The 144,179-nt window shown below is 36.3% G+C and overlaps 2 protein-coding genes across 10 annotated transcripts; one reads left to right on the top strand and one right to left on the bottom strand.

Moving 5' to 3' along the window:
* Positions 1-28,769: 28,769 nt before the first annotated feature.
* On the top strand, positions 28,770-94,052 carry Mcf2 (MCF.2 cell line derived transforming sequence). Of its 9 annotated transcripts, XM_058576061.1 has the most exons (27): positions 28,770-29,174; positions 39,630-39,742; positions 40,370-40,489; positions 41,277-41,393; positions 42,971-43,120; positions 44,897-45,030; positions 45,332-45,446; positions 49,153-49,272; positions 58,165-58,356; positions 59,377-59,568; positions 60,782-60,953; positions 62,739-62,786; positions 65,859-65,896; positions 69,167-69,255; positions 71,401-71,467; positions 72,151-72,266; positions 72,365-72,434; positions 74,607-74,699; positions 79,097-79,189; positions 79,986-80,111; positions 80,777-80,998; positions 85,219-85,311; positions 86,923-87,001; positions 87,711-87,777; positions 89,406-89,515; positions 91,076-91,188; positions 93,324-94,052. In XM_058576061.1, the coding sequence occupies exons 2-27, from the start codon at positions 39,698-39,700 to the stop codon at positions 93,354-93,356; spliced, it is 2,814 nt and encodes a 937-aa protein (XP_058432044.1). In that variant the 5' UTR covers positions 28,770-29,174; positions 39,630-39,697; the 3' UTR covers positions 93,357-94,052. The 9 variants fall into 9 exon arrangements, with proteins under 9 accessions (XP_058432044.1, XP_058432043.1, XP_058432047.1 ...); XM_058576060.1 differs by lacking the exon at positions 39,630-39,742 and having other exon boundaries at positions 93,324-94,051; XM_058576064.1 differs by lacking the exon at positions 41,277-41,393 and having other exon boundaries at positions 93,324-94,051.
* Positions 94,053-112,236: 18,184 nt separating this feature from the next.
* Positions 112,237-143,727, bottom strand: F9 (coagulation factor IX). Its single transcript, XM_046435351.2, has 8 exons — positions 143,570-143,727; positions 138,402-138,565; positions 138,177-138,201; positions 133,806-133,919; positions 126,170-126,298; positions 123,900-124,108; positions 114,413-114,527; positions 112,237-114,055 (listed from the first exon to the last, which is right to left on the bottom strand). The coding sequence occupies exons 1-8, from the start codon at positions 143,655-143,657 to the stop codon at positions 113,508-113,510; spliced, it is 1,392 nt and encodes a 463-aa protein (XP_046291307.1). The 5' UTR covers positions 143,658-143,727; the 3' UTR covers positions 112,237-113,507.
* Between the last annotated feature and the right edge of the window lie 452 nt (positions 143,728-144,179).

Below are 144,179 nucleotides of genomic sequence, written 5' to 3'. Positions count from 1 at the left end.
ATCTATTTTATCAGTTTAGATGTCTTTTCACTGTGTGCTCACAGCATCTGGGGCTCAATCCTATTGTAACACTTATCTGTCTGGCCTGGAACTGCCTCCAGCTTCTAGGTGAAGAGCCCAGTGAGTTCTGTTCAAGTGTTGTAACTCGTTTCCGTACCCCAGAACCGCACAGGGCATAAGATAGGAGCCTAACAGAGATTTGCTGAAAGAACAAATACGTGAATAATTTGAGTGGCTGATACATGAAAGAAACACTTGAAGTTGTGTTGAAATGTCGATTCCTGTTTGTATTCCTGGACTTTCTTTGCATTTCTCATCTTCTACAGTTATGCTTCATGCTACTGGGGATAAAATCATCCCAGGATTCCTTCCTTCAAATCACAATTGAAAGGCTGAGCATCTGAGAGCAGCTAGCTCTGTGGATGTTCTTCCCTAATTTTGAACCTGTTCATAATCATGTGCTGTGTAAGCAAGTGGTAAAATGAGGTTGGATGCATATTTGGTCCTAGGCAACACTTTTGAATATGTTTTTTTAAAAAAAAAATATTTATTTTTTTTAGTTGTAGTTGGACACAATACCTTTATTCCATTCATTTATTTTTATGTGATGCTGAGGATCAAACCCAGGGCCCTGCACACGCTAGGAGAACGCTCTACCGCTGAGCCACAATCCCAGCCCCTGAATATGTTTTTGACACTACCCATGTCTAGAATAACATCTCAGAGTTCCTTTGATCCTAGTTGCCACATCTAACATTTTTTTTTTCATTTTAGACTGTTGTCACCCATGTTTATCCTTTAGCTCTTATCAATGTGAAACTGTATATGATACGTTTTTTTACAGTTATTAAAGAATTTTTAAGATGTCTTTCAAAATGAATGGTTTGTGAAAAATGAAAAGTAAACCTGTGGGAAGTGCCAAATCCAAATCCCAAAACTCATCTATAATAATTATATTGTTGTATTTATAGGTTCTTACTAATGTCAGATTTTTAAAAAATGCTGCTTAAGTCATGGAGGTAGGAGATTATTAAATTGCCCTTGAAATGTACATTTTATATATTACGAATGTAGCAGAAAATCTTTTCAAATGTTTCTTGGCCATTCCTATTTTTTCTTTTCCATTTGTCTGTCAGGCCATTTGCCTTTTTCTTGTTCGCTTATAATATGTTATATATCCTTGATTTTAGTTGCTTTTTTTTTTTTTAATCAGGTACACGTGTTGCAGTTATCATTGTGGCTTGTTTCATCCCCTTTTTTTTCCGTTGCTGGAGATTGAACAGAGTCCTGCACGCTATCACTGAGCTGTACCTCCAACCCCTTATCAATTTTTTGTAATCATGTCTTTTGGTGAAAGACTTTTTTTTAATGGTTTGTACTTCTTGTATCCTGTTTAAAAAAATGTATCCTCCTTGCAGTTTATATACAGATAATATTCTGTGTTTTCTCTCATCTGGCTCTCAGAGCTATAAGATCTGAATCCTTACCAATGCATGGCCATTAAAACCAAGGTCTGGGGACTGAAGGTGGGTAATTCTGTGGCACTTGATTAGCATGCAGGAGCCCCTGCTTACCATCCCCAGCACTGTAAACAAACAGACTAAGAAAAACAAGCTCAGTCACCTGGAATTGCCAAATGCCCTAGAGGCAACTGTCATTCTGCTATTCTTAGTTGGCTTCTCCCTCATAATATTAGCCTGAGTAACAGTTTTGGCCTCTGAGGATTTCCTTGTCTTTCCTGCCAGTTCAGCTATGCATTAAAAGTGATCTAATTTTATTTTTCTCACCTTATTTTTGTGTTTTGTAGTAGGAAGGTTTTCTAAGATTTTTAGTTCCCTATTTTTCATACTTTGAAGTTCAATTTTTTAAAAAAATATTCAAATATGATAACAATGTTAGAGTTTTTCCTTATATACAGGATTTAAGATACAGATAAGAAAACATGATCCATTACCCTTATTTGCAGGTGACTTAATGGGGAAAAGATGGGAGTGGTGTTCTGAGTCTGGAGCAGTTTGTGATTGGGGAAGGTGATGCAGAATTCAAGTCTTTGCCCAGTTATAATGTTGTGCTCATCATTGTCAGACACTGTAGGAATCCACACATTATACTAAACCTTTTAAATTATAATGCTGTTTTTCTTTATTCTATAACAGTGGTGAACATTTATTGAGCAATTACCATATACTAGGCACTGGTATGAATGCTTTGTACATACTACAAAGTTTACTCATAATAACCTTGTGAATTAGGTACTACCATTTTCCCAACTAAATAACCAGAGAGTTTAAACTGTGTGCCCAAGGTCACATAACTAGCAGTAGGTAGAGCTGGAATTCAAATTCATGCAGTCTGTTTCTAGAGTATGCACTTATAAGCACTATGCTGTTTGAGTTATATAAGAAATACTTACGAGACTGGGGTTTTAGCTCAGTGGTGGAGTGCTTGCCTAGCATGTGTGAGGTACTGGGTTCGATTTTCAGCACCACATAAAGGAAAATCAATAAAATAAAGATACTGTATCCACCTACAACCAAAAAATATTGAAAAAAAGAAATACTTACTTGTTCAGAAAAGCCAGAATTTAATGTGTATATATCACCCAAGAGAAGAACATACAAATATAACCACTGTGTTAACATATTGGTACTGTGATATCATGGTGTTTTTTTTTTTTTTTTTTTTTTAACAACCTTTGCCGTTTTCTCCTTAGCATACATTTCCAAAAATTGAACGTAGGTCTTCTATTCTTTTTTCTTTTTTTCTTATTTTGAACTGGGAATTTAACCCAGGGGGCTTTATCACTGAGCCACATCCCTAGCCCTTTTTATTTTTTATTTTGAGACAGAGTCTTGCTAAGTTGCTTAGGGTCTTGTTACTGAGGCTGGCCTTGAACTTGGGATCCTTCTGCCTCAGCCTCTTGAACCACTGGGGTTACAGGCATGTGCCATCCTACCCAGATCTTTGATTCATTTTTAATTATATTTTTGTTTGTGATGGATGTGGCTATCCATTGAATTAACTTGTCCTTATAAAAAATCAATTGGCCCTTCATATAAAGGCTATTTTTTGACTCTTTTACTCTATTCTTTTGATCTTTATGCCTGTTCTTATGCTAGCACCACACCATCTTGTTTATTGTAGCTTTTAACTGTTTTTAAATCAAGATTTTCTTTACTAAGTTTTGTTTTAACATGATTTTGGCTAATCTGGCTCCCTTCATTTTTGTGTGAGTTTTAGGATCCACTTGTTAATTTCTGCAAGAGAAAAAAACTGGCTTTCAGTTTGAACCTATTTGTCAGTTTGGGGGTATATTACCACCTTAGTAATTTTTTTTTATTAATGAACATGGGATAGTTTCCCATTTCTTTGATTTTTAATTATTTTTGATAATGTTCTGTAGTGTTTGAGTATGTTTTACATTTATACTTTGCACAATGAAAAGACAATTGATTTTTTTATATTGATCTTTTTGGTATCCTTGCTGAACTTGTTAATTCATTCTTACAGGGGTGTGTGTGTGTGTGTTTATTCCTTAGTATTTTCTACATACTAGATCATGTCATTTGTGAGTAGAAGTAGTTTAGCTTTTTCTTTTGGGGAAGTAATTATGTATTGGGGGTTCCCCAAGCCCATAGCAAGTTAGATGATTTGCTAGGTAGACTCAGAAGACTCAGAATATAGTCACACTCATGCCTGATGTTTATCACAAAAATGTATATGTGTGTGTGTGTGTGTGTATACGCACATTTATTTATTTTTGGAATTTCTATCTTTCCTTTTTTATTATTGTATTTGATTGGTTCTGTGGAACTCAGTACAGAGATTTGGGCAAAGAAAAACTGAATCAAATATGATTACATTCAGATCTAAGATACATTCAGATTTCAGAAATGTTAATATTTGAACAAAATGGACACCTAAGAATAGTACTTATGCCAAGTTTATTTACAGTTTTATAACTCATAAAAGAGCTTTTCTCTTCCCATTCCTACCCATGTTGTTCTATACATGCTTCTACACAACTTGAATTAGGGGAAGACATCAGTGAATTGCCTGAATTTATACCAAAAGTCAGTAGCTACTTGAGTGTAGAATCCACCATTTCTACATCCCTGCCATTTTTTTTGTCAGGGTTGTATGCTTGGATAACACCTTTGTGCAAGCTAGTTGCTTGTGGATCAGAGGCCATCCAGAAGCCTGCTTTCCTTTTCTGGAGGCCCAGCTCATGTGTCACATCATCTATGAAACCTTTTTATCCCTGTCTCAGTTTAGATGTAATAATCTCTCCCCTCCTGGGTCTGTAATATACATTTCTATTGTAGCATGTATCTAAAATTGTGGCCAGTAATTTATGTGTCATATATTCTGTTAATATTTAAGCTTTGTAAGATGAGGGACTCTGTTCATATTTCCATGGGCCACAGCACCTAGCAGAGAGGAGCCAAATAGGAACTCAGTAGATGTTTCCTGAATTGAATTACAATGGATTAGAAAGAGGCCCCAGTAGGTGTTAGCAAAAGGATTTAGCATGACTCCTGCTTTTATATTGTACAGAATTATGCTAGTCTTTCATAATGTGTCTTTATTGCAGAACAAAGTACTACATAGTTTGTTCTACTGTAGTCTAATGGGAATTCATTTTGTGATGGTTTCAGAATTACACTTTTATTTGTTCCACCTTTTAAAGCATAACATTTGTCAAGACAGCACTTCAAATTGTTGCGTGTGCTAAGTCATTACTGTTTACAGATGGTGTAGAGTATCTGTTGTTCAGAATCAAAAGGAGAAATTACTCTCATAGAATCCCATCTGCTTTGCAGCAGGATGTAATACTCACAAGCAAAGCTAATTTTATCTGCCTTACACATCAGCAGTAGGGAACTTTCAAAGAGATGATTGCTAAAAGTAAGTATCACTGTAAAGAATTTCAGGCTGTAAAAATAATGAAGTTTCTCATAAAAGATTATTGATAATTTAAAAAAATATTTAGTTTTTAGTTGCAGTTGAACACAATATCTTCATTTTATTTATTTATTTTTATGTGGTGCTGAGGATCGAATCCAGGGTCTCACACGTGCTAGGCGAGCACTCTACCGCTGAGCCATAATCCCAGCCCCAATAAATATTCTTTTTTAAATTTTTTAAAATTGCTGATGGTCCTTTATTTTATTTATTTATATGCAGTGCTGAGAATTGAACCTAGTGCCTCACACATGCCAGGCAAGTGCTCTACTACTGAGCCACAGCTCCAACCCCCTGTTTGTCTTTCTTTGAGTGGAAGAACCAACTAGCCAGCCAACCAACCAACCCACAAACCAACCAATCAACCAAAAGAATAATTGGCCAAATAGGTTTGGAAAATACCACATACAGAGCCTATACCCAAAGTCATAATGTGTCATATTGAAGCATCTTTAATCTTCAAATATTTCATAAACTTATTTAATTATAAATCTTTACTTTTGCCCAGAACATCTATCCAGGAATAGTTTAGAACAATATTTGGTACATATTAGATGCTCAGTAAATACTTGTTTTTAAACAAAATTGAATGAGGGCTATGGTTGTGGCCCAGTGGTAGAGTGCTTGCCTCACACATGTGAGGCATTGGGTTCGAGCTTCAGTGCACCATATAAAAATAAATAAAATAAAGGTATTGTCCAGCTACAACTAAAAAAATATTTTTTAAAAGTGAGTGAATACAAAATAAATCTTTATGAAATTTTCAGTACACTCTGTATTATTATGACACATGTTCTGCATATCGGCAAGTGACACAAGCAAAATGGAGCAACTGATTGGATGGGTATCCCTTCTTTCTCTCTGCGAACCATTCCAGATATATTAATTTCCATACCTTGTATGACTTTAAAAATTCTTATTTGAGTACTGAGCTTATATCCTCATTTGCACAACTACCTTTTGTATTAGAAAAGAAACAAGTAGGAATTCTGGGTTCGAGACGGGGGAAGGAAGCGGTCCATCTCAGTTCTCCACACCGGTCAGACCACAGAGGAGGCCAGCAGCCACCATGTTGGTAAACTGACGTCACCTTCCCTGTTTTCGACTGACCGCAGCTCATTCAGCCATAGAACAGGTAATTTCAGGCTGCCATTCGCCTGTGGCTTGCAGACAGATTGCTAGGGTTCAGCGCCTGGGTGCTTCTTAGAATCTGATCTTATCGGAGCGAACACCGAGCGCGGGGCGGCCGAGTTCCGGCTCCCGGAACCGTCCCAGAACTGCCCTGGCCCAGGGCTGCGGAGCCTGCAGAGGCTGCTTCTTGGACCCTGCTACTATCAGAGCATACACCAAGCACTAAGCGGCCGAATTCCGGCTCCCGGAACTGAGCCCGCGGGGACTGCTTCTTGGAGCTTACACTTATAGGAGCTTACACCGAGCACGGAGCGGCCGAGTTCCGGCTCCCGGAACTTCCCTGGACTGGGGCTAGGAGCCCGCGGAAACTGCGTCTCGGTCCGGGTCCTGCTGAGGGCTGGTCAGGACTCACCCGTTGCTTTGGTTGCCCGGCAAGGGGAACGAAATGCTGCCATTCGCATAGGATACCAACATGGCAGAGATCTGATGTCAGCAGAAAGCGGCGGAGGAGAGAACTTCATCAATACCAGCGGTGACATAAGCAGTTGGTCTCCTGGTAGGGGGGATGAGGCACAGTCACCTGAGTCTCCTCAATTTGTCCTCGAGCCAGAGGGGAGGAGCCGGGCCGCCGCCAGCGCCCGGAGCAGGCCCAGCGGCTTGCCAGCGTGGTGACCGCGTGACCCCAATTGGAGAGGGGGCGGAGCGGAGCCGCCACCCGCACCCGCAAGGTGGGCAGACCCGCGACCCAGTGGTACATGGGCGTGGTAGGAGGGGCAGGGCAGAGCCGCCCTTCGCGCTTGCAAGGTAAACAGACCTGTGACAGCCTGGCGGGTCAGGCCCAGTGGCCTGCCAGTGTGGTACACACGTCACCCCAACTGGAGTAGGGGCAGAGCAGATCCTTCTCCCATGCCCGGATCAGGCCCTGCCGGTGTGGTGGTCACGTGACCCCAATTGGAGTGGGGGCGGAGCGGAACCGCCACCCGTGCCCGCAGGGTGAGCAGACCAGTGATCAACCTGCAGATCAGGCCCAGGGGTCCGCAGGCGTGGTAGGAGGGGCAAGGCAGATCCGCCGCCCGCGCCTCCAAGGTAGGCAGACCTACAACAGACCGGCGGATCAGGCCCAGGTGCCTGCCGGCGTGGTACAAACACCACCCTAATTGGAGTAGGGGCAGAGCAGAGTCACCGCCCGTGCCAGGAACAGGCCCAGCGTCCTGCAGGTGGGGTAGTCACGACACCCCAATTGGAGTAGGGGCAGAGCAGAGCCTCCACCCGTGCCCGAAAGGTGGGCAGATCTGCGACCGACCAGCGGGACAGGCCCAGTGGCCTGCCGGTACGACAGACACGTCACCCCATTTGGAGTAGAGGCAGAGTAGAGCCGCCGCCCGCGCCTGCAGGGTAGGCAAACCTGCAACCGACCGGCGGATCAGGCCCGGTGGCCTGCCGGCGTGGTACACTCGTCACCCCAATTGGAGTAGGGGCAGAACAGAGCCGCCGCCAGCTCCCAGAACAGGCCCAGTGACCTGCCGGCGTGGTAGCCACGACACCCCAATTGGAATAAGGAGAGAGCAGAGCCGCCGCCCGCACCTGCAGGAAAGTTACGCAAGCAGTATGAAAAGACAAGGAAAGAAAGGACCACAAGCAATGCAGGTCAACGCAACTTTAGAAGAGGTAACAGCTGCAGCAGATGGAATGTCAGATAAAGAATTCAGGATATACATGCTTCAGATGATCTGGAGTATCATGGAAGACATTAAACAGCAAAATCAGACAATGAAAGATCACTTCGACAACGAATTACGCAAACAAATCCAGGAAGCAAAGGATCAACTATACAGGGAGATAGAGGTTATAAAAAGCAAGCAATCAGAAATCCTAGAAATGCAGGAAGCAATAAACCAACTTAAAAACTCAATGGAGAATACTACCAGCAGAGTAGAACACTTAGAAGATAGAACATCAGACAATGAAGACAAAGTATTTCAACTGGAAAAGAACATAGACAGCTCAGCAAGACTGTTAAGAAACCATGAGCAGAACATCCAAGATATATGGGATAACATTAAGAGACCAAACTTAAGAGTCATTGGGATACAGGAAGGTACAGAGCTCCAAACCAAAGGAATGAGCAGTCTATTCAATGAAATAATACGAGAAAACTTCCCAGACTTGAAGAATGAGACAGAATCCCAAATCCTAGAAGCCTACAGGACACCGAATGTGCAAAATCATAAGAGATCCACACCTAGACACATTATAATGAAGATGCCCAACATACAGAATAAGGAGAGAATTTTGAAAGCTACAAGAGAAAGGAAGTAGATTACATTTAGGGGTAAGCCAATCAGGATAACAGCTGATCTTTCAACACAGACTCTGAAAGCTAGAAGATCCTGGAATAACATATTTCAAACACTGAAAGAAAATGGGTTCCAACCAAGAATTGTGTATCCAGTGAAATTAAGCTTCAGGATGGAGGATGAAATTAAAACCTTCCACGATAAACAAAAGTTTAAAGAATTCGCAGCTAGAAAACCATCTCTTCAAAACATCCTCGCCAAAGCATTACAGGAAGAGGAAATGGAAAATAACAATGAAAACCAACAGTGGGAGGTAGGACAGTAAAGGGGGGGGATAATCAAAGAGGAAAACAAACCATGTTTAGTAACAGAAATAAACAAATATGGCTGGAAGAACAACCCATATCTCAATAATAACCCTAAATGTTAATGGCTTAAACTCACCAATTAAGAGACACAGGCTAGTAGAATGGATCACAAAACAAGACCCAACAATATGCTGCCTACAGGAGACGCATTTGATAGGAAAAGACATACATAGGCTGAAGGTGAAAGGTTGGGAAAAATCATATCACTCATATGGACTTCGGAAACAAGCAGGCGTGTCCATACTCATATCAAATAAAATAGATTTCAAGCCAAAGTTAATCAAAAGAGATAAAGAGGGACACTACATACTGCTTAAGGGAACCATACACCAACAAGACATAACAATCATAAATATTTATGCCCCAAACAATGGTGCAGCTATGTTCGTCAAACAAACTCTTCTCAAGTTCAAGAGTCTAATAGACCACCACACCATAATCATGGGAGACTTCAACACACCTCTCTCGCCACTGGACAGATCTTCCAAACAAAAGTTGAATAAGGAAACTATAGAACTCAATAACACTATTAATAACCTAGACCTAATTTACATATATAGAGTATACCACCCAACATCAAGCAGTTACACTTTTTTCTCAGCAGCACATGGATCCTTCTCAAAAATAGATCATATATTATGTCACAGGGCAACTCTTAGACAATATAAAGGAGTAGAGATAATACCATGCATCTTATCTGATCATAATGGAATGAAACTGAAAATCAACGATAAAAGAAGGAAGGAAAAAGCATACATCACTTGGAGAATGAACAATAGGTTACTGAATGATTAATGGGTTATAGAAGACATCAAGAAGGAAATTAAAAAATTCTTAGAGATAAATGAAAACACAGATACAACATATCGGAATCTATGGGACACATTGAAAGCAGTTCTAAGAGGAAAATTCATTGCTTGGAGTTCATTCCTTAAAAAAAGAAAAAAACCAACAAATAAATGATCTCATACTTCATCTCAAAATCCTTGAAAAAGAAGAGCAAAACAACGGCAAAAGAAGTAGAAGGCAAGAAATAATTAAAATCAGAGCTGAAATTAATGAAATCGAAACAACAGAAACAATTGAAAAAATTGACAAAACTAAAAGTTGGTTCTTTGAAAAAATAAACAAAATCGACAGACCCTTAGCCATGCTAGCGAAGAGAAGAAGAGAGAGAACTCAAATTACTAGCATATGGGATGAAAAAGGCAATATCACAACGGACACTTCAGAAATACAGAAGATAATCAAAAACTATTTTGAATCCTTATACTCCAATAAATTAGAAGATAGTGAAGGCATAGATAAATTTCTTAAGTCATATGATCTGCCCAGATTGAGTCAGGAGGATATAGAAAACCTAAACAGACCAATATCAATTGAGGAAATAGAAGAAACCATCAAAAGACTACCAACTAAGAAAAGCCCAGGTCCGGATGGGTATACAGCAGAATTTTACAAAACCTTTAAAGAAGAACTAATACCAATACTTTTCAAGCTACTTCAGGAAATAGAAAAGGAGGGAGAACTTCCAAATTCATTCTATGAGGCCAACATCACCCTGATACCTAAACCAGACAAAGACACTTCAAAGAAAGAAAACTACAGACCAATATCTCTAATGAACCTAGATGCAAAAATCCTCAATAAAATTCTGGCGAATCGGATACAAAAACATATCAAAAAAATTGTACACCATGATCAAGTAGGATTCATCCCTGGGATGCAAGGCTGGTTCAATATACGGAAATCAATAAATGTTATTCACCACATCAATAGACTTAAAAATAAGAACCATATGATCATCTCGATAGATGCGGAAAAAGCATTTGACAAAGTACAGCATCCCTTTATGTTCAAAACTCTAGAAAAACTAGGGATAACAGGAACATACCTCAATATTGTAAAAGCAATCTATGCTAAGCCTCAGGCTAGCATCATTCTGAATGAAGAAAAACTGAAGGCATTCCGTCTAAAGTCTGGAACAAGACAGGGATGCCCTCTCTCTCCACTTCTCTTCAACATAGTTCTCGAAACACTGGCCAGAGCAATTAGACAGACGAAAGAAATTAAAGGCATAAAAATAGGAAAAGAAGAACTTAAATTATCACTATTTGCAGATGATATGATTCTATACCTAGCAGACCCAAAAGGCTCTACAAAGAAACTATTAGAGCTAATAAATGAATTCAGCAAAGTGGCAGGATATAAAATCAACACGCATAAATCAAAGGCATTCCTGTATATCAGCGACAAATCCTCTGAAATGGAAATGAGGACAACCACTCCATTCAAAATATCTTCAAAAAAAATAAAATACTTGGGAATCAACCTAACAAAAGAGGTGAAAGACTTATACAATGAAAACTACAGAACCCTAAAGAGAGAAATAGAAGAAGATCTTAGAAGATGGAAAAATATACCCTGTTCATGGATAGGCAGAACTAACATCATCAAAATGGCGATATTACCAAAAGTTCTCTATAGGTTTAATGCAATGCCAATCAAAATCCCAACGGCGTTTCTTGTAGAAATAGAGAAAGCAATCATGAAATTCATATGGAAAAATAAAAGACCCAGAATAGCAAAAACAATACTAAGCAAGAAGTGTGAATCAGGCGGTATAGCGATACCAGACTTCAAACTGTACTACAGAGCAATAGTAACAAAAACAGCATGGTACTGGTACCAAAACAGGCAGGTGGACCAATGGTACAGAATAGAGGACACAGAAACCAATCCACAAAACTATAACTATCTTATATTTGATAAAGGGGCTAAAAGCATGCAATGGAGGAAGGATAGCATCTTCACCAAATGGTGCTGGGAAAACTGGAAATCCATATGCAACAAAATGAAACGAAACTGAATCCCTTTCTCTCACCATGCACAAAAGTTAATTCAAAATGGATCAAGGAGCTTGATATCAAATCAGAGACATGCCGTCTGATAGAAGAAAAAGTTGGCTACGATCTACAGTGGGTGGGGTCGGGCTCCAAATTCCTCAATAGGACACCCATAGCACAAAAGTTAATAACTAGAATCAACAAATGGGACTTACTCAAACTAAAAAGTTTTTTCTCAGCAAAAGAAACAATAAGAGAGGTAAATAGGGAGCCTACATCCTGGGAACAAATCTTTACTCCTCACACTTCAGATAGAGCCCTAATATCCAGAGTATACAAAGAACTCAAAAAATTAGACAATAAGAGAACAAACAACCCAATCAACAAATGGGCCAAGGACCTGAACAGACACTTCTCAGAGGAGGACATACAGTCAATCAACAAGTACATGAAAAAATGCTCACCATCTCTAGCTGTCAGAGAAATGCAAATCAAAACCACCCTAAGATACCATCTCATTCCAGTAAGATTGGCAGCCATTATGAAGTCAAACAACAACAAGTGCTGGCGAGGATGTGGGGAAAAGGGTACACTTGTACATTTTGCTGGTGGGACTGCAGATTGGTGCAGCCAATTTGGAAAGCAGTATGGAGATTTCTTGGAAAGCTGGGAATGGAGCCACCATTTGACCCAGCTATTCCCCTTCTTGGTCTATTCCCTAAAGACCTAAAAAGAGCATGCTACAGGGACACTGCTACATCGATGTTCATAGCAGCACAGTTCACAATAGCAAGACTGTGGAACCAACCTAGATGCCCTTCAATAGACGAATGGATAAAAAAAATGTGGCATTTATACACAATGGAGTATTACTCTGCATTAAAAAATGACAAAATCATAGAATTTACAGGGAAATGGATGGCATTAGAGCAGGTTATGCTAAGTGAAGCTAGCCAATCCCTAAAAAACAAATGCCAAATGTCTTCTTTGATATAAGGAGAGTAACTAAGAACAGAGTAGGGAGGAAGAGCAGGAGAAGAAGATTAACATTTAACAGGGATGAGAGGTGGGAGGGAAAGGGAGAGAGAAGGGAAATTGCATGGTAATGGAAGGAGACCCTCAGGGTTATACAGTGGAGGAGGTAGAGAGAGAGGAGGGGAGGGGAGGGGAGAGGTGGGGAGGGGGGAGGGTGGAGGATGGGAAAGGCAGCAGAGCACAACAGACACTAGTATGGCAATTTGTAAATCAATGGATGTGTAACTGATGTGATTCTGCAATCTGTGTATGGGGTGAAGGTGGGAGTTCATAACCCACTTGAATCAAAGTGTGGAATATGATATGTCAAGAAATTTGTAATGTTTTGAACAACCCACAATAAAAAATTAAAAAAAAAAAAAAAAGAAAAGAAACAAGTAGCGGTTTATGGTGAAGACAATATGAGCCTGACTCTTGATTTCTTATCATACATGTAGAAGAAATGATTCGGCAAGTGCTTTTCTTATCTTTTGTTCTCAGTTTGTACTTGATTGTGTTTGTACAAGCATGAAGTTCTTCTGCAGAGCTTTTTTAAAAAAACTTGATAGTATAAAGAGTTTTATTAAAGCTCATAGTTCTACAGATTCAAGGTTATGCTTTGGCTCTGGATGGGGATCTAATGATTGTTTCTATCACAACAGGAGTGTGGCTGTGGAAGGAAGAGATGGTATTGCTAAACAGGAAGCCAGAGCTTCAGGAGTCCCATAAGGATTACCTTAATCCCTTCAGTGGGAAGCTTCCCCAGTGACCTAAGGAGCTCCCTCTAGGTCCCACCTCTTATTTAGCAGAGCTCTTAAATGGTGATCTGCTCCACTAAGGTGTTTTAATTAAAGGGTATTTATAAGATTATTTATTGAGTTACACTTTTTTTTTTTTTTCCTTTCCAACCAGCAGTATTTCAGCTTAGCAACTAGTGCAAAGTAAGGAGAACACACACTTTTTTTTTTTTTTTGTAATGGAACTTTCAACATGGGGCAGCTTGACAAACTTCTTATGAAACATGCATCTGGTCAGCAAGGAACATGCTGTAATGTGGCTTGATCCAGCTTTGGTGATCTAGGCCTTTTATTTCTCATGCTCTGGAACAAAAGAGTTTAAAGGGTCAGCAAGAGAAACGTTATAAATCATATTTGTTCTCAGTTTTGCATTTCAGGAGGAAATCGCATGGAAATGCAAGAGGGCCAGATACAAAGCAGGGTAGAATTCAGTGTCATAACTTTCTCAGAATCCAGTACTCGTTACTTCTCTTTATTTTCAGCAACACTGTCACCTCTGTGACTGCTCAGCGATGACCCCATATCTCTTGTGTGATTTTCTCTCTGTTCAGTGTTTCCAACCCAGAACCTGATCATTTCTTTTTTTTTTTAAGAGAGAGAGAGAGGGAATTTTTAAAAATATTTATTTATTTTTTTTAGTTTTCGGTGGACACAGAATCTTTATTTTATTTTTATGTGGTGCTGAGGATTGAACCCAGTGCCCCATGCATGCCAGGTGAGCGCGCTACCGCTTGAGCCACATCCCTAGCCCCCTGATCATTTCTTAAAGTACTTATCTCTTTATATAGATATATATACACACACATATATTTTAGTTGTTGATGGACTTTATTTTTATTAATTAATTTCTTTAAATTTTTTTGTAGTTGTAGATGGACAGAGTTCCTTTATTTTATTTGTTTGTTTTTATGTGGTGCTGAGGATCCAACCCGATGCTTTGCACATGCTAGGCAAGCTTCTGCCACTGAGCTACAACACTAGTCCTATTAATTTATTTTATTTATTTTTTATAATATTTATTTTTTTAGTTTTAGGTGGACACAATATCTTTTTTTAAAAAAAATTTTTAGAGAGAGAGAGAGAGAGAGAGAGAGAGAGAATTTTAATATTTATTTTTTAGTTTTCAGCGGACACAACATCTTTGTTTGTATGTGGTGCTGAGGATCGAACCTGGGCCACATGCATGCCAGGTGAGCGCGCTACCACTTGAGCCACATCCCCAGCCCATGGACACAATATCCCCAGCCCATGGACACAATATCTTTATTTTATTTTTATGTGGTGTTGAGGATCAAACCCAGCAACTCGCACATGTCAGGCAAGCGCGCTACCGCTTGAGCCACACCCCCAGCCCTAATTTATTTTTTATGTGGTTTTGAGAATAGAACCCAGTGCCTCACACATGCTAGGTAAATGCTCTACCATGGAGCCACAACCCCAGGCCAGTAACATCTCTTTTAATCATGATTGCATCTTTTTTCATTAGTATGGAAATGTGTTATTTATTTATTTTTGAACCCAGCAGCGTTCAGTCACTCAGCCACATCCCCAGCCCTTTTTAAAAATATTTTATTTAGATACAGGGTCTCCCTGAGTTGCCTAGGGCCTCTCTAAATTGCTGAGGCTGTCTTTGAACTTGCAATCCTCCTGCTTCAGCCTCATGAGCTGATGGGATTACAGATATGTGCCACTGTGCCTGACTGGAAATGTTATTTTGTTGGCACAATTCTGGGAGATATTTTAGATATAGAAAACACCATTATTTTTTATATATCTGTGGATTTCACATGTTGGATCTCATAGAATGGGTATAATAAGGGGAGTGGCGGGGAGTGACTTACTTAAGATTATAGAGCAACAAAATTGCTGAGCTAACACAAGGTCCTGGTCTTCCTACTCCTAGCCCACAGCCTTTTATTTTATGCCCTGAGGCCTCTCATTGCATGAATGTCTGAATTGTAGAGTAAATAGATATAGTTTCTATACTTATGCAAGAGTCTAATGATATGGGAGGACTTGACTTGCACATATTAGTACTTCCATATCTGTCATCTGACATAAAATTCATATATTTTTGTTTTTGGTACTGGGGATTGAATCTAGGGTCATGTTAACACTGAGCTATATCCCCTAGTTGTGGTGTTTTTGTTTTTCTGAGGCAGGGCCTGTCTTAGTTGCTGAGGCTGGTCTTGATCTTGTGATCCTCCTGCCTCACCCTCCCAAGCTGTTTGAATTACAGTACATGCTGGAGCACCTGGCATCAATTGCTCTTTATAGGTATTTCTATTGATAAATCAGGGGAGAAATTTGGATCTCTTATTATATAGGCAAATTTTTATGTCAAATGATCTTTCATTTAAACCTTAGAGTGTTGTCAGTTTTATAGGCTTATGAGGACAGGGAGAATTCGAGCCCTTTTTCCACTATCCTTCCTCCATGTCTCCATGCCTAAAAATATCAATGTGTGACACATATTTGTGGCTGCTAGAAACATTCTTTTACCTGAGGAAACATGCAACATTGATAGAATAATTGCATATGTCAGTGTGTATGCTTTGGCTTAGGACATGACAAGAATCTAATATTACAAGACATTTTTAAGAATGGATTGTATGTTCTGACCAATTGCAGGTTTGTAATGGCTTGTAGCTTCTTGTCAATTAATTTATGTTTCACCAAGGGGTGGGGTGGTCATTCTGTAACAGAGACCCTATTCCACTGTCTCATGTGTGATCAATAATCTGTTTATTTAATTCCCTTGGGAAGGATTGACCTTGATAAACCACATCCAAATGGTATGATTTGAGGAAAACTGCAAGGGTAGTGTGTCATCAGTCTCACACCACCAGAGTCTAGGACTTTGAAGACACTTTTTATCAGAGAGCAGGTGAAAAAATATGGCTTCAGTAAGAGACATGGAACTACAGGCACTAAACTCAGCAATCCAAAATAGCCTGGTTCGATGACCTGTTTTCTTTTAAAATGTTATCCTTATTCATGGACCAGAAGCAGATAATGGACTTTGATTTTTGGCTCCTGTAGAGTTTCGTAGATTTGAACATTACAGGTTAGAACTTAAGATCTGAGACAACTAAAATACATTGAATAATGCACAGGCATAGTTTCATTTATAGTGATAAAAAATGAGTTAACCTGCTATTGTATATCAAACACCTACTCTTATGCCTGCTATTTTACATTTCCTTGGCAGAGTACCTTGTGAGGTAGATGTTATTATTCCTGATTTATAGAGGAGGAAATTGAGACTTAGAGGGGGCTTTAACTTGCCTAGGGTTATATAGCCAGTAAATGCAACAAGCTGAATTTGAATCCAGGCCTTTGTGACTCAGAAGACCACAAGGTAAATTGCCTCATTGTACTCTCTGAAACACCTTCCTGACTTATAAGATGCATAAAAATATCTACATCAGGGTTATTTTGAGGATCCTAAAGGTGCCATGTTGTTAATAATAAAGCTTTGTGGAATGAAAGGCACTATCAGAAGAAGACAATGTGCTACAATGTCTCAATGTGACTATCCATCCTTGAAATAATTCCGTATGTCCTGGAGTTTGCATCTTTGCCCTTGGCTTTCTGGTGAGTGAGAGCAGTTTATGTCCTGGACGTAGATTGAGAAGTAGGTCGCGTGTCCTACGTGCCTGGTGATATTTTTAAGAGCATAATTTCCATGCCTTATAGCTGAGAGGAGGAAAGAGAAGATTAGCAGTGTGTCTGTGGATGGAGATCTGCTGGAGCTCCAGGGTTGTTTTGGCCACATTGAGAAATCATGTATATGTTTTCAGCTGTATTTTAGCATGGATGTTATTTCCTCTTATTTCTTATTTGTTATAGAAACAGAGCTGCTCCTCCGTGTAAAGGACATCAGTCATTTCTTAATGCAAGACATCGCCTTCCTGTCTGGTAAGCAAACTTTCTGATGTATTTAGTGTAGACAAATGTATGAAATGATCAGCAGAGTTAGTTTGGCACTTATAATTCCCTCCCTCCCTCCCTCCCTCCCTCTCTCTCTCTCTCTCTCTCTCTCTCTCTCTTTCTCTCTCTCTCTCTCTTTCCCCGTGTGTATGTGTGTGTGTGTGTGTGTGTGTGTGTCTGTATGTTTGAAAAGCATTATTTTAACATATATGAATATATTATACACCAGTTGCTAACCAAATGGACATTTAGAGACTAATCAGAGGTTTTAAAGATGTTTAAATGTATGATTAGAACCAACCTTAACTACTCTTATACTTACGGTTTTCAGACAAGGCTTCAGACATCCATGACAGGGAATATATCTTGTAGGTAGGCACAGGGTGAGTGAGAGAGTGGCGGCTGAGGTAGCTTCTTTAAGGTTTTTCTCCTTCACTGTTGCTCCTATTACTCAAAGGTTACTGCATATGTTGACAGGTGATCCTAATTAAGCAGCATGCATTAAGTTTATTTTTAGGCTTTCATTTACATATGATGAAATTTACTTTTCTCAAATAGGTATATGCATTTTTCTATAATTTTTAAATATTGCAGTGAAGTACATATAACATAAAATTTGCCATCTTAAACACCCTCCCCCCCCATTTTTTTTTATACTGGGGATTGAACTCAGGGGCACTTGACCACTGAGCCACATCCCCATCCCTATTTTGTATTTTATTTAGAGACAGGGTCTCACTGAGTTGCTTAAGGTCTTGTTAATTTGCTGAGTCTGGCCTCAAACTTGAGATTCTCCTGCCTCAGCTTCCCAAGTCATTGGGATTTCAGGCATGTGCTATGATGTCTGGCAGAATTTCTTTCTTTTTTAAGGCTGAATTACATTTCATTGCATGTATATACCATACTTTGTTTATTCATTCATCCATTGATGGATACATGCCTTCACTATTGTTTTTAATGCTTCTAAGTAGCATTATATATATTTTAGAGATATAATTATGGTAAACCACTCTGCCCCTTTTGCTTCTGGTCATATTCTAGAGAAAATTTTGCTTAAAAATAAGCACATTATTTTTTTAGATATTACAGTAATTCGAATGATACCATTATACATTTTATTTATTTATTTAGCTATTAGGGATTGAACCCAGGGGCAGTTTACCTCTGAGGCATATCCCCTGCACTTTTTAATTTTTATTTTGAGACAGAGTTGTGCTAAGTTGCTGAGGCTAATCTTGAACTTGTGGAGGCTAGTCTTGAACTTGCAATCTTCCTGCCTCAGCCTCCCTCCCAAGTCACTGGGATTATAGGTGCATACCACCATGCCTGGCCTACATTTTATTTATTATATTAAACAGATAAAGAAAAAGTTACCAGAATATGCATTGCTTTTATGAAAATGGTATTTTCTAGGTATTGATAGTACAAGAAGCTATCTTATTTATTTCTCCTACATGCTCATTTTAATAAATAAGCATTTACTTTGTAGGTAATACTAATCGGACACTTTAGTCTGGCTTCTGCTTTTTGATAATCATAATTATTGTAATTGTGAATTTGGGGTGATTTATTTAATGTGGTTTTATATTTTATTTTACAAAGTATGTAACAGCACTTCCTTATCTGTGATTTTACTTTTTGTAGTTTCAGTTACCTGTGATCAACTATGGTCTAAAAATATTAAATGAAAAATTCTAGAAATAAGCAATTCCTAAGTTTTAAATGGTACACCATTCTGACATCTCATACTGTCCCAGTCTGTCCCACCTGGGATGTGAATCATCCCTTTGTCTAGTATCTCCACGCTGTGTAACTAGCTTGTTAGTCAATTAGTAACCATGTTTGTAGGCAGATCAGCTGTCGTGGTTTTACAGGGCTTATGTTAAGTAACCCTTATTTTTCTTAAGAATAGTCCCAAAGCACAAGAATACTGATACTGGGGCTGGGATGTAGTTCAGTGATAGAGTGCTTGCTTGGCATGTAGAGGCCTTGGGTTCCATACCCAGCACTGCAAACCCCCGCCAAAACAAAAAATAATAATGATGCTAAAGGTGATACCAGGGCATAAAACATGGAAGGACAGATTAACTTGGGGACTATGAGCAACCCTGCAGGGCATATAGGAAAAAAACAAAAAAACGTTTTTAGTAGGATTGGAACTCCCTGTGGTTTTAGACCCCCAGGGTCTTAGAATGCATTCCCCATGGATAAAGGGGGATTACTGTCTGTCTTAGTAAATTTAGTGGTATGTTAGGTTTACTTTTAAGATTTAGAGATTTTACTTAAGATTATCAGTGTTTTCCAGTCTGGAGTTGTAACTCAGTGGTAGAATATTCAGCTAGCATGTGAGGCCTTGGGTTTGACCCCCAGCACTGCAAGAAATAAACAAAAGATTATCAGTGATTTTTTTTTTTTTTTTGAGCTGGGGATGGAACCCAGAGCCTCATGAATGCTAGCCAAGTGCTCTGTCACAGAGCTACAACTGTCTGCCCCTCAGTGTTTTCTAAAGGATTCTGAATTATAATCTTCCTCAGGGTTTGCTGCTCCCTACCCTTCTCCACACTTTTCATTCCTTATTTCCTTTTTTTTTAAAATTGTAGTTGTAGATGGACAGAATGCCTTTATTTTATTTATATGTGGTGCTGAGGATCGAACCCAGTGCCTCTTGCATGCTAGGCAATCATGTTACCCAGCCCCCAGCCCCCTTATCTACTTTTTGTATTTATTTTAAAAATGTTTATGGTTTCTTTTGAGGAAAATGTTCCCAGAGAGAAAAATAGTTAAAACTTCCCAATTAGAGTATAAATATCTTTTGTTCTTTTCTCACAAATTTACCATCTAGTATAGTACTGTTAGGTGCTGAGTGGTAGTAACAGTTTATAGATTAATCAGTGATATTTTACCCCTATAGGAGCCAAATATCCTTTACTTTGATGGGTGTAGTTTGCATTAGTATTAAATTGTTCTGTCCTAAACTAGAGTACTCGTCAGCTTTCTTGGCAAGATTATAGTTATATTTTTTTTATATATAGGATATATATTCAATTATATATTATTTATATACTTTGTTCTATATCATGCCTTACCTGTAGAAGCCCTTTGTTTAATGATTTGCTAAATCTTTTGGTTCAGGGTTGTACAGTTTCTCTTTTGAGTTCTTTGAAAACTCTTAGGTGGATTCCATTATTCTTACTGATTATTTCCACTTTGCTGTTTAATTCTAGTATACCATATAGCAAAGATTAATGCTTTTTTGATTTAATAATCTTGATTTGTTTAATTCAAAAGATAATTTGAGAACTATCCCTCAAATTTCCCTTAGTAAAGATTAAGATAAATAATTAATTTGGTTTTTTCCCATGTGCACTAGAGAAAAGTGTGTATCTTGTTTTCATTTGGTAGAGGGTTCCATAGAGTTCATTTAGGTCATGTTGGTTGAGAGTTTGTTCATTTATACAGTATCCTTGCAAATGTTTTGCTACATGTTCTATTAGTTATTGAGAGATGGGTGGTTAACCACTTAGCCATATCCCCAGCTCCACTACCCCCTTCTTTTTTGGTACGGGGATTGAACCCAGGGGCACTTGATCACTGAGCCACATCCCCATCCCTATTTTGTATTTTCTTTAGAGACAGCATCTCACTGAGTTGCTTAAGGCCTCACTAAGTTGCAGAGGCTGGCTTTGAACTCATGATCCTCCTGCCTTAGCACTGGGTTTATAGGCATGCGCCACTGTGCCCGGCTCCAGCCCTTTTTTCTATTTTTTATTTTGAGACAGGGTCTCACAAAGTTGCTTATGGCCTTGCTAAATTGCTGAGGTTGGCTTTGAACTTGCAATCCTCCTGTTTTAGCCTACCAACCACCTGGGATTATAGGCATGCACCATGGAACCCAGCTGAAATTTCTGACTAAAATTGTAGATTTGTCTATTTCTTCTTGCTGCTTTATCAGTTTTTGCTTCATATATTTTGAAAGCTCTGTTTTAAGGTGCATAAGTATTTTGGATTATGTTCCCTTAATGAATTAATCACATTATCATTACCAAATGAACTTCTTATTAGCTAGTAATATTCTTGGCTCTTAAATCTACTTTGTCTAATATTAGATTCTTTTTGACTACTATTAGCCTGGTGCATCTTTTTCTATCCTTTTGCTTTTAGTACATTTGTTCTTTTTTTTTTAAATAGTTGTTGACAGACCTTTATTTTATTCATTTATTTAAATATGGTGCTGAGACCTGAACCCAGTGCCTCACATTTACCAGGCAAGTGCTCTACCACTGAGCCACAATCACAGCCCCAGTACATTTGTTCTTTTATATTTAAAGTTTATTTACTGTAGGCAGCATATGGTTGGATCTTTTAAACTTTTTATTAGTTGTTAATGGATTTTTACTTTATTTATTTATTTATTTTTATGTGGTGCTAAGGGTTGAACCCAGGGCCTCACGCATGCCAGGCAAGTGCTCTACCACTGAGCCACAACCCCAGCCCCAGGTTGGATCTTTTTTTTATCTAGTTTGATGATCTTTCACTTTTAATTGTAATGTCTAGATCATTTTCATGTAATGTGATTATTCATATAGTTGGGTTTAAATCTACCATATTACTATTTATTTTATATTTCTCCCATTCATTGTTTTTCCTCCATTTCTTCCTTTTTTTGGATTGAGTATTTTTATCACTCCATTTTATCTCCTTTGCCATTATCATATTTTATCATACATTGAATTTTTAAAAATACTTTTACATATTCACTTTGATTCAGCCAATAAGAATCACAATTGTGTCTATATTTTTTCTATTAGCAAGCTAAATTAAAAGAGCACCCTGCAAATTTCTTCCTAAAATAATTGTTCAAATTCCATTTAGCACTTAATTTTTATTGATCACTCATTCTCTGTGTAGGTGTTTAGGCCAGCTGCAGTTTGGGACCTTAAACGTGTAAAAGCTCATTTCAGCACTACATGGCATTCATGCTCAATGTACTTCATCACCCAGGCTGAATAGGGGGCTACAGAGCTTGGCAGAGGGACATATAGAGATGGCAGTTTACCTCAAAATGAAAGCCCAGTGCCAATCCAGTTATTCTCCACAAGGAATCTCAATGACAGTTATCCCTGCTCCAAGTCCTTATGGAAATGGGCCAAGGGAAGTCTCACCTACAACTCCTGGGACCCGAGCTTCCCCATGGTACCCATCTAGTCGAGGTACAGCTGGAGGAGGTACTGCTGGATAGAAATTCTCCTGGTTCACAGTATGGTGGGGGGCCTAAGAGATGGAGCCTGGAGGGGCCTAATCTTAACCCCTTGCCCTGTTTGAACTTTGATTCACCATCCAGGCTATACATTAAATTGTTTTAAATTTTTAGTTGTAGATGTACACAATACCTTTATTTTATTTATTTATTTTTATGTGGTGCTGAGGATCGAACCCAGTGCCTCACACATGCTTGGCAAGTGCTCTACCTCTGAGCCACAACCCCAGCCCTCCATGTTAAATTTTAACAGTGAATTTGTGAGTTTTTTTTGTGTTAATAAAATCTCTATACTACTGCTGCTATTATTTATTTTGTTGTTATTTTCATAAATACGTTAGACCATCACTTACTTCCTCTAGTTTGTTTCTTCCATCTTTTTATGCTTACCATGATTCTATGAGGTCAATTTTTTCAAGTTCTCCAGTTGCTGTCAATCCCTCATTTGGATTTCAGGCTCTTTTTTTTTTTTTTTTTTATTTCTTAGTTTTCGGTGGACACAACATCTTTGTTTGTATGTGGTGCTGAGGATCGAACCCGGGCCGCACGCATGCCAGGCGAGCGCGCTACTGCTTGAGCCACATCCCCAGCCCCAAGGATTTCAGGCTCTTAACACTGAAATAGAAACAGTTATTCCCTAAGCTCCCTTGATTATCCAACTTGGGAGATCAGCTATTTCTTCAACTATATTTATTACACATATTTCATGAAATTTACTTCTGGTTATATTCATTCTTCTTTCTTTGATTTTTCGTTTAGAAGCCATCCTGCCACTTTTTCAACTTAAAGTATGAGGAGCTTGCTGCCATTTTGGTTTATGTGGATACTAATAACCTAAAAAATTTTGTTGACCTCAGTCTTCTAAACCCTTCCCTCCTTTATATCTAGAATCTTTTTCCTTGTATTGTTGTCACATAAATTGCTAATTTGGTTGATTTTGTTTTACTATTTTAGGTGGCCGGGGAAAGGACAATGCTTGGATCATTACATTTCCAGAAAACTGTAATTTTAGATGTATACCAGAGGAAGTAATAGCAAAAGTCCTCACTTACCTGACATCTATTGCAAGGTGTAGCATTTTATTATTTTTTTCAATATGTTTTATATCAAGTACCCATTCAAATGTTATACCAGGAAAATGGCTTGTTAATATAGCTATTATTATTATTATTATTGTGAATAATAAACAGACTTACCTTCAGAGTAGAAAAGAAATATAACCAAAGAGGAAACTGACAGCTACCTAATTGCTATAAACCTTATACTGAGAGTCTATGAAAATAAAATTAGCAGTCTAGAAGTATTTGTTCTCATGAAGACTAAGAATGATAATCTTACATAAAGACTTTAATTTACATTAAGAGTGAGGATAGACTTTCTTCATTTCTTCCAAGGATCACAAGACTGCATCTCAAGTAGACTCAATAGTGGAATTGGGAGATACTAGGAGGAATGAATTGACATTAGAATCATTTGGAACGAGAATGCTTTACAATAAAAAATTGAAAAGTCTCCTTAGAAATTTTTTTAAACGTTGAAGACAGCTTTTTAAAGGAAACATATTCCATTTACTAACCCTGAAGAATAAGAGAGCATAAATCTAGAATGTAACATTTGAAGAGTCTTGTGAGCAAAAATCAAATCCTAGAAGACCAAATTTGTAGTTTAACTGTTGAAGCTTAAAAATGGTCTTTTTAGGGCAAATAAATGTTATATAATCCACTGAACTATCTTCTCAAGGAACAAGCTAGAGGTAGCAAAATATATTTAATAGTATTTTTCTGAATGAATGGATCATTGGCTGTTGATGAAAAGTTAAATGTGGTTGTGATGAAGAACAGTTATCTTTGGGTTTTCCCACCCCCAAGAAATCCACTTTAGTGACCTATCTTCATTGCACTATCACTTTCCTATTTAAAAGATTGGTATTAGTGTTGAAGAAGAAATTTTAAATCATGAGTACGGGAACATAGAATTAAACTGCTTATATAAGCACTTTGTAATAGATTTCAAAATATAAATCTGTTTTAGTCAAATATCAAATGTAAATGAAATAATCAGAAATAAAGGCATATAGAGAAAATTTGGGTAATTACTAAGACAAGGTTATCATTTCCACTTACCTTGCAGGCAAAATGGGTCTGATTCCCGGTTTACCATTATTTTGGATCGAAGATTGGATACATGGTCCTCTCTTAAGATCTCTCTCCAAAAAATCTCTGTAAGTACCTTTGTATTCTATAGTAACTTCTTTTTTGGTTTACATTATACTCTCTGTTTTGGGGGTGTAGATTGTTTTGATGTTGACAGAAACAATAAGCAGATGAGATAATGAGGAGGAAATGTAGGAAGAAGATTTGTAGAGGAGACAGAGGTAAATAAACAACTCCCCAATGCAAATCTTAATGGGAAAGGATGAATAGTTGGTTGTTCAAGTTATAAGTGAGCAAAGACACATGGTTCTATATTCCTTTCAGAGCAAAGCAAGTTTTTATGGGAACTTAAAAAAAAAAAAGCTGTGATATATACTCATTGTATGTGGAAAAGTATAATGAAGAAAGTTTAAAATGTAATGAATAAATCTAGCCACCCAGAAATAAGCCCTTTATAACATTTTAGTATGCATCTTTCTAGACTTGGATAAGGTACGGAGATGAGTCACCTACAAAATAACAAATCTCCCATATTGGAATCTAGTCCCCAGTATTCTAAGACCCAGTAAATGAACAGTTTTCCAAAAAGAAACAATATGAGGAGTACAATCATGCCCACAGCCAGGATGATCTTTTACATTATTAGGCTCACTAGGATATAGTGACTTTGTGTGACACTTTCCTTTCATACATGAGTAGGGGGAACTCACAGACTCCTCCTGAGCTGACAAGATTGGTACTGTTTTTGGAAGTTTCATGTGGCCCACTTCTATCAGAGCAGAGTTGCTGGGAATCAGTTATTACCAGCCATCTGAAATTCTTTAACAGTTTTTGAGTTTCCATTACTTTGTTTATTTTTTATATTATTTAAAAAATTTATTTGTAGTTATTTGTTATACATGACATCAGAATGCATTTCAGTTCATAGTACACAAATTGAGCACAGTTTTTCATTTCTCTGGTTGTATACAAAGTAGACATGAATGGTGTGGCTCTATTTTGTGTACATCCATTACTTTATTTGCAAAAAAAGGACACTCAGCAATATATAATATAGTGGGGAGTTAAATTTATTTTTAGCTGATACATTAAAATATAAAAATTGTCACAGTGTGGTGGTACATTCCTATAATCCCAGCAATGGGGGTGGGGCGAGATAAGGACAACTGAGGCAGAAGGATCACAAGATCTAGGCCAGCCTCAGCAACTTAGTGAAGCCTTAAGCAACTTAGTGAGACCCTGTCTCAAAATAAAAAGGGATGTAGCTATCTGACGTTGGGTTCAACCTTTCCAAAATATATGTAGCAATGTAATTTCATCATCTATGAGATAATTAAAGGATGTAGCTTAGCGGTAAGGATACCCTTGGGTTAATCACCAGTACCGTAAAACATTTTACATATTTATAGGGTACCATGTGATGTTTTGATACATACATACATTATATAATGTAAAACTCAGCACTTTGTAATGGATTATCTCTTTAAATGTATATCACTACTTTATGGTGAAAACATCTTTTTTTTCTAGCTTTTTGAAATATGCATTATCATTATCTATAGTTATCCTACTATGCCTAGAAAACAAGAACTTCTTAGTTCTATCAGAAATTCTAATTTTGTCTCCTTGCTGATTTAGGAGGCCACTCCCATTAGAGGAAGTAGATTTAGTTGCAAAGACAAGACCAAAGTATAGGTTGTTGGAGTTCTAAGTGAATACTCCTTTTTGCTATATTATTTTATCAATTAGTATAAAAATATATTAGCACTCAAAGCAGAATGTAGTGGCATGGCATGCCCCTATAATCCCAGCCACTTGGGAGGCTGAGACACGATCTTGCTTGAGCCCAGGATTTCCAGACCAGCTTGGGCAACATAGTGAGACCTAGTCTCAAAGGGAAAATAAAATACTAGCATTTACATGGCAAAATGAGTGAGATCATTATTCTTTCCCAATCCAGCATGAATTATTCCTCATCTTGGGCTAATTTTCAAAGTTTTTTTTTTTTTTTTTTTTTTTTTTAAGAGTTGTTTGATCATAAGCAGTGGAGAGAATACCAGCTTCAAATAAGTTACTAAAATAAAATAGCAGAACCTTCATGTATATTTTTGCTTTTTCAAAAAGCATTCACACTTATTAAGTAATGTTGATTCTTCTTATTTCCTGGCAGGTATTATAGGCAGGTATTGCCATAATTATCTCATAGATGATGAAATTACATTGCTACATATATTTTGAAAAGGTTGAACCCAAGGTCAGATAGCTAAGTAACCAAAATAGCTAAAGCAAGAAATGAAATTTCATGAATTTCAGTTGGTTCCCTTTCTACTTGCTGCTTTGTGTCATTTTCCAAATGATATATGGATATACAACAACTAAATTCAGTGGCTTTTTTTGCCTTGTAGAAGATAAATCTGCCCTCCATATATTATTGAGTCCTATCAGTGGGGCTAAATGAAGTAAAAGTAATTTTCCTTGCTGTGGCCTTTTTGGATTTTCCTTGAGCTTGTGGAATAGTCTTTGGTTTATGCCAATAATCAATTCTTTTATACTAAGTATAGCACTTGTTGCAATAAAATATTTTTTTTTACTGCCTGGTTTTCTTTTTCTTTTGGCCAACACTATACTTAATTTAAATTTTCAATATCTGTTTGGCACATGACATCAGTCTTTTGGTAAAGTTTTACTTATATTAATCAAATAGGTTGGTTGGAACAGATATATCATTTTGCATAAAAGAAACAGATTATGTGGATTCTATCCATTTGAGGCCAATAGAGGGATACCACTTATTCCTAAAGAGTGATATTCTCCTTTTTGTTTTCTTAGGAATGCTCTCTCAGTGGGGAAGGATGAACCATTTTCAGTAAAGAGCTCAGTGCTCAGGGTCCTTTTGTTCTCATAACTGCCAAATTGATGGCACGGGGGTAAGGTGGGGTACAGGTGCTTGTGACATGAGCTGACAACATTGGTACTGGTTTTGGAAATTTCATATGGCCCACTTCTATCAGACCAGAGTTGCTAGGAATCAGTTATTACCAGCCATATGAAATTCTTTAATAGTTTTTGAGTTTCCCTTACTATATTTATTTTTTATATTATTTAAAAAATTTATTTGTAGTAATTTGTTATACATGACATCAGAATGCATTTCAGTTCATAGTACACAAATGGAGCACAATTTTTCATTTCTCTTGTTGTACACAAAGTAGACATGAATGGTGTGGCTATAGGTTGTTTTGTATTTTTTCAACCATTTTAAATGTTTCTGATACTTAAGAGCACATTAATTATATCTCAACCATCAGTAGCAATTGGGCACTGTTTGAAATAAAGGTAAGTATTGAATATGAGCTCATTTCAAGAATGTAAATTGACCTTCCTAAAGAATTTTTAGTGGAAGTTACAATTATGCAGGCAGGTGTAACTATGGCATATTACTTTAAGTGTCTATGAAATAATAATACAATTCAATTTGAAGACCTTAATTTACAGATTCCAAAATAAAAAGTTAGGTTATACTTTATAATTAATGAGAAGAGATTTTTTAAAAAAATTATTGTTGATTGACATAATAATTGTACATTTTAATGGGGGCACAATATGATGTTTTAATTAATATATACATTGTATAATGATCAATTCAGGGTAACTAGCATATCTATCACCTAAAACATTTATGATTTCTTTGTGGTGAGAAAATTAAAAATTCTGTCTTCTAGCTCTTTGGGGGAAAGGTTAATTTGAGTGAGAATCCTATCCATTGTAGAAGTTTACATGTTCTGTTCTTTTTAGATTACTATCAGGGCAGAATTTCACAAACTGTAACCTTTCCCAATCCAGGGTAGAATTTAATAAAAAGTTAAACAATGCAGCTTTGTAATTTAAATCATAGACCAGGGTAGGACAAGAGTAAAATCTATCAGTTAATACTACCTTCACAGAGATTCTTAGCATTCCACCTTAAAAATCCAACTGCGTAGAGGGGAGAAAGCCAGTCCCATCAGACTGTTCCTAGGAGGAGAGACTGATTATTTTTTCTTCCTCCACTCTTAGGACATGCCTGATCTTCTTGAGCAGTCCAGCACAAGCTAATCCACAAGGTTCAATCAGGCTAAGTAATTGGGGGAATGTGTCAACTCTGAATTACAATGAGCAGCAGGGAAGGATCTGTCAGCTGACTAATCAGGGATAGTGGATTTTTTTGCATCGCTGCCACGGTGGTAATGGAAGCAGCTACGGTAGCTTTGTTTGATAGAGATTTTTGACTGCCGTTTTTAAATACTACCCCAGAAGCAGCTCACATTTCATCAATGTTGCACTGACAATTGGAAAAGAAGAGTGTAATTGTGTCTAGGCGAGATGGCAGAAGCAAATCCCCCAAGAGGCAAGATGAGGTTCAGAAGGAATGCGGTAAGGACTCTGCCTGCAGTCCTGGAAAGCCTATTCCCAAGTTCAAGTGCAGGGATGCTGCAGCATGGTGCTATAGCACAAACTGCTGAGTGGGGCTTTTAAGGACAGATGGAGAGAGAATGATGTCTTGTATTTGCATGGATTGCATTGATGTGATTACTGTGATAGTGGCGTAGGGTAATTTAAGGAAGTGGAGGAGGTAGTATATGATTTCAAAATGTCATCAAGTTTATAAGGGAGCATGTTCGTCATGTTATTTGTTTGAGTGTATTAACAATGTTGATTCATTTGGCGGTATAGCTTTAAATCATGAGTTACAATAATATATAACAAAAGGTTTTCTCCTCTCTTTGCCCATCATCAAGTAGAGTATGATATCATGGAGAGGGTTGGAGGTGATTTCATCAGCACTTAAAAAGGCAGACTTCTTGGGTGTTATTGTACAAGTGAAAAAATATAAAATTCTGTAATTATTTGAAATCTTTATGGTTTTAGATCTTCTCCAGACTTAAAGTTTAAAGATGCAAAATTCTAGCCTGTTGACAACTTTTTTTCTTTTAAGGAAAAAAAGTGACTCTTTATTCAGGATAAACTAAAATTTGGAAATCTCTCCTCAGATAATTTTTCAAATACTCTTCTACCTAATTTTTTCCTTAATTTATTCATTCATATACTAAATTGCCTAGAAAATTTCTAACATGATCTTTAGATATATATTTTGGAGAAATGTTGAAATAACACTAATCAATTTAATAGCAAACTAGTCATCCACAAGGCTTTAAATGCCACTCATTTTCTTTCAAACCTGAGATACTGTTATTGATATTATGGTGTAAAATATAAACTTGTTTACTGAAAAAAATCAAGATAGCACACACAAAAAGGTAAGAAGATAAAAATTGGCCATAGGAAAAAAATGATATTTTGAATCAAGAGTAAGACAGGGACAGCATAAATTTCATTGTTATTGCATGATAGTGAGCATCATGGGCGAGTAAATGATTTTTCTTAATACAGCTCTTAGCACAGAATGCTGTTTTTAAAATTAGGGTATGACTCTTCATTTTGATAAAATTATGTATTAAGCTCTACCAATGATTTTGTCGTAGGAGAATAATACTGTTAGACATTTAACAAACAATTTGCAGTGCATAAGAAATGCCTGTGTGTGTGTTTTGCAGTATTGTATGGAAATGATATTAGTACTTTTGTTATCAAAGGTAACTGACTTAAGCTTTCAGAAAGTTCCCAATTCCTTTCTGTACATAGATGTTTTCTCCATGCCAAGCTTAGTTTCAAATATACATATATATATTAATATATACACATATAAATATAGCACACAGGTACTCATGGAATAGATGTGTCTAGTACTGTGCTATATATATACCATGGGTTTCAGTGGTCAATATTAGAATGGCTACTGGGCTGAAGGAACTCCCAACTAGTAGAGAAGGGGGAATATGTTTATAAATAGTTATTTCAGAAGAATTTCTGGTTGGTGGGGAAGACCTTATACAAGAGATGATATTTGTTTGGACCTTAAGTAAAACCATATGTTTCTATTATCTTTCCTTGATTCTTATCTGTGTTTTTTCCCCTCAAAAATGAATTAAGTGGCCTCTAGGAACAGGTGTCCTGAAATGAAACTGTTTGAATTAAATCCACAGCCTGGAACTATAGTGGCAGGCAAATTTGTTTTACTTGCATGGATAGGACTTGACCAAGGTGAAAAATTTGAATCCCGACTTGTGACAGACTGGTTTGACCTTGAAGGATCTTTGGAGTTGGGCTGATCCTGGGGACCATGATAGGCCTAGAAGGATGATGGTCCAATGAAATTAAAAATCCAATGAAAAGATTGAACTGGTTGCTTGGTTGAAATTGCAGTTATAGTAGCTGAGTGAGGGGGAGGGGATGAAGAGATAGATATGTGACAACAAGGACAAACACAAAGAAGGAATATCGGTTGGGGCTGCCCTACTCCTGAGGTCACTTGGCAAATTGTTTGGCAACATGTCGGTAACTCATTATTTCTGTAGTCTTTAATGGTGGGGGTATGGGAGAACAGTGTAGAAGTGGCTCATGCCATTAAAAACTATGTTCTATAGCTTAAGGTCATAAGATGTCCCCAGCATGTTCTATAAAGATGGTTTAGATCTTATCAAGGTCAATCACATGTCAGCATCTCAACATTCTATTCTGTCATGATATTAAACTATAATAGTTTCCATTCAGTGGGTGCCATGATGCTAAATTGTTTCCCATAACTTGGTTTGAATGTTATTATTGGTTCTATTTTGTAGAGTCAAGCTCAAGTGATTCATAAATGAAAAATATTAAGTCTAAGTGTTCAGTGTATAAACTGTTAAGTGACTGGGAAGAGCTTGCTTCAGATCCAGATAGGCCTTAGTGCTACTGCTTACCAGCTGTGCTTCAGTTTGCTCATCTGTAAAAGGGGAATAATACCTACTTCATTGCAGTGTTATGCAGGCTAAATAGGACAGTGTGTATAACAAGCCCTGCAGGTATATTGTGGCTTTCAGTCAAGCGACCCTCTTATTTTTACTGCCTGTATTTGCCCTGAAGGTTAAAAAACAAAAGATATGGGAATATAAACTGCATTGTAAGTACACAAAATTTTATGTTGTATGAGGCATTTTAAATATTTTAAAAGAAATAACTAGAATAATTAAAAACTGGATAGGGTAGGTGAATTGCCTCACTTAGATATCACACAAAAGAATATTAAATAAGGTTACTTTCTGGAGTTTAATAGTGAAATGATGTATAGAGTTTATGCCTGTCATGCTTGTTATTGCTGTTATTATTGCTGAAAGACAATGTACCTAGGCAGTCAGGGTAGGTGTAACTAAAAGGAGAGAAATATGTTGTCTATGAGGGAAAGGTGGTAGGAAGCTTGTTTTGTGCCCGTTACCTTAAAGAACCAGTAAGAGCTGCTGCAGAGGCCTGGGGTGGGACTATGTACAATGATTGGACACATGGCTCTGAGCCTTATGACGATGAGCAACATTTTCCTTTTTAGTGATATGCCTTCAAGCAGTCACATGTTGGAACTCTAAAAAAATGCATATGAGAAGCTAAAACCAATGCTGTTTCCTCTCTCATGAAAAGTCTTTTTTTTTTAAATGAAAAGCAAAAAAAAAAATAAAATAAAATAAAGCTGACCCTTAACCACATCCCTTTGCTTTTTTGACAAGTTCTCAAAAAATGATTTATGGTTTTAGAATCTGGAGTTTGATTTTGGAGAAAATAGAAAGTATGCCTTTTCATGTTTATATAACCATACAGATTAGAAATTCTTAAAGCAGCATACCAAAACATTTAGAAATGTATTCTCAAAGTATAATGGGAAAGCTCAATTGACTTGATCTCTATTTGCTGTGATAATATGCATCTGAAACCATATGCTATTTGGTTGTTCATTTAAATACCAGCTTTAAAATGGATTATCTTGAAAATTTTAGTTATATAAATATCTGTATATAGAGAAAATGCTTTAGACATGCATAAAATAATCTTTTGTTATTTGTGTTACTGGAGATTGAACTATATCCCCAGCCTCTTTTATTTATTTTTTTATTTTGAGACAAGGTCTTGCTGAATTGTCCATGCTCGCCTAGAACATGTGATCCTCCTGCTCAGCCTTTTGAGTAGGCAAACTAATTTTAAATCCATGTATCCTATCAGGTTTAAATTTCTCCAGAATGCTCTGTCCCATTCAAATATCATAGGCGGCAATCACAGAAAGGGATGTGTATTTGCCCATGTTCAGAGGTGTGAGGTGTTTTTGTTGAGAGATTGTGAATGGGAATCACATACTATACAACCCTTTTTTTATATTTTATTTTTGAGACAAGGTCTTGCTAAGTTACTCAGGGCCTTGTTAAGTTTTAAGCAAACTTTCAACTTGTTTTCCATCTTTAAAAATAAATGTTTAACATAGAGATTTCTGAATTCTCTTGAGAAAGCAAAGATTGGACCCTGCTGGGCACACTTTTCTACGTGACATTTAGCTGTAACAGACTAGAGAGCCTCCCCACTTTTGGATGCTCTCAAGTACATCACAGTTCTCACCATTTCCTATTGTTTCTCACCATATAGGAAAGCATGTCAATTGCTTGAATTAAATCCTGCCTACATAACATTTACATGATTTCCCTAACACATGGTAGGCATTCGGGTTTGTCTTTGTTTAGTTTCAGGTTTAGAGTTTCAGCCTTGAATCTGATTGTTGTATTATCCCCCTATGGTTCTGCAAATTCCTGTTGATCAAGAGTGTGGTTCAACAATCAGGTGAACCCGGGTTTAATGCTGCCTCTTACAAGCTAGGGGGTCTCAAAAAATTTCTTTTTTTTTAATTTTTAATACTGGAGATTGAACCCAGTGGCGCCCAACCACTGATCCACATCACCAGCCTTTTTTCGTTTGTTTTTGGGACAAGGTCTCCCTGAGTTGCTTAGGGTCTCACTAAGTTGCTGAGGCTGGCTTTGAACTCGTGATCCTCCCATCTCAGCCTTCTGAGTTGCTGGAATTACAGCCGTGAATCACCATGCCCAGCCTGGAAAAATTTCTTACCTCACAAAACCTCAGTGTATTGGTTTCCTATTGTTGCTGTAACAGATTGCTACAGACTTGGCGACCTGAAAAAAAAAGTTTATTGTTATGGTTCTGGAAGTCAGAAGTCCAAGGTTAGTATTGTGGGCTAAAACCAGGAAGACAACTGGGCTGTGTTCCTTCTAGTGGTTCTAGAGGAGAGTCCATATCCATGAGTTTTTCAGCTTCTAAAGACTCCACATTCCCTGGCTTGTGGCCCTTCAATCACTCTGACCTCTGCTTTTGTCACTGCATCTCCTTTTCTGATTCTCCTGCCTCCTTCTCATTATTTTTCTTTTTCTGTGGTATTGGGATGAAATCCATGGTCTTGAACTTGCTAGGCAAGTGCTCTATCACTGAACCACATTCTTAGCCCCCCTTTTGCTAATAAAGATCCTTTTGATTACAATGGTCCCACCCTGATAAATCAGAATAATCTTTCCATGAACCTACTATTTACAAACACTTGGTACAGTGTTGTAATAATGTTCATTATGAGCACAATTCTTGGAATAAGCATTTAATAAATAGTGACACTGCCTTGTGCTGCTATCCAATCTCCTTTCCCTACTTTAAGGCTTTGAAAGTACTGAATGAAGAGCAAGAGTGAGAGTGAGAGTGAGAGAGAGCAAGAGTGAGATTGTGTGTATTTATTTTCAGGATGTGTGTGTGTGTGAGAGAGAGAGGGACAGACAGACACACACACACACACACACAGAGAGAGAGAGAGAGAGAGAGAGAGAGAGAGAGAAGCTATGAAAGATAGTTATATATGTACTGTTGTAGATTCACTTTTATTATGACAGTTTGGCAAATACCTGTTAAAGTCTGAGATTAGCTAATGGGAGTGAGATTGAAAAATCAAGTATATCTATTCATATATGGGCAGGAAGGCTAGAAACTGTAACTGGTTAATCAAATGAATTGTATGCCACTCAGTTATTTAGTACATGTATAGCTATTGCCCCCAAATAGCTATTAAATTTAAGAGTAGCTATCTAGTTAGCAGAATATTTGGGAAGAGAATTCTTAAGTAATCCTAAAATAAAAAGCATTGTCAATTTAATTATACAGGCAATAAATGAGGTTTTAATCCTTTGGTGGTATATTTTCTTTAAAAATGCAAATTTTGTCTACTTTTTTATGACAAGTAAATCAGAAAACATTTTGAATGAGTTAAGGAAAGAGAATGTATAATAAAAATAATAAGAAGGTTTTACTGAAGAATGATCTAATTAGAATGTAGAATTATCTTTAGAAGCAATTTATGTAGCTGTCAGTGTTGGGGATAAGCCACTTTATCAAACAGAGCAATAACTAATTTAATAAACATCCACCACAAAATCCTTAAATTATGAGCAGTGAAAAACTCCGTATCCCTTCCTAAAATCACTTCTGATTCTATGGACAGTGATTTTGCTTCTATTTTCTTTATGCTATTTTGCCTGCTGTGTGACCAGTTGTACCTGGACCTGAGTGCTGGGACAGTTTTGCTTTCCTAGGAATGGCAGGGTAGAGACCAGGGCCTTACCTCAGGCAGAGAATTGCTGCATGGTCTTCTCTCTTCCCATAGTATCCTCTCACTCGCTCCTGCCCACATACAATTTTGGATATGGGTAAGTATCAATTCTAGGGATTTGCTTCCAGAGAATTTCTAAACCACAATACCAGAGAATATGAACTTAAGGCAAGTGAAAGAGAAAAAGAAAATGAAACTGGATCAACCTAGAATCCCTGAAAGCAAATAAAAGTAATTTTGCTTTAAATCTTGGTAAAGGTAGGGCACTTTAAATTTTGTTTAAAAGTGAAAAAAATTAAGCTGGTTCAAAGTAGATATTATAATGTACTGGTAATTTACGTAGGACAAGGACAAGGAAAGGTTTGACTTACCCAAAGTGAATGGACTAGAAATTGAATCAGTACTGCAGCTCTCAGAAGTCCTCATCAGGTTCTAAACAAGCCTTTATTTATATTTGTAAAATCTTCTGCCCAAGCTTGCTTGACATTAGGTCCAAGAATCCAAGGTAAATCAAACAACAACAGCAACAACTGTCTTATTAATGTTTTAGGGTTTGTGAAGTACCTTTGCAAATTCATTATTGTAATTCTTGCAATAACATAAAATATATACATAATTGAGGGTATGATATACGTTATCATTAGAGTGTTCTCTTATCGATATTTCTATATATGTTGATTTGAAATAAGACCTTTCCAGCAGCAGGGGTCATGGCTACCAGTAGCTCTGGAATGATGTCTTTAAAGTTTCCTTACCTTAGTGCTGTTTTTAAAAATCTTGGACAGGACTATGCTTCTGCTTACATCAGATTTTTATACTAACACACTACTAATCATTTTGTGTTGGAGGGGTGGGGTCATGGAGGAAAATAACAGTATTCATTTGGACTCAATGTTTAGAATAATAAGAGGAGGAGTGGTTTCTCAAAGGAAGAGGGGAATTGTAGGTTGAACAGTCATCCCAATTTGTGTGAATTTATGCTATTGTGTAAATTATTATGTGCTTGTGACTATTCAGTTCTCTTTCTCTCACTCTAGTTCTCATTGCTACCTAATTGTTTATGGTTTTTATTACCATCACAAATTGAGTTTTTAAAGTCCCCAGTTGTAGATAACATTTCTGGAAGAGTATATCTTATACTTTAGTGAAAATTATTATTTTCCTTTTTCTTTTTTAAAAATATTTTTTTGGGGGGGCTGGGGATATAGCTCAGTTGGTAGAGTTCTTGCCTCACATGCACAGGGCTCTGGGTTCAATCCCCAGCACCACTACCAAAAATATTTTTTGTTGTTGTTGATGGACCTTTATTTTATTTATTTTTGTGTGGTGCTGAGAATCAAACCCAGTGTCTGACACATACTAGGCAAGTGCTCTACTACTGAGCCACAACCCAAGCTTTCCTTTTTATTTTTTTAATAACTTTATTTATTTTATTTATTTTTATGTGGTGCTGAGTATCAAAGCCAGTGCCTCACATGTGCTAGGCAAGTGCTCAACCCCAGCCCTCTTTTCTTTTTTAATAGACTATTTTGGAGAGTAGTTTTTAGGTTCACAACAAAACTGAGCAGGAAGTACAGAGAGTTCTCATAGAGTTCTTGTCCCCCCAGTATCTTTTTAACTTTTGTTTTATAGCTTTGTTCAATTGCTATTATTATAGCATGCCTGGAATATGAGTGCATTTGAAACATTTTTGATAGATTTTGCTTTATTATGCTTTAATCTTCCCTCTTGAGACTGATGACTCCTGACTCTACACTCTCAGCTTAGACCTTTCCCTCGCCACCCACTTACTCCTATATAACAGCTGTCTGATGGACGTCATCTGGATGTCCTGCAACCCTTCCAGCCCAGCATGCCTACAAAGGGGAATTAGAATCTTGCTTCCCTCCTTCAAACCTGCTTCTCGTGTTCTCTTCATCTCAGTGAGGGTGGTACCATTCACACCATTACTGAAGCCCCAGATTTTGAGATTGATTTGATTGAGTCCCTCCTTTCTCATCTAACACATCCAATATTTATGTCTTACTGATTGTACCTCCTAAATTCTATTTTTTTTGGTATTGGGGATTGAATTCAGGGGCCCTTGACCACTGAGCCACATCCCCAGCCCTATTTGGTATTTTATTTAGAGACAGGGTGTCACTGAGTTGCTTAGGGCCTCACTTTTGCTGAGGGTGGCTTTGAACTCACTATCCTCCTATCTCAGTCTCCTGAGCCACTGGGTTTACAGGCATGCACTACCATGCCCGGCTATACCTCCTAAATTCTACCCTCATTTCTGCCATTTTTGTTCTGGTTCAGAATCCCTGGCTTAGATTTTACTATACTAACCCTCCTAGTGCATCTGTCTGTGTCTATTCCTTTCCAAATCCACTTCTTTCCTAAAGCCAAAGTAATCTTTCTAAAATGCAAATCTGATGGGGTTGTGGATATAGATCACTGGTAGAGCACTTGCCTATGGCCCTGGGTTCTATTCCTAATACCATGATAAATTTAAAAATTTGCAAACCTGATTATGTTGTTCTGTTGCTTGAAACCTCTTAGAGATTCCCTTTACTTCTAGGAAAGACTCCAAGATCTTTCTTGATATGGTTCTTGGCTGCCTTTCCAACACTATCTTCCTGTATCTCCCAGCATCATTTTCCTCTAGCTTTTTTGACTGTGATCTCTTCAAGACTTGGGATAGTTTACCTATTAAGAGCACAGACCTAGGTACAATTTAAGATTTCGCCAGCTATGGCAATTTATACTTAAATTCTCTGAGCCACATTTTGTTTGTAAAAGGGGGAGACTCCTTTATAGGATTATTGTGAAGAGGAATTATGACAAATACTTGGCATAAAGTAGGCATTTAATACCAGGTGATTTATTAATATTGGGTCATATTATTGTCATTTCTCCCTAATTTTTCCATATTTTATTTATTTATTTACTTATTTATTATTTGTTCTAATTATTTATACATGACAGTAGAATGTATTTTGACACATTGTACACATATGGAGTACAACTTCTCCTGCCTCTGTCTGAATGTGGTGCAGAGTCACACTGGTAGTGTAATCATACATGTATACAGGGTAATAATGTCCATCTCATTCTACCATTGTTCCCATCTTCTGTATTTTTAATTGGTGTATTATGTACATAATGATGGGATTTGTTGTTACATATTCAGAGGTGCAAATAATATAACAATATAAATTGCACAATATCATTCCCTAGTATTTTCCCTTTCCTTCCTCTCCCTGGTCCCTTTCCCTGACTCTATTGATCTCCCTTTGATTTTCATCAGTTTTTTGAGAAACTTTCATACTGTTTTCTATAATGGCTGTTGTAATGTAATCCCCGTCAACAGGGTATAAGTGTTCCCCTTTCTCAAGTCATTATTATCATTATTATTATTGTCTATTAGATAATAGTCATTCTAGGTAGGGTAAAAATATCCCTTTCTTTTTTTTTTAATATCCCTTTCTTTTACTTTTTCCTCTCTAGCTTCCACATATGAAAGAAAACATACAATCCTTGATCTTCTGAGTTTGGCTTATTTCTCTTAACGTGATGTTCTATGTTCCATTTATTTTCCTGAAAACTAACATACTTTCATTTTTCTTATGACTGAATAAAACTCCATTGTGATATATACCATATTTCTTTATCCATTCATCTGTTGAGTGAACCATGCTATTTCTATAGTTTGGCTATTTTGAATTGTGCTGCTATTAACATGGGTATGCATGTATTGCTATAGAATAATGACTGTAATTTTTGATGGGATATGTACCAAGGAATGGTATAGCTGGATCATATGGTGGTTCCATGCCTAGTATTTTGAGAAATCTTTTTACTGATTTCCATAGTGGTTGTACTAATTTACAGTTCTTCTGACAGTGTAAAAGTGTTCTTTTTTCTCTACATCCTCTCCAGCATTTATTATTGCTTGTATTCTTGATGACTCCTCTGAATAGACATGTCTTAAAAGAAGATATAAAAATGGCCAAAAGATAATTGAAAAAAATGTTCAATAAAATTAATCATCAGGGAAATGCATTCAAAACCACAATAAGGTATTGTCTTACTCTAGCTAGAATGACTATTATCTAAAAGACAATAATAACAAATGGTGGCAAAAGTGTGGAGAAAGGGAAACTCTTATACACTCTTGGTTTGATTAAGTTAGAACAGCCATTATAGAAAACAGTATGAAAGTTTCTCAAAAAACTGAAAACATGTGACTCAGCAATCCCACTTCTGGGTATATAGCCAAATGACTTGAAATGATTATATCAAAGAGATAATCTGTATGCCCCTGTTTATTACAGCACTAACAACAATAGCCAAAATGTGGAATCAGTCAAGGTGTCCATCAGTGGATGAATGGATATAGAAAATGTGGCATATATACACAGTAGAATATGATTCAGTCATAAAAAAGGTGAAATCCTATCATTTTTTGGCAGTGTAGATAAAACTGGAGGATATTATATTAAGTGAAGTAAGCCAAGGACAGAAAGATAAATATTATATGTTCTCATAGAGTATTGTATGAAGACAATTCTGGAAATGAAAAAAGTTGATCACATAGGAGGGGAAGTAGTTTGATTCTTCATAACATACAGAAATGATAATATTAGATGGATCTGCTAATTACTGTGATTTGATCATTACACATTTTATATATGTATCAAATTATAATACTGTACCCCATAAATGAGTATGAATTTTCTGTCAGTTAAAAACAAAAAGTAAAATATAAAAACAAAACTAACTTAAAAATGAAGTGTTAGAGTATAATTCTTTGAAACTTGGGACCTATTTATCTAGTGTGAGAAAATTTCATACCAGGAACACTAAGGATCTGACCTAATAACCTTATAGTATTTTTATTTCTATTTTCATGTTTTTGGATTTTTATCAGCATCCATTTTTTTAAGAATTGGCCTTTTACTGACTTTTATTACTTTAAATTATATTCCTTCAATTACATATTTTCTGACATGTGCTCAGTCAAGTGCTTGGTTTTGCCAATTTTGTCTCATTCTTTTGTTCCTTCTTTCGACAGGCTTCTTTCCCTGGGAACTTGCACTTAGTTTTGGTTTTACGTCCTACCAGTTTTCTTCAACGAACTTTCACAGACATTGGATTTCGATTTAGTCAGGAGGATTTCATGCTCAAATTACCAGTAAGAATATATTATTTAAATGGTTTGTCCCTTTAATTCTCATGAAGATTTTGTCCCATGCTGTTTGTTTTTACATGTGCTTACATACAGCTTTTAAAATAAAAAAAAATTCTTCGAAAAATGCAAATTTCAAATGGCCCCAAGTCTTCTGCTTCTACTGTTAAGAAATAGATCAAGCAATTTATAACAAAACCAATTTCTTTGAAGAATAAATGTTATATGTATGTGTTTATGTGTATATGTGTGTATGTGTGTGCATAATTAGGAACTTTTATTTTTAGTAAAAAAAGAGTATGTTTTATGTATTTGAACTCCCATGAACTCACATCCTGAGCTGGTTCAGAGTATCACATTCTTTGTTTTGAAAAGATGTTTTTATATGTTTTTATTGTTAGGAATACAGTGTTCATAAATTTTGATACTTTTGGAAAGATCAGTCCCTCCTGATAAATTATAGCTTACAATATACTGTCCTTTTACTTTGTTGTGAGTGTAGTATTCTTTCACAAGCTGAGCCATTTACAATGAAAACTTTTAGATGAAAGAGAATTAGGTGTTTGGGTTTTTATGTAGGTTAATTTTGCTGTAGAGAAATGTTTTGTAAATAAAGACTTATTACCTAAATAAGGTAATGCAAACGTGTGGGGGTTCATGTACAAGAGAGAACTGTTAGAACCATTTATAGAAGATGAATTTCTGCTAAATGTATGCTAAAGTTCATTTTACAGTTTAACGGAGGGATGTCATGAAGGACAGTTAACAGTATCTTTTTTGCTTATTTATATAGGTTGTTATGCTGAGCTCAGTTAGTGATTTGCTGGCATACATTGATGACAAGCAATTAACCCCTGAGTTAGGCGGCACCTTGCAGTACTGCCACAGTGAATGGATCATCTTCAGAAATGTATGTTGCTTTTGCCCTTACCGTAGAGCCTATAGTTCATATTAGTCTTTGAATCTAGTTCTAGAATTTTTTCCTATTTGAGAAAAACAGATTTTTCGGGGCTCCTACTTTCCAAATACATTTAAAATTCAACATCTTGATTTTTCTTCCACAGGCAATATCTAGAAATGAAGAGTCACTAGGGATAGCAGTTGAAGGAGAGGTCTAGAGAACGAGGAAATCTTACTCTGCCAAACCCTGCCTGTGGTCATGTAGTAACTTGAAGAAACAAAGGGTTTGTGTTCAGATCCTGTCACTGCTGATTTTTAGCTGTATGACCTTGGACAATATACACAACCTCTCTTAATCCTAGTTTTCCAAGCTATAAAATGGGAATAATAATACCTTACCTCATAGGAGTCTTGGGGAGATTAAATAATATACCTAATGCAAAATGATTGGCTCAGTGCATAGCATATGACAAACCCTCAACAAGTCAAGTAATATTAATCTCATTATCCTAGGGATTTTCCTGAGGCAGTTACATTTGTAGCAGAGTCCTTCTGTTTTAGAAATTTTCGAATAAATGAAGGCTATGTGCTTCCCAGGTCGGAATCCATGTTAAATGTCTTAACTTCAAATTCCAGAGATATGGGAATTTTTCTGAAGAAAATAATGATGTTTCATTAAATCAGGGTTTCATTTTCCTCATCTTGCTTCTTTATCCAACAGTTCATTTAATAATTCATTCAACAATTCATTCATCCACATGAAGGTGTGTTGTCAAGATAATAATATCTATCCTTTAATAACCTACAAAACCAAACTAAAGGAGCCAGATACCTTGAGCTGCATGGTAGATAGATGGTTCATGTAACCTCTACATTTTTTCCATCTCTCTGTAAGAAATGGATTTTGTGGAAAAAAAAACAACAACAAATTAACAACACAACCTTATTTGCCATTTTAGGGCAATAGAGCCTTTGGTATGGCATTTCAGATCTTAAATAGTACTTGCAATGAATTATTGTGACAACTTGTCCTCCCGCTTTCCTAAGACCATTACCTTGTTTGGAATGCTAATGCTATTCATAAGTGTTTATAAACAAATATAAAGTGACTTTGCTGTTCTCATCTCTTTAACAGTAAACTTATGGCACTTTTACCCATTGCAGAGTTTGTAGAATAAGGAAAGCTCTGTGATTTTTAAGGACATAAAATGGATTATTCAGTACATGGCATCTTTTAAGAAATAATTTTTTTGGGGGTGGTGCTGTGGATTGAACTCAGGGCCTTGTGCATGCCAGACAAGTACTCTATCACTGAACTATATTCTTAGCTCCCCCCCCCAAAATTTTTTATCAGTGTCTAAGACAAAAGTTCATAAATTTAGAAAAAAGACATCCAAGAAGAACCATAACTTTGCTCTTAGTTTCTTAGAGCCTTAGATGCAAAGTTAGAGTTGATTGCCAAGGGTAATGCCAGAGTTCCCAACATACATGTTTGATGTTATACCCAAATAAAAATAAATGCAATTATTGGTCCAGGTTTTGCTATGTTGGCAGAGTTTCCATAAAAGAATCACTGGCTCTTTGCAGGCTATAGAAAATTTTGCCCTCACAGTGAAAGAAATGGCTCAGATGTTACAGTCCTTTGGAACTGAACTCGCTGAGACAGAACTACCAGATGATATTCCTTCAATAGAAGAAATCCTGGCAATTCGTGCCGAAAGGTATCATTTATTGAAGGTATGTCTGAATGGACAAACAAAAGTTTTACATGGTCTTTTTCCAGAAATATGTTTGACACATCAATTTCACACTGATTGTTACATGTTTGTATATTTATATTTAAAAGTATAAAAATAATATTCCACAAGAGAAGAATGTTCTGGATAGGCTGAACTTTTAAGTGTCCCTTCTGCAAATGGTATATTGTCTTGGGAAATTGTTTATTTGAAAATAGAATATATTTTAAATGATACAGAATAAGAAATCTACAGGCATTTGGTTATCTCATATTCTTTATATTATGGAAACGCCTTCTCATTCAGAAAGCAAGTGTTAAGAGTCAGCAGTTCACAGGTGTTCTGTTTTAGTTTCCACTACAGGTACAGTGTGAAATGGGAGAAGGTGCATTTGATGAGGATCCAGAAAGCCTGATTTCTTCTCCCATCTCTGCCATGATCTAGTGTTGTGACCAAGGCCATGTTGCTCAGTAGATTATGAGCTTTCTTCTCCACAGAGTACTAGTGCTTAATGTTTTCTTTGGTAAACCAGGAGTGGCAAATGAATTTAGTTTTCCTACTCATTTCTGATCATAGAGTTTGGGTTGTGAAAGATTCTGAGGCACAGTTTTGACAATGAGCAAGTACTTTGAGGGTCTCTTGCCTCAAAAAGTTTAATAACATTCTCAACAAATACCACACATCCAATTATCACTGTTTTCTTCATATGTTAATAGTCATACTGGGTACACTGTCATATTTGAGCTTTGTGTACAGGTTGCATGTTTCAGTTAAAAGAGGAGAGAAACTGAATGTTTGAACTATAACCTAAAAGCCAAACTTTTTCCAAGGAAAGAAAACTGTATTTTACAAACTGTGATGTTGGGCAGTTTGCTTACCCTCCTGAGTTTCAGTTTTTTTATGTGTAATGAGGTTGGTGATGATGATTGTGCATATCTTATATATGGTTGTGTGAAGGTGAAATGAGGTAAAGTGTGTGGTGTATGTATAGCAGTGCTTGGCACACAGCTCATGCTTTATAAATTCAACCTTTTTTCTCTTTGTAATCCTGGGGATTGAACCCAGGGACTCACACATGCTGGATAAGTGCTCTACCACTGAGTCATACCTTCAGCCCCTTAGGCCCAAATTTTTACTTATAATTTTAGGGGACCCTTGAAACTACTGAAGAAAGTCTTATGTTACTTTTTGATGTCTGAAGAAAGTCTATGTTTTTACACCAGTCTCCAATCATAAGACCTTCTAAATAGAAATATATGCTTCATGGTGTTATTTAACCCCAAATGTGAAGTAAAATAAGACTTATGGTGGGAAGTGATTGCTAACAATTAAGGATTAGTAAGAAAGGTACATGATTCTTCTTGTAACATCTGTAACATCTGTAACTCTATGTTTTCTATTTTGATAGTTTTTATTGTGCTAATACTGCCTTATTTGAACACTTTAAAACATTACTAGAACAGAATGGAATAAATTAGAACTTGCTACCAGCAAGAGAAGGAGGCAGCAAAGAGAACACATGGTACTTCTCCCGGTAACAATTTTGTAGAATAGTGATTGAAACATCCATCTCTAAGGCAAGGGCTTCTTGGATCTTCAAAGCTTGTGGATTTTGTAGTATTGAAATATCCTTGATTTTTCAGATAGCTGTGCAAGGAAAGCCCATTCTAGAGCTGCTATTTCTATTCTGCATGCCATGAATGTATATTGCCTTCCCTTCAGGTTGTTCAGGTTGGATCACTAATCAGCTGATATATCCCATTGTGCCTTTGTACAGAATGATATTACAGCTGTAACCAAAGAAGGAAAAATTCTTCTAACAAATCTGGAAGTGCCTGACACTGGAGAAGCTGTCAGTTCGAGTATTGAACGTCATCAGCAAATAAATGGTGACTGGCAAACTATTAATAAGTAAGTATACTTTTTTTTTTACTTCAGAGTTAACTTATTTATATTTTCAAGAAGGAATTATACATTTTTGTTACAATTCATTATGTGTGAAAGTAGTTCTGGAGCTCTGAAAATCTGAGAACTTCTTGCCAGGGTCATCCCACAGAAATTAGCTTGCCTGCAGAACTAAGTTCTGTGAACATTGTCTCTGTCTTAACCAAGTGCCACAGACTGTGACCTTGTCTATAATTCTTAATGTCCATTGATGTAGCTGTGATATAGGTGTTTTTTTAAATAAATTCTTTGATTTTTCTTTGTTAAGATTGCTGGCTCAAGTGCATGACATGGAAACAGCTTTTGATGGATTTTGGGAAAAACACCAATTAAAAATGGAACAGTATCTGCAACTGTGGAAGTTTGAGCAAGATTTTCAAGAGGTGAGTTAAAGTTATGCATTTCTTTTCATTATTCCAGAGGTTCTTACTTCTTGAGCATCAGAATCCAGTCTTATAATATGCCCATATATACCTATAGAAAGACTGTAAAGCATGTATAAGTGAGCGTTGACTTAGAATGCACAAAACCTGTACTAAAATTCTCAGAATTCTCTTCTTCAACTTACCCATTTCCTATGAGATGGTACTTAGGTGCCAACATGTATGAAAGGGACAAAGTTTCTGTCTTCCTTGAGGTTTGTTATTCATTTTAGATATTAAGGGTTTGTAGGCTGTGTGATAGCATTCCAAGGAAATAATACCCACTTCCTACTTGGTGTTTAAATACCATATACCTGAGCTGAGCTTATGATTTAACCAGGGTTTTTTTTTTTTTTTTTTTTTTTTTTTTGATCCAGGACTTGATTTCTATGAAAAGCCTGACAGATGCAATTAAATCATGTTTAGTTACATATTTTTTTAGAGAGAGAGAGAGAGAATTTTTTTAATATTTATTTTTTAGTTTTCAGTGGAATCAACATCTTTTTTATTTCATTTTTATGTGGTGCTGAGTATCGAACCCAGCACCCTGTGCATGCCAGGTGAGCACGCTACCACTTGAGTCACATCCCCAGCCCCTAGTTACATATTATTTAAAAGATCGAAAGTATTTTCCAGTTTCACCCACCTGGATAATCCATCATAAGTGGCCAATACCCATACTTTAGTTTCTTCCATCTGTGTAGCAGCCCTGTCGAAGCTCCTCACAGACATAGTACTTGGTCATGCTCATCAAGGAAAATTCCATTTCTTTTCTCTCCTGTGTGTGTCTAGCTTGTGTTCTGCTCATGAATGGCTTACTTGCCTGGTATTCATTTGTTCTCTAAGAATTAGGTGTTTTGGAGGAGCACAGCATTCTGGACTTAGGGCTCATTTATTCCCAACCCAATACTCACAAAATAGGACTTTCCTGAGTGTACCAACTATGTTATCTACTCGTATGTGAATTTGCATCCAATCGACATTCTTGTCCTGTGGTTATATTCTGTTTCTTCAAGTCATTGCTGTCTCTAATCAGTATTTTTGTTTTACAGTGTGCCTTATTGACAGTCTGTATCTCATAGTTAGTTGAAGAAAGGTTTTTTTTTTTGTTTAGAAGGTTCCTCTTTTTTTTTTTTAAGAAAAACTTATTTGGGGCTGGGGTTGTGGCTCAATGGTTAAATGCTCCTGGATTCAATCCCCAGTACCAAAAACAAAACAAACAAACAAAGAACAAAGCAAGAACAAAAGAAAGAAAAAAATCATTTGGAAATTTCAACTTATAGAAAAGTTGCAAACATAAGGAAAGTAGAAACACCCATTTATCTTCTCCCCAGATTAACTTATTTATAATATTTTGCCGAATTTGCTCTATTATTTCTATTCCCTTGCTCATATGTATATACAGATAATTTTTGTGAGCATTGAGAATAAGTTTTGTACATTATGAACTTCCTCCCTAAATATTTCATTTGTTTTCTAATAATTATTCTCATATATCCACAGTACAGTTATGAAATTCAGTACATTTAACAACAATGCAATACTTTTATACTTTCTACCATCAATATTTCAATTCTGTCCATTGACCCAATAATGGCCTTTATAGCATTTCTTGTTCTTTCCATACAGGGTCTAATCTAGAGTCCAGTATTGAATTGTCATGTCTCTTTAGTCTCCTTGAATCTAGAACATTTCCACAACCTTTCTTTGTATTTTATGACATTGATATTTTGAAGAATGTAGTCTATTTTAAAATAAGATTTCTTCATTTTGAGTTTGACATCTCATGATTAGCTTTAGTCTATGTGACCAACTAGATGACTACATAAGTGATGTGCTCTTCTCAGGGTATCACACCTGCCTCTCATTGTTGATATGGATTTTGATTAACCAGAAAAATGTTACTGAATTTCTCCTCTCTATAGTTACCCCTTGTCCTATAACTAGTAGAATATGTGTTGAGAGGAAATTTAAAGCAATGCAATTATCTTGCTCCTAATCAAAATTTCCCATAGATTTAGCATCAATCTGTTTCTTTCCTGAACAACTCTTTACTATGGTAATTGTTAAATGATGATTTTCCAACACTTATCCATCCACAGTAGGAACTGTGCTAAAAGAAGAGTCTTTCCTTTTTCTCGTTTATTAATTTGATTCATATAATTATCATGGTTTATAATTTATTACTATTCTTTCTTTTTTTTCTTTTTTGTGAATTGAACTCAGGGCCTCACATATGCTGTGCAAATGGTCTACTGCTGAACTACATTCCCAGTCCTTTTCTTTTTCCTTTTCCTTTTTTTTTTTTTTTTAATTTGGGACCGAGTCTAAATTGCTGAGGCTGGCTTCTAACTTATAGTCCTCCTGCCTTAGACTCCCAAGTGGCTGGGTTTATAGGTGTGTACCAATGTGCCTTGCTTCTTTTACTGTTCTTCACTACTTTATTTATTATTGAAACTGGTTACTCTATCCTTGTGATGTTCCCTAATATTTTTTTAAATAAAATCATTTGTTACTTTCTGGCATGAAGAGATATTTCAAACTTATCTTGCACCTATTCTGCACCTATTAACCCCTGGAAGTGAACATTTTCTTAGGGACCCTACTTTCTTTACTGAGAAACATCATTAAAGATTAAAATGTAGTTGCTGGGGGCGGGGGTGCTGGGGTTGTGGCTCAGTGGTAGACCATTTGGTAGACCAGCACCTAGCATGTGTGAGGCTCTGGGTTCAATCCTCAGCACCACATTAAAAATAAATAAATAAAATAAAGGTATTGTGTCCAACTACAACTAATTTTTTTTTTTAAAGTACTTGCCAGGTGTGCTTATCACTATAAGAGGGGCTTTGTTTGCAGGATTATTCACCATAAAGCTGGGGAATTTGTGTGCATGTATATATACATATGTATATGTTTGTATACATACATGCAAATACATGTCTACATATGACTGTACACATACATAGTGATCTTGTATGAATCATGAGTATACTTGGAAAGTTAAATTTTAACAGATTACATCTATTTGTGTAGGTAAAATAGCTGAGCATATTTTCATATGTTTAGTTTTTCATATTGACATTCTTATTTAATGACATTTACTATAAAACTTGATCATACATAGTGGGGTAGGGAGGGGGAGCATGGGAGGAATAGACAAACTTTAGATAGGGCAGAGGGGTGGGAGGGGAAGGGAGGAGGCATGGGGTTAAATGGTGGAATGTGATGGCCATTATTATTCAAAGTACATATATGAAGACACGAATTGATGTGAATAAACTGTGTATACAACCAGAGATATGAAAAATTGTGTTCTATATATGTAATAAGAACTGCAATGCATTCCAGTGTCATATATAAATAAAAATAAATTAAAAAAAACTTGATCATAAAGACAGAATGCCAGGAGGGTGCAGTTGTGCAGGCCCATAATCATAGTGACTCAAGAGGCCGAGGGAAGAGGATCATAAGTTTGAGGCCAGCCTGAGCAAACTTGTGAGACTGTCTCAGAAGAAAAAGATAAGAAAAGGTTTGTGGAATGTAATTCAGTGGTAGAGCACCCTGGGTTCAATCCCTAGTTACCCCAGCCAATAAATAAGTCTAAATAAATTCAGAATGATTAATTATTTGTATGTTTAAAAAAATTTCTTTTATTTCCTATGTTTAGCTTGTCACTGAAGTTGAACTTCTATTAAATCAGCAAGCTGAGCTGGATGATGTAACAGGGAATATAGCTCAAGTAAAACAAAAAATTAAAAAATTGGAAAACTTAGATGAAAAGTCTCAGGTAAGATTGTATTTTAAATATCCACTGTGTTTATTGAGTATAATAGTTTTGTTTTGGTGGAACTAAGTAATATGAACCCTTATTGTGCTTAATCTTTTAACAGCATTCTGTTTTAATTGGCACAATGATATTGATCTAAATTTTGTTTTGTTCAATTTGGCCCCAATGTGACATTGATGAAATGACATATAGTTGTAAAGGAAGGCCTCTGAGATAATGGCTTGAACTGTTTCAACCCCAGTAGTTGGAACAACAGCATAAATCATTTTGGAAACACTAGAAAATGTCATCAAGAATGGTATTGGGCATGTGTAACTAATTAGAACAAATTAAAAAAAAAAGAATGGTATTAGGTACCTAGAAATGATGGAAACATACCAAAACATAATTCCTTAAATGCCCACCATATGATATATTCAGTTGAACCAAATGCAGACTCACACAATTAGTCTACTGAGTCTTACTAGCTGTGTGACCTTGGGTATATTAATTTTTAAGACTTAACCTCCTCATCTATAAATTGAGAATAAAATGATCTACTTTGCAGAGTGATTATAAGGATTTATTCAGATGTATATAAAGTAATTAGAGCAGCACCAGAGATGTTTATGAAGTACTTAAAGGAAGTAGCTCTCATTATTTCTACTAGTCTTAAAGCTTGTATTTATGGCTTTAGTACTTAACAGATTCTCTTTGTTCGCCTCTCTTGGACGTGAGAGCAAGGCCATGCTTTCTAAGATGTATTCTTAGTAAACAGATCAGTGGGTGAAACACACATATGTAAAAATAAAAACTGAGAAACAGCAATTGTAGTAACCAGTTCTGGCATTATGATTGTAGATCTCCATGAGTGTGTATTAATTTAACATTTTCCTCTGGCATAGTAGAAAAAGAAGGCAAGCTGACTTGGAAACTAGGGGTTTTTTTTGTGGTACTAAGGATTGAACCTCATGCATGCTAGGTACTCTACCACTGAACTGCATCCCTAGTTGCATTTTTGTTTTCATTTTTAATTGTGGTATAAAAAAACATAACATAAAACTTGCCATTTTAACCATTTTTATATTACAGTATTATGATTTAATTCACCATTATTTATATTTTAAGAATATGAATGTAAAACCTAGTATATATGAGGCATTACACTAAAATCTTTACACATACATGTCTCACGTTTATGACAGCCTTCTAAAATAGATGCCTTAACTCTCCCCATTTTATAGATGAGGTAATTGAAAAACAAGACCTACTCGTTTTGCCAATCATTCTACATTTGGTTGGCAAAATTGAGAAGCATCTGACTCATTCTTAGGCTTTATATTAATCATGCATAAAATTGATGAGGTGATACCACTTTATATATCTTTTCAGATATCTTAAATTAGATAATAAAATGACTCTAAATTTCACTTGAAGGCTAAATGCATATGAATAGTAAGGAAAATTCAGAAAACAAGGTAATGCTTTACCAGTTGCCTAAAACATGCAACTTTATTATACAAAGATGATAATTCAAATCAGCAATGAGAAAGAATACTCAGTAAGTGGTATAGGGACAACTGGTTAGAATTTAATCTGGGAAAACCATTTAAGATGTCAGTAAATGTTTTATATGGCATCAGTCTTATTTTAGTATGTTAAAATCTATTAACTACAATTGAAGCATAATAGTCCAATGTTCTCAGTTCAGGATTGTGCAAAACCAAAGGGAAAGAACAATCATATATCTGGAAAAGTTTTACCATGAAAGATACAGGTGAAGTTTACATAGTATCTGCTTCTATACACTCAAAGTAGATTTTTTTAGAAAGAAATTTCTTTTCTTTTTAATACCTTTATTTCACTTATTTATTTTTATGTGGTGCTGAGGATTGAACCCAGGGTCTTGCAGGTGCTAGGTGAACGCCCTACCACTGAGCCACAACCCCAGCCCCCTCAAAGTAGTTTTTAAAAATGACCACTGACTTGATAAATTCTCTGGTAGAGATTTGCACTACTTGCCTATATCTGGCTCTCCTTTTCATTTAGGCACATATATTTTGGTGGGCTAAGTGATTACTTGTGACCAATTAGTCCAAAGAATTAAGATACAATGCTGTATGACTTAAAATGTGACATATCCCAGATGGAGTGAACAATAAAGAGAGTGAGGCTCCATCTGCCTAGATTACTTAGTGGCTGTGTGTAGCAAAGTATTCTTTTTTTTTTTTAAAGTCCAACTATTTTACCCAGCAATAAAAGAGAATAAAATCATAGCATTTGCAGGTAAATGGATGGCATTGGAGAAGATAATGCTAAGTGAAGTTAGCCAATCCCCAAAAAACAAATGCTGAATGTTTTCTCTGATATAAGGAGGCTGACTCATAGTGGGGTAGGGAGGGGGAGCATGGGAGGAATAGATGAATTCTAGATAGGGAAGAGGGGTTGGAGGGAAAGGGAAGGGGCAGGGGATTAGCAAGGATGGTGGAATGTGATGGCCATCATTATCCAAAGTACAGGTATGAAGACATGAATTGGTGTGAACATACCTTATATACAAACAGAGGTATGAAAAATTGTGCTCTTTATGTGTAATAAGAATTGTGATGCATTCTGTTGTCATGAATTTTAAAAAATAAAACCAATTAAAAAAGAAAAGAACAGAAAAAAATAAAGTACAACTATTAATGCATATTAATTGAACAAATTAATGGGATTCACTGCACTATTTCCATCTTTGTATATATTGTGTTTTGATCATGTCCACCTTCCCTTCCACCCTCTCTTGGCCTCACCTATCTTCCCCTCCTCTCCTCTCTTTTTCCCTTTCCCTTCACTTCGTTTCCCTTCCCATCTAGTCATCCCTCTTTTATTTTCAGGTCATCTTTTTTGTTTGTTTTCATATATAAGAGAAAACATGGGATACTCATCTTTTTGCATCTGGCTTCTTTTGCTTAACATGATGTTCTCGAGTTCCATTCATTTTCCTGCAAATGATAAGATTTCATTATTCTTAATTGCTTAATAATACTCCATTGTGTATATATACCATATTTTTTTAATGTGTCTCTCTCTTGACAGGCACCTAGGCTGATTCAGTAACTTGGTTATTATGAATAGTGCAGCAATAAACATAGGTATGCAGGTGTCACTTTAGTATACTCACTTCATCTCCTTCAAATAAATACCCAGGCATGGTACAGCTGGATCATATATTAGTTCTAATTTGGAAGAACCTCCATGCTATTTTCCATAATACAAATTTACAGTGTATACATTTCCTTTATTCCTTCCTGCATTCTCACCTTATTTTTTTATAACAGGTTTTTTTTTTTTTACTGAGTTGAAATGGAATCTCAGTGTAGTTTTTGATTTGCAGTTCTCTGATGGCTAATAATTGTAAGTAGTTTTTAATAAATTTTTGGCCATCTATAATTCTTCTTTTGAGAAGTATCTGTTCAGATCATTTGCCTATTTATTTAAGACCTTTATTTTATTTGTTTTTTTTTTATTTTTATTTTTATATGGTGCCGGGGATCTAACCCAGTGCCTCACACATGCTAGGCAAGTGCTCTACCACTGAGCCACAACCCCTGGCCCCTGTCTGTTTTTTAAATAACCTTATTTTATTTGTTTATATAATTAATGTGCTGAGGATTGAACCCAGTGCCTCATATGTGCTGGGTAAGCACTCTATTACTGAGCTACAACTCCAGCCCCCTCATTTGTTCATTTTTTTGATTAGACTACTTATTAAGTTGGACTATTAAGTTTTTTGAGTTCCTTATATGTTCTGCATATGAATTCTCCATCAGATGAATAACTGGCATATGTTAAGAATATTTGTCTGTAGTTTTGTTTTTTGTTGTATTCTTATGAGGTTTTGGTAGCAGGCTAAGACTGGCTTCATAGAATGAGTTTGTATGTGTTCCTTGCCTTTCTATTTTATGAAATAATTTGAAGAGCATTGATAATAGTTCTTTAATAAAAGTCTGGGTTCTTTAATATAAGTCTGGTAAAATTCAGCAGTGAATCATCTGCTCCTGGGCTTTTCTTTGTTTGGAGACTTCTTATTATTGCTTCATTGTTATTCATGTTCTAAGTTTTTTATATCCTCTTAGTTCAATTTTGATAGGTCATATGTATTTAGAAATCTGCCCATTTCTTCTAGACTTTTCAGTTTATTGGAATATGATTTTTCAAAATATTTCCTAATGACTTTCTGGATTTCAGTGGTATCTGTGGTAGTATCCCGTTTTTTGTCTCTGATTTTTATGTATTTGGGTCTTCTCTCTTGGTTAGTTTGTCTAAGGGTTTGTCAGTCTTGTTTATCTTTTCAGAGAACCAGCTCTTTGTTTTACTGATCCTTTATGTTGTTCTTTTAGTCTCTATTTCATTTTATTTTTGTCATGATCTTTCTTTTTCTTTTTTTTTCTGCTTATTTTTGTTTTACCATATTTCACTACATAATCATTGCAGATTTTATGCTCTATTTTTGTGAAAAAAGTAGGATACAACCATTATGTAAAGCTTTTTAAAAATGTGCTGGAGGGCTGGGGATATAGTTCAGTTGGTAGAGTGCTTGCCTCACATGTACAAGGCCCTCAGTTCAACCCCCAGCACCAAAACAAACAAACAAACAAATAATGTGCTGGTATTACTTAAATATCATTTATCACTAAATGTCTTTGGTGCAAGATTAGGATGCATAGAATACTCATGAATACATATTAATATAGTGGTGATGCTTATGCAGTGAAATATAGTAATTTGTTCTTGTTTTCCTAAGATCTAAAGATGATGCATCATTAGATTATTTATTTGTGATGTTTTTAAAATGTAGGGACTCATAGCTATAACTTCCCTCTTAGAACTGCCTTTGAGGCCAAATGTTTTTTCTGATATGCAGATGCTGATTCATAATGAGGGGTGGCTAGGGAAGAATGGAGGAACTTTGGATTGGGCAGAGGAGAGAAGGGGAGGGGTGTGAGCGTGGAAAGGACAGTGGAATGAGATGGACATTATTACCCTGTATACATGTATGATTATACTAGTGGTGTGACTTAGCACCATGTACAGCCAGGGGAATGAGAAGTTGTGTTCCATTTGTGTGCAACATGTCAAAATGCATTCTGCTGTCATGTATAACTAATTAGAACAAATAAAAAATAATAAAAGAACTGCCTCTGATAGTACATTGTGTTTCCATTTTAATTTGACTTCAGAAATTTTACAATTTCACCCCTTATTTTTTCAGTGACCCACTGTTCCTTCAAAGTGTGTTGTTCATTTTGCATGTGTTTTTGTAATTTCCCTTGCTGTTGACTTCTAGTGTCATCCCATTATGATCCAATAAGATGCAAGAAATTAGTTCAGTTTTTTGAATTTGTGAAGACATGCTTTATGGTCTAATGTGTGAACTATTTTTGGAAAAAGTTCCATGTACTGATGAAAAGAATGTGTATTCTGCAGTTGTTGAATAAAACATTTTGTAGATTTCTGTTAATCTACAAAATGTTAATAATACTATAGATCCATTTGATCTGTAGTATAATATAACTGATGTTTCTTTGTTATTTATCTGTGTAATCTATCTGTTGGTGACAGTGAGGGTATTAAAATCACTTGCTATTATTGTACTGGGAGTTAATTCTCCCTTTATGTCCAATAGAGTTTGCCTTATAAAATTGTCAGCTCTAATGTTTGGTGCATATATTTATAATCATCTTGTTGATGAATTGTTCCCTTTGTCAATGTGTAGTGACCTTCTTTGTCATTTCTAACTTATTTTGGCTCATAGATTACTTTGTCAGATATGAATCACTATTCCTACTTGCTTTTGGATTTTCTTTACATGGATTATCACTTTTCATCTTTTCACTTTCAGTCTGTACATATCTTTGTCAGTGAGGTGAGTTTCTTACAGGCAATGGATTATTGGATCTTGAATTTTCATCCAATCTGTGTCTTTTAATTGGAGAATTAACATATTTGCTTTCAGGATTATTATTGAAAGATGTTGTGTGGTGTGTAGTTGGTTACAGTTATGTTGTTTTTCTTCTGTTTGTTTTGAATATTCTATGTTCATGTTCTCTTACTCATCTAGATTTTGAGGTTATCTGTATTAATAATGTTTGATTCTTTCCTAATTCTCATTGGCTTATCTGAAGATTTGTTTTACCCTTATTTCAAGATTTATTTTTTCCCATGCTGTCCTGATTGTGTTTATCATTCTTCATTTTTGGATGTAGGAAGTTTTTGGTTTCTTGGGTTTTTTGTTTGTGGTGCTAGGGATTGAACCCAGGGCTTCATGCCTGCTAGGCAAGCATTATACCACTAATCTTCATCCCTAACCCCCTCTTAAATAGCTTCTGTAATGCAACACACTTGGAATCACTTCTTTCCCTCTGGCACTTCTAATAAAATCCACCAGGTATGGAGGAGGGGGTAATGGGTCACAGCTGCAGCTTGTTATAATTCCTCTCAGGTCCCCCCAGAAGGTTGGGCAGAAAAGCAAGCTGTGCTCTGTCTTTCCCAATGAACAAGTTAAGGGAATGTTCACCACACCTGAAGTAGATTCTCTCTGGAGGCTTTATAGACTGTGTGCCCTGGTAATGGTAAATGTTGGTGCTGCGCTGAGCCCTTCTTACATTACTGGATTTTGGTGAGTGTGGTGCTGTACAGGTATATATTTGCTCTGGAGGCTTTTATGTTGTGTTCCCTGAGGTGAAGCAAATGTCCATGCCTTTGTGGATCCACAGAATACCTCTAAGGGTATGGGAACCAAGCATTTTGCTAGTCTCAATCCTGGTGCCTTCAGATTTGGTCCCCATGTGAAACAATACATGACCAGTGTCACTTTATGGCACAGAGAGCAGGATTGCTGAATGTCTGTGTGCCCTGCCCCAGTCCCAGCCCACGCTCCCCCCGCAGCACATACCTCTCAGTGAGCTTTTTATCAAAGACACTCCTTCAAGCCCTGTCTTGTGTGGTTGCTGCCTCCCCAATGTGATGAGTTGTTCACTGGGTCCCTGAGATGTGATTTTGCTAGGTTTTCTGACCCCCCTAGCAGTTTAGTCTCTAACAATAGGACCCTCTGCAAGATGGCTCTTGGCCATTCTGAGGGTTTGCTGAGAGATGCAGTGAGTCCCTTCTCTAAAGCTAGCTTTTTATGCAGCTCACCTATTTATATAGACTATTTATTTGCAGGGTGCAGCCTTCTGCACCACGCTGTGTGACTCTTTCACCTTTATCCCTTCAGAGGGGACAGTATACTTTCCCCACTAAGCTGCTGAGTACCAGGAGCTGGGATATTCCATTTCTCCTGCTTTGCTATTCTTCGTACTCCACTGTGTTGTTTTCTTTCTTTGTACTGGGATTGAACTAAAGTTGCTTTGAACTCTGGATCCTCCTGCCTCTGCCTCTCAAGCTGCTGGGATTACAGGCTTGCACCAACACGCCTGGCCATCAGGTAGTCTTCTGTGCCATCAATTTCCAATGCTCATCCATGGTTCCTTATCTCCACCAGCAGCAAACTACTGTCCACTGTCCCTGTTTTGCTATCTTTTTGGGGCCAGGATACCGGGAATTGAACTCAGGCATTCAACCATTGAGCCACATCCTCAGCCCTATTTTGTATTTTATTTAGAGACAGGGTCTCGCTGAGTTGCTTAGGGCCTTGCCATTGCTGAGGCTGGCTTTGAACTCACCATCCTCCTGCCTCAGCCCAGGGATTATAGGCATGCCCCACCACACCTGGCTGTTCTGCCATCTTGAAGCTCTGTCTAACTTAACCATTTTTAAATGTTTAGTTCAGTAGTGCTTGGTAAATTCATGTCACTATGCATGAGATCTTCTGAACTTTTTCATTTTTTGAAACTGAATTTCTAGACTCGTTAAACATCAACTCCCCATTTTAATCTTGGCTTTCCCACTAGCTAGACAGACTAGTCCCTTTATCATTTCTTGCTTTAGTTTTCTTTATTTTGCCTTGATGTGCATTTCCTGAGCTCCTCCCATGATTTAGTCACTATACTGGGGGAGTTAGAAGTTGACAGAGCAGAAGCAATGATGCAAAATTCCCTTTTGACATTTATATTAGGTATGTTAAAAGTGCTCAGGTGAGGGGCTGGGGCTCAGTGGTAGAGTGCTTGCCTAGCACAGGTGAGGCACTGGGTTCAATTCTCAGCACCAGATATAAATAAATAAAATAAAGGTCCATTGACAACTAAAAAAAAAATTTTTTTAAAAAGTGCTCAGGTGAGCGTTTTCTCTCATTTGGAAGCTAGAGAGAGGAAAAGGATCTAATGGAAATAGAAGGGAGACCAGCAGAGTAGAGGAAGGGGATTAATAGGGAATGAGAAAGGGAGGGCATGGAGAAGTACTGGACGACAATGTCTACCAAATTATGCTGTGTCCAGTTTAAATATACCACAGTGAAGCCTATAAAAAAGGGGGAGGTAACTATGGAATGAGATTGATCCCACTATTAGGTATAATTATAATGCACCAATAAAAATAAGTAATCATGTGAATAGTGATTATAAGGAGATTTGCAAGCCTGGAATGATATGAAGTACATTAGCTTTTGCTTGGCTGGTGTGTATCTCAATTGCTGTATGTGTTTGTGTTTTAAATCTGTACATATCAGGAGAAGTAAATCTCTTCTACATTCTCAGTGGGATGGGATGTTAATTTTCAATTTCTGTAACCAGAAATGCATAAGCTTCTGCTCTAGCTAATTATTATAACTAAGTTTTTTTTTTTTGGCAGCCTGCAGAAGTATGGCATCAAATCATCTTTTTAGCCATGTATCTCCTCTGCTCAAACAATTTGCTTCTAAATTGTTTTCTTTTTTTCCTCTGTATGAACAGAGGTCATGCGGTCATTATTTTCTTTCTTTCTTAAAACCAGGATCTATTAACAAAGGCCCGATTTGTGATATTACATGGACACAGGCTTGCAGCAAATCACCATTATGCACTTGATTTAATCTGTCAGAGATGCAATGAGCTACGTTACCTTTCTGATATTTTGGTTAATGAGATCAAGGCAAAACGGATTCAGCTTAGCAGGACCTTCAAAATGCATAAACTCCTACAACAGGTAGTGTGATGGGAAATGATCCGTTTCTGAAAAAGAGTAAGTTTATTCTTGGGTCCTCCTGGCCTGACATAAATTGCCTTTATGGCACACTTTTTATCTTTTCAGAGGCTATAGGATCAGAGTCTGGTATAGCTGTGAATTTAATTTTCAAAGGGTCTTAAGGACTGAGTTTGATTATGGTTTTTCAGTCTATGTATTTACTGAAACAGTATTCATGGCAGATTTGGTACAGTACAAATTTTGCCCTCTGTTCTGAATATCAAGATTGTGGTGGTAATGGCTTCCTTTCTACTTTGGGTGTGTCTCTGAAGACTCTGCTAGTGACAGTTTATGCTCATAACACTTTTAAAAGTCTGGGGAGCATTTTCTATAGCTTGAAATTCCTTTCAGATTTTATAGTACAGCTCTAAAAAATTAAACAGCTACTGGAAAATATTCCTCCATGGTTTGTGAATCTGAGCCCTTTTCTGATTAGGCAATGAATTGAAAAGTCACCATACAGATCTGGCATTGTCAATTGAATGTAAAATAGGAGTATCACTTACAGACATCATATCTGAACACAAACATTTTGATTTGTACATCTTTTCTGGTAAGGAAACATTTATTCTTGTCCTTTGCAATCAATAAACATTTATATTAAACTTTATAGTTTGCTAGAAGTTTCATATTTCAGTTATTGACTTTGGGAAAATAGTGTGCAACTAAAGTGTTAGTATTGAGAAAATGGCCAGACCCCTGCTGCAGAATAAATTACTTGTTATGAAATAAATGCAGTGCTTCCTAACCTTGACTGTGCATCAGTAATACCCGCGGAGTTCTGTAAAAGTATAAATGTCTGACTTATGGCCCAGAGCTGCTGAATTAGAATTTCTGGGGGCAGAACCCAGATATCTTTATCTTTGAACAGCTCTGAAAGCAATCCTAATTCACAACAGTGAGGGCTGATGACCACTCTCTTAACGGCAAACCTGTTTCCTCTTTATTCATTCATATTTGCTTTCTTGATTTTCTCACTAGGCTCGTCAGTGCTGTGATGAAGGGGAATGTCTTTTAGCTAATCAGGAAATGGATAAGTTTCAGTCTAAAGAAGATGCCCAGAAAGCCCTTCAAGACATTGAAAATTTTCTTGAAATGGCTCTACCTTTTATCAATTATGATGCTGAAACCCTGCAGTATGAATTTGATGTAATGTTATCTCCTGAACTCAAGGTAGGAGGTGGTTTTGTTTTGTTTTTGTTTTTGAAACAAATAAGAAAACCATAGTTATTGTACCATAAGCGCTTTTTTATCTTACAACTAACTTTGTCAACTTGAATGTGTGCAGTCCTTTTTGAGAATAAGAGGTGATAATAGTGCCATTGTCAAGCATCAAAAAATCCAAAGGCGGGGCTGGGGATGTGGCTTAAGCGCTGGCCTGGCATGTGTGGGGCACAGGGTTCGATCCTCAGCACCACATAAAAATAAAGATGTTGTGTCCACCGAAAAGTAAAAAATAAATATTAAAAAAAATCCAAAGGCATGTGCTTAGTATATAATGAAGACTAATTTCTTTTGTGAGCTCCAATTTCATTATTTTCAAACTTTTAAAATATACTAGGAGCTCTTACAGACAGGGCCAAAGCTGATATAAAATGTTGGGCCCATGTTAGAAGCACTGTACCTCAAGCATCTTTGTGCCATAGTGGCCACCTACAGGTGCTCTATGAACACAGATCTGGCTTTCCTACTCTGTTTGAAATGAAGGATTAAAGGAAGGGTCTGGGTATTCTTGGAGGAGGGGGAGCAAGTAGAAGTTGGCATGGTCAAAGGGGAGAGCTATAGGTTGGTTTGGTACTGTTCCCTTGGAACATGAAGAACATGAAATATCACAAATGCTCTTATGTTGCAGATAAGAGCATTTGTGGTACTATTTGCTGATAAAATGTGTAAATGACCCTAAATTTGGAGCAAGATGTAAATCCATGCCTAGCTGCAGATCCTTAGGGTTGCCCCAGAAGATCAGAAACATGCTTTGGCAATAACCAAGAGATTCTCTGGAAGCAACCAAGCTTAACTCTAGTTGCCTCAAAGTATCTAGGAGGGGCAGAATGATATGTTTTCCGTTGGTGGCTCTGAGGAGCCAGGAACACACTGAGAACTAAAGAGCAGATTAAGATGTAAAAAAGTACTATGACAATGTTGTTCATTTGATTGTTTTTAAAACAATTTCATGACTGCTTGTTAGATTTCTTCCTTGTGTTGTTTTGAGGTCTTGGCTCTATATCCATTTGAAGAAAATACATTAATCCACTTTCTGTTATTTTCCTAAATTTCTTCTAGTTGTATTTTAAACTGTTTTTGTCTGAATGTGAGAAATGTAATAGGGCTTTTGTTCTGATCCCATTTCACAATATACTTCATAGAATTCTTATGCAACCTACAGGTTCAAATGCAGACTGTCCAACTCAAGCTTGAAAATATTAGAACTATATTTGAGAATCAGCAGGCTGGTTTCAGGAACCTGAGAGATAAGCATGTGAGGCCAATCCAATTTGTGGTACCTGCCTCTGAAAATTTGATCAGAGCTAGAGCACCATTTTTTCCAACTAAACATGGTAAAAATCTCTTATATTCAACTTATCTATCTCTGCTTGTCTTACTATTATTTACTTTGTTACTCTTGATGATGAATTCTTTTTTCAGGCCTGATATATTAAAATTTTATTTTAGCATCTTTGGCCATATTTAAATGATACTGCGAAAGGCAGGAGTCACATTGAGACTATTGTATAATCATAAAACGTAGTAACAGAATAGTGCAGGATGATGGACATCTCAGGAGTGATTATTTCTACCCTTAAAAATGAGTGTGAAAATGTATTGGCATCAAGCTGACACTTTCCTTCAGTAGGTGGTAGAAGGTATATGAAACTAATATACATATGTGTTCATATTACTTATTGAATAAGTAATATTACTATGTTAAACTATTATGTCCAACTGTTACTTGGTTCTTATATGTTTCTGATATGTGAATGGCTTAGATAATAGGATGGCTTTTCTTTTCTAAATAGGTAATGGTAAACAGTAATTTTATTGGCGATTTCCTGTTATAGAGTCCACTTTCAAGTTTTAATCTTTGTAGTCTATTTAACTGTGTAACATCCACTTCCTTTCTGAGTTCTGTGGGAGAAAAAATTATCCTTATAATGGTTTTGAACTACTATGAAAACTACTACCCCAAGGACTTCCTTGAGCTGCCTGTAGGGCCTCTTCAGGGAAAGTTATTTGGTGTTTGAGGCATTAAATTGGTAAAATGGGTGAACATGGACTAAAATTGGTCTCTCTGATGTAGGTAGAATCAGAGACTTCACTAGTGTAGGGAAACTGCTTTGAAATTCAGAGAAGGCTTGAGCCAGAGATAATGAACATAAAAATACGGAAGTGGATCAGATTAAAAAGAGGTGATGAAAGCAAGTAAACTAAGACAAGACAATGAAAGTTAAATAGTTGTAGTTATGAAATAGACAAATATTAAAAATAAAGCTGTGAGCAATGCCTGAAATGAATAATGCTGCCTATATTGAAGATGCTAGAAATATCAAACATACTGGGGGAAAAAGTTTTTAAAAAATCAACCAAAAAAAGGGGAGTGGTCATAGTGGGATTGGGAGGGGGAGCATGGGAGGAATAGATGAACTCTAGATAGGGCAGAGGGATTGGAGGGGAAGGAAGGGGGCATGGGGTTAGAAATGATAGTGGAATGTGATGATCATTATTATCCAAAGTACATGTATGAAGACACAAATTGGTGTGAATATACTATGTATACAACCAGAGATATGAAAATTGACCTCTTTATATGTAATAAGAGTTATAATGCATTCCACTGTTATATATAAATTAAAAAAAAAACTAATTTAAAAAAATTAAAAATGGGGGGGAGTGGATAAAATCCAAGAGCCGTGAGACTACCTATGAGAACAGGTTGATGTTCCTAAGCAAAAGATATACTGTTAGGGATTTCTGGCTCCATTGGCTGTGTGACCTTGGGCAGTTCACTTAACCTTTTTTAGCTTTAATTTCTTGGTCTGTAAAATAAGGACCATAATAACCTCCTGACTTCAAAGGGTTATTGTGAAGACAAAGTGAAAAACATTGTAGACTATAAGAGTACTCAGTTAAATATTCAAGGGACATTTAATAAACTGTCCCTTCCCTCTAGTTAAGACTTCTTGCTTAATTGTCCTCTGAAGTGGTGCATCTTAGGTTGAAAATCAGGGTTGTGAATAGATTGTCCAGGACCCACTGGCATCATTAATCATTCAAAGAGAATTTTGTTTTGTATCGTTTCATTTTTCTTTCTCATATTCTTATTTAATTATACTTTCCTTCTGCAGTGGGAATTGGATACTCTTTCTTTCAAGCATGTAAGCTTTTTTCAAAAGGTACCCATTTTTATTATATTACTTATCAGTACATTTTCTGAGTTTGTGTACATGTGAAAAACCAGTTTGGCATCTAAATTCAGCAGCAATTCATTCTTGAGTTCTGCCCACAAGGAACTTTTTTCTTTCCATTTTTTTTCCATAATGACTACCCATTATTCTCAGTATTAAACTTAGCTTTGAAAATGAACATGTAAAAAGTAACTTATGCTCCTAAACTCAGAATCTGTAATAAAATGACCATTCAAAATAGAAAAAAAAAATGGTAGTGTTAAAGTGAATCTGGCTTTCATTCTTTTGAAAGACTCTCATGCCTTCCACAACCCAGCCATTTGTTGGAAGTAGCTTGGGTTTGCTTTATTTAAGACTGCCTAATGTATTTATGAGAAAGAAGGCAGCTTAATGAATAAATGGCATGGACACATAAATGATTTTATCCATTATTGACCATGGTTTGTAAATGAAATCAAAGCATTATTTATGCTGCAAACTTTGTTCCTTTTACTACATTGCTCTGTGAGTAAATGGGGATTATAACAATCTATTCCAGGCTGTTCTTTAGGACTTTTACTTGCAAAGACAATTATATAAGATTGAACCAAATCAAAATGTGTTTATTTTTCATAAAAATGAGTCAAACTGTTTTTTTTTTTTTTTGTTCTTTGTTTTTGTTCATTTTCTTCTTTGTATTGAATTGTGTACCTAGCACAGTGACTGGCAACTAGCAGGATATAATAAATATTTGTTGAATTATCAGCAAGGACAGAGAGGAATCTTGGAAGGACATTTTCAATGAGGGATAAAGCATTAAATGTGGTTTGAGCTTCTAAGTCAGTATCTGTAGTCTAGATCTTTGTTATAAGCTTTAGACTTATGCTTACAATTTGCTTCCTTGGATTTCTCATAGGAAACTTGAACTCAGTACACTCCAAATGAATGCCTTTCTCCTGCAGACCTCTTCTTCTTCTGCAAATGGCACTATGATTTCCCTAGTTGCCCAAGCTTAGGACCTCAGTTCTTGTTTCTTACTCCTGCCCCACCTCTAATTGGTCAAAAACTCGTGCATCCTGTGGATTTTTACTCCCTAAGTACCTCTCTTACCCATCTACTTTTCCATCCCTATTGCTTTCCTTACTGCCACTTTCATAGTCCAAGCTAACATCCGTGGCTTAACAACTGCAACAGTCTCCCTGTCTCCACACTCCCCCACCTGCTTTTCCTTCCTTTTCTTCCATGTCTTACTCACACATACACTCTTGCCTCCCTTTCCCTTGCTAGCTCCTAATTCTCCCTCAGATTTCTTATTTCTAGGCCTCTTCCTTCAGGTAAGCTTTTCCTTTCCATTTCTTTCCTCCCCTGAGCTAGGTGTTCATGCCGTGATAACAGGCCTCCCAGTTTCTTCAGCTTTAGTATAATTGCTTGTTTTCTGACTCACTTGCTAGACTATAAGCTCTTTAAGGGCATGGACTGTGTACACTTCATCTTTGTGCATCCCCAAAGAGCTAAGTGTATCATATGGCACTCCATCATTTTGTATATATTTATATTGCTGAAAGAATGAATATATTTTCACAAAAGATATTTTTATAGTTAGTTGTGTATATATCCCTTTTGCCTCTCTTAATGTATTTACAAAAAAATGATTAGTAAAACCAATGATTATTTCCTAAGTTAATTTTAGAAATAAGTTTGAACCTCTGTATATCAGGTTTCTTTAAAGTGGGGCACAAAGTGGATTTTTTTTTTGAGAAACTGATTTTACATGGTAATTCCCACCAAGTTTGCTATATATTTATATGTGATTATGTAATAATCATGCATAAAAATCATATGCACAATAGATTTATATTTTAATAAACGAAAGTGAAGTATACAAAACCTAGAGTACAACATTACATCTTTTTCCTGAGTGTGCCTGGCTGCCACTGAGAATTGAAGGATAAACAGTGTTTCTTCTTGCTGAGAAGGGAATCCATGTAACTTATATGGGGGACAGCCTTTTGGCAGCCCTGGTAACTTAGTCTACTCTTTGGACCATGCCCTTGGCTTTTTAGGAACATCTAACTTATTGCTCAATAATACAGGGGCTCACCCTTTATAAATATCATAAATTATTTAAAAATAAAAATTAAAATGTTGAAAAGATGGTGGAATGAGATGGACATCATTATCCTAGGTACATGTATGAATACACATGTGGTGTGACACTACATTGTGTAGAAACAGAGAAATGAAAAGTTGTGCTTCAAAAAACTTGCTCAATTAATAATTTCTTGATCTTTAAATTTATTTTTATGTACACAGTCAAGAATAATTCTTCCATCACCTTCAGAAAATGTTCCAGAGATAAATAAAAGAAGCCATAAGTGAGACCTAAAAAATAATAAAGTTTTGAATTTTGATGAAGGGTTTCTTTATTTGGGGAATTTTTACATATTTTTGAAATGTTAGTTTAGATAGTGGTTAGAAACATGTACTCTAATTGTAGACTATATGGATTTAAACAACTACCTCTGCTTCTTGAACAATATACTGACCTTAGTCCTTATCTATGAAATGAGTATAGGAGTCCTTACCTACCTCCTAGGGAGGATATGAGGATTATAAAAGAGGATGTATCCATAGGGCTTACATCAGTACCTGGTGTGCAGTAAGTGTCAAATAAATGTTAGATTCTCTAATTTCTAGGATAAATTAGAATTTTTTAAGAGAATTTTTGATCCATATATGATTTACAATCTGATTAAATGTTTACATGTTAGAATGACCATGAAACCTGAAAATATTTACAAATCTACAAATAATTATGAGCACTAATACCTAGCTTTGTGCTTAGCAAGTAAGAGAATGTTTGAGGAAATGGGTGAGTACTTAGCAAAATCATGCTCAATAAGAAGTTGAAATGGTATGTTATGTCTAACCAATAACTGTCTCCTATAGTGTGATTTAAAAATACTAATACAAACATGTTGGACTATGAACTCTAATTATTTAATAAATTTACATGTGTTTTCATTAAAAGTGTTGACTTTAATTCTGGTTTGAAATTCTTCTTTCATATTTTTGTACCAGGGAAGAAGACTTGGAGACAAAATCAGAGCAACTTAAAGGTAAATATCATCAATTAATTCAAGACTCATTTTATTGCTGTAGTTGCAGAATTGGTATGGGTCTTAAGCCATATTTTTCACTCACTGGACCAATATTGTGCATCTGAAAGCTGATTTTATCTTAACGATAAAAGCTGCTGCTGCATTGTGTCTAATTGCAGTACTGATATAGCCACAGATGTATGAACAATTTCTCAAGTCCTGGCTCATGTTCAGAATCACTTCTGTAGAGTATTAAGTTCCAGCTTCTCTACACCGCACCTCCATAAACCTAAATAACATCATACCTTTCTACAGAAGGAACTTCTTTCATGAAGGATTCCAATCCCTCAAGTATGAAGGGAGGACAGGGGCCAAGTTCTAATGGACCATGCAGAGGCTAACCGTGGTTCAGAAAGAAATCCATTAATTTCTTCGTATATACAGAATTCCTCCACCTCTTATCCTCAGTTTCACTTTTGTTAGAGTCTGTAAACAAGTCAGGATGGCTCCTGGCATTTTGCCAGAGAAATGTTAGAGTCTGTAAACAAGTCTGGATGGTGCCTGGCAAAATGCCAGAGGGAGTGGTTTGAGAAGTAACAAAAGCGAGCTATTAAGTGTGGAGATTCCTGATTGGTTGACTGCTGTATCTAGTTTATGCTAATTAGATAAGCTGTGTGGAATGTATAAATACCGCTCCTGTCCTACAATAAAAGGCTCCTACTCCTGCTGTATCAATCTACACAAGTTCTTCGTTACCCCCCCCCCCCCAAGCTGGGCTGCGGCACACTTTCACAGTTTCAGTTATCCGTGGTTAATTGTGCTCCAAAAAATATTAAATAGATAATCTAAGACGGAGATGGAAAGATAGAAAAAAGGGAGATTCAGGGTGGGGGCAGAGGAGTGCACATAATACAATATATAGTTAAAATTGTTCCATTTTTATTAGGTTGTTGTTAATTTCTTAACTGTGCCTAATTTATAAGTTAAATTTTATCCTAGGTACATATGTATTGGGGAAAAAATCATAGGAATTAGTACTATTCACTTTCATGCATCCACTGGGGGTTCTGGAATGTATCCTCTGTGGATAAGTACACAGTCAAGAATACATCAATATAGGCCATTCACTAGCTTCACAATATTAATATAAGAACTTAGAATATTACCATATGCCATACATATGTACAATGGTCCTCCCTTCTCAGTTCTCCATGATAGTCTGGGATCTGCAGAGAATAGTCTCATGATAGCTACAAGAGCCTACATTTTATTTGTGTGTTCTTGATGGTAAATAAGATAAGGACATATCTCCAAGAGGCTGTATTTTATGGCATAGGTGTACAAATTGTAGAACTAGATTGCTTTTAATTTCACTTCCATCACTTACTAGTGATATAACTTTAGGTAAATTCTGTGGATCTCAGTCACCTTATTTATAAAATAGGGATAGTAATATATGACATGAAGTTAGTGTAAAGATAAAATAATATTTATGAAGCACTTGAACAATGTATGGCATATGGTAATATTCTAAGTTCTTATTTTAATATTGTGAAGCTAGTTAATGGCCTATATTGATGTATACAAGACCTGGTCAGCATGTTGTAGGGCCACAACTTACTAGTTTCAAGAAGGAAATGAAGTGAATGCCAAATTCTGTAGTCTTCCATGTCTTTCCATTCTAGTGTCAACTCATGACACCTCTTCTTAGATTTATTCAGTTCCATATCCCCAGGGAAAAATCATGAGATGGTGGCTCTGTGCATTTTCTTGGTGGAGCAACCAGCTAAACACAGTTTCAGATTGCATTCTTTTGATTCAAGTAAATTTTAGAAATCCTTAGGTTTTGAAAATAATGTTATATTTCAAATCTTTCCACATATGTATTTCAGAAATCTGATAGGAGTAAATGGAACATACCTACCTCATAAATGTAGTATGCAGCATTTTTAGTGTTAAGTATAATATTAAAATGATGATAATAGTTGGTACATTTGCCAGGTGTAACAAAGCATTCGCAGGAGGGAATATGATAAAAGTGATAACCCACAGACTTTGACACTTGGGCTTGACTGTCTCATCATCTATTAAATATGAGACTTTTTAAAATATTAGTCTTATAATTACTCTTAAAAAATTTTTTTTGTAGTTATAGATGGACAGAATGCCTTTATTTTATTTGTTTTTATGTGGTGCTGAGGATCAAACCCAGTGCCTCACACATGCTAGGCAAGCCCTCTGCCACTAAGCTACAGCCCCAGTCCTTAAGCATGTGACTTTGATCATGTTACTAAACCTCTATGAGCCTCATTTTTCCCCATCTTTAAAATGGAAAAAAGAATGCCTTAGCTTTCTAAATTGCTGAGGATTGATTACAATGATGTATGTCAAGCACTTAGGATTGTGTCTGCATAATATGTCGACACTTGTTACAAATGTTCTTGTTCACAAGTATTGCCATGCATAGGCCACATTTTTTTTGAAATATTTAATTGATAAATCCAGTACTTCATTTTAGGTTTTAGCTGTCACAAAGTAATGTTGCATTTACTTAGAGGTCAGGTTTTTGGCAAGCTCAAAGGTCTAATATAGGTGGGATCCCAGGAATATATTTTAAATGTTTCTGAAGAGCAGTTAACCATCACAAATTTCATGTAGTTGACTCAGTAGACCAGTCCAGGTTCTGTAGATTCTGCAAAATAAGGCAACAGTTTAGGATCAGGGAAGCCATTTGTAGGAACAACTAACATGTGACAGAGAGGAGAGACAGAGATGTACAAGGTACAGCCATTTTGAAAAAGGATAGTTCTGTGTCTCAGTAGCCCTGGAAATGCATCATTAGATTTTATCACATTTAAGTTTTTGATGATACCACTGAGTTATTAAGAAAAGAATCATTTATGTTGTATGCCTTTGATTAAAAAACTTAAGGATGCATGTAATATTTGCTAGGAGCTTTTCTGTAAAAAACTAAGACTAAAAAGCCATTTTGGTTTTTCAATGACTAAATTTTAATTATCTGGAAAATATACTTTTATGAATTGACTTTCTTTCCCCAAAGTGCCAGATAAATGAAAATATACAAAATAAATTAGTATCTTAAATCTTATCTTTCCAAGTAACTCAAATCTTTCATTTTACTAATATATATCAAAACTACTTTTTAAAAAATCTGTTATTTTTCAGTTTATGTACAGTTAGGACCTGAAGTAAACCTAATTTGAGCTCTGTGTCCTTGAAGAACTATACACATACATGCTAATATAACTTTTATTTTCATAATTTCAGATTGAAGTAGTCCATGATTGTCAGGAGAAGAGAAGTTCTGCTCAACCCTCCAGTTTGGACAATGACAATAGCTTGGATGTTTTAAAGAAGTATCTTTTATTTATTTACATAAACTCACATACACATCACTCCCGTAGGACTCTTTGGTTCAGTGTTGAAAAGCCAATGTGCTTAGAATTTTGAGCACATTTCCAGCATGTCATGCCCACTGTAATCCTAGTGGCTTTGGATGCTGATGCAGGAGGATGGCAAGTTCAAGGCCAGCCTCAGCAACTTAGTGAGGCCCTGAGAAACTTAGAAAGACCCTGTCTCAAAATAATTTTTTTGTGTTCACAGAATTGGGTTCTTCTTGGGTGTGATAAAGAGTGCTAGTTGAGGTGTGAGTCTTGAATTTAGGCTTCACCAACCTATAGTCTGTTTGTTACTTGAGGAAAATTATTTAGAATTTTTCAGAATTTTCATGTCTCTTTTTTTTTCCAGATGAGAAATAAAAATGAAACGTTTTTCTTTTTAATTTGTTTTTTCAGCTTTAGTGAGGTATAATTGACAACTATCATTGTATATATTTAAAGAATATAATGTGATACTTTGAGAATTTGATACAAGTATATTTTATGAAGTGATTATCATACTTGAGTTAGTTAACACATCTGTCACCTGATAAATTTGCTTCTTTTGGTGGTGAGGCTACTAAGTATCTAAGATCTACTTTCATTTTTTTGATAGATCATTACATTTATTTAGTACAATGTCCTTGCTTTATAAATATTACCCCAACCAAGTTGGACTTATAAAAAGCTAGGTGAAGAACATTGAGGAAGAGTTAGATAACATGCCCATTAGTAAACAGCAGATCTAGGGTTTGAGGCCAAGAAGTTTGATTTAGGAGTTTGTATACTTTATCACTTTTTTTTTAGTACCTGGGACTAAACCCAGGGATGCTTTGCCACTGAGCTACATCCCCAGTTTTTATTTTTTTTATTTTGAGACGGCATCTCACTAAAATTGCTTAGACTAGCCTCAAACGTATGATCCTGTGTCTCAGCCTCCCATGTTGCTGGTATCACTGGGATTACAGGCATGTGCCACTGTGCCCAGCCTCTTTATTGCTTCTTAAAGTCACATATATCCATATCTTATTGAAGTTAACTGACATTATAAACTGAACATTCTTAAAATATCTGCTTTAAGTTTTTAAGAGCCATTTTGGGTGTGCAGTTCAATAGTGATCACTATATCTGCTGTGTAACAGCTAAGATCTATTTTCTAAGCAAATTTCCAGTATATGATACAGTATAAAAATTAGAGTCAGCATGTGGATGTTCAGTCCCCAGAGCTGATTCAACTTATAAGTGAAAGTTCAAACCCTTTGGTCAACATCATTTCTTCTTTTTTAAAAAAGGTGAAAATGAATGAAATGAAAAAGGATTGTATAGATACTGTTTTAAAGACACTAACATTAATCATTGTTTGGCTAACTTTTACAATATTGTATTAATATTCTAGACTTGCATATTTGCCTTTTAAATTTTATGTCACAGAATAAGTAGCCAGTATTTTGCAGCAAGTTGAATGTGGACTTTTAAATGCTACATGCTTTAAGATGTTAGAAGACAAAAAGAAAGTAAAAAAGAACCAAAGAGTAGTTAAATTAAATGGATTACTTATATTGGTAAGAGGAAAATTAAATATAAAGTCAATTGATGTTGAAATGTATTTTACTTTACAGAGACAGACAAAATTACTACAGAAACTTAAGTATGATTTACACTTGGGAAGACCAGTATAATACATTTATTGCATGTCTTAGAAAAATTCAGAATATTACCTGGAACAGGGAAAAATGATGCTAAGAATGCTACTATCTTTTATTATTTTTTTTTTTTGAGAAAGGGTACTAAGAACTCAGAAAAGTATACCACCCAAAAATAAATTCATAAACATCAGACATTTAGGAATAGATTTTGTGAGTTTTTAGTAAATTGATTCTTAATCTTTGTGAATTAGAAATAATTTTGTAAGTCAATAATAACCCTTGAGTACCCCTGTTTCTTTTGAATATATTTTAAACAGCCCTGTGGGTGGTACTTTCCGTTATTTTTATGCTAAAACCCAAACCACTGGTAGTTCCAATGACTTAAGTATTTTTTCCTTCAAAGACTTATAATAACTGAAACAATGTTATACAATTCTAAATAATAGAATAACTGGTAAATATGGTCTTTTCATTTTAGCCACGTCCTAAATGAGCTGATACAGACTGAGAGAGTGTATGTTCGAGAGCTATTTACTGTTCTGTTGGTAAGTGACTCCCGTTTTCCTGAATGGTCCCTTGATACATTCATTAGAAAGTGTTTAAGGCAATTTTCTAGTTCTGCCCCCTTCCTCAATTGTCACATGGTAATAGTGGGTATGGCACCCATTGTTTGAGGCTGCATGTTAAAATGTGTATATTTATATTCTCTCTCAGTACTGGGAATGGTTGATTCAGAATTTATTACAGAAGAGAAATGCTATTCTCTTAGGGATACAGTGGATTGTTATAATTAATCCCAAGGTGCTATTTAGAGATTGTGGTAAAAAGAACCGAGAAGAGGATAAAAATACTCATTTGACATAAATGTCACAATATTTATTTGGTCAGAAAAAAATCTAAACACGTATTGCCAATTTAAGAAGTTGATTACCTGTACTATACTTTTTCATACTTGATTTCTATTTTGTTTCCAACAATGCAGCTATCTTGAAAGGCCAAAGACGGTCATTTTATTCTGCCAATCCAGTGGAAATCCTTGACTTCCCTATGTTGCCTTTTAAAGAAAAATGTTATAGATAACATTTAAATATCCTAGATCCCAAAGTTAACATTCAAACAACTTTACCCACAAATCCCTATATATTCTACTGTACTTAGACCTTTAGTTGCCCAATCAACTATTAATGTAAATATTATAAAGAAGCCTAAATATATTTATTTTGAATAGGGCTATCGAGCGGAGATGGATAATCCAGAGATGTTTGATCTTATGCCACCTGTCCTGAGAAATAAAAAAGATGTTCTCTTTGGAAATATGGCAGAAATATATGAATTCCATAACAAGTATGTAGTTGTCAAAATGAATATTTTTTCATGATATTTTTGAAACGGCCATTGACCAGTTTATTATTTTTCACATTTTTTCTCTGAAAATTTCACAGCATTTTCATGAGCAGCCTGGAAAATTGCTCTGATGCTCCAGAAAGAGTGGGACCTTGCTTCCTGGAAAGGGTTAGTCTAATTATTTTTAAGTTATATAAATACGGGCCACCAAAATAAAAACTCACTTATGAGAGTATATTCAGAGTCAAAATAGGTTTTTAAAACATCTTTGTTTTTGGAGAAGTGACATCAACTCCAGTAAGTACTTAATGCAAAACTAAGTTTTGTTGTAGAAACTGATGTAATGGGGTATCCAGAGCATGCGTTGCATATTCTATAGTAGCAAATATTTCAGTGTCTCAACTCCTAGGAATGGTGATCCTAGGGATTCAGGGCTCATTCTGGGTGTTAAAATGTGAGAGTTGGGATCGTCTTAGCAAAACCACCCTGGGCTTGGTTATTTTTAACCTAAAAGATGCCTTGGTATTCCCCTGCAATTCATGTAAAAATCTTATAATTAGATCTAGTCTGGCATTCAGCCAGCAAGGCATTTATCACAGGAATTTCACAAAACAGAAAGTTGTCTTTTCTTTTAATTTGACTAAGTCATTCAGGGAGACTCATTATTCCATGTCCCAAGAGTACACTCAGTAAAATTGACTTTCTAGGTTAGTGATTGTGTTCTCCTCCATTAGAGTTTTCCCTCAGAAATAGATTTTTGCTTACCCTGTTTTGCTTTTCTAGTTCCTCCTCTTCCTGAAAGATCAGTTCTGCTTTGGTTTGGGAGTCATTTTTGATAGATATAATTGTTGAAACTCATTTAAAATGAGTATTTGTCCCAGAAAGTGTTTATAAAATGAGAAGAGAATAAGGCTAAGAAAGAACTGCATATCACTGTCTTTCTCAACGTGTTCTAACTTGAAACTCATTTGAACTATGGACAGTTTCTTTCCCAACAGTGGTGAATCTTCCCTTTGGATTACTACATAAGACCACTACTCACTGGAAATTTTACATTTACTGTATATCTTTACATGTATACACATATTCTCTCACAAACTTGATGAGAAAATCTTTGAGACAGGGTCCATATCCTATATATGTATCTCTCATGAAGTTAGTAGAGTTCTTGGCAGCTAGTAATGGTTTAATAAATGATTATTGATGGTAATGTTTATTCATTAAACAACCATCCACTGAACATCTACTTTGTACCAAGTGCTGTGCTAGGTGATGTGGATACCCAGCCAAAGACTATTTATTCAGGTAGAAAAACATGGAAACCATTAATTTCATATAGCACCAGTTGTCCTATATTAGAGATAAACAAAGGGTCCTGTGGGAGTCCAAATAAGGAACATCATGTTAGCTTTTCATTGCTGGAACAAATTGCCTGAGAAAAACAATTTAGAGAGGGAAAGATTAATTTTGCTCATGGCTTCAGCAGTTTCAGTTCATGAACAGCTGGCTCCATTGCTTTGGACCTGAGGCAAGTAGAACATCATGGCAGAAAGGTGTGGTGGGAAGGTTTTGAGGGACATGATAGCAATACATTTCCAGGGCACACACCCAGTGACCTTACTTCCTTCTGCTAGATCCCACCTCCTAATGTTTCCACCATTTCCCACTAATATCAAATTATTATCATCAATGGATTAATCCACTGATGAGGTCAGATCCCCAATAATCCATTTACTTCCCCAAAAGCCCCACCTCTGAACATTGCTGCATTAAGCCTTCAACACATGAGCCTTTGGGGGTCATTCCAGATCTAAACCGTAACAGGCATCTTATGCATCTGTGGGGTATAAGCAAATGGCTTTATAGAAGAGATGACTCGTGAGATGAATGGTAAAGAATGAGTAGGATATAGCATAAATGAGTATTATGGAGAGAAAATTGCATAGGCAGATACCTAGATGGTTTATGCTACAGTGGTGATGCCCCAGTGATGAACCAAGGACTGCAGGCTGACTTGAAGGTTAGCTCCAAATTCATTCACTAGGGAACTGAGAGACTAATAGCGTAGAAAGAGCACATTACTTGGCTATGAAAAGATTTTTTATTCAGACAGAGAAGCCTTTCCCCCACTTAACTCTCAAACTTGGCAAGTGGAAGTTCAGAAAATCATAAGTCCCACCATCAGGTCCAACACATATGCTGATCTTTGAATATGAAGAGGGCTCCTTTAGGTCATAGTCCCTGTTATGCTTTGCCATACTCACTCTTACTCAGCTTTTCTTGGTAAGAAAAGTTCATATTTGCAAATTGTTAATATGTTTGAATTTGTTCTCATCACAGAAGGATGATTTTCAGATATATGCAAAATACTGTCAGAATAAGCCTAGATCAGAGATAATTTGGAAGAAGTATTCAGAATGTGCCTTTTTCCAGGTATGATAATTAAGTATTGGATATTTTTTTTTCTGGGAGATAGTGGGATACTTCTTATTTATAAGTTCATTTCTACTTTGAGTAAATTATATATGCATGTAAGTTGAGGAGCAATTCTCCTGTCTCCAAAATACACACACACGCACACACTTTCTGTTCCCTAGAAGCAACCACTTCCTGTGCTTTTAACTACTTCTTTTGATATTTACCTCTATATCTCCAAATAGCATGCTCATCCTCCTCCTTCCTACCCTGTAAAAAGAGGATTTAGCTCTTTCACTGCCACTTGACCATATACACATATAGTTCTTTCTTCCAAAATTTCCAATACAGTTATATTGTAATTTTGGTTAGATTTATGTACTGCATTTAATTGTTGAGACTGTTATTTCTCTGCTTAAATAATCCATTTGATATAGTATGATTGCTTTTCCTCCCTTTTTGTTTTTCTTAGTTGTTTTTTTACTCACATAATTTTCTAGATACTTGTCTTAATTCTACTGACACTTCTTCCAGTTTTAGGAGTTATAAAAATGTACTCTTGCAATATTTATATACATTGATTTTCTTTAAATTGTATCTTCTTGAAGAAGTATCTCCTAGGGGTTTCTGGCCAGCTAATCTTGACTCACTAGGCCTGATGCATAGCTTTCATCTCAGGATCTTGGTGAATATCATTTTTGAGACACTGTTCACTTGTCTCTTGAATAGGTTCTCTTGTTTCCTAGGTGCCACAACCTTATCATTCTTGTTGTATTTCCTTGTTTGGTAGAACATATCTTCCAGTAATGTGTTGAGAAAATGTGCAATATAGGTAAATGTTTTTAAGAATGTGTGTGTGTGCAAATATCTTTTTTTTCTTCCATAACACTTTGATTGCTAACATGACTGGGTATAAAGTTCTAGGTAAGAAATGATAATCCTCAGAAATTTAAAGGAATTGCTAAATTGCATCATTTTTTGGGGGGTTGTACCAGGGATTGAACCCAGGGGCACTCCACCACTGAGCCACATCCTCATTCCTATTTTGTATTTTATTTAGAGACAGGGTCTCATTCAATTGCTTAGTGCTTTGCCATTGCCAAGGCTGGCTTTGAACTTGTAATCCTCCTGCCTCAGCCTTCTTAGCTGCTGGGATTACAAGCATGTTCCACTGCACCCGGCTAGCATCAGATTTTTGTTCCATTGTAGGAGATCCAATTTCCGTCCTCTGGGAGCTTATGAAAACTTATTTTGGGTATTGGTGCCATTTTCATTCATTATGCTAGTCTTGTGCTGATGACATTGAATTTTGAGCTGCCAGTCCAAATTTACTAATTTTTTTCTTTGATTTCCTCCATCCAGTTTTTCCCATTCTCCAATTTCTGGAATTTCTGTTGTACAGATGTTACATATCTTGGACTGATCTTCTATTATCTTTTCTTTCTGTTCTCTACCTCTTTGTATTCTTGTTATACTTTCTGGGATATATCTTTCACTCTTACTATTGAGGATTTTATTTCTGCCATTATGTCCTTAATTTTGAAAAGAATAACTTTTTGTTCTCTTGGTTCCTCTTAATACAATCCTGTTTTTGTTTCATAAATTGAATATGTTTGCTTATTGATATGAAGATAATAGATTTTTACTTCTTTTTTTTTTTTTCTTAACTAGGGGTCTAACCCAGGGGTGCTCTACTACTGAATTACATCACCAGTCCTTTTAAAATATTTTTTTAGTTGTAGTTGGATACGATACCTTATTTTATTTATTCATTTATTTTTATGTGGTGCTGAGGATCTAACCCAGGGCCTCGCACGTACTAGGCGAGTGCTCTATCACTGAGCCACAGCCCCAGCCTTATCACCAGCCCTTTTTATTTTTTAATTTTAGACAGGGTCTCACTAAGTTGCTCAGGCAACTTGAACTCAAACTTCTGATCCTTCTGCCTCATCCTCCTGAATCACTAGGATTACTGGTTTGTGCCATATGATTTTACTTTACAAAGTAGTTTTCTTCTCGTGGAATAGATCCCATTATCTTCAAATTGCTTCTATTTTTTTTCTTCTTTTTTCATTTAGTTCTTGCCACTCATCTTAGAGGTTTTCCTCAAAAGTCTGATGGTAGTTGTCTGTTCACTTACCTTAGGAGTGAGCTTTAAAAAACTCATTGGAAAGTTCCTATGCATTTGTGGATTTATTGACCATGATCCTCATGGTTGTGTGATTTGTGTGAAGTAGTTTCCTTAGGGGGATTCCTCAATACCTATATGTTTAGGTCCTTTGCTTGTCAGCTATTTAGAGTTCCCAACCTGCTACCCAATGTATAAGGGTCTGCCTGACAATGTTGTGGATGCCATATTTGGGGCAAACACTATGAGTCCCTAATTTGGTAAATAGGTATTCAGGCACTCTCCTTGCCTTCAATATGGCATTGTGCCCTCAAATTGCATCCTTGTATCCCTTAGTCCAGGGGCCCTCTGTTTTACTGTTTATAATCTAATATCTAATATCTGTTATTCTTCCATCAGGAGCGAAGGGCAGCTACCTAGTTGAGCATAATAGTATGTTTATCTGAGAGATTTTGATTTTCATGTTTATTTTTAGCCTTTTGTGCCCATTTAAATTTTTTGGGAGAACAGTTTTATTGAAATATAAGGAAAATACTATAAAATTCACTGTTTAAATATATATAGTTCAGTGGTTTTCTATATTTACAAGATTGTACAACCATGGCCGCAGTCAATTTAGGAACATTTTTACTTTTATAAAAAAAACACCCTGTACCTTCTAGCAAGTCACCTCCTATTTATCCCAATCCCTACAGCCCTAGGCAACCCCTATTCTGCTTTCTGTCTCTCATGGATTTGCCTGTTATGGGCATTTTATGTAAATGGAATCCCATAATATATGATCTTTGTGTTTAGCTTCTTTCACTTAGCTTGTTAGCAGGTGTCATCTATGTTGTACCATTTATCAGTTCTTCATTCCTTCTTTATGTCAGAATAATATTTCATTGAGTGATTATATTACATTTCATTTACCCAGTCATCAGTTCTGGGACATTTGGGGTGTTTCCACCTTTTGATTAGTATGAATGATGCTGCTAGGAAAACTTTTCCACTAGTTTTTGTGTAAATATGTGGTTTATTTTAAAATTTCTATTGGCTGTATACATGTAAGTAAAATTGCTGGATAATACTGTGACTCTGTGTCAGCCTTTTAAAGGATATATTGGACTGTTTTCCAAACTGGCTACACTGTTTCACATTCCTGCCAACAATATGTATGAGGGTACTGACTGTTCCACATCCTTACCAACACTCCTTAATATCTAATTATTTCTTAAATGGGCTTTGAACAACCATTCTTTTTGAACCCCAGATTTATTTTGTGTCTTCAGAGTTACTTCATGTCTGTAATCTTGAGTTTTTGTAATGGGGGTATGTGTGTGTTTGTGGTGGGTGGTGCGGGGGGAATGGTCTATAAAAGATTGATCCTTTCCTCGGCTTTTTCCTCTGCCAACTTGAGATTTGTTTTTCTCAAGCATGCTCAATTGTTTACCACTTGTTGGTGTGGTTTTCATTTTCCAAATTTGACAATATTTTCTAGTTTCTCATCTTTGGGTTTTTGCCTTCTGAAAAGTATCTTTTCCATCATTTTACTTAGCTTTCAGGAATGAGGAGCTGCATATGCATGCACCAGCCCACTATCTTTAACCATACATTATTAATAATTATTCTTTGAATTAGATTGAATATTATATTTTATCCATATCCAGTGGAGGGTCCTGGATCTTATTTAGTTCATTTTATGTTCTGAATTTCCTATATGTATATTTATTCCTCACCATCCCCATCTTGCCCTAATTATGGGCCCTCCACTATTCCCAGGACCCAATGTCATGACCCTTATATTTATAGTGGCAGTGAGCCAATTACTGAATGAAATATAGCACCAGTTGATAAAGACTGTATTTTTCTTGTGATCTTAAAAAAATCTGTTCTCATGCCCAGTCTGATTTAGCACAACCTATTTCTTTTCTGGGCCTTGGCCTGTGGAGCTGAGTCTTTTGTTAATTTTCTTGAATATATTGAAGAACTTTTTATCCTGCTAATCTATTGTCATTCCTTGCTTTCTCACCTTAAACATTACACATCAATAAGAATTTACATGTCAAACCTTTTTAGTGTTCAGAATGTTAGAATTTTCTACCTCCCAAGTCCTTGAAATACTGTTTATTGTTTCTCAGTTATAATGTCTTAAAATTTCTGTACCATATGTAATACTAATTTTTCTGATAAATGTTCTTTGAGATGTAAGCAACATTCATGCATTGAGTCTCATCAAAGAACACTTGGTATTTTTACATGTACATGTGTTAATTTAAATTTATTGGTAATTATCTTTTAATGGCAGGAATGTCAGAGAAAATTAAAACACAGACTTGGTCTGGATTCCTATTTGCTCAAGCCAGTACAGCGAATCACTAAATATCAGTTACTCTTAAAGGTAATTACATGAAACATTTCTTTCCTTTTTTACTCACATTTTTGGGTCAGATGTGGAAAAGCCATTAAAAAGGAAGTTGCTGACTAGGAAGTGCTAGAAATAGGTAGGCTCATTGAGTGGGTAGGCAGTAGTTGGCAGTAGACAGTGCAGTGTGCTCCTTCACGATGGCAGTGCAGAGGACAGGCATAGATAACAGGCTGAGAACATCTGGAGGATTAAGTATTTAATTCTCCATGCAAGTTACTTAATTTATGTACAGTGTTTTACTAAAGAACTTTTGATATTAAGATCTAAATAAACATTTCTTTGAAACTGTACTTCATATTGCTTTCTCAATCAACAATGCCAATGCTGCTCTTCTAGTGAAAAGATTACTAAAATATTGAGCTAAGTATGGATATAACATAGTTTGCTTTAAAATGTATTTTCATAATGTCCTATGCTGTCCTGAATGCATCATGGATAAAACAAGTTATTGTACGTAGAGAATGAAAAAACCCACATATATAATTGCTTTAAAAATAATATCTAGTGTGACTAAATAGCTATTGTTTTTCAGCTCCAAAAGCATTGGGTGTCTTTGTTGCATAGAGTTCAGTCAGTCTTCTACTTCTTTCCCAATTTTGACACTGATTAAATAGATAAATGTGACAAAGAGCATATGAAAGAAATTATCCAAAAGTGCCATTATCTTTGATTCCTGCTTGAGAGCATGTTAGCCAAAAATTTATTCATTTTCTGCAGCTATGTTAATATGTGCTTAATATTAAGATTAATTCTTGATTTCTAATTACAGGAGCTATTAAAATATAGCAAGGACTGTGAAGGATCTACTCAATTAAAGGAGGCCCTTGACACAATGCTGGATTTACTGAAGTCAGTTAATGACTCCATGCATCAGATTGCAATAAATGGCTACATTGTAAGTAAACTTTTAAGACTATGAATTTTTAGGGAGTAAGCTTGTCACCATCACTTTCTTACCCTTCTGAAATCACCTGAAAAAGAAAATAGAAGAGGTAGATAAATGGATATCAAAATATTAGCATCATTACTCATTATGCATCATTACAGATCAAGTGGATTTGCAATGTTCTTATCTTCAACAGCCTGTTCCCAAGTCCAGACCTAGGGAGATTTCGATTGAAAGAATGTTTGGGTCACCAAAAGCACCAGAACTGCTGCTTGCCCTAGCCTAGGAAAGATAGGGTTTTAGTAAAAAGAGGACATCTTTGGAGCTTGCAGCCTTTTAATAAATTAGCTCCACCCAGTGGGGAAACTTGGACCTGGTGTATGTCAGGTACCTAACCGGACTGAGGAATCTATGGGAGTTACCTTGTCATCTCACATGGAATTGATATGAAGCCAGGGAAAAGGAAATTTCTTTTGGCCTCCACCCCTACAGTAATTTTATACAGATGTGATGCATGGCACATTTTAATTTAAAAAGTTATAATGAATGCAGTTTTAAAAACATACAAATTATGCTTCAGGGTTTTAGTAGGTCAAGCTAAACACTAAATGCTGATGTCAGAGATTTGAATGTAGCTTTGCCTTCTACTAATGGGATTTGATTTTCTATTCTAGGGAAACTTAAATGAGCTTGGCAAGATGATAATGCACGGCGGATTCAGTGTCTGGATAGGGCACAAGAAAGGTGCTACAAAAATGAAGGATTTTGCTAGATTCAAACCAATGCAGCGACACCTCTTCTTGTATGAGAAAGCTGTTGTTTTCTGCAAAAGGCGCACTGAATCTGGAGAAGGCTCTGATAGATACCCATCATATAGTTTTAAGCATTGTTTGAAAGTAAGACAATTTGGATTGTGTAATGTAATAGCATTCTCTATATATGTTTCATTCTGTACACTTTTTTGGTTCAAGTGGGTGGGTTTTATACTTTGTTTAAAAAGAATCTTCAGTAGAAGTATTATTGAAGTCCAATAAAGCAGAACTTCTTTGCTCAAAATGAGAGTGAGGGAGTACAAAACATGTATACCTTCTTTTCTCCCTCTCAGCAGCATTCCCGGGTATTCTCCAAGGGGCTCTCTAGCAATCTGCAGAGCACAGTTTGAAATGACAGGGAGAGATCCACATTCCCCCATGAGCACTCTCTTACCAGTGGTACCAGATGCAGTTCTTGATCTTATTAGCAAGGGACCTTTATGTTTTAGGAGAGGCAAGGAGGAAAGGATTTCTCCCTTTTCCTCAAAGCAGTTTAAAATTGAAGGACTTTCATACTCGGCATACTTTCCTTTCTGTATTCCTCCTGCATTCCCAAGCATCATGCTTTCTGTGTGTCCAAAGCTACCTATGGCTGAATCCATTCCATACCTGTTCTTTCGTATCCCTTAAAATTATATATTATTTCCTGTAAACCAAGTTTTCATTCTGCCAAAATGTTAGTGTGTATTAAAGTGGGAGCAGTAAATTACTTGAGGAAGTCACTGACAACTCAGTAATACTTCCAGCTGGTTTTACTATCAGAACCGGAGGAATATCCAATTCACATGAGGCTGTAATTGGTTTTGATTTCTCTGTGCTTCATGTTTTTCAAGTTCTAAATTCTAAAAGCAACATGATATCTGTTGCATAGAAGTTGCAAAATACAGAAAACTATTATTCTTTATTCTGCAGTCACTATCATTTAGTCATTTTTCATGAAAATGTTTTATCATAGTTGTCATTACTAGTATATTTGAGAACCAGTAGAATTTTCAGCATTTTTAAAGAGGACAGGCAGTGTCCTGTGATAGGCCTTTGGAAATAATATAAGAAGGCTACCAGATAAGCAGAGTCTGCTTTTGATTCTCCCCATACGGTCAGCTGCCTCTTGCTGTTCCAAACAAGATTCCTGTGCAGGGTTGGGTCTCTGAACCCTTCCCACTATTTTCCCTTCTTCACTTCTGTATCCACAGCAGCTTCACCGTTTAATTTTTATCATTTTTTTAGTTGTAGATGGACACAATATCTTAATTTTATTTATTTATTTATATGTGGTGCTGAGGTTTGAACCCAGTGTCTCATGCATGCTAGGCAAACACTCTACCACTGAGCCACAACCCCAGCCCTGCTTCTTTTTTTTCCAATTTTTTTTAGTTGTAGTTGGACATAATACCTTTATTTTATTTTTATGTGGTGCTGAGGCTCAAACCCAGCTAGGCAAGCACTCTACTATTTAGCTACAGCCCCAGCCCAGCTTCATAGCTTCTTTAGGATTCCAGCTGTCATTATCACAAATGCCCAGATGCTTGCAGTCTACGTCCAAAACCCCAAATCTCTAAGGGTCTTTTATGACTCTAATGAACATTGATTGAGAGCCAAGGAGTCATAATTTATTTCAGACAGGGTTTAGATCTTTTGCTGTGTGTACCTATTCCTTGGGAAGGTACTTTGCTTTCCTAGGCATATTTTTACCCAAATCCATTTGATTCACTTTTTAGTTGTAAGGTGACCTAGTTACTACCTAACGTAGCACTTCTGATGTGTATTGATTTTCTATTTTAGTTTTTTTAATTTTTTTAAAAATTTTTTGGTACTGGGGATTGAACTCGGGGTACTGAAGCACTATGCCACATTCCCAGCCCTTTTTATTTTTTATGTTGAGACAGGGTCTCACTAAGTTGCTGAGGCTGGTCTCAAACTTTTCATCTTTCTGCCTCAGCTTCCCAAGTTGCTGGGATTACAGGCATGCACTACCATGCCTGACTTTACTTGTATTTTGACACACTGATGGGCATGCCAACAGAATATTTTTCAAGTACATTAAAGTAAGGTGGGATTGATATGAAGTAATGACATCAGGGGAATTGAAAATACAATAGTTACCATGGAAATGGCATGGGATAGATGAAGGAAACATTTCAAGGGAAGGTAGACTTGAGCTGAGTGACTTGCTAGATACAAGAAATAAATAATACTTGACATTTGAAGAAAGAAAATCTGTCAGATTCTTCTTTGGTTCCCCAACAATTTCAAGTATCCTTAATTAAAAAAAAAATGAGACATTGATGCTGCAAGGTTTTAAACCAGGATTCCTTGTAAACTGGTGATGCTTTAGACTGAGAAATCAGGGTATTTCTTAGGTCTTATTATGCTTACTTCCTCTTGCTCATGTACCATGGAGATTCCACCATTAAGAAATTGCTAGTATTATTAGACAGCATGTTGTTAGTGAACCATCAGGGTAATTGAATTTAAAGTCTTACCCTTGGTGGGCTTGCCCAGTACAGACACGCTACTGCTGAGCAACTTGTCGCTCACTTTAAATGGACTCTTTGTCTTGACTGCATCACAGCAAACTGGAGTCTCATGGCTTGATCATGTCTTTCTAATGAACACATGCTATATTTTAAGCCAGCCACTTATATGCAAAGACAAACTCTATGTAAGATCACAGTTAACCAGAGGAAGAAATTTGAGTTCTTCAGATTCCTCAGTTCATGTGTTACTATTATCACCAATTCTTTTAATTAAAAAAAAAACATGCACATAGTACTTACAATGTGTTGTCCAACTCCAAAATTCATTTGGTCACTAGAGATATGCTCTATGCCAGCAATGACAAATAACAAAACTAATGGAATTCAAATAAGAGAAGGAATAGGAAATGAATTCATATTTTTATTGGTTCATTATAATAGTGGGATTAATACATGCATGTAACATAAGAATTCATTTTTTAAATAGTTCATTTTGTAATCAGCATTTAATGTACACTATTTAATTCTTAAATGAGCTCCTTGAAATAGGTGTTCTTCCCATTGCATAGTTAGGGAAATGGAATTTCAGAAAAGTTCAGCAACTAGCACCAGGAAACACTAGTGAATGGTAGAGATGGACTTCCAACCCAGCCTTCTCTGACTTCAAAGCCCATTTGCTTTCTTATCATATTATTAAGGGAAGATGGTGTGTTGAAACAAAATTAATTTAAAAAAAAGATTGAATGTGAGATTATTATTTTTATTCTTTGAAGATATACATGACAGTAGAGTGTATTTTGACACATTATAAATACAGAGTGAGATTATTATTCATCTTACATCTTAATATTTGAGCAAAAGTAGGTTACAGTCATATAGTAAGAATATGAATATAAATTTTGAAAGTAACTTCCACCTACATTCAGGGTGGAGTTAGAGGCTCTTTCATTAGGTTGCATTTCATTTCTAAGCATAATTGCTTTCCTTTTCCTTGATTTGGGAGTCTCACTAGCACTACCCTTAATGATTCTCGGTTTTAATTAGGGCCATTTGGGGGGCTCATAAGTGGAACAGTATGAGATAGTCTTTCAGGTAATTAGGTAGGAATTGAAAGAAAAGAGGAAAGGGAGAAAAGAGCTAAAAGAGAATGTGCATACAAGGGAGTGAAATTGCCCCAAATGTAATTAACCGAGGTATTAGCAGCAAAGGATGAAAGAAAATTGTGCAAAGTACAGACATTTAGAGGAGGAGAAAAGCTGTGGTAAGGAAAAGATACTGTGTACAAAAGTTTTACTGACTATAGGAAGATATCACTGTCTTATGATAGAGATTTTGGTTTCTATAGAGTCTGAAGGATTGGTGGAAGTAGAGAGATTCCTAGCTAGTTCTTCCTTGCCTTATAAATTGGATGTTTATAACTTGTAGGGATACTATAGAGATTAGTTAATCTTGTAAGTTTATTACTTATCTGACAGATAATAATTTCAAAAACTAAATTTCATTAATTTCAGGTGGCTTTTCTCACTAATGTTTAATTAGATTTCACTGATAATTTTCTTGAATAGCACACAGATAATTTATAAAAGAATTGAATCATAGATGGGCTGTGTGGATGTTTAGATTTATAACATTTGTGTCAATCACTGGAATGGAGCTTGCAGTCTGAACACCAAAAGTGCATAGTTCCATGAAAACAAATACTCGTGCCTATGATTGTTTTTATTTTGCCCAAATAAAACATTCGCTTTAACTAAGAATATGATTGGGTATATTTAATGTAATTGTATATTCAAAATAAAATGCTCATGAAAATTTTATTTCTTATAGATGGATGAAGTTGGAATCACAGAATATGTAAAAGGTGACAACCGCAAGTTTGAAATCTGGTATGGTGGGAAGGAAGAAGTTTATATTATACAGGTTGGTCATTTTAAAATTATTCTAGAAACTGTAATTTGCATTAACATAAAATCTGAGTAGTGGCATGGGCCTGTAATCCCAGTGATATAGGATGCTGAAGCAGGAGGATCATAAATTCATGGCCAGCCTTGACAACATAGTGAGACCCTGTCAGAAAGAGGGTGGGGAGAAAGAAAGAATGAAAGGAAGAAGTCTGAGTGGCACAGGAAATAATTTTGGTCACATTTTAAAAGGCCCCACTCTCAACTGTTATTATTTGAGTATTCTTTAAGGTATATTTAAACATTTTTGTGCAGTAGCACATGATTTCTTTAAATTGAGGTAAACTTGGGTGTTTTTTAGGGCTTTAAGTTTTTACCACTACACAAGGAGATTTATCAGCTGTAGCTGATGGTTTGGGAGGTACTTCCCTGCCTCATCAAGTTTCTAGAGTTAGAGATTGTAATAGTTCCGAGTTCTCTTGTTGTCATCATTTGAAGTGTACATGATTACAAGATGCAACAGTTAAGGTTTGCTCCCTGCTTCTAAAGAATATTGTTAAAGCCCTGGCCAGATGTGATATAAGGTCCATCTTACATTACGGAAGGGGACAGGAAGCAGATCCTTTCAAGATGATGTTATCAAATATTTAATAAATCTTTGTATCCTGACTTGTGACTGAATCTGTTGCAAGTGCTCAGCAATTTTTGTTTATTTTAATTCTGTACTGTTTGCAGTTCATAAAAATGCTTAAAGATATAGTATTTGGCCACGCACAGTGATGCACATCTGTAATCCCAGTGAGTCAGGAAGCTAATACAGGAGGATGGCAAGGTCAAGGCCAGCCTCCACAACTTAGTGAAACCCTTTCTCAAAAAAAAAAAAAAAAAGGTGGGGGATGTGGCTCAGTAGGTAAGCATCCCTGTGTTTAATCCCTAGTACCAAACAAAGCTTGGAATCATTTAACAAATGTATCTTGTGAGTAATGGGAGGATATGTAGGGAAGCTTTCATGTTACCAGTCACTAAGATCATTCTCCAAACAATTTTAATTCTGGAAGTATTAGAGCATTATTTTACCAAAACTAAACATAAAAAATATATATTTTTAAAAGAACCTCCCTCCTTGCCAGGCATGGTGGCACACACCTGTAATCCCAGCAGCTCAAGAGGCAAAGGCAGGAGGATCATGAGTTCAAAGCCAGCCTCAGCAACTTAGCAAGTACTAAGCAACTCAGAGAGACCCTGTATCTAAATAAAATATAAACAGGGCTGGTGATGTGGCTCAGTGGTTAAGCACCCCATGGGATTCAATCCCTGTTACCAAAAAAAAAAAAAAACAACTTTAAAATGAATGAACTTATACTTTGCATTCTATCCATTTGTTATTATTCAGTTATTAATTAAGGGCAATTTTTTAAGGGCAATTTTATAATGGCTTGAACTGCATTATTTCATCTATCTGATGGCTAATGATTTACTCCTTCCCTACAAGTTTTAAGAATCAAAATACTAGAATTTGAATATGGTATTTTAAGGAGTAGATCATGTTTGGTATACTTAATTGCATTTGTTTTATTATAAAAGCATTCTTTTTAGAAGAAATATACCCTCCACCCTTTTTAATCTTTAGGCTCCGAATGTAGATGTGAAGATGTCATGGTTAAAAGAAATAAGAAATATTTTGTTGAAGCAACAGGAACTTATGACAGGTAAATTCAAACATATATTCTTTTTTTTTCCATTCTCTGTTTTTTTTTTAAATTTTTTTCCAAATATATATTCTTTAGAACAAGCATAGTAACAGCTCATTGGCTCAGATTTTGTGAATTTTTTTTTTCAGAGAATGGGGCTGATATTTACTTTATTCTGTTTAAAATGAAATGGTTTATTAAACAGCAAGAGAATTCAAACACTACAAAATGAACCTCTGCTTGAGAAGCTGTTTAAAAGCAGCACAGAGATCTGACTGTGTTAATTCCTAGTCTTTCCCAGGAGATGATTCATTTTAGGACCTCAAGTAATTTGTACCTGGTGAAGTTGGGATAGGGGACAGACACTTGTTCAAAATGTGAACTCCTTGAATAAAATATTACATGATTTGGACTTTTCCAAATTCTACCTTCATACTGGCCTTTCCTCTGGTTATTTCAGGTCTCTGAAAGATTTGTGTGTAAGTGTGCGAGTATGTTTGTAAAAGTCGTTGGCCTTCTAGGGCTGGGGTTGTGTCTCAGTGGTAGAGTGCTTACCTAGCACGTGAGAGGCCCTGGGCTTGATCCTCAGCACCAGATAAAATAAATAAATAAAATAAAGGTATTGTATCCAACTATGACTAAAAAAAAAGTTAAAAAAATTTGTTGGCCTTTAAGTAGGAAGTACAGCTTCTAAATGATGCTTATATAAGGTTTGTTTTATTTACAGTTAAAAAACGGAAGCAACAAGATCCGATTACAGAACAGGAACGGCTTTCTCCTCAGCAGAGTGATGAGTAAGTGATAATTCTTTAAGAACTATCACTTCTGCAATCTTCTGTTTTCCATAGGTAATGTGAAGCAATGCAATTAAGGTATCTCAGACAAGAACCAACCCATCATTTTAGCAATAACTCATCAAATTCCACAAACATCATTTTCTCAGTTCTAATCTTGTATTGGAGTCTAATAGTCCCTAACAGTTATATCTCAGGCTGGATTTAGAACACAATTAAAATGCTTTGTTTTCAGTATATCATGATAATTGGAGACAGAGTTGTAAGAATATAGGAACAAAGCAGATGAAGAACTGGCTCATAGCTTTGTAAGCTTTGTAATCTTTCTCTGTCCTTCCTTCTCTCCCTCTCCCACCCCCTCTCTCTTTTTGGTACCCAGGATTGAATCCAGGGGTGCTTAACCACTGGGCTTCATCCTCGGCCTTTTTTTTTTTTTTTTGATTTTGAGTCAGGCAGGGTCTCACTAAGTTGCTTAGGTCCTTTCTAACTTGTTGAGGTTGGCTTTGAACTTGTGATCCTCCTGTTTCAGCCTCCTAAGCTGCTGGGATTGCCATTGTACCCAGCTAGCTTTGTAATCTCTTGAATGGAGGCCACTTGTTTGTGATTTGTTCTTTCTTTGTATAAGTAAGAAGGTATGGATACTGGCAAGGAACTGAACTTAGATGTAGCCAGGAAGTCTTTAAGGAAAGTGGCAGTCTTATATGACAGCACACTGCTACTGATTTAAGAGAGATGGTCTGTCCTGCATCTAGTAATTCTAAAGGGTAGACTGTCCACAGAACATTCGCATGTACACAGTAAGAATTCCCACACTGATTCCAAAACCCTGGCACAGAGATTGACCATGCAGTATCTGCATGATAGTGGGATCATTGTGAATGACTTATTAGATTCTTTTTCTTTTGTTGCACATCATTTTTAGAAGTAGATAAAATCAGAAGCAACACATGGTGTTTCATTTGAGGCTTTAGGATAACAAATCATAAAAGTCTTTTATCTTCTAGGGTTTACAATACCCAGTCTTTTTATCATATATTAGAGAAATAAAGACTTTAGCTTTATGCAGTAGTTGACTTAATAGTAGCTGGTACAAATGTGACAATACAAATGAATTTATTTATTTTTTTCTTTTTTTGATACCAGGGATTAAACTCAGGGGCACTTAACCACTGAGCCACATCCCCAGCCCTATTTTGTATTTTATTTAGAGACAGAGTCTCACTGAGTTGCTTAGCAGCTCACTTTAGCGAGGCTGGCTTTCACCTTGTGATCATCCTGTCTCGACTTCCCAAGATACTGGGATTTCAGGGGTGTGCTCAATTAAATTTTTATCTTCATTTATACAAAACTTATCTGATTCACTGAGATTAGAAGCTCACAGAGCAACAGGGATTGTACACAGTGTACCTACCTTGGATCTAGACAGGATTAGTTTTTGCTTTGCGAAACAGAGAACCTGTTGGATTGAATCCTATGATTTAGGCTTTTGCATACTATCACACAGATCTCAAAAGGGGGGAATATCTGCTCTTTGAATTCTCTGAGAATGGAAGAAATACCATTTCTAAATTCTTACTATTTCTTAGACTATGTGAAAGCTCACTTATTTTTATACATTATTATTTCAGAAAGCAACAGGGAGCTTTTCTAAGTATCCAGGAGACTGAATCGGAACAACCCAGTGCTATGGTGGCGGTCAGTGAGGCAGTTGTGTCAGTTCAGGCAGAAGCAAATGCAGGTATGTGTCATGGTCATCCTCAGATGAGATTCATGGCTGTGCAAGTTCTTTTTTTTAATCTCCCGTTGTTAATTTGGAAAATCTATGTCTGTTATTTTTGTCTAAAGAAAATAAAGCCAACCCATTTTTATCAGGCTCTCCTGTCTTGCATATGCAAATCATTCTGTTGGGCACTACAGAGCAGTGGTTGTCAAAGTATGGTCTCTGGACCCAGGAACATCAGTATCACCTGGGGACTTGTTATATGGAAGGCACATTTCTCGGCTCTGTCTCAGACATTCTGAATCAGAAACTCCAGGTGTGAAGCTTAGCCACTGAAATTTTGAGCAGCTCTCTATGATTCGGATCCCTGCTCAAGTTTGGAAATCCCTGCATTAGAGGATGCAGTGATGAATGAAATGCATCTACTGGTGCCAGTGCACCCTTCACTTACCATGGTTTGATGAATAGGGAAGGATCACTTACAGATGGAATATTTATTGTCCTTATGGAAATTGTGTTATATGAAATGATTTTAAATAGTTTATTTAGTTCAACAAATGTTATAATATAATATGACCTGTGTGCCAGGAATTGTGCAAAAGTTTGGGCCTAAAGTATAATTAAAATGCACTCAGCTGCATTCTCACATAGCTGGGAGGGTATAGAGATAATTTAACAAGCAATTAAAATTATATGTGGCAAGTGTTACAATAGGGAGGTACAAGGTGCTATAGAAGCGCACAGCAGTATTACCTAAACAACTTGGACACCACTAGAGAGATGCCAATTAGGGTGTCTGACTCAGTATTTTAATCTGATAGTCCTTAGATGGAAGGGTAATCCACTAGTTTAGGAGAAACAAGTAATCATAACCTAGTTCAGTTTTTATTTAAATGTCACTTCACTCAGGTTGTTATGTCATGGCCCTGGAGCAGTAAAGAGAGGAGCTAGTATCAATGACTTCTTTTGATAGGTAAGAAAACCAAGTCAGAGAAGGTTGACGTGATTTCCAATGTCACATGAATACCATAGTTTACTATGGCCAAGATTAGATTTTGTTAATTTAAGACTTAGATTACTTAATCTAAATAAATTCATTTTTTAAGTTAAGCACCTCCTACATACAGGCTCTTACAAGACATGCAGTGTATAACACAAAGTCTCTGCCTAGTGAGAGAGACAAGCCAACCCAAAATAATAATATCAAGTAGAATCTGATAGGTACTATTTGAGTGGAACCAATTAAAAAATGCTGTAGAAAGAATTTTTTATAACAGGTGACTTTCTAAGAGAGGGTAAATATTTTCTAAAATGATATTTAACTTATTACTTTTAACAACTTACAACCAATCTCACCTTGTGACCATTCTAAAAATTAAAGAAGTATACAACTGGCCCCTTTGTGAAAGGTCAAAAATTATAAAAGAGTGTGGTCTAATCTACAATTATAATACAGATGAAGATACAAATCTTGGTCCATTGAAGGTTAAAACCTTGAATATCACAGGTAGTTTACTTCTCACCTTGCAGTGAACCAGCACTGATAAGTAACTGCTACACTCAACATTTTTCTTATAGTTTGGACTGAGATGTCACAATCTGCAGGAATCTCTGAAGAGCCTGAGGAATGGTCAAGCAACTATTTCTACTCTACTTATGATGACCATGAAGAAGAAGATAGGCCCCTAATGGTTAGTAATGGCATATTCAATTGAAATTCTTTAGGCAGTTTCACTGATGAAATAGATGGAGCCCATAGGGACAATCTTTTGTCAGCATCCTTAAAGTCATTAGGTACTTTCCATAGCCAGAAGATTTGAAGCAAATCATATGAACATTCAGTAAGTACTTCTCTTTTTATGTAGAATTTGTTTGAGTTCCTACTGAAGTTGATTGAATAGTCAATCTTTCCAAATCTCTACAAATTTACCAATTTTATCTTTTTTAAAAAATTATTTTCATTATTTTTCTCCCCCATTATATAGAATTTCTTTAAGTTTTTATTTTGAAATAATTATAAATCCATAGGAAGTTAACAAAAATAGTATTAAAGTCCTGTTTATTCTTTACCCAGGCTTCCCAATGGTAATATGTTACATAATTATACTGTAATATCATCTGGAAATGGAAATTAGTACTATCCACAGACCTTGTTTATACTTCATCAATTTTCCATGCACCTATTTATGTGTATATATAGTTCTGTATAATTTTATCCACCACTGAGTTTTCCATTTATGCGTATAAGATAGAATTAGAGAATAAAGGAGCTTCAGACAAACTTTAGAAATCAATTTATAATCCAGATCAGAAAATATAGGAAGTAAAAATTCCATGCTAAAAACTATTTAATAATACCTGGGGGGAATATATTTTAGTGGGTTCTCAAAAAATGTGCTCATGATATCAAACGTCAGCATGCTAGAGCAAGGGTGTACCCCATAAAGTGAAAGGGTTTGGGGTGGAAGTATTTCATAGAAGAAATAGTTTCCAAGTTGTTAGGATCCTACCAAGTTAGTAGAGGGGCATTAGAACTGACTGCTTAGGGTGAATCCTGCTTCTCTGAAGTCATTAACTTGGAGGGTGGAAATGATGCTTTGCAGTGGACTGCTCCTTGGTGCCCTTCAGAGGAACCAATTCATTTTGGAAGGCTGAATGTTGGTGTCAGAGATTAATGGCATTGGTAATCACAAAGATGCACAGCATTGACTCTGAAATGCTTGTTTTTTAAAAAAGTAGTAGATGTTTTTTTTTCTTGTAATGATATGATGACCATTATACATATTTGCATGGTAGCTTACATTTACTAAATGATTTATCAATTAATATTACCAGTATTAGTGTGAAAAAGGCCAAGCTTTATTACCTCTAATTTACAGAGGCAGTAACTGCGGTGAGTAAAAGATTTGCTTAGAGTTGATTGTCTAGACCAGCAGTTCTCAAATCATGAATGAAGGAATCCTTTACATTCTTAGAAAATACACCACTCCAAAGAACTCTTATTTATGGAAGTTATATCTATTCATATTTACCTTACTATAAATTAAAACTGAGAAATAAGATTTATTTTAAATTAATAAACCCATTTTAAATGTGTATAAACAACATTTTTATTTAAGAGTCATATTTTTCAAAGCAAAACAATTGGCAAGAAGACTGGTGTTTTACTTTTGTAAATTACTTTAACATGCGGCTTAGTAAAAGACAGCTGGATTTGCATATCTGCTCTTGTGTTTAACCTATTGTACTTGGCGGCCTTTAGAAGACTCCACTGTGAGAGGCTGAGAGTGAAAAAAAATGCTGTCTTAATGTATGCTTAACCTGTCAGACCCTTCAAAAAAGGTCTCAGGAACCCCCAGTGGTCTGCCTCCTACACTTTGAGGACCACTGGTTTAGACTAATAACACAAAGAAGTTTAATTTCCATAATTAATACTGAGAATGAAGTGGATCAAGGTAGTTGTTCAGATGTGAGAGGCATCTTCCTTTAGAGGAACCCAATTTGTGTTTAAACATTTGCTACAGATCTATGAAAGGATTGTCAGGAACTGTCTTAAGTAGCCATTTTTCCAGTTATGAAGTCAAAAAATAAAGTAAATATGCAAAATTGATTAATGCTTTAATCACAGTGGATAGGAATACAGAAAAACCTACTGGTTTTCCTCTCTTCTCTAAATAATTTTCTGAGTTGTGCTAAGGAAAACATGGGGAAGAGCAATATTGTGCATTCTATACATCTCCCCAGAGAAGCTGGGATAAGCTGTTCTTCTGGCTTGACTTTATCAAGTCAAATGATTGAGAAATAATGGGTTCCACTTCCCTTGTAGAGACCCGTGTCAGAGATGGCTCTCCTATTTTGATGAAGCTGCTATGTCAAATAGCAAGTAGCTCTTTCCTGCCCGCTCCTCAGCTCATTTGGAAAAAATACTGCTCAAAAGACATTCAGCCCAAATGATGTGGATATTGTTTTCAGGTTGATTCCTTTGGACATGCAAAGAATCAACAGCACATAACTATTTCCTTACTTTCATTTACAACATTTTAATTATGATACTCTTTATTTCTAAAATCATGCATTTCAACATGTAAAATATTGTGCTGCAAAAATTCTCATCTCGGAATACTTTTGGACTTGAAAAATCACTTCTTCTCTATCTACTTTGTAACCAAATGCAATCAGTGTGCCTTGGATTATTTAGCTTATTATGAACTAAGTTAAAATTATGGCTGAAAAATTATTACAGTCAAGTGAAGCACAACATTATGATTTAATATGCTTTTATTGAACCTAGAGCTTTGGTGCCTCTTACTTTAACCTGTGCAAAATGGTAGAGTTAATAAATCCTTTGGGGGGTGTTAGTAAATTTTGTTCAGGGCTATTGCCTTTTGTATGTGCCAAGATAAAATTTTCCTGACAGTAGTTTACAAATAATTGTATTTAAAATTTAATATTTTCATGCTTGTTTTCTTTTCTGAGTTTATGCTTATAATTCATGTAACAAATTAGTTGTGCTCTATTATTTTCTGTACATTTCACGCTGTAATTCTTTTTCCAAATAAAAAAGAATTCTTCAGGTTATATAAATACATGTTTTGTTTTTTTTTTTTTCCCTATCACAAACTGCTCCACTTGGTTCCTGCAAAGCTACTGCAGCTACCCCATTTATCATTGAAGTAAAGACTGAATTCTTTGTTACAGAGAGCAGGCAGTTCTTGAAGGAGTTTTGCAATCAAGTTTGTAATATAATTTTTCAAAACACCATTACAATCTCTAGGCAAACATAAAGCCCTAGCAGACTGCAGGAAGAGAGGTTCAGAAGACCTCCTAATTAGAAATGGAGATGTCATTCAGCTTCTCCATGAAGATGCTGTGGGTCAATGATAGGTGCGTTTATAATGCCATTGATGACTTCTGGCTGATGCAGATGGGGGCAGCTAATCAAAAGGTATGCTTTATCTGTATTTTTGTTATACAGCCTACAATAGCAGAGCGATCACATTTTTGTTGCTTCAGCCATGCCTATATAGCTTATTGAAGGGAATGTTAACCTTTGGTGAGTGAAAGATGCTTCAAAAGAATCAAATGAGTCTACATGTTCTTTTGTGGTTTGCCTTTGGCTCAGAAAATTTAGCTGATATATCTGGCCATTGTAATGGCTACAGATCACATTACATTTGATTAAGTCATTCATAATCACATATCTAATAAATGCCCATGAAGTGTCAGGGACCATGCTTTCCTACTTTACAACATAGCCACAATTCTCTTCTTGGTTCAAATATTAACTTTTGAGCTTTGTCATACTCTTCTTTTGCATTTGACTTTTTATAGCATCCATTGTAAAGATGGGTCTGCCTAATATACTGTTTAATTATGAGAGAATCCAAAGCAGGAAGAAAAAAAAAACAATTCTGTATCTACGGTGTCAATAACTTGAACTAAGATGCTACACTGACTGTTCTCTAACTGTAAAAGTGAAAGAGCATATGCACAACGGTAGAAATGAATGATGGATCATTAGGTTACTAGAGAAAATTGGTTATTACTCTAAGTCCTTTATAAGTTACTCAAAGAACTCAAGCATAGTGAAATGGAAGTCTTTTTGAACATATGCAAGAGCTTTAAGAAAATTTGAGCTGCATTGCAATCTGTTTTTACCTCCTTACCATTGTTGGCTACTAATTCATTTATTATTTAGGTTGGTGAAAAATCTAAGCAGAAGTCAAGATCTGATTCTAGTGAACAGGGTACAGATTTTAATCTATGACTATAGGTTTTAGAATGCCAAAGTTTATAAATATAATATGAACACACAGTATGTTTGTTTGAAGGTTAAAATTTCTAAATCCTTGTCAAATGTGACACTGGCATAGAGTAAGAACCTCTCTGCACTTAGAAATATAGCTGCCAACTTATTGTTTTAACTAGGATTTAATTTTTTTCCTTCAATAGATTTATATTTGTGAATAGTTTTTTAAAACATACTAAACTTTTCTCTACAACATTGATAAGCCTGAGAGAGATTTCAGATACTGTGGCATCTTAAGAGATCCTTCAGAGTTAAATGCTGATGTTATGCTTTTAAGCTTCCAGCCTTACTGGACAAGAATTCTTTACCAGTGTGTATTTTTTACTTTGACCTAGGAATATGTTATTTCTCTATGGTAGGTTTCTGCTACATGAATGTGAACACACATATACCTGTGTCTACACCTAAGACTTAGGTGTGAAGGTAGTAGGAAGTAATGAGAAATAACCTGATGTTGGTTTCTAGTAACTCAACTTCAGGAAAAAATAATCTATATACAAATCGGTATTCTTTTTTATTGGCACATTATAATTATATATAATAGTGGGATTTATTGTGACATATTTGTACATGTACATAACATTGGTCAATTTCCTTCCCTAGTACTTCCCCTTTCCCTCCCTCCCTCCACCTGGTCCCCTTACAGACCAGTGTGCTTACAGATTTTCTTGTGATATTTACCTATATATAAAAAAGAACAAAAAAGAAAGATTATTATTGTTATATATACATAATTCTGAAATGTTATTTTGGCTTTGTGTTTGAATTCCAGGTAATGGTATACTGTTTCCAATTGAATCTAATAGACTAGGGGTAATTTATTTGGTCTCAAGTTTCATTTATGACATGAAACCCAATTGAAGGATGATAAGGCTCAATGTAAATATTGGGTCACATGGGAAACCCTAAGTACTCTAATCCGAGTCACTTCTGAAAGGTTCTTAGCACTAATTGTTGGGTTATTTAGATAATTGTTTAATGATTTAGATAATTAATAACCTGAAGAATCTGTAATGTTAAAATAGGACTGATTGACAGATATTTAAAATCTATATCCAACGACTGCAAAACGCACCATTATTTTTAGGACTAAAAGGAGTATTCATCAAGATAGACCATATACTGTTTCATAAAAAAAAGTCCTAATAAGGGGCTGGGGTTGTGGGTCAGTGGTATAGCACTTGCCTAGCACGTGTGAGGCACTGGGTTCAATTCTCAGCACTGCATATAAAATAAAGGTCCAAAAATGGAAAAAAAAAAAAAACTTTTAAAAAGTCTTAATAAGTTTATAAATATTGGAATCATATAAAGTCTCAAGATATTATATTAGAAACCAATACCTCAAATTATTTGAATATTAAACAATAGACACCTAAACAACACATAGGATAAAAAAGAAAGCACAAGGGAAACTAGAAACATTCCAAATTGAATGAAAAAGGAAATGTAACATACCAAAGTTGTGGCTGCAGTTAAAGAGGAGGGAAATGGAAGAAAACCCATAGCTTTAAATACCTGCATTAGACACTTAAAAATCAGAGTGATTCACCACATTAACATAATGAAAGGGGAAATTACATATAATCAGTTCAACAGATGCAGAAAAGTAATTGACAAACCTCATACTCTATCATTATGAAAATTCACAGCAAAGTAGAAAAAAAGGGAAATTCGTCAATGTGATCATGTACACTTAGAAAAAAATCCCATAGCTGACATCTTAATAGGGAAATATTAGAAGTTTCCCCCCGTAATTGGAAATGAGCCAAGGATGTATATTCTGACAGTCAATATTATACTGGAATTCCTAGCCAATGCCCTAAGTGAATGAAAAGATAAAAAGAAGAGACAAAAGTATCATGATTAGCAGTTTATATGTATTACAAAACTATAAGGAATCTACACATAAGAAGCCCCGACTAGAACTAATAAGTGAATTTTACAAGGCCATGGTATATAAAATTATATACAAAATAAATTATAATTATCCTAGCAACAAAGAATTGAACAAATGAAATTTCACAAATTAATGTTAGAGATGTAAAACAAAGTAAATAGGAATGCCTCTAACAACAGATGTGAAAGGCTTTTCTACAGACAACTACAGACCTTTGCTAAGATATATTTAAGATGACCTTAAGAAAAATGGGCACAAATACCAAGTCCATAGATTAGAAATATCAATGTTAAGTAATCTATCTTCCACAAATTGGCTTGTAGATTCAATGCAAATCAAAATCAAAATCTCATGTGTAACTAATTAGAAAAAATAAAAATATCAAAATCTCAGCAAGCTCTTTTGAAAAATTTTAAAAAGATGTGTTTATTTTAAATTGCATATTAAAAGGCAAGAATTATTGTGAAAATTGGAGGACTTACATATCTGATTTCAAAACTTAATGTATACTACACTAATGAGTATAATTTATCAATAATATGTTGAAAAATAGAGATTTTGGAAATGGACATGTGTATATTTAATTTTTAATTTTTTTTAAATTGAAAGATTAAATTTTATACTGTGTACAACATTTGAAGTTTGTAGAATAACTAAATTTGGCTAATTCACATAAATATTACCTCAATTATTTTATTTTTATGGTGAGAATGCTTAACATTCACTCTCATTGTTTTCAAGAATACAGTATATTGCTATTATTGTCATCATGTTGTACAAAAGCTCTCTTGAATGCATTCCTCCTATCTAACTGAAATTTTATATCCTTTGACTAACATCAGCCCAGTCCCACAACTGCTCTAGCTCTAGGTAACCAGGCACAGAAATAAAATTCTACATGATCTCACTCATATGTGGAACCTAAAAAATTAATTTGTAATCAAATTCCACATCAACTATGGGAAAAGAAGGATGTTTTTACAAATGGTCCTGAACAACTGGGTATTCATATAGAAGATAAAATGAACCTACATCATATACCTCACTCCTTACATGAATTTGAGTTGAATAATAGATCTAAACATAAAGGCTAGAATCATAAAGCATCTTAAGGCAAACACAAGACAATATGTTCCTAAATTTGCATAGTTAATATGTCTTATACAACACAAAAAGCACGAACCATAAAAGAAGAGTATTAGACAAATACAAACAAACATTACATGTGCTGATTTGAGCACTTTACAACTTAACAAATGTATGCCTGTTAGTATAGGATAAATAAGACAGTGACATTTTGAACACTTTCAAAAGCTAATTGATTCTAATAACTCACGTTCCCCCCCCAATTTAACTTGTTCCATGTTAACACATTGAAGAGTTAAGTTTCAAAATAAATATGAGCAGTATTCTAACTACTTTGTGCTTACTTGAAATGGTTAACAAGAAAGAGAAGAAACACAACTCACTTAAAATTCATGCTCCAAGAACTGTTTAACATTTATACATCAGGTTTTAAAAAGCAATTTTAAAAATCAATGAAATCATGAAATAACACTATAATGTGTTTACTAGAAATTAATGATCTTTTTGTGTCTCCTAGATTTTAAAGTGGAAACACTATAGGTATATATCTAGCTTCCATATAATATTGTCATTTTTGTTCAACATTAAGAAGGCCTAGTATAGTTTTTCCCATAACATATCATCATTTTAAATGTAGAGCCAGATGTCCTCATACTTAATTCAGGACAAAGTTAATTACATGATTTTTTTTTCTAACTAATGAAGGACATATAAAATTACATATTTGATTAGTTTTAATTGGAAATGACTTCATTACTGTAACCCCAGTAGGCTTAGGGCATATTAACATTGTTTGAAAAATACATGGCAAAACAACAACTTTTATCTACTTTTGGCCTGTGCACATTTTTCAGGCAGTGTAGAGCTAATCTATATGTTTGTTAACATGCATACACTTTGGGGTGGGGGGGAATCACATTATTTTCTATGAGTGTACATTTTCAATATCCATTTTTTAAATATTTTAGTTGTACTTGGACATAATACCTTTGTTTTATTTATTTATTTTTATGTGGTGCTGAGGATTGAACCCAGGGCCTTACATATGTTAGGCAAACGCTGTACCACTGAGCCACAACCCTAGCCCTCCATTTTTTTGCATTACTGTTAGGGGAGTTGAAATGTAATCTAAAATATATCGATATTATCAACATCACTTAGAGCATTTATTTCTCTCTTCTTAGTATGACATGCTGCTACATAAGAGGGCAAGGTCTCTCTATTGGTCCCTATTCTCAGAAGCTTCTGAGTTAAATATTATTAAAATAAACAGCACTGTAAGCGGGGCATGGTGGTGCATACCTGTAATCCCAGTGGCTCAGGAGGAGCTCAGTGGTAGAGCATCCCTGGGTTCAATCCTTAGTACAAAAATCTAAAACAAACAAAAATCCCACAACAATAATACTTTTAATAATGTGCATTTATAATTAATGTTGAAATGATAAATCAATACTTTGTGACAGATTGGTTGAATCCTCTAATATCCCATGGTCTTGATATTACATTGTTTAGAGCAAAATAGTATATTGTAGTTTATAAAAATAATTGTAGTTCTGGGACTGTAGCTCAGTGGCAGAGTTTTTGCCTAGCAGGGGTGAGGCACTGGGTTCAATCCTTAGCACCACATAAAAATAAACAAAGTAAAGGCATTCTGTTCATCTATAACTACAAAAACAATCATTGTAATGTTTGTCAATTAGTGGATTAGAAAACAACATTGGAGTATACATGCAACTGTCAACAGCATTTAGTTTAAAAAATAGAGTACTTCATTTGTAATTGAGCAAATTGAATCTAAACATCTCCCTGCTACTTATACAGTTAACATATTTCATACTACCTTTATGCACAAAGCATAATTCATAGAATACTTATGAAATGTGATCATAGATGTAAATTCGGATTATTTTGCTGACAGAGAAGCTGTCTTATAAAATAGATGCCTTGACAAATAATTGTTGAACTGAATAATGACTTTTACATTAAAATAAACAACCAGAAGGTACTGTCTGGAATTTACGTTGGACCTTTTGAATCCTCACATTGACTTTTAGAAGTTATAGCACAGACAACATTTTTGGCCTTAATTGAGTATTAACATCATATTACTTTGTAGACACTACTCTAACATAAGGAAACTAAGTTCCCCTTGAATCAAGGACAGAATAGACTTTTTAAAATAAAGATTTCCTTTAGGAGGTGTGAGGTAGGTTATATTTCCTAAATGTGTTATAGATAAACAGAATGTTTTTAGCACAGAGTTGGACTTTATCCTTCATAGCTGTCTTGGTCTTCCCGAGAAGCCATCTTCACAACTTCCATTTTCTCCAGGTGAAATTAAAATGTTTTCATGACATCTAGTGAGATTCCATCTGAAAATCTGAATTCAAATCTTTAGAACATTTACAAATAAAATGTTTTACCTGTATTTTTTTTCTTCTTTCTTTTTATTTCCTTTTTTGGTATCAGGGATTGAACTCAGGGGCACTAGACCACTGAGTCCTATCCGCAGCCCTATTTTGTATTTTATTTAGAGACAGGGTCTCACTGAGTTGCGTAGCACCTTGCTAAGTTGCTGAGGCTGACTTTGAACTCATGATCCTCCTGCCTCAGCCTCCTGAGCCGCTGGGATTACAGGCATGAGCCATTGCACCCGGCTTTACCTGTATTCTTTTGGTAGCTTTTCAGTACAAAACAATAAAACTTCAAAGAGAAAGGAAACATAATCAGAGATTTTAAACTTTTTTGTTGATAATTTATTAGTAATTCTGTTAGCTATGACTATAATGTACCAAAAAGATACAGTCTGAAGGAACTCTTACACATTGATACTTGGGGTCTTTAGAGCTGTCTTATTCTAAAAAGATCCAAAGCTAAAAAAACTCTGTAGTTTTGGCAGGGAGTTAGCAGTGATGGTGGAATGTGATGGACATCATTATCCAAAGTACATGTATGAAGACACGAATTGGTGTAAACATACTTCATATACAACCAGAGGTATGAAAAATTGTGCTCTATATGTGTAATATGAATTGTAATGCATTCTGCTGTCATTTATTTTAAAAAAATCAATGAAACTCTGTAGTTTTGATGTGTTGAAGTTTACATTAAAAAAATTTTAGTTTTAGATGAACACAATATCTTTATTTTTATTTATTTATTTTTATGTGGTGCTGAGGATCGAACCCAGGCCTCACATGTGTGAGGCAAGCACTCTACCACTGAGCCACAACCCCAGCCCTGAAGTATACAATTTATGCACTGAAATCTAGATACATGTCACAGCATTGTTAAATATTTTTGTTTTTTTAATTAAAAAATTTATTTTAAAAATTTGTTCTTTTTTGTTATACATGACATTATATTTTGACATATTTATAAAAATATGGAAAGTTAATTCATTCCACTTTCTTTTATTTTATGTCCCCCTCCCTTCCCTTCATTCCTCTTTGTCTAATCTACTGAACTTTTATTTTTCCTCTACCTGCCTTATTGTGTGTTAACATTCACATATCAGAGAGAACATTCGACCTTTGTTTTTTGGGATTGGCTTATTTTGCTTAATATAATAGTCTCCAGATCCATCCATTTTCCAGTAAATGTCATAAAGTCATTCTTTTTTATGGCTGAGTAATATTCCATTGTGTATATATACAACATTTTCTTTATTGATTTTTTTCTTTTAAATATTTTTTTAGTTGTAGATGAACACAATGCCTTTATTTTGTTTATTTATTTATATGTGGTGCTAAGGATTGAACTCAGCGCCTCATGTATGTGCGGCAAATGCTCTACCAAAGAGCCACAATCCCAGCCCCTTTAATGATTTTTTTTTTCATCTGTTGAAGTGCATCTAGGTTGATTCCATAGTTTATCTATTGTGAATTGAGCTGCTATAAATGTTAATGTGGCTGCATCACTATAGTATGCTGATTTTAATTCCTTTGGGTGTAGACCAAGGAGTAGGATAACTGGGTTAAGTGGTGGTTCCATTTCAAGTTTTTGAGAAATCTCCATATTGCTTTCCATAGTGGTTATACCAATTTGCAGTCCTGCCAGCAATGGGTGGGTATACCCTTATCCCCACATCCTTGCCAACATTTATTGTTACTTGTATTCTTGATAATTGCCATTATGACTGGAGTGAGATGGATTCTCAATGTAGTTTTAATTTGGATTTATGTAATTAATAGAAATGTTGAACAATTTTTTTCATATATTTGTTGACCATTTGTATTTCTTCTGTGAAGTGCCTGTTCAGTTCCTTTGCCCATTTATTGATTATATATATATATATATATATATATATATATATATATATTTTTTTTTTTTTTTTTTTTGGTGATAAGTTTTTTTTTGGAGTTCTTTATATATACTGGAAATTAACACTGTATCTGAGGTGCAGGTGGCAAAGATTTTCTCCTATTCTGTAGGCTCTCTTTTTTGTGCTCTTGATTGTTTCATTTGCTGTGAAGAAGGTTTTTAGTGATACTATCCCATTTATTTTTTTTCTTTGCAATTTAGGAGTCTTGTAGAAGAATTCAGTTCCTAAGATGACATGATAGAGTGTTGTGCCTACATTTTCTTGTAGTAGTTCATTAATTAAAAGAATAGAAATTCACCAAATAAATAACTTAACATTACATCTCAAGGTCCTGGAAAAAGAAGAACAAATCAGCACTAAAAGCAGTAGAAGACAGGAAATAATTAAAATCAGAGCCTAAATCAATGAAATTGAAAGAACAACAACAACAAAAACAAAGAAATCATGAAACAAAAACTTGGTTCTCTGAAAAAAAATTGATAAAATTGAGAAACACTTAGCCAAGCTAACCAAGAGAAAGAGGGAAAAAACTCAAATCTCTAACATTTGTGATGAAAAAGGAAATATCATCACAGATACCACTGAAATATAGAAGATAATTAGATACTATTTTGAAAACTTATACTCCAACAAAATAGAAAACCTTGAAGACATTGGCAGATTTCTAGAAACATTTGAACTATCCAAATTGATCCAGGAGGACATAGAAAATTTAAATAGATCAATTTCAAGCAATGAATTTCATTGCCTGAAATTGAAGAGGCTGTCAAAAGCCTACCAACTAAGTTAAATATTCATAGTTGCAATAGATACGTTCTTGTAACAAAGGTCTACTTTTCAAGTGTCTTCTTTTTGAATTTTTTAGAAAAAACTATGCTAGTATAGGTTTTCTATAAGTCTTTAGGGTTTAAAAATAATGCATGAATTGACGGCTTTCTTTTAGATATGTAAATGCTATAATCACTCTTTTGAAGCACATGGTCATTTGTTTCGTTTACTGTTCAATGTATGCTTGGAGTATTTATGTTCTAGACCACTGAAGACAACAGTTTGAGATTTCTGCCTTTGGAATCATGGTTTGCTGTTTGGACTATCAAGGTGGCATATTATAGGTGCATATTTTCCTGTGTTTGTCTTTGTGATGAACAATAAACACAGTAAGTATATGTAATATATCATTTATCTTTCAAATAGGTTTATGTATTATATCAAGGTAACAGATTATGCCAATAGTATCATTTGTTGTAACAATTTGTATTACAAATCAATTGTATTTTATTTAAAGCTACCTATCAATGGTAAATCTTCTCATGTCCAATGGCTGGAATTCACTATGGTGGATTTATAAGTTATTCATGGAAATGTTTATATGTTTGATAATCCACTTATTGCTTTGCAACAATAAATTGAAGTCACAATACATTTCTTTTATGTACTGATCCTGTGATTAGGAAACCGAATTAGGAGATATAATTTTAAAATAATGGAGCTCCTCTGCACAAAATGTTTAATTTCGTGGTATTAAACTAGAGGATTTTAGCCACTTTAAGATGATACTGAGTTCTGTAGATCCAAATGTATAGTTATAGTCTTGACTGTTTTAAACACTGTACAATGAATGCCATATTTGAATGTATGTACAAATGTAACTGCACTTTGTTAATTTTATTAGGCTATAAATGTGTATTTCTATAAAACATAGCAGCAATTTCCCTTTAAGTCTTCAAAATTTAATTACTTTGTAAATGTACTTACAATGTAAATGTAGTCACATTAATTCTACATTAAAAGTATCCAGCCTTAAATTCTTCATGTATTTTTTCAGTTTAGTGTAGTATCATTTGTAGTTGAAAATCCCTTTCCTCTCATGTATTAGTGATAAACTCCTAAAGGGACCAAATGTATTTTCAGTTAAATGTTTACCTTCAGCCTTGCTTCATGATTCTGAGAGGGGAGGGGGAGGGAGGGGGAGAGAGGGGATTGATCTGGCCAGAGCCAGAGTAAAATGTTTTGCTCAAAAGTTTCTTTACGGGGTTGGGGCTGTGGCTCAGTGGTAGAGTGCTTGCCTAGCATGTGTGAGGCACTGGGTTCGATCCTCAGCACCACATAAAAATAAATAATTAATTAAAGTTATGTACATCTACAACTAAAAAAAATATTTTTAGAAAAGGCTCTTTGCTTAAATCTATAAGATAGTAATAAAAGAAGTTTCAGGACTTTGATAGCCATGTCTGTGAGTGGATATTTCCACACAGTGAAAAGGTCTGTTTCCATATAATGGAGCCCAAAGAACACCTAGATATTTGCAGTTGTTTTCTGAACTATCACTTGCTTTGCAAAGGGCTCTTTAGTTCAGAGTGCCAGACCTATTGGTCTCCTTCATAGCTCATTTGGCAGCTAGAACTTAGGGTTTAATACTGGGGAGGGGGTGCAAACATTGGTTTGAAGTATGTTGGTTTCATTGAATCTTCCTTTTTTTAATTAAATCTGAGATTGTTTTTGATGTCTTAATGAGTAGCCCATCAATTTTGAGCTCTTTTGAGGAAGCACCATCAGTAAAACACTAAATCAGTAAGTCAATCCACCTCCCTGAAAATTAAAACCTGTGTTCAATTTTTATTACCATATTGGCTGAGTAGCAATGTTACTGTTGATATTTCCAAAATTATGTGTAATTCTCACATTAGAGAATTCACAGTTGTTCTTAAAGCCCCCCAATATCTGGACTACAGTATTTTCTTAAGAGAAAAAAATCTCAATTATGTTTTGTAAAGTTTGTGAGGGAGCAGAAGAAATAGTCTACTTGAAGTAAAAATTAAGTCTGTTTTTGTTTTGGGTTTAGTCAGAAATTAGTGTTACAGACTTTCTTTAAGAAAAATGCTTATTATAAAATAGGTACTGTGATACCCAGGAACCTTCTTCTACCAAGGGGAAACAGACTACAGTGCTTAATGAGCCAAGTCTCAGTAATTAAGTAGCAAAACACATCATTTTAATTGCATTTCAGTACACATTTCCACATTAATTTGGAATGGTCAGTTATGGGGCAAAATGCTTAGGAAGAAACCCAGTGTTAAGACCTAAACCCTTTATATTGCTGAAAAGGAAATTAAGAGAAGTAGCATTTAGTAGTTTTTTTTTTTTTTTTCATTAAAAAATTTAATTCCTGGCGCTGGGGTTGTGGCTTAGCGGTAGAGCGTTCACCTAGCACGTGCAAGGCCCTGGGTTTGATCCTCAGCACCACATAAAAATAAATAAATAAATGTATTTTTAAAAAGTTTTTTAAAAATTAATTCCTTTTTTTAGGGCTGGGGACGTAGCTCAGTGTTAGAATGTGTGCTTAGCAAGTATAAGATTCTGGGTTTCATCATAACAGGCCCCCACTAAAAAAGAAAAGAAAAAAGTAACCTACTTAATTGATATTTAAGTTGAAATGCATTTTTTGAAAGTTCATGGCATATTCAAGTCTTGAACTTTTCCTTGCTTTTGATGAGGGTCTACCCACCACTATTTATTGGTGACCTGACATTTTGGATTCTAATATTAGACACCAAAATAATTTCCTCCTGACCCTGGGAAGGATGTGGAATTATACCCAAGAAGGACATGTATTTTAACAATTGTAGTTAGTTCTAAAATACCTGGACTCAATGAAAAATAGCATTCTACATGTGAGTGTTAGTATTGTAAAAGTCTATATGTATTTCTAAAAATCCAAGTTTTGGCAAGGGCATGAAAGAAGAAGTTCTCATGCCCTACTACTGGGAGCATAAATTGGTAAAATCCTTTGGTGAGCCATTTGGTAATACCAAGTAACATTGAAATAAATGCTCTATGGCTTAGCAATTCCACTCCTAAGTATGTGACCCAGATAAACACATAGGTGCCAGAATAGTTATAGCAGCATTGTTTGGGAGAGAAAAATATTTGGAAACATCATGATCATGAGTTCATATAATTTGATTATGGAAGGTCATACAATAAAAATCTATATAGAAAAGAAAATGAATGACCTAGAGTCAAACACAATGTCATCAACGAATCTCACAAGACAAAATGTCAGGCAGAAATAATATGGAAGCATTTGTACAAAGTTATAAAATATGTAGAACAATGTATATTTCAGTGGAAATTTAGAGCAAAAGAATATGGACCTTCTGGATAATGATGAGCACTAAATGAAGAATGGTAACTACCTCTGAAAATGGACAGGCAGCTGGAGACATGATGAGAAATGGATGGATGTCAGCACATGGAAATTCATGTTATTCTCTGTACATTTTATGTTTGTAATATTTCATGCTGCAAAACATTCTGCTCACTTTAATTCAGTACTGGAAAAGTGGAATAAAATGTCTCATCTCCTGGTGATTGAAATGTAGCAAAACTGCATCAAATTTACCTTCCATATATCCCTGTGGGGTTTTATTTTTTTAAGTTCTCTTACATGCTCACTGAAAATAACAGTCAAAAACTCTTCTCCACAATATTTATAAAATATCTACAAATTGCTATGAAGTAACATTGGCACAGCTGAAAACTACCATAAAATAAATCTTATAAAGATTTATTGTAGGAGAAATATTTGTACTGAAGAAATATCATGCTTTTTATGTCAAAAAGATTACCTGTACCATCTGAGAACATCTTTAAAGCTGTGCTATCTCAATATTTCTATTTCATGAACATTCTGCTTCTTGAACCTATTTTAATTTAGAGTATTCATTTAGTGCTTGTTCTTAGCAATAATTGGGTAGCTGGACTGCAAAAATGGTGAGTTTTTAGTCAAATAATTACATAGTGTCCAATGGTGTGTTGATAAATATTTAAACAATGGAGACTCTTATAAAAACATCCTGAAGCCTTGTTAGTATCATTCTGATTTCTGTAGTGTAACTACCCTGATCATGATGGATTTTAAGCTATTAGCATGAAGTTGGTGAAGTGGGAGTTGGGAAGAGATGTACCCAGTTGTTGTTAAAAGTGAATTTGGGGCCACTGGATTAGGTTGCTCTAACTTTTTAAGTTCCCTCATAAGGAAACTGAAGCCCAACATAAACAGTAAAATGAAATTGAGGACTTTCCCATCAGAGCCACCCACTAACATCTAACAGTGTCTTTCACTCTAACCAGTGAAATATATTTTTTTTATCTTCCTTTGTGTCTTCCTGGTACTGCAGCAGGACTCTCAAAGCCTTTTGGTTCCAGGCACTGCCCTATTCATGAATCACTCTTTGCTCAAGTAAACTATTAAATTTATTTTGTTTAAGGTTTTTCAATTGACATTGGCTTTTGTGAGTTAGTACATGCCAATTCTAGCATGCCGTTGGTTGTATCTGATGAAATGCATGCAGTAGGCCCATAGTAAATGTTCAGTAAAACTCTTCATTACATGTGTGCTGTGATTTTGAAATTATAAAAATTCAACCACTAGGTAATGTGCAACCGTACTGTTAGCATATCTATGATTCAATTTGCATTATATAAAGGACACAGAGATGCTAATCTTAGGTATGATCATCTAGGACTAAAAACAGCATATGGAAGAGAGCAGGGACAATGAAAAGTGGGGGAGGCATATTAGGAAACATTACATTCCTGTGGCCAAGAACAACCGTTGGAGATATTCAACGTCATTGAAAGGTAATTTGTTGGGTGATAACTCTAGGGAGAATGAAATCTGAAAAATGCCAAGAACCAAATCCTTAAAAATAAGATACAACAACAAAACAGCTACCTAATGAAGACAGAAAGCACAAACGAGAGAGGCAAATACAGCTGCTGGAGATCATAAGCACAAGAACAACAGATGCAAAGGATGGGGATGGGACCACAGTCTTCTAGGCTCATTTGTATTTCCTACAAATTTGTGGTCATTCCTTACATCCTGGGAAGAAAGTGAAGGTAGGAGTTCTTTTTATATATGCCTTCCTTTCTATGGCTTATCCTTTATATGTTCAAGACAAATATGCCTATTTTAGAAGACTGGGAGGGAGTTTTGTGCAGTATTGTGGTTACTAATAGATTTTCCCCCCCTTCCATTTCATTCATACATTGATTTCTTCATCTAACAAACATGCACTGAATTTCTCAGAGAGTTTTTGCATTCCTAATTGGTTTCTTTTAGAACTGGTTTTTAATCTCATGAAAATGTATGCTTTTTTTTGGTAATATAATCCAGGAGGAAAATATGGTTTTATATATAGATCTTTACTAAAGCAGATAATATGTACATCACGGGACCCATTTATCTTTCTGAGTTCAGCACATAAGCCATGTCACAGTTATTGAGCTAGAGAAGTTGAATACTATAACCATTCTAAAAGATTAAGAGTGACAGCTGTGGGGAGGTTCACTATGTTGGTATGTTTTTAGAGATTAGGATCTCGTATTTAACACAAAGCAACTTTTTGAATGAAGTCTTTGGAATCAGGAATATCTCTGTTTCTATCTCCACCTTCTCTTACCCAAAAAGGTGGCTTTCCTACTAGAATGAAATGATCTGACCAGGACTTTGAAATAGCTCTGTCATATTTTGTGAGAGTATGGAGAAAATGTTTTACCCTATTGCAGAAACATTTGTCTCTCTATCACTTTCATATATGTGTGTGTGTGTGTGTGTGTGTCTCGTCTGTCTGTCTGCTGGTCTTTCCCATTGATACCTTTATCCTTATTAGAAATTGAGATTAATTTGGGAATTTCAAGGCAGTTATCCGTGGCCCCAAGGAGAGGATGAAAAAGGTCTGCCTTGAAACTACTATAGGAGAAAAGGAGGAGAGTGATCTGTGGACCTGGATGGTTGAAATGAGTGGGTTCCAATAGTCCTTTGCCTGTTGTGACTCCTTCACCAGTCTCCATAGTTTGCAGAACATGTAGATGTCTGTGGCTGCAACCTGAAGAGTTCTAAATCTTACACACCTCACATTTAAGAAAGAGCCCTGATTCTGATTGCTTTACTCAAGCCTGTCACCAGCTGTAGTATGTTTCTAACTCATGCACAGCTGTACTAGACTCAGTGAGTACTGTACTAGATTCAGTGAACCTTTTTTAGTTTTTTTTTTTTTTTGTACTGGAGATTGAAATCAGGGGTGCTTAACCACTGAGAAACATCCCCAGCTCTTTATATTTTTATTTTGAAACAGGGTCTCACTTAGTTGATTTGGGCCTCACTAAATTGTTGAGGCTGGCCTCAAACTGGTAATCCTTTTGCCTAAGCCTCTCAACCTGCTGGGATTTCAAATGTTTGGGAGCATACCTGTCTTTCAGTAGGCCTTTGATGGCTTCCTTCAACCCTCCAACTACAGCTCCTGGAGTATCCTGCAGTCTTGGTGAGCTGCACATGTCTTCCTCAGCATGGTGGCAAAGAATAAAGTTGAAATGTTGCTGGAATGGTTGTTTGCCAGATAATAAGTATGGATATGCTCTAGAAGTCAAATGTCACATCTGGAAAGCCCAGTTCTCACAGCCAGAATAAACACCAGACATCAGAGTCACACGTTCATGCTACATGTGTTTACTGAGTACCTGCTGTGATTCAGTTTGCTGCCACTCTGCATTCCAGGAACCTGTTGGTCTTCTTGATTTTATCACTTATTTATCAATTAGAGCACCTAGTAAGAATTCCAGGCAGTTTTCAGTCCCCTGCTGAATGCATTGCCATCAATGCAGAAAGTCCCAGCTGCCCTAAAAATAAAGACAGAGTTAATGTACTCAAGTTGAAAGCACTTCACTTTCTTAGCACAGGTTGGAAGATGAGTTCTATTCCTGGTAACACAATGGCAATTGTGTTACCTTGGCTTTATCTTGGCCTTAATTTCCACATCTGTAAGGGTGGAGTGAATTGGATACTGTTTAATGGACCTTTCCTCTTTAACATTCTTAGATTGTAAGCATTCAGAAATTGTTTAGAATTTGTAATTAAGCAATTTTGTAAACTGGCATGTCACGATCCAGGAGAGTAAGGGAATTGAAAGAGAAAATCAGAAGGAAATTTACTTCTGTCACCATAAAGTACCTAATATTAAAAAAAAAGAAACTAAAACCAATCAGTTAAACACAATGACTGCACTATATTAACACACTTTTCTTCAGTCAGCAAGGGTTCTATTTTAATCTGTCACTTATAATATTATAGCAGCATGTCTCAGTCTATTTAGGTTAAGTAGCTACAGCGATTTTGAAAGCACTAATGATCCCTATACGGCATCTGCAAATGCCCTAGCTAGGCAGAGCCCAGCCAGGTCCTGGCTCAGAGACTGCTGCTTCTTTTAGGTGGGCTTACAGCTCCCACATGTTTAGTGGTGATGGCATGCCACAGGAGACTTATGATGAATTCAGTCATTTTTGAGCTCATAGGAAAAGGGATAACCGTGGCTCAGTAATTTGTGGGCCCAAAAGCTCCTCCCTCTGCCACAGGGAAGGCCAATCACAGGAGGTATGAGGCCAGTTCCCCACTGCTCTCTTTGTAAGGGGTGGTCTCCGTGGCAACAAGGCCAGAGCGTCTCTTTCCCAATTGCAGAGCCCCGGGGCTGTAGAGCTTTAGTTATTTAGATTTGAAGTAAAATATTTCACACATCTACTGGCATCCTCTTTAAACATAAGGTTGACAATTGTAGTGTCTCCTCTTTCCTTTAACCATTAATAACATAAGTAATTTCTTTCATGTGTTCCTGAAACCTAAATCTCAGGCATTGTTTTCATTTAAATATGTTCTCTTTTTGTGATACTCAATGTAAGACTAATCACTACTCTGCAATAAACATGGATTCAGATACTGTGGATTTCTTGAGCACCTACTGTTTATTAATGTGTTAGGCATTTCATAAAATAATTCACATACATTATTTAAGTCCCCAAATATATCCATGTTAACTCACATTTAATCAACATTATTGGTGTTTGGCACATAGTATCCACTGTCATTTGTTGAGTAAAAGACTGAAAAAAGCCAGGCATGGCAGGATATGCCTGTAATCCCAGCGACTCAAGAGGCTGAGGCAGGAGGATTACAAGTTTGAAGCCAATCTGGGCAATTTAGGGGGGGACCTTGTCTCAAAATAATAAAAAGGATTGGGGATATAGCTCAGAGGTAGAGAACCCCTGGGTTCAATCCTCAGTACTACACATGTGAGCATTCTCACACACATACATACACAAAGACTCAAAAAAAAAAAAAAAAAAAAAAAAACAAATCACAGACTTTCAAGGTCACAAAGGCTTTTGGAGAGTATCCTGTTAAACTCTCTATACAAATGGAGAAATCAAATTCCATAAGGGGTTGTGACTTTTCCCAGGTCATATTCACAGCTAATTAGAACCCATGCCATCCTAGGTGTATTGCATTCAGACACATTGTTCCGAGTGTTTTGCTGAATGTAACATTTGGGACACCTCTATGTGAACTATTTAACAAGAAACATGGAGACATTTGAAAATATTTCAAATTTTATTGATACTTATGTTTACAAGACTAAAGTAGGAGGACTTTAAATAAATCAATGAGTGAGGTGTGTCTGAGAGTATGGCGGGGGCAGGGGGTGGGTTCCAAACATGATTTTGTCAGTAGTTCCACATCAATCCAGAGTGACTGAGTCACATCAAATAAACTCACAAAAACTCAGTAGGAACTAGAACACCAGTTTATTAATTCATAAGTAGAATGACATGTTGGTTGGTCAGCAGCCCTCTAGGAAATTCAGTAGAGAAAGATTAATCATAATCACAAAGTTCCTTGGTAAACATGGAATCAAAAAAGGGGGAGTTGGTTATCTGGGTGTAATGACTCAGCTCTTTGAGCCTGTGTGCCCTTCTCCACTGATGTATATATTAGCCAAGGAGATGATGCTCATGGTCTCTGGTCTAGGAAACTTCTTGCTTGGCTCCAGGTAATGTTGGAGATATGCTGCTAGTTTCTCCCTTAAAGACTCTGCTAGTTCTTGGTTGCAAATGGAATGTTCTTTCTATTAGCATTATTTTTTTCAGACAGGGGATAAAATACCTTGGTTGATGTCAGCTTTTTTAGTTAGTGACCTGCCAGCCTTGCCTTGATGGAACCATCCCCAGCCAGACTGCCATAATCACCTAGTGACAAACTCTTAGAGAACTGTTCTGGATGGCTCATTGAGATACACACACTAGCTTAATGCTCTGAAAGGAACTTTCCCCACATGTTCTGCAGTCACCTTCCTTCATCCCTATGTTATAAAAGTCAATCTGAGACTAAAATAAAAGAAAGCCAGGTTTTAATAGACACATACACCTACATACAGCAGTGAAACAGAATGCTCCCCTTACCACCTTTAATGACTGTGGAGGGGAAATGACCGAGAGGGAGTAAGAAAGAGAAAAGTTGATTTGGAGATTGGGAGTCAGAAAAGATAAAGGATTCAGGAATAAAGACAGAGAAAAATAAGAAGTGCTTCCAACAAGTTTTGACCTGTTAACTATTCCTATGTTCTCTTTATGAATGTGGTGTTGGCCTTGTGATGGACTCAAGTAAAGATCCTGGATACTGACCTAATGAATGTTGATGTTTTGATGAGAGAGGCATGGAAGATTTAGAACATGGAATGCTGTTAAGGAGGGAGAATCAGGTGAGTTACCACAATGCAGAACCATAGAACCTGTTGGGCAGGGTGGAGAACTTCACAATTTTGGTAAGGGCTGAGCCCTTTGAAAATGGTGATGATTTCCTACCACACTGCATTTCTCTAGTGATTACATTTTCTAATCTACTTCTTCTAGTAAAATATAAATTCTAGATGGAATTCTCCCCTGCAAAGAGAAAAGGCAATGTTTATAGAAGTATATATTTAAATTCAACAAGACATAAGGAAGTTAAAGGGCCCAATCCAGTTCCAATCCCAATGAATCAACCGTGGAAATGCATTTTTCATTAAGCGAGCTTTGTCTTTTCCTTAATCCAATTGACATACCGGGATACCTTGGTATATATTCCATATTTGCCTTTCATTGCACATTCTTCACCCCAGCTAATAATGCCAGTTAAGAAACTGGTCCCTTCCACTTCAGTAACATGGGGTCCCCCACTATCTCCTTGACATGAATCTCTACCTCCATCATGGAAGCCAGCACAGAACATGTTATTATAGATGGTGAACTTTGTGGACCGAAGGCATGTGGCTCGGTCAACAAGTGGAACTCTAAGATACTGAAGAATTGAAGCTGATCTCCCTCTATTGAAGATTCTTCCCCAGCCACTCACGTAGCCAGATCCAAATTTGAGGAAGATATTTGTGTATTCCCTGTTGGCAATGCAAATAGGTGTTACATAGCTGTTTAGTATTAAGGGTTCATCCAGTTCCAGAAGGGCAATGTCATGGTTGTACTTATTAATAGTTGCATTGTAGTTGTGGTGAGGAATAACTCGAATCACATTTCGCTTTTGCTCTGTATCTTCTTTCTCTTCGATGTTATATTCACCTGTTGAAATAAATTTCATTTTCAGTCACAGATTTTTCATAGAAACAGATTTTCCATGTGTCTACTTGGTATCACTGAAAACTGGCAACCAAGTCTCAAAATGTTACCAAATCTTACATGTTTGATGGGGAAATTGATACCACGATAAATAATTGTATCCTATTGAGATGAGTGCTTTAAGTATTCATCAAAAGAACTATGGGGCTTGAAGGATGGAGCAAGTTTTGAAATTATATCCCCTCTACCACTGGCCCAACTTAATTAGTAACAATCCTATTGGATCTTAGTAAAATATGATGTATCAATCACATAGAAGGTTTAGCAATTGCATAGATTATTATCCTTTTGTTTATTTACCTGCAACAACCTCGATTTTAACACCAGGCTCAATACAGTGGGCAGCAGTTACAACCCATTTTTCATTGATGATGGAGCCACCACAGAAGGCATTGATTTTACCATTCAAAAGGACCTGTGAAACAAATTAAGAATCTTACTGAACAATATATTTGTTCCAGAACAAAATAAATACATGTGCTATTAACAGGGGTAGGCAGAAAGTTGGCTTGTAGGCACTGGCAGAAATGGCGAATTTCTGCAAGGTGTCACCTTTGTGGATGAATTAGTGTTTCTGAAACTCAAACCAAAAAGCCATTTCTGTAACTATCTTGAGGAAAATGCACAATGAGAGACAGGAGAGATTTGGGGCCTTCGAGTTCCTTTCCCAGGTGAGTCAGATTTTCGGATGGCACAATTGCTTCAATACAGCATGTATTTTAGGAAACACACTGACAACTCCTCCAGATGAATAGGGATATTGAGTCTCCTGTCTCTGTGTGTGGAGATCTCTTTGCTATAGATAATTTGAAAAAGAAAAGATGATATATTCTTCCAGGAGTACTTTCAAGCCCCTTCCAAACTGGAATAGTATGAACTAGACTTAATGCCTCTATCAGGGCTGTGCATAAAGCCACCCAAGCGGTGGGGCACAGCAGGACTCGCAAGCTCCTTCCATTCTCTCCTATCCATACCCCACCCTACCTGGCTGAATATGTAATCTGCCTTTGTCTTAAAAGGTCTAGTTAGCTGTGCTTTATTTTAGCTGGGCAAAGTGGGCAAAGATGTCCGTTCATTCATCTGTATATTTGCTGCACAATCACAGAGGACAACGAATATTTCCAGCACCTTGAGGTCTAGATCAAGTTAGAGAATTTCAGGTCCAATGTAAGTGAGGGCCTTTCTCCATCTAAATTTTCCCAAATAAAGCTGAGATATGTGAACACTAGAGGGCACACTCAACATTCAGTAAACTCTTCAGGAGCCCATGAGCTCTTTGTGAACGGATGCACTATTCCTAAGGCACTGGTAGCCCTAGGCATAAAGTCATTCATAAACAAGGGAAAGCAGATGGTCAACTCCTTTATGTGTGGGTCAGAGATAGTCCCTGGGGCATGTTCTTTTGAAAGTTCTTCCAGTCCTGAATTCAACGTACTGAACACCTACTATGTCCTAGCACTGAAGCACAGCTCATAACAGGCTTCATGATCTTTTCCAAACTCTGGCTCTCCCTTTTCGTTGCTTTTTATCTTAAAAAAGCTGTAAAACTACTGAAAAACCTCAAATAATAATATAATAAACATCAGTGTGTCCATCACCCAGATTTAACAATTATTTTAATTTTTTGAATATATATTGAGTGCTTATTTGGGGCCAATCCTTGTACTGTTTTGTATACATTTTATATCAAAACATAACATCCTCAAAGAAAGGCAGTAATAAAAAAATGCTATCTCACAGGGTTATTTTGAAGATTAAAGGAGATAAGTTGTGTAAATTGCCCAGCACTTTGGCCAGTATGTAGATAATACATGTTAACTATCTTTATTGAAAAAAAACATAATATCCTTATGGAGTGATAGTAATATATCCATCCATAGATGTTCAAACTAAGGTTTAGAGATATATATATTAATTCCCCTCAAGTTAGCTAGCGGGATATAGAACCAAGTCTGACTGACTCCAGTATTTGTACCTCCAGTATCTCTTTAAATATGGTCTATGGACCAAGGCAGGAGAATCACCTGGAGTGCTTGTAAAGTGCAGATTTGCGAGCTTATTGAGACTTAAAATATTTACTGCTAGGGGCTGGGGAAAATGAAGCTCTCTAGAATATTCTTACGTATGATTAAGTTAGACAAGTGTATTGTACTACTGGATCCGAATTCCCCAAGGCTTGGTAATCTTTGTTTTAATAATGCTCACCCCATTGTATCAACATACTTTTTGTGGGGGGAGGGGTATGAGAAACAGAAATGTGAAGTCTTTTGTTCCAAAGCCAGGAAAAAAAAGTGTCACTGAAGATACTAAAATACAATTTTTTTTCTTTTCTTCAGTGATGTTTCTTGAAATGTTTGTTTATTTTTCTTTTTTTAGCTTGATATTTAATATCATGCTCCCTTTGGCATGGGGATATTTGCTAGGAGAGTGTAGACCTTTACAGGTGCCCAGGGGTGGCACTCTACGTTCAGCACACACACTCCCTGTCTGCCAGCCACAGGTCACTGGACTCTATCATGGGAGGGTAAGTCAATCTTTCTTTGCCAGGGGGCCTACAGTACTACTGGTATTCCTATTGCAGCAATCAAGGCAGAGAGATAATTCCCAAGGGATTGCAACATTCATGTCAGGATGTACCCAAAAGGGAAACTGGCAAGAGGCTTGCCCCTAGCATTAATCCTTTAATTGTTCTGTAGCCCATTCCTGGTCCAGAGATGCCTATGGCCATGTCCCTTCCCCAGATAGCACAGAGTGTGTGCACCTGACCTCAATCCTCCTTGTGTCTGGGCCCAGGTCCTTGCCAGGGGAGAAGGGTGGCAACAGTAGTTGGGTAGAGACAAGGAGGAGATGTATGTCTGGGCACCAGGGGTTGGGGGTGGCAGTGGTCATTGGGCAGGTGTGGAAGGGAGAGGCAGGGCTGGCTAAGGCACCAGGGGTAGAGGAGAAGGAGGTGAAGAAACTCTCTAGGAAGTGGTGAGAGGTGGAACTGCAGTAATCCCAGGTTCCAAGGCCCCAGTGCATGCTCTGTTGTCTCATCAGACTTCAGTTACACAGCACAAATGCAATGTATTAAACTCTAGATATGCCACCCTTCTCAGTATAGAGCCTTCTGTAAGCATACTGGTTATAAGACCATGTGTGAACTCTGACCCCAAGTGATTATTATCACCAAGAAAATGTGGGCAACATGATTCTATAATGGACATGATGATTACAACTGAATGCATCTGTTCAAGCAGGTGGAAATAAGAGTTTACCAGCCTGGATATCACATTGTTTCCCCTCCAGCCACTGTTTGAGGCAGGGCAGAGGTTTGTTTGTGGAAGCTGGGAATCTCTGAGTTTAGTGGGCTACTTAGGTCAGACTGAATGAATCCACAGCCTCTGGGCACAGAGACTGTGATGTAGTTTGTCTGACTCCTGCCAAAGACTCGCTGCCTGATGTTTCTATTGCTTTCCAGTGGATGTCTGAGAAATACGGTTGTTCTTTTAAGCCCAAAGAGAATTCTTTGCCAATCCCTGATGGGTGTTAGAAATTTTAGCAAACATCTTTGCCAAAAAAAGACCTCAAATATATTATTTTGCATTTAAAGATATTACAATTGGTATGGTTTTGGAATGCTTTCTTGGCTACCTCTGGACCAAATCTATATAAATATTAGATATTTGGGGGATGAGCTTTGTACTTGGCCAAGGACAAGTTCATGTTAAGACACCACTGCTGGCAGCTGGAAGTTTGCTGGGGCCCCTTTGGCTGTGGCTCTCAACATCTCCCCCTCTCTGTTTAAACAACAAGCATGTGGCTTAGGGACCGTGCCTGTTAGGCAGTCCAATTCAACATATGGTCCTTACCCGTCATCGGATGAACTGACCTCTAGGCGTCAGCCTCCTGTCTTAGGTTGGTACCACTGCAATTGGATCATACCCGTCACTGACTACCGGTCCAGCATACAGCCATACTTGTGGATAGGCCTTTGCACCTGTGGGGGGGTGAGGTTCTTTGCCTCCCCAGCAAACTTCCAGCTGCCAGCACACCACTTCAGAGAATGATGGAGGAAATGGGAAGGCATATGTTGTGAGCAAGATACCTGAGTTCTGATCTGTTAAACATTTTCATGGTAGCCACAGCCTAACAGGAGCCTGTTTTTCCTCTTTTGGACACACACACACACATACACATCAAACACAAATACATTCATCTACAAAATACATACTCACAAAATTGCACTTATACTCTTCCTGAAAATGCCAGTCCAGAGTACCAGTGGTTGCCCTGTTGTTCTCTTTCCAAGTGTTAATTCCAACCTAGCCTTTCCCTGTGATTTCAGCAAAACTTTTATTCTCCTTCTGTCACTCACTCCAACTTTCCAATAACACTTTTTTTCTGTATCTTTACTCTCTCATATACAAAGTAAAACCATTTATACATGACCTATAACTTGCTATGCCCACAGGCATGATTCAGTCAGCCCATGGCCCTATGTCATTTTGCTGGGCATAGAGGGGATACTCACTTTGGTTTTTAGTGGTTAACTTGAAATATGACATTATTTCAAATATACCATTATTTCAATTAGTTAATATTGAAATATATTTCATCAAACAATCTTAGAGTATAATAGTCTAAATATTCTGTCCCAACTAGCTTTGTGGGGCCTGGTGTGATTATATATATCATGTTCCTATTTATCACCTGAGCTAGGAATAATACAGGGTTATCTTTTTTTCAAGAGACTATCTTTCTGTTTTCATGTAACATACCCCTCCACACAAAAAGCTGTGATTTATACAAATGGTAACTCCACCTGCTATCTGCCACTGACATGTGTCCTATTTGAATCATTGTAGCTAGCAGTAGAGGGCAAGAGTGCAGGCAAATTTAAAGATAGCTGAAAGCCAGAGCTGAGGGAAGCTGAGACTGGGGAAAATGTTAAGATACTTTAAAGATTTAGGCCAAGAATAGAATAAAGAATGGACAAACTGCTTCTTCAGACATTTTCTATAGGTTAAAATAGTTAAATATTAGGAAATGCATATGATACAACATAATATGAGGACAGCTTACACTTGGCTTCCATATTATTCCTTTTTTTTCAATGTGGTAGAATGATCTTCAGACTATTAAATGTGGAATAAATATGCTTCATACAGAACTGAGACTTATGATAAGACAGAAAATAGAGTAGGTACTTCACCTACAGAGCTAATCAGATCTTAACCCAAAGCAGTTCTTGGGTCAGTTTGTACATGCTCAGAATTGTCAGATGGCAGGATCATGGGCTTGGGACCAAAACCAAATTAAAGCTCTAGAATCCCTGAAAAACATATCACTCTTTCAAACCTGTCTGTCTCTCCGTCTGTATGTATATACACACTTATATATGCACATATGTATATATGAAATATATGAAATATATACATATGTGTTTTGCAGTGCTGGGGATAAAATCCAGGGTCTCTAACATGCTAGGCAAGTGCCCTACCACTGAGCCACATCTCCTGCCTCAAACCTCTAACCTTTTTTGTTTGTTTGTTACAAGAGGTTGAACCCAGAGGCACTTAACCACTGAGCCACAACCCCAGATCTTTTTAGAGAAGGGGTCTCGGTAATTTTCGGAGGCTGGCTTCGAACTCGCGATCCTCCTACTCAGCCTCCTGAGACACTGGGATTAGTGGCGTGCACAGCCGCATTCGGCTCAAACGTCTCAGTTTTGCGCTGTTGATGAAACCAATCTGGTAATATAGGCGTTGTAATTTCCCTGTTCTCTATAATGTTCAAAGGTTTTCTTCCCTTTGTAACTTGGGAAATTAAAGTCTTGTTTTAGTTTCCCATTCCACGAGATATGGTAACTCTAAGAAAATCTCCTTTCTGTTTCCATGTAGGGCACTTAACCTTTTACTTTCTTTCTTCTTCTTAAGTGTCCCTTCTGGGGCCTGCACCCTGCCTCTCCCAGCCCAAGCCAGCTGGGGGCGGAGGAGAGAGATGGAAGAAGACCCCAGCTGTGACTCCTCCCCCCCAGCCCACCCTTCCCAGCCTAACAACTCTCCGAGGGGGAAGCGCCCGAAGCACTTGCGCCTCTGGCATTCGGGCTCGAGCCCAGAACGGGGCGGGCTGCACCGCTCTAGAACCGTTGAGGGCTGCTGGGAGGCAACCATCTCCTGCGATGCGGCTGGGTTAGCCCTTTCCTCTGGCCCAGCAGACTGAGGTGGAAGCCGGAGAGTGAGGTAAAAAAATGAGGCTACGGTTGGGACGGCGTCCCTGCCGTCCCTCAGCCTGCTCTCGTCTCCAGCCGGGTGAACCAAGTCCTATGAACTCCTCCCGGGGCCACGCAGCCTCTGCTGTCTGTTCCCAGGAACAGAACACCTTTTCCCGTAGGCAGTTCCACAAATATTTGTTCTACCCACGTTTCCTCCCAAAGCCACCCAGCCTAGCACCCAGCAGTGGCCGGAATCTGCCTGCAAACTTCCCGCTAAGACCGCAGGGTGAACCCCCACCCCCACCCCCCGTGGGTCTCGCTGACAGCTCACCGACATCTTTTTCTTTTGACAGACTAAAAAAAGCTTTCTCAGTCCATTCAAACTGTTCATTACTCCTGGTGAAAGTGAACTCTATGTCCTTCTTTGTGGGATTTCTTCACCCTGAGTGATCACTTTATCCCTCACCCCTGCCAATTTGAAAGATGAAAGAATCAATTCTGAATAGAAAGGCTTGTATGAAACATGAGCACTTCCAAACACACTCTTTTCCAGATGATATTCTAAGTAGTATTTCATATTTCAGAGCCAGAAGTATAATATGGTGGCCACTGAAACCTCAGTTGTTGTTTCCTTTCTCTTGGTCTTTAAAAAAATTTTTTTAGATGTTGATTATTTTATTCATTTATTTATTTCTGGTGCTGAAAATTGAACCTAGTGCCTCACACAAGCTACCCAAGTGCTCTATCACAGTGCTACAACCCCAGACCCTGGTTGCAATCTTGTCTGCAACACATCTAGTATTTCCCATTCTATACATTAACCATGGTGTGGCCGAGATGGCCTTTCCACCAAAGAGGAAAGATTCTGGCTTGTTTTATTTACTGTTCATCTTTGTCTAAAAGTGCCTTTTGGACATTCAGGTAATCTCCAAGTTTTGAAAACCAATAACCTTTCCTGGGGAACTGGGTAGGTGTGGAGAGAACATTCTCTGTTGAGGAAGGAAACAGTGTAGAGTCTTTCTCAAGTATACTAGAAAAAGCTTAGTACTTTGCCTTTGGAAAAGAAGAAAATCTAGTGCTTGGTACACCCATAGTCAGTAGTCTTAGTGCATATGGGAGAAATAGGGAGTGAACATGTGTGCACACATGAATTTGTGAGTAATCATGAACATTCCAAATGATCTTAGCTAGGCAGGACAGGAAAAGACCACAGGTCTTTTGTAAGTGTGCAGTGAGAAGAATACGAAAAGATTTGGAATGATGTGTATCATATCTTCTCACAGAACTGCAACCACAATCTATTAGTCTTTTCTACTTAAAAAGGAAATAAAATGTCTGCCCAAGTTGCTTTCTTTTAGGAAAGGCATTGTATTTGTTAAAACACTGCCAAGCATCTGGTTTAAAGAGGATTGGTGGGAAATAGACATTATGTGACTAAATAGAGACTTTATCCACCCCTTCTCCTGTTTTGGTTCTCATTTAATTATATTAGCCATTTCATTTCTGGGATGACAAGGGGGCAATGCTAAACTCACAATGCATGCACCCTGGGATTTAAAAAGAAGTTGGATTTTTTAAACAGGAAAGCAATGGGGCTAGGTATGTAGCTCAGTGGTAGAGCACTCCAAAAAAAAAAAAAAAAAGGAAGTGATGTTCTGAACTAATAACACAGGCCCCCTGGCTTCTCTACTATAAACACTGCTTTATGTCCCACAAGCCCAAGGAGGATAATTGTCATAAAGTAGGATCTTTTGTTATAACCACCTTATTCATGTAAATCACATACTTAACGAATGAAAGTGCAAATAAGAAAAAGAGAATGAGATATGTGGATGTTAAGTAGAATGAAAATATAATCAGAGTGTACCAAAAAGAGGTTGTTCAAAGAAAGGTGAGTGGACAAGGTCAATTTTAGCAGGACTACAAAGAATGGTAAAAACGCGGATGAGTAAAGGGAGGGTGGTATGGTAGGTGAGGGAAAGGGCACTGGTAGGGTGCCTTTAAGTGGGGACACAGGGACATACAGTGTAATTTATTGGCTAGAAGATCAGGTCCAACAAAATACTGTTTAAAAAAAAAAGCAAAGACAAAAGGAAGGAAAATATGTCTTGGTTGTAATGTTGTATTACCCTGTGGTACCTTTCTCTACAATGTCCCCATGTCCTGAGGTCTATGTTTAATATCTTTCATTTATTATGTTGGAAAATGGCAAGTATTCTGAAGAATGGATAGATACATAGCTAGTCTAAGAAAATTTCAGTGGTGTTAAACCTGGAGACATTTATCTGGCTTTAATTGTTACCCATTTGATGATTGCAAAGTCTTTAAAGCTACCACTCTGTGATGGCAGAATTTCAAACCTCAGTAGAGAAAATATTTTGGAGTGAAGCATCCTTGAAATAACTACCAAATATGATCGTGGCCACTAGGGAGTTTTAAATTAGACTAAACTAATATATATATATGCACTCTTCAATAGAAATTTATGCAGTGATGTAAGTATTCTATTTACACCTGCCCTGGTCAGTATAGTAGCACTCACTACATGTGGCTATTATGCACTGGAAATGTGGTGGGTGTAATTAAAGAATTGAATTTGTAAGTTTACTTACTCATAATTAATTTAAGTAACCACATGTGGCTAGTGGTTACCATTTTGGACAGCACAACTTTCCATAAGGACCAGCCTGGCTCCTTGCCTTGAGGTGGGGAGGAGGTGGCTTATCCCTTCTCACAGATGGAATCACTTAGGCTTTAGCTATAGGCATAGTTACAACCCTGGTTTTGCTACAAATCTAGCTGTTGGTAGTTACATAAAAATGTGCATAGGTAGTTCTGTTTATGTAGGTTGTCTGTAGAACACCCTGGAAGAAACTAGGTAGAAAGAGTCCACTGTTTGGTGTTTTGAATGCTGGATTATGTAATATGTTTGTTTCCTTTGCACCAGTGATTTTCAAATTGTAAGTGTGCCTCAGAATCACCTGGAGGGCTTGCTTATACACAGATGCTGGGCCCCACACAAGTGATTCTGATTCAGTAGATCTGTGGTGGAGCATGAGAAATTGCATTCTTAATAAGTTCCCAGGTGACTCTACTGCTACCACACTGAAAACCAGGTGAGTATTGGATCAAGCCCCCGTTTCATGTCCTGACTCTAAGAACTATTCTTGCCTTAATCCTTCCTACACGAGTCCTTTGCTCCCTTAAAAATAATCCAGTTTCTCTGGGCCAAGAAACTTTTTGACTCTCACCAGTTTCCCCAGGGGCTGAGCTGGAGCAGTACCTTGAACTCTAGTACCTGTGACCTCTCTTCCAGACCTCCCTATTGTTGACCAGTTAATTGCTTGCTGGAATCTTGCTGTGTTCTTTCTTTGATGCCAAATTCTTCTTGACCTTTAATGGTAGCTGTCCCTGGACTTCTCTTTCCCCAGATGCTCATCTATCAGGACTGTCATGTTGCTTACTGCTGAAACTTAACTAAATACTTGTCTCACCCTCACAGGTCTTGCCAGTGGCCTAGCTTCAGCTTCCCACCTGGCCTGTCTTTTGCCAGCTGAACTCCAGTTTTGACACACTATCAGTATAGAGTACCTGCCAAGGGAATTGACCTGGTTTGGCGTTTTCTCCACCAACAACCCGAGTGAAGTCATTAGATGGCTCGGTGCTTTGAGTGATGTTATCCAAAATGCCTTCTTCAGCTTCAGTAGAATTCTCATAGTCCATATTAGAAAAAATAGTCTCAGCACGGGTGAGCTTCTTAGAAGTGTATGACACAGAAATTCTTCCACATGGAAATGGCACTAGAAAAATAGAAAAAAAAATATTAGTATTCCAGTATTTTTCATTGGCTAATGAAAGATATATTATGAAAATGGAGAATGAGGCCAATCCCTGTCACTTCTGAGAAGCAGGCCCATCAACATTAAAAAATCTAATCAATGAATATAGTTGATTGCATTATTTTCATGGAAAGTTTTCAAAACCTTCATGGAAAGAACATTTGGCTCCAGAATCCATCATCTTGATGGAAATAGGTGTTCTGGAATCAAATTTGGTAGGACTTTATAAAAAATCTAATGACTTTGTTTAGTTTCTTTACTAACGTTGTACTTCCAGGTGCTGTCCCTGAATGGAAGTTGAGTGCTTTGTGCCATTAGATTAATGGGACTAATTAGTGAATGGAACTTCTGCTGGTTATCATTAACAGGATTTCTTGACTAGAATGCCCTCTAGTATCCAAGGTGGATTTCATGTGTTTGTTGAAGTGAGATCATTTTGGTTCAATTACCTGGCTGTCAATTATTAACCAAAAAGTTTCCTAATATGATTATCACAGCTGTATTTACCTGGAACCTGAACACCTCTTTGAGTTGGTTTATTCCCTGTCCCCTGGCCCCCAATCATCTACAGCTACACTGGGGACTACCAAAATGGAAATTTGTAGTCAAACAAAGTCACCTTATACTTCATTTTCATTTCTCACTTTCCTCCTAGCCACTTTCCTTATAACAGACATTTCTATAGCAACCAGCTGTGGGAAAGTATCATGAAGGCAGCATGTGGTTGAGAAAACAGGAAATTAGTTTCAAAATACTTATGTATAAATATACATGATCAACAATGGTGAGAGAAAAGGGACCATTATCTTTGAAAAGGCAGAAAAGCTTATTTTAGGTTTGGCCTACTTATTCTGCTAAAGCAAAGGCTACATTCAAATATAACTCATAATAGTTGGAGGTGGCTCTCAATTCTTTTTCTCTCTTATAGAAGGGCTTATAAGGGCTTAGCTACTATGCCATTTGTCTACACTGGAAAGTAGCTTTTTAAAGTTAAATACACAAGTGTGTGTGTACACTCATATATATACACACACTCCTCCCAGGAAGGAAAGCTTTAAGGCAGTATATGTGAAGAACCAGGCAGAAGATTAGGTGGACAGGCCCTAAAGCATTAGAGATTCTTTATTTTAGTTGCAGTATGTATATTCCTGGATTCTGGTCCTTACTTTAATTTCCTCTGCCTGATGCATTGCTGAATTAGGTATTGAACCCAATTACATAGGAATGGTGCATGATTTAATGCACCAATTTAATAAAATAGCAGGCTTTAGAAATGCAAAAGAAATTATATGTAGCTTGCTTCAAAAAAGTGTCTCATTCATCAAATATAATTAATCGTGCAGAGCCTAATGTTTTTCAGAACAAAGTTTCTACTGCCTTTGTCTTCAGAGAAGAGCAGCATGAGAGTGGAGTACAGATGTGCTGAATATACCAATCAACTGTCAACGTGGTGGCATGGTCAGCATGACTGAGAAACATTGCTTTATTCCTTCTGTAACATAGTGCTGATCAGCCTAGCAGAACTTAAACAGTTAGTTGCTGGAAACATTCTGACACTCTGTATAAACTCAGCTTAAGACTCAAAGTCAGGAAATAACTTTCTTAGAATACACTAGTCAGGCCCTGACAGTCTCATGCTTAAAATTCACCAGCCTTCTACTAGAAGTCCATCACTCAATTATTTGTGAATCTTTTCTGGTACAGTACTATATTACTACATTAATTTGACTTGATGAATTACAAATATATACAGAAATCTCACAAATCAATTGCTTTGTGATTTAAAGGTCAGAGAAAAAAAAATTGACACAAAAAAGACTGTGGATAATAACAAAATTTATATTTAAGTTGATGATATAATTTTGAAAAATAATTTGTCCATTTCACGCTACTGATCTTTTGTTTGATTTCAAAGGAAGTACGTGCAAGTAGTGATTAAAATTAGGGAGTTAAAATGCCAAAGGTTAAAGTATATATTTTCTTAAAAAAAAAAAAAAAAAAAAAACTTATTTAGATTTTGACCTGCTGGTTCACATGACTTTTGGTTTTCTGCAAGTCGGTATCCCTCAGTACAGGAACAAACCACCTTACTATCAGTGCCTGTTTTACAAAACTGCTTGCATCTGCCATTCTTGATGTTGCATGTTGCATCTGGAAGAAAGCAAAATAGCACCATTTAACACGCCTTTCTGAAAAGTACATGGAACTACTGACTCACATATGGGTCAAATATAAACTGGGAGTATTTATGGTGAGAAGCTTGGGAGTCTGGAGTAAATAACGGGAAGAAAAATAATATTTTCAGGCATAAAATAGTGGCAGTAGTATTTAGATTTGGTGTAAAGCTAAATGACTAGATATTCTATTTTCATTAAATCATGGACTGCAATTAAAATCCTACTTATTGAAATGTAACACAAATTCAGAAAAGAATATAAAACTTTTGTATGAATTTTCACACAGCAAATGAATCTGTTTAAATGCTGCACAGATCAATACATAGGACATTATCAAAACCCCCCAAATTCTCCTGACACTCCCTCCTAATCACTCCATCTTTCTTCCTTTTCAAAAGTTACCAGTTCCTGAACTCCATATAAATACTCACAATATGTACTCTTCTGTATCTTTCATTTAACATTTTAACTATAGATTCATCTATGTGATTTTGTATTGCTACAGTTTATTCACATTGTTGTGTAGTATTCCATCGTTACTATTACAACTTTATTCAGCCATTCTACTATTAATAGATATTTGTGTTGTTTTCAGTTTTTGGCTTTTATATATAATGGTTTAATAAACATTTTGTACATATATTTGGTAATATAAGAATGTGATTTTACTGGATTTATGTGTATCAGTCAAATTATTGGATCATATGTTTAGGTTTAGTAGATACTGCCAAACAATTTTCTGAAGCAATTGTATAAATTTAAATTTCTACCATCATTGTGTAAGAGTTCCAGTGTGTGTGTGGCGGGGGTGGGGGGGGCGCAAATGTCTTCTTTCACTCTGTGACTTTTGACTTTTCTCTCTAGTGTCATTTTATCATTTTTTTCCTTTGTGGTGCATACTTTTTATATGCTATTTAAGAGACTTTTTGCTTATCCCAAGTTCATGAATTTAAAAACTTAGTGTTTTATGGTTCACATATAGATCTTGAATCCACTTGTATTTGATTATGATACATGGTATGTTGTAGGGATGTATTTGCCCTTCTATGGATATATAATTGATCCCTCACTATTTGTTAAAAGAGCAATCATTCCCTACAGTGGCACCTCTGTCATAAATCAAGTTTCCATATGAGTGTATGTATGTTTCTGTACTCTCTGGTGTTCCATTGATCTATTGTCTACCCTTGTGTTAATACTACACCATCTTAATTAACATGTCTCTCTAACTCTTGTAGTAGTACTTTTACTACTACAATTTTATTCTTTCTCAAAATTGTCTTGGCCCTTTGTATTTCCATATATTTACATTTTAGAACTAGCTTGGTAGTGCTACTCCATGTATACAAAAAATATGCCTGCTGGAATTTTGATTGGTGTTGCACTGAATCCATTAGGAGATAATTGTTATATTTACTGTATTGTATCCACTAATCCATGAAGATAGCCTATCCATTCATTTATTTAGATCTTCCTTAATTTTCTCAAAATGTTCCATATTTTTGTGTAGAATTTTTTCACATATGTATTACTTTCATTCCTAAGCATTAATTTTTTATTCTATTATAAAACTTCTTTTTAGTCTTGGTTTGACCATGTAACCAAGCTTGGACAACTGGATGCTCCCATCTGAGCCTCTGAATTTGGAGTGTATGATCAAAGAAGCTGACACATCATAGAGCTCAAACCCAGGGCAGAAGGGACACCCCTAATCCAACTGTCCTGTGTATGACTTCATTGTATTTCTTTCCTTCATTTTAACATTGTTCTATACTATTTTCTGAGCACAGTTCTCCAGACTTCTCATAAATTCTGTAAATTCTCCTTCCAATATATTTCTTTTTTGCCTAAGTTTCAAAAAAAATCTAGTCAGAACATATCCATATTTCACAAATAAGGAAAATTAAAAGTTCAGAGAGTTAAATTGATATGCAGTTCCATCCAGATTTAAAAGCTAGTGACCTCAACCAATACTCTGTGATATCGCCTTTATTTTATTATTTATTGTTTGTTTGATCCATTTTGTCAACAGAATCAGTTTTACTAGCTCCACATTGAAACGCAAAATATCAGTATAAGAAAGCTACATGTGCATACATTAACATTCAATCTTCTCCCATAAATACCTGGAAACTGATATTTACTAACATGTAATCATGTACTCAGTGCTTTTAAAAATATTATTTAAATTTGTTGGTGACAATTATATTGCATACACATGTAAATTTGTATTGCATACTACAGAAAATAAAATATATCAGGCAAATAAAAAAACAAACTTCTTTTTAAATTCTTGCTGTATATAGGCACATAATCAATATTTGTATGTTGACTATATGTCCAGCAGCCTTTCTATATATATTATTTCTTCGAATTATTTAGGTGCTTTGGGTTTTCTATATGTGCGATCATTTTTCTGAAAATTACACTTTTATTACTTTTAGCAAACAAGAAAAGCAGCAACAATCTCTTAATTTTCTGTAGATACTGCCGTCTACACTGAGGTGTAGTATTTGTTGCTTAGTTATTCTAGAAGTTGCTTGGCTTCCAGAGCTAGCCAGTTTGACAAGTTACCTCCAGAAGTAGAAGCTGGAGATCTCTAGAAATAGCAGTGTTGGGGAGTCCATAAGGGCCTATAAGCAACGTGAAGATAAGTATAAAACACAAGAGGACAAAATAGGATCTTTTTAAATGCTAAAGATATTATGTGTTGACAGTGCTAAGCATTCCATTCTTACTCTCCTGTGAAATCTCCCATATTAATATGAAATATCTTTCTTTGTCTCCTGTAAAGCTTTTCATCTTGGATTCTATTTTGTCTGATGTTAGAATTGCTTTGCTGGTTTTCTTTCTGTTAACATTTACCTGATAATTCTTTTTATATCCATTTCTTTTAGTCTCCTGGTGTAATTTTATTTTAGGGATCTCTTTTGTCAACAATATGCAATTAAATTTTAACTCCATACTGAACATTGTCATTAATAGTTTAGTTGAACCCCAATTCACATTAATTGTGATTCTTAGTATAGTCAGTTTATTCCTGCCATCTTATTTTGTATTTTCAGATTATTGTGCTTTCTTTTGTTTCTCCTATGCCATCTCAATAACAGAAAGTAGCATGGTTCAGGGCTTACTAGTGAGACCTGCTGAGTTAAGAAAAGTAGGCTCTGCCCTTGGGCCTCTATCTCTAGCACAGTATCAGAATCCAGTGAATATAAGACACCTTCTACTTATATACTCAACTACTGTACACCTTTCAATAGAAATGCTTAGAAATGCTTGGTGCAGTTATCATGGACAGTTTGACAATGAGTGACTATATTAGATGCCTCCGTGTACCACCTTTATTACCACCTCTCAACCTTATCTGTCTTTTACTAGTACTGTAGTGATGAGCTCTACATGTACTTCTACTGACTTCACATGAGAGCAGCTTTGAATCATCTTGGCTTATATCTGGTCTAGGTGCCTTTCACATCTTGCCTTGGGGCTTCCCTGATGAGGTGTGGGATGCTATATGACTCTCTGGGTGCCCAAGCATACCCAGTTGGGAAATGGTAATGTCCTATAGGCTGAACTTTTGACCAATGGGAGAGATGCTGATGGATAAATTATTTCACCTCTTCCTGTCTTTCAGGTGGACTATCCTGAGATCAGTGCACCTGGCTTTTGAAGATAATCCCAGGAGATCCAGCAGACAGCTACAGTTATAGGCAAGTAATCGGATTACTGATTCTCTTATTGGTTCTCCTTTCCTCACAGACTCACTCTCCTGTCCCTAACACTTTCCCCCTAGGACTTCACATTCTAGTAAATAAACTTATGTTAAGAGGTTCTTTATTATGGGGGAACTCAAGCTAGCAGAGTGACTATATGGTATTGGAAAATATCATGAATTTTTAAGTGGTAAATCTAAATTTTAAAACTCTCATTTATATATGCTAGCACACAGCTAAATTAATAATTAATTCATAGTCCTTACTGATACTTTAGGAAATAAAGGGAGGCAAATCAGCTCTCATCAGGTGAACAAAGGGACCAGTCTGAGCTTTAATCTTTGCTACCAATAATCCACCAAGTGCGTGATCCAAAAAGATGACATTTTGTCTTTTTTATTTACTTATTTTTAGGACTATTTTTCTTAACAAATGCTGATAATATCCCTAGCTCTTTGCTTGTTTCTGGCTATCATATTGCTGCTACAAGAAATGCTAAGGTGTTCAGCCAAATCAAATACCACCTGTGGAAAGTGTTCAGTCAATATGAGATTGTGATAAGTTAACAGAGGTGGGTGGTAGGAGTAGCCTTGTTTTGTCCCAGGGAATGCACAATGGGAATGAATAAATGTGGTGTGTGTGTGTGTGTGTGTTTTTCCCAATTCCCATTCTGTGTCCTTGACTAAGTAACCAGACCTCTTGATCATTGGAAAAATGAGGAACATTTGTCATTGCCCTTTGTGAACCAGAATGTTACTGCCTCTCTTGATCTCTGACTTGGTTTGTGCATGTGATGGGAAATATTGCTGCCTATTCAGCATTTTTTTAACCTTCAGGTAAAAGGCTCAGGATTCTAGAAACAGAACAATAGCATAAGGAATTCTGGATCAATAAAGGGTCAATAAGGCAGGACCTAAGAAACAATCAGAATGGCACTCATTCATCAGTTATTGAGCACTTAGATGTCACATACTATGTTGAGCATGGGTTCTCTCTGATCTTGAAGTTGGTCTCTGTGCCTAGACATTCTGTTGAAGAGCATCAAGCTCATCACTACAGTACAAGCATATTACCATGAACACTTTCTAATTCCTTTTGTGCCTACTGATAAAAGTTATCACATTCTGTTTTATTTTACCCTGCTTTCACCTTCCCTGGTATATCTACTGATGTGCCAAGAAAAACTTGAACAAAAGATTTTCTATTTAACACGTTTACCACAAAATGGTTAAATTCAACATTCTTCAGTTAAATTCAACATCCCTACCACCGCACAGAAATACACAGTAAATAAGAAGTGTCTGTGATGTGCTGCAAAAGTGAAAAAAAAAAACCCAAATATTTATTGCTTGTGAGTTTTTTCTTTTAATCCCTATCTTACTGTGGGAAAATGCTTCTTGTATTCTTTAGAAGTGGCAGAGATGACTGAATTCTTATGGACCTTGATCTCTTTGAAAGAGATTTGGATTTGATGTGCAGCTGGGAACATATGGAGGTCTTTATTCTAGTCAAAAGGACCCAGTAACCAATTAATTGCTATTCTTCTAACTAGAAATCATGCCCTCAATGTTTGTACTTTTCTCCCCTGACGAAGAACTTGATTGCAAGGGAAAAAGAAAACAAAAAGGTCTTGACAATGGAAATCTCCTTTTCTTTTCCAAGACAGGGTAAAGCAAGACACTTGGGGCACAGTTACTCTATAAACTGTGCTATCTAGTGGCTTTTGAGATTAGTCTTTAGTTCATCTGGAGGCAACAAGCTAAAATGGGAGTTTGTATATACTTTTGTTGTTGCTTTCTTAGAGTGTCTGAGATAAAGAACATTTTGAAAGAATTCCCAATTTGTTTGTGAACTAAAAGAGCTGAAAAGATTTTTCTAAACCTTGATCAGATTGATTGGGTGAAATCAATATACCATAGAGGCCAAGTGTTGTGTTGGCTGCGGAAATGTGGGAACTTGAAAGTATTGAGACAGTGCCAGTTGTAGACTTAGCATTTTTTCTCTGTGGGCCATGACCTCACACATATAGTAAATACGTTTACAGAAATTTTGTGCCTAGATTTACTTACATTGCTTGAAGTGATTCTCTTTCTTTTTTAAAAACATCTGTATATTTAAGCTAGATATAGACATTTATGTTTTCAAGATAGTCTACTACCACATAGTACCTGAGACTAATTGAGTTATTCATTCCCTCAGCTCTAATAGTTTTTTTATTTAAGCTGATAATGAATGACTACTCTAAAGATTTCTGTAGGTTTCCATAATAGCAGGATCAAATTTATCTAGATAAATCTGAATTTGAAATTATAATCTTTCAGATGAAAATAGCACTTTAGATATGTTAAACCCATGAACACACCACAGGAAAGTTAACCCAGAAATTGGCTTGTCTCCACACTGGGAAACCTAAGGGAATGGGAGTCCACCACAGTTTATACTAATTCATCCACCTGCATTTGCTATTTTCTTTCATTTTACCTGCTTTTTCCCTGTTACATTTTTCTTTTCTTCTAAGATCTTTTAGATCTTAAAGGAAGATGATCAATCAATTTCTCCTTAGTACTGAAAGGATTTCCGAACAACATTTCAGGTGACTTTTTCCACCTTTCTCAATAGGACAAGTGCATTTCATTTCATTTTATTCCTTTTTCATCTGTCAGGTGGCTGGCTATGATGCCTTAACAGTGTCCTGCTAATTTTCTACTCTTTGACAGTAGTCATGTAGCTTGTGGTATCAGATTCTTTCCCTGGGATTGCATCTCTATTCTTCTAGAGTTTTAGAGTAGAAAGAGTATTCTTTTGCAGAATTGTGTGCCAATCATGGTCACAATACCAGTATTATTGCATCCAGAGCTAATAATCAATTAGGTAAAGGGCTTTGTTCCAGTTACCAAAACCTGAAAAATATTCTAGGGTATAAGTATATAATAATCCTAGATTTTTTTATGTGACTAGTATGGTCAAACTTGTGAATGACCTGTAATTTTCGTCAAAAAGTTTAATATGTGAAGTGGTCTGTATGTGTAGAGCAGTTCCTATTGTATGGAATACTTGGCCTATCATACCACTAGTTTTGTATGTAATTGACTTCTACTGCCTAGGCTGATAGCAATTTAGTCATGAGTTCAAACAATTTTATGGGTTCAATTTTCTTTGAGTTTCGAGCATAGTTGTCAGAAGCACAGATTTTAATCAAACTGAAATTCAAGTCAAGCTCAACCACTTATGCTGAACCACTTGAGCTCTTGGAGCTGTAGTTTTCTCATGTGCAACAGTGAGGATAATAATGGTACTAACCACGTATGGTTGTATTGAGGATTAATAAATAAAGTGAGTGAAACAATATTATCATCTAATGTTAGTGACCAGATAGTGTTACTGCTCTGAATATAATTGCTTGAGCTTATATCCTGAAAACTGTGACTACAGATGAAGTAAATATTTATAATCTTTGAAAGTTTTTTTTTTTGTACTGGGGGTTGAACTTAGTAGCACTTTGACACTGAGCTGCATCCTCAGCCCTTTTTATTTTTTATTTTTTTTTAATTTTGAGACAGGGTCCTGTTAAATTGCCAAGGCTGGCCTTGTGATCCTCCTGCCTCAGTCTCCTGAGTTGCTGGTATTATAGGTATATGCCACTGTACTGAGCCTGAAAGTATGTTTTTAAGAGAAGCTTATGATACATAACCATTGCATTTTCCAGTTTTATCTGGTTTCAAAAGGAAACTTTGAACCACGAATAATCAAAAAATAATTACTCACCTAATTCACAGTTCTTCCCTTCAAATCCAAGTTGACACCAACATTCATAGGAATTAATGTCATCCTTGCAACTGCCACCATTTAAACATGGATTGGACTCACACTGATCTCCATCTTTGAGACAGGTTAAGAAATGGAAAATTATCAGATAAATTGCTTAGAGTGTCCAGTCCTCCCCTATGGAGATAAGAGTCTGATTTTTGGACCAGAGCAGGATTACTGACTTGGAAGCCAGTTGATGCTTCTGTCTTACTTGGTTTCTAAAGCACACTCCAGCAAAGGTTTTCAGGTTAATACTGTCCCAGGAAAATGCCCCAATGAAGGCATGTACATAGTTTATGCAATCCAAGGAAAGAGGTAGAAGAATATCTTTGTATAAGAAATGTACCATATCAGCATAGGATGAGAAGAATTTTCAGTCCTTTCTTATAGAATTACAGCAGTTAATTCTACATCAAAGCAAATCATTTCAATGAATATTAGCTACATATCATACAAAGTCTGATTTATTGCAGGTCTTGCTGAGCAAGCTGAGCTAGATAATAAACGGTGCTTGCACTCAAGGAACTGGTGACCTAGGCATGGAACAAATGTATTATCATTTAACCTTTAAGTATCATATATAGTAAGGGTTCAAGACAATAGAAAAGATGCGGGAAGCATCTCTTACTCCTTAAAGATAGTTTACCGTCTTACAAGTTAGGTTCCAAATGATTTAGGTAAAGTGAAAAACAATTTTCAGTATATCATATGGAATTTTAAAAAGATTCTGCAAGGTACTTTATTTATGCATAGATTAGTTACTTCCATTATACCTTTTCTGAAGTTTCTTGAAAGTCTTTGAAGACACTGGTACTAAGAAAGTAGGAGGAAGGCATAAGCAAGAGGGGAAGGATCAGGATGAGAAGGGACTCTGTGAGTCTGATTTCTTCATTCTCTGTCTCAGTGCATACTTCCAAGGAAGCTTCAGGAGAAAAGAATGAATACAAACAGAAGGGAGAGTGGGTGCACACTTTGAGCTCAGGAAAAATAGCCCTGAGGAAAAAATAGGAGCTAGATCAGTAAGACTCGATATATGAGTAAGAAAAGAGTAAGAGACAATGATGACAATAAGAGCCAAAGAAAGAGAAAAAGGGAAAATCAAAGAGAAACTTCTAATTATTAATTATACTTCAAAGCAAAACTCTCTGACATCCAATGTGTGGATGCCTGCCCATTCTCCCTCCTCTCTGATGAAGCATGTATTCAGGTTCCATTAATTAAGGGACTAATATCCCTTTCTCAGAAGTAGTCACTCTGGAAAATCTGCTTGCTGTAAAAATGAGACCTTGTCCCCTCTGCCCCTTGATCCAATGTGCTCTTGCGTGGATACTTCAACTTGTTCCAATTCTATGAAAACAAAATATGTTATCTCTGGTTTATTATTATTAATGTTCAGAACTGGTCTAAAAAACGAGCTACATTTGCACTTTATATTATAGACCAACAAATCTGAATTATTTAGGATGTTTCACTGAAAGGGTCTGGGCTTGCAGCCAGCTACACAGGAACTCGTTTGCTGAGACATATCTTTAAAATGAGTGTCATTTTATCCTGCATTTGGTACTCCTTTAGGTCCTTGTCTGTGTGTACTTTGGGCCTAGACAAAGCCACGGTCAGTAGGGGTCAAAGACAACAAGAGACAAGGCCTTGCCAAGTGACAGATTCCCATTTAAGACTACTAGGTTCTTGTTTAATGAATAACTGTGTTTAGATTTGAAGGCCATGAAGTATAATAGAAAGCAAGGGATTGGGTTCTTTTCTGTGCTTCATGACTTCTAGCTGGGTGACCTTTGGCAAGTCCCTTTACCTCCTTAAGCCTCACTATCCTTCTATGCAGAATGGAATTCATAATGCTTTGCTCACAGGGATGGTGTGAGGGTTAAATGTTATAGGAATGCTATAAATTGCTTCTGAAAATAGCATTCTGTAAAGTTTATGACAGATGCCAATTAATGTGATTGGGTGGTGATTCTTCTTCAACCAAGTCTGTGCATGATGAGTTAAAGGCAGAGAACAGGACATCAGTGAGTAGCCTGGATTCTTGCTATATATGAGAAACAGCATAGGCTACTTTAGTGGTGGTTTGGAATCCCAGCTGCATGTGAAAAGAGACATGGAGTTTGTTTCCTTTTAGTTCTTGTTTTTGTTCTGTTTTTTGGTAGACAAAGTATTAGTGACAGAAGCATATCCTTGATGTTTCCCAGGTATCTAAGCCTGAGGTATAGCAAACAATGTACCTGTGTGACCTAGAAGGCAGGCACCCAACTTCAAAATATGCTACTGAAACTGTGGTATATGTGGGGTGGGCAATGAAGGAATCACGGGGATTTAAATACAACTAAGAATATTGTTTTTTGGAAAAACAGATGTTGATTTGCTTTTAAAAATATGTCCCAAGAGTCAAAGTTTTAAATTCATTAGGAGTAAAGCATTAAAAAGACTTATTTGGATGAATGTTATGGGGAATATTTCATAGAAACAGTCATGGTAGCATTCATCCCTAAGAATAAGGCAAGATAGATAAAGCAATGTAACAGAGTAAATGTTGTCTTTGCTCATGACTTGAAAACAAAAACAGGAAAATTATGAGTTAGGAAGGTATAAAAATATCTAATAATGTCTTCAGAATGGGAACTGTAGCAAATAGAAAGGGACTTGAATTAATGGACCTCAGTGAATTTGTGATTCAGGCTAATTTGTTCCTGACCATGAAGATGGTTTTAGGTAAGTCAATCTGTGAGGCTTCCCTTGCCTCAAAATCCTGCTGGCTTTTAAGTTAGTTTTAAAATGAGTTGTTATTAAGGTATATCTTTTACTCCTTTTCTTCAATTTTGTAGACAAATATTTACTGAGTGCCTCTGTTCAAGATATTGTTCTAGGTGCTAGGAATATATAAATAAATGAAACAATTGAATCCCTGCCAAAATGAAGCTTGCATTTTTGGATGGGGTGGGAGGGGATTGGAGGAAATCAAGGATAAATAGTATAAGTAAGAAAATGATACATCACATGGCAAAAAGTGTTCCAGGATGAGTATCCCTAATCTGAAAATCTAAAATCGAAATTGCTTCAAAATCCAAAATTTCATGAGTACCAACATAACACCACAAGTGGAAAATTCTACCCCATAAAACTTTATTTCATGCACAAAATGGTTAAAAATGTTGTATGAGATTACCTTCAGGCTATGTGTATAATGGTATATGAAACATAAATGAGTCCTGTGTTTAGAGTTGGGTTCTACCCCTGAGATATCTCATTACATATAAGCAAATATTCTACAATCTGAAAAAAAATCCTGAATCTGAAACAAACATTTTGGATAAGGATCATTCAACCTTTAGTACTAAAAATATAACAGGATATTATTGTCTGGAGTGGTGGGATTCTTGGGGGTAGGTTGAAGTATTAATAGATGATTAAAGTAGGCCTCATTGAGATGGTGACATTGGGGCAAAGACCTGAAGGAGACTAGGGAGTGAGCCAAGGGCAAGCTAGGACAAGCCAGCTAAAATAGCCAGGTAAAGTCTCTAGTGTGGGAGCATCATAGAGTGAAAAAGGAGCCCAGTGTGCAAGGTGGAGAGGATGTTAGAGGGGCATGCACACAAGGGTGATGGTAGGGGGCTGAGGTTGTAACTCAGTGGTAGAGTGTTTACCTAGAATATGTGAGGCACTGGATTCTATTCTCAGCATTGCATATAAATGAATAAAATAAAGGTCCATCAACAACTAAAAAATATTTTTTAAAAAAGGGTGATGGTGGAGGAACTTTGTAGGCCATCATAACGAGGAAGACTTTTTTTTTTGTACTGGGGATTGAACTCCAGGGCACTCAACCACTGAGCCACATCCCCAGCCCTATTTTGTATTTTATTTAGAGACAGAGTCTCACTGAGTTGCTTAACACCTTGCTTTTGCTGAGGCTGGCTTTGAATTTTCAGTCCTCCTGCCTCAGCCTCCTGAGCTTCTGGGATTACAGGCATGCACTATGGTACCCTGCTACAAGGAAGACTTTTAAGACTTTTCAATTAGCATTCTCTGAATCTCTACTGAGGATTATAAAATATTATTCAGTCCCAAGATCCAATCACTTGAGTTTCTTCCTTCCAGCTTCCTGGGGTGGAATGCTGATCTTTGTGAAGCCCTGCACAGAGTTTACTTATCTTCCAGCTGATCCCTCCCACACTGGCATAACCCTGTAGGATATCACTATTCAATCTTGGGTTAAAGAGTTGGATTTATTTTTCTGAGTTGTTTTGACAGAGTTTACTATATGATCTCTTTATTTAGAGAAAAAATGCATAATCGAGAATAAAATGAATTACTTACCAACATATTGCTTCCAAAATTCAGTCTATAAAGAATAAAAAGAGGACAAGTTAATAGTAGTATTTAAAGTGCTTTGATGTTGATTCCTTCTCTTATATAACATTTATAATGTAAATATATGCATGAATGTCATAAAATTCCAAAGGAAAGTTTTTGCCTTTTTTCTTTTTAAAAGGTATTCTGTCTTTGGTCTGCAACTGAAGGATATTATATGGAAATACTCACAGTTTTTTCAGTATTTTCAAAAACTTCTCGGGCTTCTTCAAAACTACACTTTTCTTCTATGCATTCTCTCTCAAGATTCCCTCGAACAAACTCTTCCAATTTTCCTGAATTATACCTCTTTGGCCGGCTCAGAATTTTGGTGGCATTTTCACGATCAAGAAACACTGAAATTTAAAAGAACTATTGTTTAGCTTTTAAAAAAAGAAAACATCATGAAAATTAAATACATCTCTTAAGAAAGGCTTTGTTTTTAATCCAAGTAATCCCAAAGCCAATTTCTCTTTGGGGCATGGAGCCAAAATCTGTGATGCTCCCACAGTACTATATAAACATGGAGATTTAGGAATTAAAATTCAATTTTACTTTTAGTTAAGAGAGCTCCAATAATAAAAGGTCAGATTTCCAACCATATTTGAATTTACTTTGGATGAAAAAGAAAGTTCTCAAATAAGCAGTTAACTTCACACTTTGTCATCACTTGAAAATAGCTCATTGCAGATCCTTGCAAGGTGATCCATCACCCTGGCTGGGCTGTGTTTTCAGGATGCAGTTGCCCAGTGACTTTGCAACAAATATCTCTTGAAGAGCAGGAGCCTAATTGTGGGTTCAGCTGCAAATATGACCCCAATGCCTCTCATTTGATGTTAAAATAAAACCAGTGAATCATTATTATTTTTTAATCTTCAGATACATTACACCTTCAGTTGGCATATGTTATAGAAAGTCCAGTGCTGTAAGCATTTGGATTTCAGGATGTGGTTTATTTTAACTGTGATTGCCTAGTCTATAGGGACACTCATAAACTCTGAAGGATTGAGGCCTCCAAATCCTTTCCCTCCTTCTCTCCTTTCCCTGCCTTTGTCTCTGTCTCTGTGTCTGTCTTTTTCTCTCTCTTTCTCACCCCCACACGTATATATACACACACATATATATATATACACATACACTCTCGTATGTGTATGTGTGCATGTATGTAATTAATTCTAGTAACTCAAGAATCTGCCTGTAGTTGTTTCTTTCTTTAGGAGATCATGAAGGAAGGAAGGAAAAGGAAAAGAAAGAATGAAGGGAAGAAGGAAGGAAAGGGGAAGATCAAAGGGAAGAAAAAGAAATGAACTAAAGTACCTTATTTTCATAACATAATGTCTTGATACCCTTGTGCCTTTTAGGCTCACTTTTTTTTTTTCTGAATTTAGCCTAGGTTTTTCTCCTCCCCATTACATTTGCCAACTTTCTCAAATTCCCTTCACTCCTTGTAACTGCTGCACCATCCTTGCAATCCCATATCCTAGAACAGTGTAGCCATTTGCCTTTTTCTTTTTCTGAGGCAGCTGAGTACTTAGGGCTATGGATCACCAAATTGCACATGGGTACCATCACATACTGCTGCCTCACAACGCCTCCAGGTCCATCTCTTTGCTCAGTAATTCATTTACTTGGCCCTAGGTACTGGTAAATAGAATCCATTTCTGCATTCATTTATAGTGTGGTTGAGTGAAAAAACAGTTTGGAATCAGATCAGACGGACCTGGTTTTGAATCACATATCTGACTCCTATAGACAAGTCACATGATCTCTGTACCTTAACTTTCAGAAATGTAAAATGGGATTAATAGCTATGTAATAAGAGTATTTACCAGGCTGGGGTTGTAGCTCAGTGGTAGAGTGCTTGCCTAACATGTATGAGGCACCTGGTTTGATCCTCAGCAACATATAAAAAATAAATAAATTAAGTAAAGTTATTAAAAAAAGAGTATCTGCCTTACTATATTGTTGACAGGATCAGTTAGATAGCATGTAGACCAGTGTATGTTGGTTGTCTCTCTTTCTCCTATTTCTCTCATCTGGCCCTCCTTTCCTTCTTAATTTTCTCAGTTCTCTTTAGCTCTAATGCACTTTGGCAGCTCTTTTCCTTCCATGTTCCCATCCATATAATGAAAAGACTGTCACAATCAGTAATGACCTTATAAAGGATAATTTTTAACTTATGTATTTCCTGACTACTCTAAAACGTTTCTAACTGTTGATCTCTCCCTTTTCAGGAAACTCTTTCCATGAAAGCCCTCTATTCTGGTTCCTGTCTTTACTCTAATTCTTGTTATCCATCTACCTCTTGAAGCAATTGACTTTCCTTCCTCTGACTGGTCCTTAAATGTTCAGGGCTGCTCCAGGCTTCAGCTGCAGGATTTTAGCTTTTTAACTTAACTTCATACATTGTTGCCAGGGCTGGGGCTAGAGTAAGGTTTACAAGATGTGTAGTGTACAACATTGAAGGAATCCACTCCCACACCTCTAGATATACAAGTGCATTTGTGGCCTATAGGCTTCATTTGCTGTGCCTTAGTTTGGCTCTAACCTTTTCAACAAAATTTATTGAGTACCCAATCAGTACTTCTAGACACTGGATAGGTGCCACAATGTCCACACTCACTCTCTGACTCCCTAGCTTCTTACATACATGTAGCTATAACTGCTGCTTACACCACACTGATTCCTGAATATCCATCTCTAGGCAGATATATCTTCTGAATCCCAGATCATCTTTCAAGCTTCCTAACTGTACACTATAATGTGGCTGGTGATAGCTGATGTTTATGCAGTGCTTCTGTTGTGCTGGATACTTCTCAGTACTTTGCATTCATTATCTCACTTCATCCTCACAACAGTCCCATGAGATAGGTACTGTCATCTCATTTTTGTAAGTGAGGAAAACCAAGGTTCTAAGAGATTAAGTAATTTGCTCAAGGTACCACACTAAAGCATCAGAGCTAGGATTTAGACTCTGGCAGTCAGACTACAGAATCTGTGCTCTTAGGCACTGTGTTCTTTCTGTGATCACATCAAACTCAAAATGCCCAAGATATGCTCTATACACTTCCCCAGAACTTTCCATAACCCTGTAGTTATTAAATCATATCAGTTCTACTTCCTTAAAATCTGCAAATTCTCTCTTCTCTATACAGCTATTATCCAGATTCCAGCCCTTGTGTCTCAATTAATGAATAATTACAGTAATCTTAGGACTGGTCTTACAGTCTTACCCTCACACTAGTTCATTAGAGTGTTATCAGATGAAGCATCTGAACTCAGCCATTAGTGTTACTCTTTATGTTTACACTTATGATACCTTCATATTATGTTCTATTTGTCCAGTCTTCTTAGTTTAGGGTCTTTATTATCTGATGACCTGGTCCTGCCTAGTTCCTGTCTCACTTGTCATAGTCAAGATGGAGCTCTTGAAATACCTCACATTGTTGTGAATCTGGATTTTTGCATGTGAGGGATCCCCTCTGCATAGAACACCCCAGATCAGACATTTAAGGACAGTGAACTCCTATTCATCTCTTAAGACCTAGCTCCAAATATTGTCTGTTTCTCAGGTATTTCCCCATTTATTGTGTCCCTTACTCTGTACTCCCTTAGCATGTGTTACACATTTTATAATATTATATCAAAATATCTCACCCAATCTCATGGTGCTTTAGGTCAAAGAGAGAGTCTGATTTATGCCCATGCCCCTGGTACCATGCCATAGTACCTAGAACCATAACAGTAACTCAGTAATGTCTGAATGAATGAAAGACAGTTTCAATCCATATACTTTTCAAAACTGAACTGATTTCATAGAATGATTTTGATTTTCAAATTCCAGATTGATGCAATAATACTTAAGAGCATCAGCTATGAAAACACAATATCTCCTCCTTTCAGAAGCCAGTAACCGTTTAACAGAAGAGAGTACTGCACCAATGCTGTCAATAGTTAGGGAAGTTATCCTAGTCCTTTCCTCAAGGGCCTTTTAATTTTTACAACAGTGACTCCAGAATCCCACTGACTTTCTCTTAGTGTTGTCTGGGGATTGCTTATTTAAACCCCCTTTCAGGATTATCTCTAGTCATTGTTTTCCCAGTTCTGAAACCCTGGTTACTCTCTTTTTTTCTATCATTTTTCCCAACTCCCTGAGGTTTTCAGGGAGTCAACAGCCCTCTTATAACCTCCATCATCTCACCATTTATTTCAAAGGAAGGGTTTGAATCCTTTGTCCTCCCATATGTCTCACTGATGAGATATGTCTAATGACTTGGCTTTATGTCCTGCTTTGTGAGTTTTCCAACATATTTTTTATTTAATTCTACCCACTTTGCTAGTTCAATTTAACCTTTGCATTCTCATATCATTATTTCTGTATTTTAGTCTGATTCCCTAGCTGACATCATGTCTAGAATAGGAACCAGAAGACCAGTCTGCTTTCTGGTGATGCTTTAGGGTTGGCACCCCTGATCCTGGCACTGTCAGCTACTAGTGTTGATTCTAGTAGGTTGACAAGTAAGTGTGATAAATGCTTCCTGTGAGAACATGCCATTTGCTTAAATGGAATAAGTTATTCCCTGTGTACCATCCCCTAGAGTGTATATAAAGAAACTGTAGTTGTGAAAAAACGAAGTGATATATATTGCATTAACTAAGTTCCTACTCTTTTCATCAATTTGTGGATTTGTTTTGTCTCCTAGGGAGCTTATCTGAGTATCAGATATCAACTCTGAGACATTATGAAATCAGAAACAAAATATGATTTATTCCTAATCCATGAAAAAAAAAATACTTTCATGGCAAATAACAACTTACTAATGAAAGGTTAATCTTTTGGTATTAACTAAAGCTTTAAATGGATGGTGTATAACTTTTACAATTCAAGATATACCTCATTATATAGTTTTAAAATTTTGAAACTCATCTTGTATCTTCAGATAAGACTTTTTTGTAAATAAAATCATTTGTAGTTTTGATGTTTTCCATTTTGGTTTAAAATGGTGAATAACAAAGTAACTTTTTTGCATATTCTGATGTTTCTTTGTTAAGATATCTTCCTACTTCCATTTTTTTTTAAACCAAGGAGACAAACATTTTCTAAGAGGAATTACATCATAAGATCATAAGCTCAAGAGTGTCCACTAAATAAAAGTGCATCAAAAGCATTGTAAGACTATTTAGTTTTAAAAATGAAGACCCAGCTAGCAGAGAGCCAGCACTTATCAATCCATATGCTGGCTGCTAGAATGTTAAATCTATCAAATCATATAATCATTATTTAACGAAGAAGACAGCACCAGACATTTTTAAATCTAAAATACAAGTGTATTCCAAGTATTTTTTAAAAGGAAACATACCTGTACATTCAGCATTGAGTAGATATCCAAAAAGGCAGATGGCGATGAGGCCCGGTGATTCTGCCATGATCGTGTTCAGGCACTGCATAACCTTTGCTAGTAGATTGTGCAAGTGGCAAGGTTGATCAATTGTTCCAAAGTACAAGCAGTGCTCTATTGACTTCTGGGAATAATGTTTATCTCCCTTGATGGGTCTTTGGGCTTTTTCCAGTGGCCTCAAGGGTCAAGTGAAGAGAATGGGCAGTGGTCACCATAAAAATTCAACTCTGGTTTCATACCTTTTGCAAGAGTGGCTGACTAGAGGCTGAAGCAGAAAGTGACGCATCTTCAGAGTAGGGATAGGTGCCGTGGTACAGCTGCTATGGGAGCAAATTCCATCAGTAGGACCCATTTTATCTTTGTCAAGTATCTGTATGGTGAAACATATGGACCTTGTCTCAGAATATATGTATGTATGTATATGTACATATGTGCATATGTCTATACATATGTGCATATGTCTATACATATGTGCATATATACACATATGTATGCCTGTCTACATACATACACATATTCATGCATAAACACATACAAACATATGTTAATATATACAAGTAAATCTGTGAAT

This window comes from Marmota monax, unplaced genomic scaffold (genome assembly GCF_021218885.2).
Source record: "Marmota monax isolate L192 unplaced genomic scaffold, Marmota_monax_Labrador192_F-V1.1 WCK01_AAM20220418_F8-fsc00261, whole genome shotgun sequence".
In the NCBI taxonomy this organism is placed as follows: Eukaryota; Metazoa; Chordata; class Mammalia; order Rodentia; family Sciuridae; genus Marmota; species Marmota monax.
This window is presented reverse-complemented; position numbering and strand designations above follow the sequence as displayed.

What these genes read in the sequence shown, in the direction of transcription:
- F9 (XM_046435351.2), bottom strand. Translation starts at nt 143,657, where the DNA reads ATGCAGTGCCTGAACACGATCATGGCAGAATCACCGGGCCTCATCGCC. An exon ending in ATTTTGGAAGCAATATGTTG is followed by an intron (nt 133,920 to 138,176) that starts GTAAGTAATTCA and finishes CCTGTCTCAAAG; the next exon opens with ATGGAGATCAGTGTGAGTCC. An exon ending in AGGGAAGAACTGTGAATTAG is followed by an intron (nt 126,299 to 133,805) that starts GTGAGTAATTAT and finishes GCTTTCTTCCAG; the next exon opens with ATGCAACATGCAACATCAAG.
- Mcf2 (XM_058576060.1), top strand. Translation starts at nt 29,124, where the DNA reads ATGGCAGAAGCAAATCCCCCAAGAGGCAAGATGAGGTTCAGAAGGAAT. An exon ending in AAGAAGTTTATATTATACAG is followed by an intron (nt 85,312 to 86,922) that starts GTTGGTCATTTT and finishes TTTAATCTTTAG; the next exon opens with GCTCCGAATGTAGATGTGAA. An exon ending in TCAGGCAGAAGCAAATGCAG is followed by an intron (nt 89,516 to 91,075) that starts GTATGTGTCATG and finishes TTTTTCTTATAG; the next exon opens with TTTGGACTGAGATGTCACAA.